The sequence below is a fragment of the Anomaloglossus baeobatrachus genome, chromosome 6 (assembly GCF_048569485.1).
Source record: "Anomaloglossus baeobatrachus isolate aAnoBae1 chromosome 6, aAnoBae1.hap1, whole genome shotgun sequence".
NCBI lineage: Eukaryota > Metazoa > Chordata > Amphibia > Anura > Aromobatidae > Anomaloglossus > Anomaloglossus baeobatrachus.
This window is the reverse complement of record NC_134358.1, coordinates 64,066,799-64,188,694: the sequence shown is the minus strand read 5'-3', so window position 1 is coordinate 64,188,694 and position 121,896 is coordinate 64,066,799. Positions and strand designations below refer to the sequence as shown.

The following is a 121,896-nucleotide window of genomic DNA, read 5'->3' as shown; positions in this document are numbered from 1 at the left end:
ACTTCTCCTGCTGTGCAGCTGCCTCCTCTGCAGAAGGGGCTGGGGGAGAAATATCCAACAGCCTATTAATTGCCGATATAAGGTCATTAACCATGGCGTCACCATCAGGGGCATCCAGATTGAGAGGGCCCTCAGGATTAGAATCCTGGTCACCGTCCTCAGTCTCATCACAGAGAGATTCTTCTCGCTGAGACCCTGAGCAGTGTGATGACGTCGAGGGTCTTTCCCAGCGAGCTCGCTTAGGCTGCCTGGGACTGTCATCTGAGTCAGAGACTTCAGCTTGTGATGCTTGAGACCCCCTCGAAGTACGGACTAGTTCCAACTGAGGGGGACCAGATAGCATAGCCACAGCCGTGTCCATGGTCTGGGGAACTGGCCTGGCCTGCAAGGTCTCCAGGATTTTTGTCATAGCCTCAGACATTTTATCAGCAAACACTGCAAAGTCTGTCCCCGTCACCGGGGCAGGGTTCACAGGCGTCTCTGCCTGGGCTACCACCACCATAGGCTCTGGCTGACGAAGTGCCACTGGGACTGAACATTGCACACAATGTGGATCATTGGAGCCTGCCGGTAGATCAGCCCCACATGCAGTACAAACAGTGTACACAGCCCGTGCCTTGGCAGCCTTGCGTTTTGCGGATGACATGTTGCTGCTTCCTCAGAGCAGTACAGGGTGTCCAGCCAAGAAGCGACCTTACAGTGCAACTATATATATATATATGGTACCAAGAAAAAAGTACACTAATATATCACTGAGGCACTAGTGGGGCCAGCACTACTGTGCAGCTTACCGCCCGCTTAGGAGCGGTGTGTGGTCGCCAGAAATCCCTCTAGTCTGGGTCTCCCAGAGCCTGCTGCCTCTCCCCAGCCAGATCGCATGTGTAATGGCTGCCGGCGTCCTTGTGGAGAGGGGGGGCGGGCCCTGGGCGTACACCGACGAAGAGCGGGAAGTCTGCTTCCCCTTGTGCCTAGTGAGAGGGCTGGAGCATGTAAATAAGGCTCCAGCCCTCGGCGCTGCCATTGAGCAGCGTCTCTCCCCTACCCTGATTGACAGGGTGGGGGCGGGAACGAAACGGCGCTAGGCCGCAGAAGCCGGGGGCTAAAGTTAAAAACGCTGCCGCCGTAAAAGCGCGGTCGGCGCAAAGCCCCCGGCGCACCACAAGTCGCAGCTGCGCCGCCGCTCCAGGAGCGGTCGGCGCAGTAGTTCCCAACACACAACGTCACTCAGCAAAGCTGCAGTGACCTAACCCCCAGCGTACAGCGCCACTGTCCCCGGCGCACTACAACGCTCAGCAAGCCCTGAGAGTGTCCGTGCCTGCCGGGGACACAGAGTACCTGAAAGTTGCAGGGCCTTGTCCCTGAACGGCACTCCCGCTCCCAATCCAGCAGGTTCTATGGGTCTGTGGATGGAGCCCGGCCCCAGGGCTTAGGGGCCGGCAAGATCCCACTTCCACAGAGCCCTCCAGGGGATGTGGAAGGAAAACAGCATGTGGGCTCCAGCCTCTGTACCAGCAATAGGTACCTCAACCTTACAAGCACCAACCGCGGGTGAGAAGGGAGCATGCTGGGGGCCCTATATGGGCCCTCTTTTCTTCCATCCGATAGAGCCAGCAGCTACTGCTGACTACAAACAGTGGAGCTATGCGTGGATGTCTGACCTCCTTCGCACAAAGCCGAAAACTGGTGAGCCAGTGATCCCACTGGGGGTGTATAGCCAGAAGGGGAGGGGCCTTACACTTTTTAGTGTAATAGCTTTGTGTGGCCTCCGGAGGCAGTGCTATACACCCAATCGTCTGGGTCTCCCAATAGAGCGCCGAAGAAAGAAGCCAACGTTGATAAAAACTTTTGTTATCCAGATGCGAATATAAAAATCAGGCAGTGTTGTCCAAACAAGGACAAAGTACAATCAGTATAACCAGGATTAAAGGCCCAGTCACACTAAACAACTTACCAGCGATCCCAACAACGATCAAGCCTGATAGGGATCGCTGGTAAGTTGCTAGGAGGTTGCTGGTGAGATGTCACACTGCGACGCTCCAGCGATCCCACCAGCAACCTGACCTGGCAGGGATCGCTGGAGCGTGGCTACACGAGTTGCTGGTGAGCTCAGCAGCAACGAGTGTCCCAGCCCCCAGCGCCGCGTGGAAGATGCTGCGCTTGGTAACTAAGGTAAATATCGGGTAACCAACCCGATATTTACCTTGGTTACCAGCGCACGCAGCTACACGTGCAGAGAGCAGGGAGCACCGCACACTGCTTAGCGCTGGCTCCTTGCTCTCCTAGTTACAGCACACATCGGGTTAATTACCCGATGTGTACTGCAGCTAAATGTGCACAGAGCAGGGAGCAGCGCACAATGCTTAGCGCTGGCTCCCTGCTCTCCTAGTTACAGCACACATCGGGTTAATTACACGATGTGTGCTGCAGCTACATGTGCAGAGAGCAGGAAGCAGCGCACAATGCTTAGCGCTGGCTCCTTGCTCTCCTAGTTACAGCACACATTGGGTTAATTACCCGATGTGTGCTGTAGCTACATGTGCAAGAAGCAGGAGCCGGCACTGACAGTGAGAGCGGCGGAGGCTGGTAACAAAGGTAAATATCGGGTAACCAAGGACAGGGCTTCTTGGTTACCCGATGTTTACCGTGGTTACCAGTGTCCGCAGAAGCCGGCTCCTGCTGCCTGCACATTCAGTTGTTGCTCTGTCGCTGTCACACACAGCGATCTGTGCTTCACAGCGGGACAGCAACAACTAAAAAATGGCCCAGGACATTCAGCAACAACCAGCGACCTCACAGCAGGGGACAGGTTGTTGCTGGATGTCACACTAAGCAACATCGCTAGCAACGTCACAAAAGTTGTTCGTTAGCAGCGATGTTGCTTAGTGTGACGGGGCCTTTAGGCAAGCTACTAGCACTGCCAAAACGCGTTGGGTTTTAGGGGTGCACATTATACTTTGTCCTTGGTTGGACAACACTGTGATTTTATATTCGCATTTGGATAATAGAGCTGGAAGTTTTTACATTTTCAACTTTGGCTTCTTTTCTTCGCTGGATAAATCTCCTTTGCTGCATTTGCTCATGGTTAATGTGGCAGGAGGCCTTTACTACAGCACTCCCACTTCATGCCTTTGTTGGGGGTGGTTGTGCCTTTTATTCCAGCGAGGACAGAACTTCTAGTGTTGGCCAATAATGAAGGAAATTAAAAAAAAAAATAAGTTTCATATCCATCAAAATTAGAGAGAAGTTGTGGACTAAAACATGCAATAAACAAACTCGTCGAGACACCGGTAAAAGGAAAAGTAGCCAATTTTATTCTAAATGTTCTGTAAGCTCACACCGAGGCGGGAAGGTGTAAGACACAAGATGATATGTATTCTAGGAATTGTGGTGGTCAGTAGAAGCCGGAGTCCTGGGCCGCCCAGTTTGGTGCCTGCAAGAGGAAAAAAATATGATGAAATCATTGATAAAACAAAGTACAAGGCTGTTGACTACCATTTTACATCTCTAGTAGGAGAAACTGCAGACCTTTATTGGTTGTATACCTTTATTTGGTTGCAGAAGGTTTTAAGACCCACCACGCCCTCCCATTAGATAAAACTTGAATCTTCCAGTTTTTGGGTGATTGTCCGATCATCTAATGCATTAGGATACCTCTCAAACATACCCCCAATAGATTGGGAGGTGGAATTTAACTGGCAAACACAGGCGCTCTCAGCTGACCCTAGAATTCTGGATTATAGAGGAGTCGGGAGAGAACTGCCGGCCGACTGATCACCTCCTGTGGAGCTGCCATACACATTGGATAGACGTCTGGAGAGTGATCTATCAGAGAATAACATGCTCCCGAGCGTCTCAGCCCCCAGCCATGACTGAACCGCCATTCTATACTTTGCTGGTAGAACATCTACAATCCATCTTTGAGGTGATTGCGCCAGTAATGACTGACAGCCCAATTGTTAGAGATGCAACTAGACTCTTTCTAATGGATTATCAGAAAGTCCCTGCTTAATCAGGTCTTCAGCTCAAAGCAGTTGTAGGGGAAGAGTGGCGAAGAGTGGCGACGAGTGGGGACGAGTGGGGACGAGTGGGGACGAGTGGGGACGAGTGGGGAAGAGTGGGGACGAGTGGGGACGAGTGGGGACGAGTGGGGACGAGTGGGGACGAGTGGGGACGAGTGGGGAAGAGTGGGGAAGAGTGGGGAAGAGTGGGGAAGAGTGGCGACGAGTGGCGACGAGTGGCGACGAGTAGGGAAGAGTGGGGAAGAGTCGGGACGAGTGGCGACGAGTGGCGACGAGTGGGGACGAGTGGCGACGAGTGGGGACGAGTGGCGACGAGTGGCGACGAGTGGCGACGAGTGGCGACGAGTGGCGACGAGTGGCGACGAGTGGCGACGAGTGGCGACGAGTGGCGACGAGTGGCGACGAGTGGCGACGAGTGGGGACGAGTGGGGACGAGTGGGGACGAGTGGGGACGAGTGGGGAAGAGTGGGGAAGAGTGGGGAAGAGTGGGGAAGAGTGGGGAAGAGTGGGGAAGAGTGGGGAAGAGTGGGGAAGAGTGGGGAAGAGTGGGGAAGAGTGGGGAAGAGTGGGGAAGAGTGGGGAAGAGGCTCATAATTAACCAAATTACGTGAAAAGATATTTAAATGTCCAGAAAAGGGGTCTTTTAAAGGGGTATGCAACTCATTGCAAAAGATGGGATTTAGGTAGGACAAGCAGACAGTTGATATATGGTGAAGTCTGACCACCGGATGCATTTCTAGAATCACGTGTGCCATCCACAGGCTGCAGCCACAGATTGTGGACCATCCAGATAGCTACATCCTAGCAAAACGCCATAATTTTTGTAGCTAGAATAGCCCTTAAGAGGACAGTTTTTTGATAATATAAAAATTCCTCCTCTTAATTGTGAGTCACATTTATGTCTGTCCTTCATTAGACTGCGGCCACAGAGCAGGGAATTAGAAAATGGAGACACAACCCACTGGACACAGCCCAAATGTCCGCATTCTGGACACTGCATTTAATGCAACTTTCTTCTTACCTCGGTTCTCGTGTTCTGGTTCATCTTCTTTTCTATATTCATCGCCAGCATCTGACTGCGGAAGGCCAGACTCTTCGTCTTCTCAATGACTTGCTGGTAGGGCGATACGGCATTGTTTCCCATTACAACATGACCCTAAAGTAAAAGCGAGAGGCACATTATGCAGCGACCGGCGGTATTTATGATCAGTCTAAGAGAACAGGCTGTTCAGGCCAATAGTTAATCAAATGATGGCGAACGGAAAGGGACGGCTTCACATTTCTGAATGATGCAAGGTGCGAAGATTCACAAAACGTGGTATATGGCTGCATAATTGTGCAAGACGTGACGTCAAAGGATTGGAATAGAAAATCTGAACAACCATAATGTCTACAATAATGAATTGTGTGACAGAGCAGAGGAAAAGCTCAAAGTTAAAAGGATTATATGCCTCCTCCCCACCTCCGTCTAGGCAGGATCCGGCAATGTAATGTTACATTACTGTGATGTAAAGGGGCAGTGGAAATCAGCAGACGTGCGCCCTAACATCAGCAGTGTTTGAAACACGGGAAAAATTAAAGAAGTGCTCCCAATCAATATGTCAGAAGGACACCGGTGATCCACCCTGCCCCTCGCACCAGGGCACACTCTCACGCGCCCCATTCGCATCGGGCACGCTCGCATGCGCCCCATTCGCACCGGGCACACTCGCACGCGCCCCAGTCGCACTGCTGATCCACCCACTACCAAATGAGCCCTAGCACAGAAAGGATCGCACTATGGACATCTGGTCATGATTCGGGTAAACAGAAAAGCAGACCCGATGGTGGAGATGTGACCACACAGTGCCTGAAGTAAGGCATATTGAAGAGATGTGTAATAGCCACAATAACATGGCTGAATGCTCTTACACCCACGTCTCCATCACTGGGGGTACCTTGAATTAGTCAGCGCACCCAGGTAAAATCTTACCAATTTGGAGTCTATCTTGGCATCTAGTCTGGCGTTTCGGATTAAATTGACAATCCACCGCTCCGCCTCTTCTGGGCTCATATTCAGCTTATCGGCCAACATGCTGCAAATGGGAAATGAAAGGGGTTATTACAGGAGGTAAACGTGCTGTAGTCACAGCACAACATTCATGTATCAGACTGTGCACAACCGGATAATAGGAAGCCATCACAACGGCAGGTACAAGCACCTCTGAGGTCCGAAAATCCGGCATTGCATCCGTTATAGCCAAATGTATGAAGTGCAACCATCTAACATCCAAGAGCAGCCGGAGCCGCCCAGGAGCGCAACGTTATAGGTGTGCGTGGCACCTGATGGAGGAGGATGGTTGGGGCTTGCTCGCAGCCACGGCACCGAGTTAAACATGAACTCCTCTGTATACGAAACTATTATAGAGTGAAACGTGAGACCATTCATCCAAAAGCCAAGGCTGGACCTTGGGTCACGTAACAGGGCAATGATGCTAAACCGACACACAAATCAGAAACAAAGTAGTGAAAGCCAATGGAAATGCTGCGACAGGACACCAACCACTCCATGCCACGGAAAATTTCCAGTTTTCCCCCCTTTTGTCCAAGACCTATAACTGTTTTATTTTTAAATCCAAATAATGGTATGAAGGCTCGTTTGTTGCGGGACATGTTGTTCCTTTGAATGACACCAACCATTTTATCATGTGATATAAATACTGGAAAGCGGAGAAAACATAAGTGTATTAAACTTGCAAAAAAACTGCAATTCCACTATTTTTAAATTATTATTATTTGCTATGTACACTAAATGGTAAAACTGACCTAGTAATATGATTCTCCAGATATGCAGATACCAAACAAGTATAGTTTTTTGTTTTTTTTGTTATTTTTGAATTTAAAGCACCACTCCAGTTTTTTTTTTATTTCAGTACTGGAGTGGTGCTTTAAATCTAAGTCCCCTGTCCCCCATCTTATACGCCACTTCTGCCTTCCGATCTGTTTCCAGCGTCCCTCCCATTGGTCTTCACCACTTTGTGACCTGCTGGCAACTTCAGTGTTTCATGGAGGCGTCAGAGATCACAACTCAATACAAATCTATGGGAGCCTCGTTCTGACTCTCATAGACTTGTACTGAGCGCTTGTGACATAATTTCTGACTTCCAGCCTGTCAGAAGTTAAGGACACAAGATGGCGCCGCAGCAGCAGTGTGACAAAGAAAATAGGTGAAAACATTATAAGGCAAGTATAAGACTGGGGGCAGGGGGTTTAAGTTTAAAGGGAACCTGTCACCACTGTTTTGCCCTACAAGCTGCGGCCACCACCAGTGGGCTCTTATATACAACATTCTAACATCCTGTATATAAGAGCCCAGGCCGCTGTGAGAACATAAACACTTTATAATACTCACCTAATGGTCGCTCGGTTGGCCTTATGGGCGTCTCCGTTCTCTGGTGCCGGCACCTCCTCTTTCGGCCATCTTCATCCTCCTTCTGAAGCCTGGGTGCATGGCATGGCTACGTCATACACACTCGCCGGTCCTGCGCAGGCGCACTACAATGCTTTGATCTGCCCTGCTCAGGACCTGAATGCCGGCGAGTGTGGATGACGTTGTACCAGTCATGTACCGCGGCTAGAGAAGTAGGAGAGCAAAGATGGCCGAAAGAGGCGGCGCCGGACAACGGAGAATCCCATTAGGCCCACCGCGTGACCGTTAGGTGAGTATTATAAAGTGTTTTTTAGGTTATACCCCCGGCCTGGGCTCTTATATACAGCATGTTAGAATGCTGTATATAAGAGCCCGGTGGTGGTGGCCGCAGCTTATAGGCCAAAAAAGTGGTGACAGGTTCCCTTTAAAGCACCACTCCAGTGCTGGGGAACAATAATAATTCTGGACTGCTGTTAAGTGGTGAAAAGAAAAATTGGAAATCTAAGTTATTAAAAAAAAAAAAAATACATTATTATTTGCTTGTGTCTCTATTTTCCAAAACCCATAAGATTTTCATTTTTTGGGATCGGGGGCTGTGAGGGCTTGTTTTTCCGCACCCTGAGCTGATGAGGTTACCGATACCTTTATGGGGTAGATGTGATGTTTTGATCACCTCTTATTGCATTTTATTGAAATGTTGCTGTGGCCAAACCCCCCCCCCCCGTACTTCCAGTGTTTCGATTTTTTTTTCTCACTTAGATTAACTTTTATAGATTGGACTTTTGCAAATGCAGAGAAACCAAAACGTGTTTTTTTTTTTTAAAATTGATTTTTAATGGAACAAAAAAAGGGAGTTATTTGAACTTTGTTTCACTATATTTGATAATTTCCTTAGGGGGACTTAAACCTGCGATCATTGGACTGCTTGTCTGTACATGGCAGGGCATCAGCACTGCTATGTATAGCAAAATCACGGTCTAATATGAACACCAGCTTAATGATGGCTTTCGCCGGACAATTGAAGAAGCATAGGGTCTTCAGGAGACCCAGGTATTTATGGGATGTCATCGGTGGCTCGTGATCACATCACAGGTGTGCCCATGGGTGTGTAGTATGACACTCCCTGCCAGCGAATGTAAGATGCTACGGTCACAAACTGATAGCAGTACGTAAGCCGCAGGAGCTCCACTCCACCAGCGACTGTTAAAAACAGATCGTTAAATAATTCAGCCCTCATCTGCCAGAAAAGATGTGCGGGTCCTGACATATGATGCAAGTGAGCGTCATTTGTCGGGAAGAGGATACTCTCTTGTTCATACGCGGCGTTTTTGCTGATTTTACACTACTTGCAAATTGAATGAGATTTCTGAAATCTGCACGTGGCTTATTTTTTTTCTTTCCAAATTTGAGCCATCAAAGAGTTTATTCAAGTCTGCAGCATGTCAGTTCTTTCAGCGTTGACATGACACTCGGCTCAAACTGGCAGCACAGCGGGAGCAGAGTGTCATGGTGACTGATGTCCGATCATGCGTTTGGACCACCGCTGAGGAGGGGCGGGCCGGCCCAGAGGAGGGGCGGGCCAGCCCAGAGGAGGGGCGGGCCGGCCCAGAGGAGGGGCGGGCCGGCCCAGAGGAGGGGCGGGCCGGCCCAGAGGAGGGGCGGGCCGGCCCAGAGGAGGGGCGGGCCGGCCCAGAGGAGGGGCGGGCCGGCCCAGAGGAGGGGCGGGCCGGCCCAGAGGAGGGGCGGGCCGGCCCAGAGGAGGGGCGGGCCGGCCCAGAGGAGGGGCGGGCCGGCCCAGAGGAGGGGCGGGCCGGCCCAGAGGAGGGGCGGGCCGGCCCAGAGGAGGGGCGGGCCGGCCCAGAGGAGGGGCGGGCCGGCCCAGAGGAGGGGCGGGCCGGCCCAGAGGAGGGGCGGGCCGGCCCAGAGGAGGGGCGGGCCGGCCCTATCTCCTGCTCTCCTCCATTGCCAGCTATTGCCATTCTTGCCCTGCACTCGCAGACAACCGGTGTACTGCGAGTGCAGAGCAATTTTTCTCTCGCCCCATAAACTTGAATGGGTGCGAGAGGCAAAGACTCACATTGCACCCGCAGCATACTGCGACTGTTTTCTCGGTACGATTAAAGCTGAGAAAATAATCGCTCATGGGTGCTGACAGAGTAATACTGGTCCGAGTGGAATACGATGTTTTATCGGATTCCACTAGCTCCGATTTTCACACTGTGTCTTAGGCCTTTGTTGTACTCTGATGAAAAAGTGTAGTCAAGAGGATATATCCTCGTCATCACTTTATATTGCTGGACATCAATTCGGAGAAAGAAGGAGTTTGATTCTCCATTCTGGTATCACGTTTACTGTGCGGCGCACAAAGTGATATCTTGTCAGTCTGGCTAATCCTAAGGCTACTTTCACACTTGCGTTCAGCGCATACCGTCACTATGGAGAATAGCGCAGTCCGTTAACACACTGCACTATTCTCCATAGACTTGTATGGATGACACTCTGTAACGCAAGTGTCTGCGTTGCATCCGGTGGACGACGCAGCATCGTTATTTTGACGCTGCGTCGGGAGGAAGGAACGCAGCATGTAACTTTTTTTGAGCAGCGCAATCCATAGGATTTCACTGCGCATGCTCTTTTTTTTTTTTTTTTAAATCACAAACTTTATTTTTGTTGTCTCTCGGTGGCTGAAGCTGAGCGCCCGCCCGCCGGCAAGTGACAGCGCTCAGCTGAGCGCCCGCCCGCCGGCATGCTTGGCCGCCAGCATGTCAGGGCGCTCAGCTGATCGCCCGGCCGCCGGCATGTGAGGGTGCTCAGCTGAGCGCTCGGCCACCGGCTATTGAGAGCGATCGGCTGATCGTTCACAATAGTCGGCTGCCGGTAAACTGTAAAGAAGAAGAAAAAAAAAAAGAAGGGAATTTTGTTACTTACCGTAAATTCCTTTTCTTCTAGCTCCTATTGGGAGACCCAGACGATTGGGTGTATAGCTACTGCCTCCGGAGGCCACACAAAGCATTACACTAAAAAGTGTAAGGCCCCTCCCCTTCTGGCTATACACCCCCAGTGGGATCACTGGCTCACCAGTTTTAGTGCAAAAGCAAGAAGGAGGAAAGCCAATAACTTGGTTAAACAAATTCACTCCGAGTAACATCGGAGAACTGAAAAACCGTTCAACATGAACAACATGTGTACCCGAAAAAACCCAAAAATCCCGAAGGACAACAGGGCGGGTGCTGGGTCTCCCAATAGGAGCTAGAAGAAAAGGAATTTACGGTAAGTAACAAAATTCCCTTCTTCTTCGGCGCTCCATTGGGAGACCCAGACGATTGGGACGTCCAAAAGCTGTCCCTGGGTGGGTAAAGAAATACCTTATGTTAGAGCTGCGAAGACAGCCCTCCCCTACGGGGAGGCAACTGCCGCCTGCAGGACTCTTCTACCTAGGCTGGCGTCCGCCGAAGCATAGGTATGCACCTGATAATGTTTGGTGAAAGTGTGCAGACTCGACCAGGTAGCTGCCTGGCACACCTGTTGAGCCGTAGCCTGGTGTCGCAATGCCCAGGACGCACCCACGGCTCTGGTAGAATGGGCCTTCAGCCCTGATGGAACCGGAAGCCCAGCAGAACGGTAGGCTTCAAGAATTGGTTCTTTGATCCATCGAGCCAGGGTGACTTTGGAAGCCTGCGACCCTTTGCGCTTACCAGCGACAAGGACAAAGAGTGCATCGGAGCGGCGCAGGGGCGCCGTGCGGGAAATGTAGATTCTGAGTGCTCTCACCAGATCTAACAAATGTAAATTCTTCTCATACCGATGAACTGCATGAGGACAAAAAGAAGGCAAAGAGATATCCTGATTAAGATGAAAAGAGGATACCACCTTCGGGAGAAACTCCTGAATGGGGCGCAGCACTACCTTATCCTGGTGGAAGACCAGGAAAGGAGCCATGGATGACAGCGCTGCTAGCTCAGACACTCTCCGAAGAGATGTGATCGCTACCAGAAAAGCCACTTTCTGTGATAGTCTAGAAAGTGAAACCTCCCTCAGAGGCTCGAAGGGCGGCTTCTGGAGGGCAACTAGTACCCTGTTCAGATCCCATGGATCTAACGGCCGCTTGTACGGGGGTACAATATGACAAACCCCCTGCAGGAACGTGCGCACCTTCGGAAGTCGTGCTAGACGCTTTTGAAAAAAGACGGATAGCGCCGAGACTTGCCCTTTAAGGGAGCCGAGCGACAAACCTTTTTCTAACCCAGATTGCAGGAAAGAAAGAAAGGTAGGCAATGCAAAAGGCCAGGGAGACACTCCCTGAGCAGAGCACCAGGATAAGAATATCCTCCACGTTCTGTGGTAGATCTTAGCGGACGTGGGCTTCCTAGCCTGTCTCATGGTGGCAACGACCCCTTGGGATAATCCTGAAGACCCTAGGATCCAGGACTCAATGGCCACACAGTCAGGTTCAGGGCCGCAGAATTCCGATGGAAAAACGGCCCTTGGGACAGTAAGTCTGGTCGGTCTGGTAGTGCCGACGGTTGGCCGACCGTGAGATGCCACAGATCCGGATACCACGCCCTCCTTGGCCAGTCTGGGGCGACGAGTATGACGCGGCTGCAGTCGGATCTGATCTTGCGTAGCACTCTGGGCAAGAGTGCCAGAGGTGGAAACACATAAGGGAGCCGGAACTGCGACCAATCTTGCACTAAGGCGTCTGCCGCCAGAGCTCTGTGATCGCGAGACCGTGCTATGAAGGTTGGGACCTTGTTGTTGTGCCTGGACGCCATTAGGTCGACGTCCGGCCTTCTCCAGCGGCTACAGATTTCCTGAAACACGTCCGGGTGAAGGGACCATTCCCCTGCGTCCATGCCCTGGCGGCTGAGGAAGTCTGCTTCCCAGTTTTCTACGCCGGGGATGTGAACTGCGGATACGGTGGAGGCCGTGGCTTCCACCCACATCAGAATCCGCCGGACTTCCTGGAAGGCTTGCCGACTGCGTGTCCCTCCTTGGTGATTGATGTATGCCACCGCTGTGGAGTTGTCCGACTGAATTCGGATCTGCTTTTCTTCCAGCCACTGCTGGAAGGCTAGTAGGGCAAGATACACTGCTCTGATTTCCAGAACATGGATCTGAAGGGTGGACTCCTGCTGAGTCCACGTACCCTGAGCCCTGTGGTGGAGAAAAACTGCTCCCCACCCTGACAGACTCGCGTCTGTCGTGACTACCGCCCAAGACGGTGGTAGGAAGGATCTTCCCTGTGATAATGAGGTGGGAAGAAGCCACCATTGCAGAGAGTCCTTCTGTGAAAAGGATACTTTCCTGTTCAGGGATGTTGACTTCCCGTCCCATTGGCGGAGAATGTCCCAATAAGAGGACGCAGATGAAACTGCGCAAACGGAACCGCCTCCATTGCCGCTACCATCTTCCCGAGGAAGTGCATGAGGCGTCTTAAGGAGTGCGACTGACCTTGACGGAGAGTCTGCACCCCAGTCTGTAGTGACCGCTGCTTGTCCAGCGGAAGCTTCACTAGCGCTGATAGAGTATGAAACTCCATGCCAAGATACGTTAGTGATTGGGTCGGTGACAGGTTTGACTTTGAGAAGTCGATGATCCACCCGAACGTCTGGAGAGTCTCCAGCGCAACATTCAGGCTGAGTTGGCATGCCTCTTGAGAGGGTGCCTTGACAAGTAGATCGTCCAAGTAAGGGATCACAGAGTGTCCCTGTGAGTGCAAGACTGCTACCACTGCCGCCATGACCTTGGTGAACACCCGTGGGGCTGTCGCCAGACCGAATGGCAGAGCTACGAACTGAAGATGGTCGTCTCCCATCACGAAACGTAGAAAACATTGGTGCTCTGTAGCAATCGGCACGTGGAGATAAGCATCTTTGATGTCTATTGATGCTAGGAAATATCCTTGAGACATTGAGGCAATGACGGAGCGGAGGGTTTCATCCGGAACCGCCTGGCCTCCACGTGCTTGTTGAGCAGTTTTAGGTCCAGAACGGAACGGAAAGAGCCATCCTTTTTTGGCACCACAACCAGATTGGAGGAAAACCGTGTCTTGTTCCTGAAGAGGAACAGGGATTACCACTCCTTCTGCCTGCAGAAGAGCATCGGCTCGGTGGGGAGGTGGGGACGTTCTGAAGAATCGAGTCGGAGGACGAGAACAGAACTCTGTCCTGTGCACGTGGGCACAATGTCCCTCACCCACCGGTCTGTGACCTGTGGCAGCTAAATGTCGCCAAAGGCGAGCGAGTCTGCCATCAACCGCGGATGCGGAGAGATGAGAGAGCTGAGAGTCATGAGGAGAGCGCCTTGGTAGCGGTTCCTCCGGCTGCCTTCCTTGGGCGTGATTGAGCCCCCGGAAACTGAGCCCCTCTGAGGCTTTTCAGCTCTTTTGGACGAGGACAATTGGGACCTGCCCGAGCTTGGGAAGGACCGAAACCTCGACTGTCCTTCCAGGACAGCATTAATAGGGTAAGTCGCAATGCAGACATTGCGAGGTTACGGACGCCCCTGCGGCACAAATGTACATATGCTCAAGACCAGCTGTGCAAGAACAGCTGAAAAGCTTAGGGTGCCCATACGGCTGTAAATGCCGGAGCAACCGACACGCCGATAGCCTCATAGACAGATTTCAACCAGAGTCCATCTGTCTGGCATCTTTAAGTGAAGTCCCATCTCCACTGCAACTATAGCTCTAGCCGCAAGCCTGGAGATTGGAGAATCCACCTTTGGACCCTGGGTCCCGCGCTTGACCACGTCAGGGGGAAAAGGATAACGTGTATCCTTAATACGTATGGAGAAAACGCTTATCTGGTAAGCGTGGTGTTCCTGGACTGCTTCTCTGAAGTCAGCGTGGCCAGAAAAATACTCAATATACGTTTGAGCTACTGAAATGGGACTTCTCCTGCTGTGAAGCTGACTCCTCCGCTGGGGGAGCTGAGGGAGAAAGATCCAACATTCCATTGATGGACGCTATAGGATCATTCCTTATGGCGTCACCATCCGGTGTATCCGGATTGAGAGCGTTGTCAGGATCAAAGTCCTGATGAGCTACGTCTGCCTCATCATACAGAGAGCCTCCTGGGACCCCCCCCGGAGCACCGATTTTATTCCCAATGAGGGTGGCCAGGGAGCAATGATCCAGATTGCCCATGGCCTGTCCGGACTGCAAGTCTCTATCCCATTGCAACTCCATCCCTGTCCTTGGACAGGGTTGACAGGTGGTTCCTTTGGCCACGTCTAGTAGAGACCCCGGCTGACCAAGTGCTCCAGGGGAGCATTGCACACAATGGGGTTCAGTGCCGTGGAACAGTATCACATGCAGTAAAAACAGCATCGAAAGCCTGTGTTGCTTATATGCTGCTGCCGACTAGCCATCTAGGACATAGAGCCAAGAATGGCGACCGTACAATGCAATGTATAGCGTACAAGCATAAAGTACAAATGAACACTGCAGCACATGCAATACAAGCAGCATAGAAAGCCTGTGCCTTGGCACCCCTGCTTTTCTGCTGCTGTAGACTAGCCATCTAGGGGAATATAGCCCAGAATATCGACCATACAGTGCAATGTATAGCATACAAGCATAAGTACAAATGAACACTGCAACCCCTGCAATACAAGCAGCATAGAAAAAACCTGTGCCTCAGCACCCCTGCTTTTCTGCTGCTGTAGTCTAGTCATTCTAGGCGAAAATAGCCCAGACTAGCGACCGTACAGTGCAGTGTATAGCATACAAGCATAAATACACATGAACACTTCAGGACATGCAATACAAGCAGCATAGAAAGCCTGTGCCTTAGCACCCCTGCTTTCCTGCTGCTGATGTGTCGCCATCTAAGAGGGCATATAGCCAAAAATAGCGACCTATGCAGTGTAAGCATAAAATACAAATGGACAACTGCGGTATTTAGTGGGGTCAGCACTTCAGGTGCCGCTTACCGCCCGCCTATAAGCGGGTGTGTGGTCGCCCTAGTCCTGTGCCTGGTTGCCCAGAGTCCGATCTCTCAGCTCGGACTGCAGGAATGGCTGCCGGCGTCCTTCTCCAGCTCGTGTGAGTAGGGGCGGGCCGTGGGCGTGCCCCCAAGTCAGAGCGGGAAACCGGCGTCCCACAGTGTCCAGTGAGAGGGCTGGAGCATGTAAATAAGGCTCCAGCCCTCGGCGCTGCTGATTGTACAGCGTCTCTCCCCTACCCTGATTGACAGGGTGGGGGCGGGAACGAAGCGGAGCTAGGCCGCAAAAGCCGGGGACTGGATTTATAAGCGCCGCCGCCGTAAAAGCGCGGTCGGCGCTAAGTCCCCGGCGCACTACAAGTCCCAGCCGCGCCGCCGCTCCCGGAGCGTCCGGCGCGGTAGTTCCCCATACATAAAGTCACTCAGCTAGGCTGCAGTGACTGTAACCCTTTACTGTCCCCGGCGCACTAGCACACCCAGCAAGTCTGGAGTGTGCTGTGCCTGTGTGTACGGGGACACAGAGTACCTGAATGGTGCAGGGCCATGTCCCTGAACGGTACCCAGCTCCGTATCCAGCAGGTTCAATGGGTCTGTGGATGGAGCCCGGCCTCAGGGCTTTGGGGCCGGTAAGATCCCACTTCCTCAGAGCCCCTCAGGGGGATGTGGAAGGAAAACAGCATGTGGGCTCCAGCCGCCGTACCAGCAATAGGTACCTCAACCTTACAAACCACAAGCGGGGTGAGAAGGGAGCATGCTGGGGGCCCTATATGGGCCCTCTTTTCTTCCATCCGATATAGTCAGCAGCTACTGCTGACTAAACAGTGGAGCTATGCGTGGATGTCTGACCTCCTTCGCACAAAGCAGAAAACTGGTGAGCCAGTGATCCCACTGGGGGTGTATAGCCAGAAGGGGAGGGGCCTTACACTTTTTAGTGTAATGCTTTGTGTGGCCTCCGGAGGCAGTAGCTATACACCCAATCGTCTGGGTCTCCCAATGGAGCGCCGAAGAAATAAAGTTTTCCGTTGTTTTGTACGATAAGTAGCATTGCGTTGTGCCACTATATGCAACGCATCCGTTGCATCCGTCACACAACGCAATGCTACGGAAGCCGTCCAACGCAAGAGTGAAACTAGCCTAAGCCAATCCTGGAAGGTAAGGAAAATTCACATAATTCTGTCCACGGCCAGATGTCACGGACGTGGACCAGGGTGTGAAGTGATCTGCTCATCTCTATTCCTGACCATTGACCTGAGTGAATATGTCCACCGAAAAAAGCGAGTGCTTGTCTGATCAAATCTTTTATGCAAACACTAGAAATCGTCTGTCAGCCCAGGCGCTTGATGCGTCCTCAGCGTGCTACGTCCTACATAGTTTCTGCATCCTACACTTATATCAATTATATCCTGTAAAGTCAGAGCTGTCAATCAAGTAAGAGGCATAGATGGATGAGCAAGTAGGTGGTAAGGGGCACTGAACGTCCCATAACGAACTGTAGTTTAATTCCCAGCATCATGGCAACATCCAGATCAGAAGGAGCTGAAGGTTGGACCCCCTCCAATCAAAGTAATCTGAGTTGGGCGGCACGGTGGCTCAGTGGTTAGCACTGTTCAGTGGCTCAGTGGTTAGCACTGCAGTCTTGCAGCGCTGGGGTCCTGGGTTCAAATCCCACCATCTGCAAGGAGTTTGTATGTTCTCCCCGTGTTTGCGTGGGTTTCCTCCCACAGTCCACAGACATACAGATAGGGACTCTAGATTGTGAGCCCCAATGGGGACAGTGTTGCCAATGTATGTAAAGCGCTGTGGAACCAATAGTGCTATATAAATGAATTAATATTCGCTATCAATTTAGAAAACAGGAGCACCTCTTTAAATACTTGTAGTATTAGGTATATAAAGGGACAGCTAACAATCATTAAAAGTTATTCTTAGCAGGGGAAAACTAGAAGGGAGAAGTTTTATCGCGTTGTTGTGTAACCCCTCAGGCATCCGAGGGTTAACCCCGTTGGTCCCTTTTTGGACTACTTATTGCTGTCAATGTTGCATTCAGTTTCCAATTCTGTCCAGACTTGTGAGATAATAGGTCTGGAGAAGTGTTTCTAATTAAGTCAATTAGTAAGATGGTAGCGGCAGCTGGATAAGTTTTCTTTGATGTTCTTTGTCACGACACTTGTTCCCAAAACATCACAAGCCGCCCCCCTCCCCTAAACCAGCAGCATCCCATCCCAGCGGGGGGTAACGTTTCATATTCTGCCGCGTCATCGCACCTAAAAATACACCCAGGTTACACACCAGCTCTTCCGGACAGCTAATACCAGCGGCAACCCCCGGCCTTGTGCAATTGTTTAATTAGCCGAGGCCAGGAATATGCAAACGAGCCGGAGCCGAGTCACCGCTGCTCCCAGATGCACCGCATCCTGCACACACAGTGAGTAAGGCCGGGGCAGACGATGCACGCTCACCCCAGACATGAGCACACAGCGGCCCTGACTCACATACAGTTTCCTAAATGAACTTTTTTCTTTTTTCTTTTTTTTTTTTTTTTTTTTTTACTTCTTGCTTCACTTGCATGAAAAAAATCCCATGACCGGCAGCCAGGAGAGCTTGGAGGTGTGAAGGGGTTAACAAAGGGGTTAATAGCGTTCCTCTAATGGAAAGTGGAGAAAATGTTACAAAATTACCTAATACTCTCAGACTGTGGGTTTTGGTCTCTGCAAAACTAATGTTACATATTTTATTATATGTAATTAAAAAATAGATTTTTTTTTCACATTTTTTTTAAAAAAAAAAAAAAAAAAATGAAAACATGTTTGTTTGTTTTTTTTGTTTCTTTTTCCAAACCAGCAGCTCCAGGCCAAGGTGTTCTGGAACTGGAAAATTCCTTTAAGGCCCTGTGCGCACTTACCGGATTTTGCCGCGGATTTTTCGCGGATTTGCTGCATGTTTCGCTGCAGAAAATGTTCATAACATCTCTGCAGTGAATCACCAGCAAATCCTATGGAGAAAAAAAATCCTGTGCGCACTGGGCGGAATTTGACAGCTGCATGTTTTGCTGCGGGAATCCCGCAGCAAAAACAAGTGCATGTCACTTCTTTTCCGCACATAGCTGCGGGATTTCACTCCATTGACTCAATGTTAATCATGAAATCCCGCAGGGAATAACGCAGGCAGCAAATTCTGTGCGGTTCACTGCGTTTTCCTGCGTTATTCCCTGCGGTATTTCGCGGTTTACCTCCGGTAATGTGCATCGCTTGTCTGCGGTTTTGCAGGGAAGTGATGTCATTACAGGAAGAGGAAGCCGTGCAGAGAGTAAACACACACAGATCACACACACACAGACATAGAACACAGACATAGAACACAGACACAGACACATAGAATACACATAGAAAGAAAACGGAAATATAGGAAAAAAAGAACGTGGGCTCCGCTGCATATTTACCTTCCAGCCGAGGTAAGCACACAGCGGCGGCCCGGTATTCTCAGGCTGGGGAGGGAGAGGAGCAGGGTTAATGTCCCCCGCCTCACTCCCCCTCCCGCAGCCGAGAATATCAGCCGCAGCTGCCCCGGCACTGTCGCATGCAATATGCGGCAGCACCGGCGTGTCCTCGGCTCTTCTTGCCACAGTGTAGCAGTGGTGGCAAGGTAATACAAGGGGTTAATGATGGTGGGGGACCACCGCCATTAACCCCAGGCTTGATCATGGCAGCGTCTATGTGACAGCTGACATGATCAACCCGTAAGTAAAGTGAAAAAGAAGGGAATTTTGTTTACTTACCGTAAATTCCTTTTCTTCTAGCTCCAATTGGGAGACCCAGACAATTGGGTGTATAGCTTATGCCTCCGGAGGCCACACAAAGTATTACACTAAAAGTGTAAAGCCCCTCCCCTTCAGCCTATACACCCCCCGTACTGCTACGGGCTCATCAGTTTTGGTGCAAAAGCCAGAAGGAGGAAAAAATTATAAACTGGTTTAAAGTAAATTCAATCCGAAGGAATATCGGAGAACTGAAACCATTTAACATGAACAACATGTGTATACAAAAAACAGGGGCGAAGGCTGGGTCTCCCAATTGGAGCTAGAAGAAAAGGAATTTACGGTAAGTAAACAAAATTCCCTTCTTCTTTGTCGCTCCTAATTGGGAGACCCAGACAATTGGGACGTCCAAAAGCGGTCCCTGGGTGGGTAAATAATACCTCATAATAGAGCCGTAACGGCTCCGTCCTACAGGTGGGCAACTGCCGCCTGAAGGACTCGCCTACCTAGGCTGGCATCTGCCGAAGCATAGGTATGCACCTGATAGTGTTTCGTGAAAGTGTGCAGGCTCGACCAGGTAGCTGCCTGACACACCTGCTGAGCCGTAGCCTGGTGTCGCAAGGCCCAGGACGCTCCCACGGCCCTGGTAGAATGGGCCTTCAGTCCTGAGGGAACCGGAAGCCCCGAGGAACGGTAAGCTTCGAGAATTGGTTCCTTGATCCACCGAGCCAGGGTTGATTTGGAAGCTTGTGTCCCTTTACGCTGGCCAGCGACAAGGACAAAGAGTGCATCGGAGCGGCGCAGGGGCGCCGTACGAGAAATGTAGAGTCTGAGTGCTCTCACCAGATCTAACAAGTGCAAATCCTTTTCACATTGGTGAACTGGATGAGGACAAAACGAGGGTAAGGAGATGTCCTGATTGAGATGAAAAGGGGATACCACCTTAGGGAGGAAATCTTGGCGGACGTTGGTTTCCTAGCCTGTCTCATAGTGGCAATGACCTCTTGAGATAATCCTGAAGACTCTAGGATCCAGGACTCAATGGCCACACAGTCAGGTTGAGGGCCGCAGAATTCAGATGGAAAAACGGCCCTTGAGATAGCAAATCTGGTCGGTCTGGCAGTGCCCACGGTTGGCCGACCGTGAGATGCCACAGATCCGGGTACCACAACCTCCTCGGCCAGTCTGGAGCGACGAGGATGGCGCGGCGGCAGTCGGCCCTTATCTTGCGTAACACTCTGGGCAACAGAGCCAGAGGAGGAAACACATAAGGAAGCTGAAACTGCGACCAATCCTGAACTAAGGCGTCTGCCGCCAGAGCTCTGTGATCTTGAGATCGAGCCATGAATGTTGGGACCTTGTTGTTGTGCCGTGACGCCATTAGGTCGACGTCCGGCATCCCCCAGTGGCAACAGATCTCCTGAAACACGTCCGGGTGAAGGGACCATTCCCCTGCGTCCATGCCCTGGCGACTGAGAAAGTCTGCTTCCCAGTTTTCTACGCCCGGGATGTGAACTGCGGATATGGTGGATGCTGTGGCTTCCACCCACATCAGAATCCTCCGGACTTCATGGAAGGCTTGCCGACTGCGTGTCCCACCTTGGTGGTTGATGTAAGCCACCGCTGTGGAGTTGTCCGACTGAATTCGGATCTGCTTGCCTTCCAGCCACTGCTGGAACGCTTTTAGGGCAAGATACACTGCCCTGATCTCCAGAACATTGATCTGAAGTGAGGACTCTTGCTGAGTCCACGTACCCTGAGCCCTGTGGTGGAGAAAAACTGCTCCCCACCCTGACAGGCTCGCGTCCGTCGTGACCACCGCCCAGGATGGGGGTAGGAAGGATTTTCCTTTCGATAATGAGGTGGGAAGAAGCCACCACCGAAGGGAAGCTTTGGTTGCTTGAGAGAGGGAGACGTTCCTGTCTAGGGACGTCGGCCTCCTGTCCCACTTGCGTAGGATGTCCCATTGAAGAGGACGCAGGTGAAACTGCGCTAAAGGGACTGCTTCCATTGCTGCCACCATCTTCCCCAGGAAGTGCATGAGGCGCCTCAAGGGGTGTGACCGACCTTGAAGGAGAGATTGTACCCCTGTCAGTAGTGAACGCTGTTTGTCCAGCGGAAGCTTCACTATCGCTGGAAGAGTATGAAACTCCATGCCAAGATATGTCAGTGATTGGACCGGTGTCAGATTTGACTTTGGAAAATTGATGATCCACCCGAAACTCTGGAGAATCTCCAGAGTAACGTTGAGGCTGTGTTGGCATGTCTCTTGAGAGGGTGCCTTGACCAGCAGATCGTCTAAGTAAGGTATCACTGAGTGACCCTGAGAGTGGAGGACCGCAACTACTGTAGCCATGACCTTGGTGAGAACCCTTGGGGCTGTCGCCAGGCCGAACGGCAGTGCCGCGAACTGAAGGTGTTCGTCTCCTATGGCGAAGCGCAAGAAGCGCTGATGCTCTGGAGCAATTGGTACGTGGAGATAAGCATCCTTGATATCGATCGATGCTAGGAAATCTCCTTGGGACATTGAGGCGATGACGGAGCGGAGGGATTCCATCCGGAACCGCCTGGTCCTTACGTGTTTGTTGAGCAGTTTTAGGTCCAAAACAGGACGGAAGGACCCGTCCTTCTTTGGAACCACAAACAGGTTGGAGTAGAAACCGTGACCCTGTTGCTGAAGAGGAACCGGGACCACCACTCCTTCTGCCTTCAGAATGCCCACCGCCTGCAGAAGAGCCTCGGCTCGCTCGGGAGGCGGAGATGTTCTGAAGAATCGAGTCGGAGGACGAGAGCTGAACTCTATCCTGTAACCGTGAGACAAAATGTCTCTCACCCAACGGTCTTTTACTTGTGGCAGCCAGGTGTCGCAAAAGCGGGAGAGCCTGCAACCGACCGAGGATGCGGTGTGAGGAGGCCGTAAGTCATGAGGAAGCCGCCTTGGTAGCGGCACCTCCGGCGGTCTTTTTAGGGCGTGATTTAGACCGCCATGCGTCGGAGTTCCTCTGATCCTTCTGAGGCCTTTTGGACGAGGAGAATTGGGACCTGCCCGTACCCCGAAAGGACCGAAACCTCGACTGTCCCCTCCTCTGTTGGGGTGTTTTTGGTTTGGCCTGGGGTAAGTATGTTTCCTTTCCCTTGGATTGTTTGATGATTTCATCCAATCTCTCACCAAACAAACGGTCGCCAGAAAATGGCAATCCAGTTAAGCACTTTTTGGAAGCCGAATCTGCCTTCCATTCCCGCAGCCACAAGGCCCTGCGTATTGCCACCGAATTGACGGCTGCAACCGCCGTACGGGTCGCAGAGTCCAGGACAGCATTAATAGCGTAGGACGCAAATGCCGACGTTTGAGAGGTTATGGACGCCACCTGCGGCGCAGACGTACGTGTGAGTGCGTCAATTTGCGCCTGACCAGCTGAGATAGCTTGGAGTGCCCATACGGCTGCGAATGCTGGAGCAAAAGACGCGCCGATAGCTTCATAGATGGATTTCAACCAGAGCTCCATCTGTCTGTCAGTGGCATCCTTGAGTGAAGCTCCATCTTCCACTGCAACTATGGATCTAGCCGCCAGTCTGGAGATTGGAGGATCCACCTTGGGACACTGAGTCCAGCCCTTGACCACGTCAGGGGGAAAAGGGTAACGTGTATCCTTAAGGCGCTTGGAAAAACGCTTATCTGGATAAGCTCGGTGTTTCTGGACTGCCTCTCTGAAGTCAGAGTGGTCCAGAAACATACTCTTTGTATGCTTGGGAAACCTGAAACGGAATTTCTCCTGCTGAGAAGCTGACTCCTCCACAGGAGGAGCTGAGGGAGAAATATTCAACATTTCATTGATGGACGCAATAAGATCATTCACTATGGCGTCCCCATCAGGAGTATCAAGGTTGAGAGCGGCTTCAGGATCAGAATCCTGATCAGCTACCTCCGCTTCATCATACAGAGAGTCCTCTCGCTGAGACCCTGAACATTGTGATGATGTCGAGGGGATTTCATAGCGAGCTCGCTTAGTCGGTCTGGGGCTGCGGTCCGTGTCAGAGACCTCACCCTGGGATCCATGAGACACCCCGGGAAGACATTGCTGTTCCCACTGAGGGGAACCAGGGGACAATGATTCCACAGTGCCCCTGGCTTGAGATGCCGGCCTGGACTGCAAGGCTTCTAATATCTTAGCCATAGTCTCAGAAAGTCTTTCAGTAAAAACTGCAAACTCCGTCCCTGTCACCTGGACAGTGTTAACAGGTGGTTCTCCCTGGGCCACCCCTAGCAGAGGCTCCGGCTGAGAAAGTGCCACAGGGCCCGAGCATTGCACACAATGAGGGTCAGTGGAACCTGCCGGCAGTATAGCCGTACATGCTGCACAGGCAGCATAGTAAGTCTGTGCCTTGGCACCCTTGCTATTTGTGGACGACATGCTGTTGTCTCCTCTGAGCAATACAGGAGGGTATATAGCCACAAATCAACAGTGCACCCTACAGTGTAAAGTGTAGACTATAATCATATAAACTATAAATACACTTCTGCACTAGTGGGGCCAGCACCACAGGTGCTGCTTACCGCCTGCGCAAAGCGGTTGTGTGGGCACCAGAATTCCTGCCTGGGTCTCTTTGAGCTTGTCTCTCCTCTCCAGCGTTAGCAGAGCTGAGAGGAATGGCTGCCAGCGTCCTGGGGAGAGGAGGGAGCCGTGGGCGTGACCCAGAAAAGTGCGGGAACTGGTGCCCCACTGTGCAGAGTGAGGGGGGTGGAGTATGCAAAGCATGCTCCAGCCCTCAGTGCTGCCGTCCTGTACAGCGTCCCGCCCTTCCCCTGACTGGTAGGGCTGGGGGCGGGAAGAAAGACACAAACACACTCAGCGACGCTGAAGTGTATAGTGGCACAAATGCAGCCAGCGCTGCTGTCCCCGGTGCACTAGCACACCCAGCAATGCTGGAGTGTTGCTGTGCGCGGTCCCCACGGGGACACAGAGTACCTCCAAGTAGCAGGGCCATGTCCCTGAACGATACTCGGCTCCTATCCAGCAGGGTCCTCAGGAGCTGTGGATGGAGCACGGTCTCCTGTGCCTGGAGACCGATGGGATCCCACTTCACCCAGAGCCCTAATTGAGGGATGGGGAAGGAAAGCAGCATGTGGGCTCCAGCCTCCGTACCCGCAATGGATACCTCAACCTTAACAACACCGCCGACAAGAGTGGGGTGAGAAGGGAGCATGCTGGGGGGCCCTGTTATGGGCCCTCTTTTCTTCCATCCGACATAGTCAGCAGCTGCTGCTGACTAAGCTGTGGAGCTATGCGTGGATGTCTGACCTCCTTCGCACAAAGCATAAAAACTGATGAGCCCGTAGCAGTACGGGGGGTGTATAGGCTGAAGGGGAGGGGCTTTACACTTTTAGTGTAATACTTTGTGTGGCCTCCGGAGGCATAGCTATACACCCAATTGTCTGGGTCTCCCAATTAGGAGCGACAAAGAAAACACAGACACCGAAAAATCCTTTATTTTAAATAAAACCAACAAGCCTCGTTCACCATTTTATTAACCCCCCCCAAACAAAGCTCTGGCGTAATCCACACAGTTCCGGCATAATCCACAGGGTCCTGCACTGCTTCCATCCAGCCGCGACTGTCACAGACACAGGCTGAATGCAGCAGACAGCAGAGGTAATTACCGGTCATTTCCCACGGCCGGTAATGTGAACTCACTGCCGACCGTGGGAAATGCAGCGATCTGTCCTCTATCTATCCCTCTATCTGTCTGTCTATCTATCTATCCCTCTATCTATTCTTCTGTCTATCTACTATCAGAATTAAATGTATTTTTTTTTTTTTTCTTCAATGTGCTTTATTGCATTGAATGCAATAAAGCACATCCCAACCCGCACGCGGCAAAACCGCGGCAATACCGCGAACAATACCGCGGTAAAACCGCAGCAAACCGCATGCGGTTTTCGGGTGCGGTTTCCCGCGGTTTTTTACCGCGGGTGCGGTAATCTTTGAGAGCATGCGGAATTTACACAAGGAAATTTCATTTCCCAGTGCGCACAGAGCCTAATAGGTTCACCAGTAGTGATCCCTTAGCTTTAAAGCACCACTCTCGTGGGGTTATTTTTTTTTCCAGTGCTGGAGTGATTCTTTAAATCTAAGCCCCCTGCCCTCGATCGCATACTCACCCTCCGGCGTTTTCATTCTTTTACTGATGCCATGTGTCATCTTGTGACCGCAACTTCTGACAGACCGGAAGTCAAACGTTTTATAACAATGGCTCAATGCAAGTCTATGAGAGCCAGAATGAGGCTCCCATAGACTTGTATTGAGTTGTGGTCTCTGGGCTTGCTCCATGAAACACTGGAGCTGCCGGCAGGTGACAAATAAGAGGAGACCGATGGGAGTGACGCTGGAAACTGATGAAGACACCAGAAGGTGAATATAAGTAAGGGGACAGGGGCCTGGCATTTAAAGCATCACTCCAGCAGTAAAAAAATATGCCAACGTAGTGCTTTAAAACAAAACATCAGGATTTTGGTGTATAAGGTGCAGCCAGTGCAGTACTGGCACTATCAGGCACATTTTGTACATACCATTAGTGGGCAGCTCGGGTGTTTAGGCTGTGAAATCCAACTTTATAAAGTTTGAAAATTCAAGCACTTTTTGATTGACGTGTGCACCTCGCTGCTAATGTCCGGGCGGGTTATGCACGTGTATCCCTGCCCCCCCCCCCCCCCCCCGCCTGTTCCTCCCTCTCTCTGATTGTATTCAAATTTCTCTCTCCAGAAACATGGCGCCGGAGTTGGCACCTGCGCACATAGCGCTCATCTCCGGCGCCATGTTTCTGGAGCCCGCAGTAGCTAGTATTACCTGCAGCTACGATATCGCTGCCCCAGGACACAGAGCCAGCACAGCAGCCGCCTAGGACACCGGGACGCCACAGGAAAAAGCCGACAGCATCCTGCCAGCGACATCGGGGGTCAGGTGAGGTAAGTTCACAATGGACTCACATGACCCAGTGACGGCAGTGCTGCGAGACCCGGTCACGGTGTCCTGGGGCAGCACGATATCGTAGCTGCAGGTAATACTAGCTACTGCGGGCTTCAGAAACATGGCGCCGGAGATAAGCGCTATGCGCAGGTGCCAACTCCGGCACCATGTTTCTGAAGAGAGACATTTGAATACAACCAGAGAGAGGGAGGAACAGGCGGCGGATGGGGGGGGGGGTACACGTGCATAACCCGCCCACACATTAGGAGAGAGGTGCACACGTCAATCAAAAAGTGCATGAATTTTCAAACTTTATAAACTTGGATTTCACAGCCTAAACACCCGAGCTGCCCACTAATGGTATGTACACACTGCGATACTGCCAGTGCTGCACCTTATGCACCAAAATCCTGATGTTTGGTTCCCTTTAAGCGGTGCTACTATTGCATTAACATGCCACTGCAAATGCCTCACTGCCCTATTCACTGGCATCCGGCTCTGATGCAATTGGTGTTTGTTGGATGGAGTTCACCGGTCCGTGCCCTGATCTCAACACCCAGTAGGTGGCTCCGGCCAGAGGACCCAATGCTGGGACTTCTGATCATACACACTAACCCTAAGCCCGGCATACTGAAGTGGTGAGAATGGACACAGGTACATACGCACCCACCTGCGGGAAAATACGCACCCACCTGCGGGAAAATACGCACCCACCTGCGGGAAAAGTGCAACTACCTACGGACAAAAAAACGCACCTACCTGCAGGAAAAACGCACCTACCTGCAGGAAAAACGCACCTACCTGCGGACAAAAAACGCACCGAAAACTTATGAGGGTTTACCGTGTTTTGGTGTGTTTTTGGTGTGGATTTACCACGTTTTTGTCTGCGGTTTTGCCCCTGCTGTTTTTATTTTTTTTTTAACATTGTCAATGGCAAAACACAGAGAAAAACGCAGAAAAGAAGTGACATGCTGCTTTTTGCTGCAGAAATTCTGCAGCAAAACCTGCAAGGGAAAAAAGAAGCAACGTGTGCGCAGCATTTTGGATTTCTCATAGACTTGGCTGGGAAAGGCCTGCATGAAGCTTATGAACAAAAACTGCACCAATTCTGCAGCAAAAAAACGCAGCAAATCTGCGGCAAAAAACGCAGTGTGTGCACAGGGAGTAATAGTGGAAAACAATTTTAAGTAATGGGAAGGGGGGAACCACATGATCGGCAGCCCCATTTCTCAACCTATACAGCTATGCGAGTACAGAAAGGACAATAAGGGGGGGGGGGGTCTCCCCTAATACAAGATATCCCCAAAACCGGTCTCGTGCTCTCAGACCCATCTCTTATGAAGGACTTTACCGCACTGACCCCATGGCACATTGCTGAAAACGGGACGTCCGAGCGCCAGTCACACTAAAAACCGTGGCAGGAAAACCACATGGACCATCTGTGGTCAGGAGACAAGAGATTGCAGTTAATACAAGGACCCTTGCTATGACCTACACATACCCCCTTAATGGCAGGAGAATGAAGGCTGCGCTGCCGGGAGGCCGTCCTGGGGAACACACGTACACGCGCGACTCCCAGAAAACCACGTACTTGGCCCTTTAGAAGCTCAGTAATTCCTGGAAAAATGAAATAAGCGACTGACAAGCAGCTCTGTAATTAAAATAACTGCGACCAGCCCAAGCGCCCCTCGTCACGGGATGAAAACAGCAAATTCAGATAAGGCGGCCATTATCACAAGATGTCAGGGGGAAAATATGAGAAACAGACAAGGGAGAAAGAATTTAATAACTCAGATCTGCTGCTTCTCTAATGCGGTCCATACATCACCGGGAAACCACAAAAAGGCACAAGCAAACCTGACGTATCGATGGTGTAATTAGAGGGCCGCGAGCGTGCAGGACACCGAGCCACCAGATGTGGCGGACACCTCGGCGGGGCACAGGACGCGCACATCTGGGCACACGGGCGCACTATATTTACTGCCAATGGACGACAATTAAACATCCAACCACCGACTGATTCTTCCGTGAGAACTTTGATCGCCGTGCGTCCTCTTATCCTTACTGCTTAGCCCAAAAGGACTTTGGGAATTTGAGGACATAATATCTGGTGGCAAAAATCTACAGAAAATCACCTAGGACGGAGCAGGACACAATGGTGACCCTACCAAAAAAAGCTTGGTGGGAAGATGGGGAATCGAGCTCAACACAACCGACTTTAGATCATGTGGTGGAGACACAGCCGGTTGCTACAATTGCAGGATTTGGACATAAATGGGAACGGTCACATCAGGTTTGTAAATCCAAGCCCTGCATTGTCAGCCATTCATATGATATTTACACTTTTTTTTTTGTTTACAGCTCGTTGCCGTGGAGACCGACCACCGCGGTCAGACAGCAGCACACACAAAGTGCTTCTCTGGAGCCCCTATGCATTGGTCATTGGTGGTTTGTAGTAATACATTCTAGAAATAGCCTACAATTTTTTTTTCTTCATAGGTTATGCAACTAAATGCAATTAATTGTTCCCTGTTATCAGCCATATTAGGACTGGGAGAGTTGAAAGGGCAGTTTGATTTTACCTGATGCTAATACATTGATGGATGCGGCAGAAGGTTTCGAATATAAAGAGTCGGGCGTTTTCTATGAAATCTTCTAGGCAAGCCACAAGGAAGAAGTCGTTAACTAGCACCTAGAAATAAAACAGCGGAGGGTTAGTGAGGAAGCAAATGGAGACAATTGCCTGTTTGGCTGGGACTACACAGCGACTCTGGACCAGGCACCCAATACATGGAGCGAGAGTGCAAGAAAATCATGTTACAATTTGTCAAGCCTGCGCCTTGGTCGAGAGAATCCCCCGCGGCCGGCGCACGAGAGAATCCCCCGCGGCCGGCGCACGAGAGAATCCCCCGCGGCCGGCGCACGAGAGAATCCCCCGCGGCCGGCGCACGAGAGAATCCCCCGCGGCCGGCGCACGAGAGAATCCCCCGCGGCCGGCGCACGAGAGAATCCCCCGCGGCCGGCGCACGAGAGAATCCCCCGCGGCCGGCGCACGAGAGAATCCCCCGCGGCCGGCGCACGAGAGAATCCCCCGCGGCCGGCGCACGAGAGAATCCCCCGCGGCCGGCGCACGAGAGAATCCCCCGCGGCCGGCGCACGAGAGAATCCCCCGCGGCCGGCGCACGAGAGAATCCCCCGCGGCCGGCGCACGAGAGAATCCCCCGCGGCCGGCGCACGAGAGAATCCCCCGCGGCCGGCGCACGAGAGAATCCCCCGCGGCCGGCGCACGAGAGAATCCCCCGCGGCCGGCGCACGAGAGAATCCCCCGCGGCCGGCGCACGAGAGACTCCCCCGCGGCCGGCGCACGAGAGACTCCCCCGCGGCCGGCGCACGAGAGACTCCCCCGCGGCCGGCGCACGAGAGACACCACCGCGGCCGGCGCACGAGAGACACCACCGCGGCCGGCGCACGAGAGACACCACCGCGGCCGGCGCACGAGAGACACCCCCTGCGGCCGGCGCGAGAGACACCCCCTGCGGCCGGCGCGAGAGACACCCCCTGCGGCCGGCGCGAGAGACACCCCCTGCGGCCGGCGCGAGAGACACCCCCTGCGGCCGGCGCGAGAGACACCCCCTGCGGCCGGCGCGAGAGACACCCCCTGCGGCCGGCGCGAGAGACACCCCCTGCGGCCGGCGCGAGAGACACCCCCTGCGGCCGGCGCGAGAGACACCCCCTGCGGCCGGCGCGAGAGACACCCCCTGCGGCCAGCGCGAGAGACACCCCCTGCGGCCAGCGCGAGAGACACCCCCTGCGGCCAGCGCGAGAGACACCCCCTGCGGCCAGCGCGAGAGACACCCCCTGCGGCCAGCGCGAGAGACACCCCCTGCGGCCAGCGCGAGAGACACCCCCTGCGGCCAGCGCGAGAGACACCCCCTGCGGCCAGCGCGAGAGACACCCCCTGCGGCCAGCGCGAGAGACACCCCCTGCGGCCAGCGCGAGAGACACCCCCTGCGGCCAGCGCGAGAGACATTCCCTGCGGCCAGCGCGAGAGACACCCCCTGCGGCCAGCGCGAGAGACACCCCCTGCGGCCAGCGCGAGAGACACCCCCTGCGGCCAGCGCGAGAGACACCCCCTGCGGCCAGCGCGAGAGACACCCCCTGCGGCCAGCGCGAGAGACACCCCCTGCGGCCAGCGCGAGAGACACCCCCTGCGGCCAGCGCGAGAGACACCCCCTGCGGCCAGCGCAAGCCTTACGTTTCCATGTTGTGGAATTCCAAAATTCCCATGAAGGCCTCATCCATCCGGCGCTCGGCACGTTGTCCCGTCCACCCTCCCCTCCTTGCACCGTACACATGTAATAGCTTCAGGATTAAATATTCTCAGTGGAGCTGCGCAGTCAGAAGAACCATCCATCATTATTGTCCATGTGAGAAGATGAAAATAACGTATACATGTTGGTGCGATAGAAGAAAATGAAACACTTTCCGCTGCGGCTCAGGAAACTGCAGCATTTCGGCTTCTCTTTAGCTCTCTAAGGGGACTAAAGGTCGGACATGAGTTACAAGAGCTGAACGTACAAATGAGTAGATCCCGGCTCTGACGTGATCCCCCCGGGACCGCTCTGCTCCCGTACATGGGTTTATATGAAGGGTTATACAAACAACCTCTGCGTTTGTGACTCAGTCCTCGCAGGGCTCGGCATATCTGCCGCGATGACTCAGTCGCTGCCATTAGTAAGTTGGTTACAAGTTCTCCACTTCAATAACTCCCGGCTAATTACTGGTAGCCGCGTCCTTTGTTGCCCCGGGTTTATATTGCCTCGTTACACGTACAGGAGCTGAACGCTTCGTAGGTGAACATCAAAGCCTCGGTGCACAGCTGACCAGGACACCTATATACAGGGCGGACCCTCCAGATGTTCTGCCTGTAAACTAATCGAGGGACGTATGGTACTAATTACAGAACTGGATTCATGAGTTCGGCCGCCTCCTACTCATATGGGAGAAGACAGCATCCACCCGTCATGGGAGCGAATGGCCTGAGAGCGAGAAGATCTGCTCTCTGCAGAACAGTGGACCGACCCCAACGGAAGGGTCATTCACTGGCACCACTTCTGAGCCCATCTACGGACGTGTGGTGTTCATGGTGGACACAAGTCATTCAAATTATTCCCCCTCCCCCATAGAAAACAGATCCTGGGGAATTTTACCCCATTCCTCATGGGCAACAGCCACCAGGTCACTAATATTTTGGGCTGTCAAAGAATGGTTCAAAAAGTTAAGAGAAGAGATCATTGCCTTGTACAAACAAGGAGAAGGAGAAGAAAAGATGCAAAGGCAGTGGGTGATCCTAGACAAAAAGAAGGAAGCGGAGCTCAATATTAAAGGGAACCTGTCACCAGTTTTTTGGCCTATAAGCTGCGGCCACCACCAGTGGGATCTTATATACAGCATGTTACAATGCTGTATATAAGAGCCTAGGCCGCTGTGTAGAACATAAAGAAGAGAATTTTGTTTACTTACCGTAAATTCCTTTTCTTCTAGCTCCTATTGGGAGACCCAGACAATTGGGTGTATAGCTTCTGCCTCCGGAGGCCACACAAAGTATTACACTCAAAAGTGTAACCCCTCCCCTCTGCCTATACACCCTCCCGTGCATCACGGGCTCATCAGTTTTGGTGCAAAAGCAGGAAGGAGGAAACTTATAAATTGGTTTAAGGTAAATTCAATCCGAAGGATGTTCGGAGAACTGAAAACCATGAAACAATTGAACATGAACAACATGTGTACACAAAAGAACAACTAGCCCGAAGGGAACAGGGGCGGGTGCTGGGTCTCCCAATAGGAGCTAGAAGAAAAGGAATTTACGGTAAGTAAACAAAATTCCCTTCTTCTTTGTCGCTCCATTGGGAGACCCAGACAATTGGGACGTCCAAAAGCAGTCCCTGGGTGGGTAAAAGAATACCTCGATAAATAGAGCCGACACGGCTCCCTCTTACAGGTGGGCAACCGCCGCCTGAAGGACTCGCCTACCTACACTGGCATCTGCCGAAGCATAGGTATGCACCTGATAGTGTTTCGTGAAAGTGTGCAGGCTAGACCAGGTAGCTGCCTGACACACCTGCTGAGCCGTCGCCCGGTGCCGCAATGCCCAGGACGCACCCACGGCTCTGGTAGAATGGGCTTTCAGCCCCGAAGGAAGCGGAAGCCCCGAAGAACGGTAAGCTTCAAGAATCGGTTCCTTGATCCACCGAGCCAAGGTTGACTTGGAAGCCTGCGAACCCTTACGCTGACCGGCGACAAGGACAAAGAGTGCATCTGAACGGCGCAGGGGCGCTGTGCGAGATACGTAGTACCGGAGTGCTCTCACTAGATCTAATGAGTGCAAATCCTTTTCAAAGTGGTGAATTGGATTAGGGAAAATGAAGGTAAGGTGATATCCTGATTGAGATGAAAAAGGCGATACCACCTTAGGGAGAAATTCCGGAACAGGACGGAGAACCACCTTATCCTGGTGAAAAACCAGGAAGGGGGCTTTGCATGACAGTGCTGCAAGCTCCGACACTCTACGGAGTGAAGTAACTGCTACTAGAAATGCCACTTTCTGCGAAAGACGTGATAAGGAGACATCCCGCAGCGGCTCAAAAGGCGGTTTCTGAAGAGCCGTTAGCACCCTGTTAAGGTCCCAGGGTTCAAGCGGGCGCTTGTAAGGTGGGACTATGTGGCAAACTCCCTGCAGGAACGTGCGGACCTGCGGAAGCCTGGCCAGACGCTTTTGAAAGAATATTGAGAGTGCCGATACTTGCCCTTTGAGAGAACTAAGTGACAACCCCTTATCCATTCCGGATTGAAGGAAGGAAAGAAAAGTGGGTAAGGCAAAAGGCCAGGGAGTAAAACCTTTATCAGAACACCAGGACAAGAAAATCCGCCAAGACCTGTAATAGATCTTGGCGGACGTCGGTTTCCTGGCCTGTCTCATAGTGGCAATGACATCCTGAGACAACCCTGAAGACGCTAGGAGCCAGGACTCAATGGCCACACAGTCAGGTTGAGGGCCGCAGAATTCAGATGGAAAAACGGCCCTTGCGACAGCAAGTCTGGGCGGTCTGGCAGCGCCCACAGCTGACCCACCGTGAGATGCCACAGATCCGGGTACCATGACCTCCTCGGCCAGTCTGGAGCGACGAGAATGGCGCGACGGCAGTCGGACCTGATCTTGCGTAGTACTCTGGGCAGCATTGCCAGAGGAGGAAATACATAAGGCAGTCGAAACTGCGACCAATCCTGGACTAACGCGTCCGCCGCCAGAGCTCTGTGATCCAGAGACCGTGCCATGAATGCCGGGACCTTGTTGTTGTGCCGTGACGCCATGAGATCGACGTCCGGCGTTCCCCAGCGGCGACAGATCTCTCGAAACACTTCTGGGTGCAGGGACCATTCCCCCGCATCCATTCCCTGACGACTGAGAAAATCTGCTTCCCAGTTTTCTACGCCCGGTATGTGAACTGCGGAGATGGTGGATGCTGTGGCTTCCACCCACTGCAGAATTCGCCGGACTTCTTGGAAGGCTTGACGACTTCGCGTGCCGCCTTGGTGGTTGATGTATGCGACGGCAGTGGCGTTGTCCGACTGGATACGGATCTGCCTGCCCTCCAGCAACTGCTGGAAAGCCAATAGGGCCAGATACACTGCCCTTATCTCCAGGACATTGATCTGAAGGGAAGACTATCGGAGTCCAGGTTCCCTGAGCCCTGTGATGGAGGAACACCGCTCCCCACCCTGACAGGCTCGCGTCCGTGGTGACCACAGCCCAGGTTGGGGGCAGGAAGGATTTTCCCTGTGATAGAGAAGTGGGAAGAAGCCACCACTGAAGAGACGTCTTTGTTGCAAGGGAAAGAGACGTTCCTGTCGAGAGAGTTCGACCTCCTGTCCCATTTGTGGAGAATGTCCCACTGGAGCTGGCGCAGATGGAATTGCGCGAAAGGCACTGCTTCCATCGCTGCCACCATCTTCCCCAGGAAGTGCATGAGGCGTCTCAAGGGGTGTGACTGAGTCTGAATCAGAGATTGCACCCCTGCCTGCAGTGACAGCTGTTTGTCTAGTGGTAGCTTGACTACCGCTGACTGTGTATGAAACTCCATCCCTAGATAAGTCAGAGATTGGGTCGGTGTCAACTTGGATTTTGGGAAGTTGATGAGCCACCCGAACTGCTGGAGGGTCTCCAGAGCGACGGTAAGGCTGTGTTGACACGCCGCCCGAGAAGGTGCCCTGACTAAGAGATCGTCTAAGTAGGGAATCACCGAGTGCCCCTGAGAATGCAGGACCGCCACAACGGATGCCATGACTTTGGTGAAAACCCGTGGGGCTGTTGCCAGGCCGAAGGGCAATGCCATGAACTGAAGGTGTTCGTCCCCGATGGCGAAACGCAAAAAGCGTTGATGTTCTGGTGCGATCGGCACATGGAGATAAGCATCCTTGATGTCGATCGATGCGAGGAAGTCTCCTTGTGACATCGAGGCGATGACCGAGCGGAGAGATTCCATCCGGAATCGTCTGGTGCTCACGTGTTTGTTGAGCAATTTGAGGTCCAGAATGGGACGGAATGATCCGTCTTTCTTTGGCACCACGAATAAGTTGGAGTAAAAACCGCGACCCTGTTCCTGAGTGGGAACGGGGGTCACAACTCCTTTTTTCAGAGCGTCCACTGCTTGAAAAAGTGCGTCTGCCCGCGCGGGGGGCGGGGAGGTTCTGAAAAAACGAGTCGGAGGATGAGAGCTGAACTCTATCCTGTAACCGTGAGACAGGATGTCTCTCACCCATCGGTCTTGAACATGTGGCCACCAGGCGTCGCAAAAGCGGGAGAGCCTGCCACCGACCGAGGATGCGGTTCGGGGATGCCGTGAGTCATGAGGAGGCCGCCTTGGGGGCAGTGCCTCCGGCGGTCTTTTGGGGGCGTGACTTAGACCGCCACGCATAGGAGTTCCTCTGGCCTTTGTCCTGTCTATTGGACGAAGAGGACTGTGGCTTGGCGGAGGGACGAAAGGACCGAAACCTCGATTGTATCTTTCGTTGCTGAGGTCTCTTAGGTTTGGACTGGGGTAAGGAGGAGTCCTTTCCCTTGGATTCCTTAATAATCTCATCCAATCGTTCGCCAAACAATCTCTCGCCAGAAAACGGCAAACCGGTTAAGAACCACTTGGAAGCCGAGTCTGCCTTCCATTCGCGCAGCCACATGGCCCTGCGGACTGCAACAGAATTAGCGGATGCCACCGCTGTACGGCTAGTAGAGTCTAGGACTGCGTTCATGGCGTAGGAAGAAAACGCCGACGCCTGCGAGGTTAAAGATGCAACCTGCGGGGCAGACGTACGTGTGACCGCATTAATCTCAGCCAGACAAGCCGAGATAGCTTGGAGTGCCCACACGGCTGCAAAAGCCGGGGCAAAAGACGCTCCCGTGGCCTCATAGATGGATTTCATCAGGAGTTCTATCTGCCTGTCAGTGGCATCTTTTAGTGATGAGCCATCTGCAACCGCAACCACAGATCTAGCCGCCAATCTGGAGACTGGGGGATCCACCTTGGGACATTGAGCCCAACCCTTAACTACGTCAGCGGGGAAGGGGTAACGTGTGTCAGTAAGGCGCTTAGTAAAGCGCTTGTCCGGAACCGTTCTGGCCTTCTGGATGGCATCCCTGAAGTTAGAGTGATCAAAAAATGCACTCCGTGTACGTTTGGGAAACCGAAACTGGTGTTTCTCCTGCTGAGAGGCCGACTCCTCTATAGGTGGAGGCGGGGGAGATAGATCCAACACCTGATTGATGGACGAGATAAGATCATTTACTAAGGCGTCCCCTTCAGGTGTATCAAGATTGAGAGCAACATCAGGGTCAGAGCCCTGAGCTGCGACGTCCGCCTCGTCCTCCAGAGAGTCCTCAAGCTGGGAACCCGAGCAGCGTGAGGAAGTCGGGGAAGATTCCAAGCGAGCCCGCTTAGCTGGTCTGGGACTGTGGTCCGTGGAGGAGTCCTCCACGTGAGACCTAGGGCCCACCCCGGCCGGGGTGGACCGAGAGGGACCTGGAGGCGCCGATCTAACAGGGTCCGGGGCTTGTGTAAGGACCGGTCTGGACTGCAGGGCTTCCAGCAACTTGGCAGACCATTTGTCCATAGACTGAGCCATGGATTGTGAGAGTGACTCAGAGCTTTTCAGCAAAAACTGCAAACTCTGTCGCTGCCACCTGGACAGTGGAAGCAGGGGGGTCTGCCTGAGCCGAGGGGCCCACTAGTGACCGAGGCTCCGGCTGAGCAAGCGTAACAGGGGCCGAGCATTGCTCACAGTGAGGGTAGGTGGAACCCGCAGGTAACATAGCCCTACAAGAGGTACATGTCGCAAAAAAACCCCTGTGCTTTAGTGCCCTTGCTCCTTGTGGACGACATGCTGTAGTGTCCTAGGAGCGTGATCACTGAGGGTATATAGAAAAAAGGGTAAACAGCCCGGCCGAACAGAAATAAGTATATATATACGTATCTATACCGGCACCCAGGGGGACCAACACCGAGTGACCGGTGCGGCTTACCGACCGCTAAAAAGCGGGGTGTGTGTGCTCCAGATTCCCTGCCTTGGTCTCCCAGAGCTGCAGAGCTGTTCTCTGTGATTCTCCACCGGCAGAATGTCCGAAAAATGGCTGCCGGAGCTCTCAGGGGAGGAGTGAAGCCGTGGGCGGCGTTAGGAAAAGTGCGGGAATCTGGGGTCCCCACAGTGATCAGTGAGGGGGGAGGGAGCATACAGGATGCTCCAGCCCTCACATCCGACGTCAGGCCGGCAGTCCCGCCCTTACCCCTGACAGGCAGGCCCGGGGGCAGGAGTTTTGCCACTAGGCCGCGATGAAGCCGGGGACTAAATTTAACACCGCGGCCGACAAGCAGGCGCGGTCGGCGCGGTAGTCCCTGGTCTTCACAATTCAGCAGCCAGTTGCGGCGTCCGGGAACCAGGCACTCCATACACATTCCCCATGGGGACACAGAGTACCTCGTGGATGCAGGGCCCTGTCCCTGAGGATAGATAAGCTCCTGTCCAGCAGATTCCCTCAGGGGCTGCGGAGGGAGCACGGTCCCAGAACCTGGATGACCGCTTCGGATCCCACTTCTACCAGAGCCCTAAGGGATGGAGAAGGAAACACGGCATGAGGCTCCGGCCGTCGTACCCGCAATGGGTACCTCAACCTTAACAGCACCGCCGACTTAGTGGGGTGAGAAGGGAGCATGCCGGGGGCCCCGTGGGGGCCCTCTTTTCTTCCAACCGATACAATCAGCAGCTGCTGCTGACTAAAATGGAGATGTGTGAGTGGATGTGTGCCTCCTTCCACACAAAGCATAAAACTGAGGAGCCCGTGATGCACGGGAGGGTGTATAGGCAGAGGGGAGGGGTTACACTTTTGAGTGTAATACTTTGTGTGGCCTCCGGAGGCAGAAGCTATACACCCAATTTTCTGGGTCTCCCAATGGAGCGACAAAGAAAAACATTTTATAATACTCACCTAGAAGGTTCGCTCCGGGGCACAACAGTCGGATGCGTGGCGCCGGTCCCGGAGAACGGTTCTCTTTCGGCCATCTTGGTCTCCCTTATTCTGAAGCCTGTGTGCATGACGCGGCTACGTCATACACACTCGCCGGTCCCACGCAGGCGCAGTACAATACTTTGATCTGCCCTGAGCAGGACCTCAATGTCGGTGAGTGTGGATGACGTCGGACCAGTCATACACCACGACTTCAGAATAACGAAGACCAAGATGGCCGAAAGGGGAGGCGCCGGTCCCGGAGAATGGAGACACCCATCTGAATGTTGTGCACCGGAGCGACCTTCTAGGTGAGTATTATAAAGTGTTTTTTATGTTATACAAAGCGGCCTGGGGTCTTATATACAGCATGTTAGAATGCTGTATATAAGAGCCTGGTGGTGGTGGCCGCAGCTTATTGGGCAAAGAAGGGAATTTTGTTTACTTACCGTAAATTCCTTTTCTTCTAGCTCCAATTGGGAGACCCAGACAATTGGGTGTATAGCTACTGCCTCCGGAGGCCACACAAAGTATTACACTTAAAAGTGTAAGGCCCCTCCCCTTCTGGCTATACACCCTCCCGTGAGATCACGGGCTCCTGAGTTTTAGTGCAAAAGCAAGAAGGAGGAAAGCCAATAACAGCTTTGAAGACAAATTCAATCCGAAGAAACATCGGAGAACTGAAACCATTCAACATGAACAACATGTGTACTCGAAAAAAACAAAAATCCCTAAGAAAACAGGGCGGGTGCTGGGTCTCCCAATTGGAGCTAGAAGAAAAGGAATTTACGGTAAGTAAACAAAATTCCCTTCTTCTTTATCGCTCCTAATTGGGAGACCCAGACAATTGGGACGTCCAAAAGCAGTCCCTGGGTGGGTAAAAGAATACCTCGTGATAGGGCCGTCAAACAGCCCTGTCCTACAGGTGGGCAACCGCCGCCTGAAGGACTTGTCTACCTAGGCTGGCGTCCGCCGAAGCGTAGGTATGCACCTGATAATGCTTGGTAAAGGTGTGCAGACTCGACCAGGTAGCCGCCTGGCACACCTGCTGAGCCGTAGCCTGGTGCCGTAAAGCCCAGGACGCACCCACGGCTCTGGTAGAATGGGCCTTCAGCCCTGAAGGAACCGGAAGCCCCGCAGAACGGTAGGTTTCAAGAATTGGTTCCTTGATCCACCGAGCTAGGGTGGATTTGGAAGCTTGCGACCCTTTACGCTGACCAGCGACAAGGACAAAGAGTGCATCCGAGCGGCGTATGGGCGCCGTGCGGGAAATGTAGATCCTGAGTGCTCTGACCAGATCCAACAAATGCAAACCTTTCTCAAATTGATGAACTGGATGAGGACACAAGGAAGGTAATGTGACATCCTGATTGAGATGAAAGGGAGATACCACCTTAGGGAGAAACTCAGGGACCGGACGTAGAACCACCTTGTCCTGGTGAAACACCAGGAAGGGAGATTTGCATGAGAGCGCCGCTAGCTCGGACACTCTCCGAAGAGACGTGACCGCTACTAGAAAAGCCACTTTCTGTGAAAGACGAGAAAGGGAAACATCCTTCATAGGCTCGAAAGGCGGCTTCTGGAGAGCAATTAGAACCTTGTTCAGATCCCAGGGCTCTAACGGCCGCTTGTAAGGAGGGACGATATGACAAACCCCTTGCAGGAACGTGCGTACCTGAGGAAGTCGTGCTAGTCGCTTCTGAAAAAATACAGATAGCGCTGAGACTTGTCCTTTAAGGGAGCTGAGCGACAAACCTTTTTCCAACCCGGATTGCAGGAAGGAAAGAAAAGTAGGCAATGCAAAAGGCCAGGGAGGAACTCCCTGAGCCGCGCACCAAGATAAGAATATCTTCCACGTCCTGTGGTAGATCTTGGCGGAGGATGGTTTTCTAGCCTGCCTCATGGTGGTAATAACATTTCGAGATAATCCTGAAAACGCTAGGATCCAGGACTCAATGGCCACACAGTCAGGTTCAGGGCCGCCGAATTCAGGTGGAAAAACGGCCCTTGAGATAGCAAGTCTGGTCGTTCTGGTAGTGCCCATGGTTGGCCTACCGTGAGGTGCCACAGATCTGGGTACCACGATCTCCTCGGCCAGTCTGGAGCGACGAGGATGGCGCGACGGCAGTCGGCCCTGATCTTGCGCAGCACTCTGGGTAACAATGCCAGAGGTGGGAACACATAAGGTAGCCGGAATTGCGACCAATCTTGAACTAAGGCGTCTGCCGCCAGAGCTCGGTGATCGTGAGACCGTGCCATGAAAGCCGGGACCTTGTTGTTGTACCGTGACGCCATCAGGTCGACGTCCGGCACCCCCCAGCGGCGACAAATCTCCTGAAACACGTCCGGGTCAAGGGACCATTCCCCTGCGTCCATACCCTGGCGACTGAGGAAGTCTGCTTCCCAGTTTTCCACGCTTGGGATGTGAACTGCGGAAATGGTGGAAGCCGTGTCTTCCACCCACGTTAGAATCCGTCGGACTTCCTGGAAGGCTTGCCGACTGCGCGTGCCACCTTGGTGGTTGATGTATGCTACCGCTGTGGAGTTGTCCGACTGAATTCGGATCTGCTTGCCTTCCAGCCATTGTTGGAAGGCTTGTAGGGCAAGATACACTGCTCTGATTTCTAGAACATTGATCTGAAGGGTGGACTCTTGCTGAGTCCACGTACCCTGAGCCCTGTGGTGGAGAAAGACTGCTCCCCACCCTGACAGGCTCGCGTCCGTCGTGACCACCGCCCAGGATGGGAGTAGGAAGGACTTTCCCTTTGACAATGAGGTGGGAAGAAGCCACCACTGAAGGGATTCCTTGGCCGCCTGAGAAAGGGAGATGTTCCTGTCGAGGGACGTCGACTTCCTGTCCCATTGACGGAGAATGTCCCATTGAAGTGGACGCAGATGAAACTGCGCGAAAGGGACTGCCTCCATTGCTGCTACCATCTTCCCTAGGAAGTGCATGAGGCGTCTCAAGGGGTGTGACTGGCCTTGAAGGAGACATTGCACCCCTGTCTGTAGTGAACGCTGTTTGTCCAGCGGAAGCTTCACTATCGCTGATAGAGTATGAAACTCCATGCCAAGGTATGTTATCGATTGGGTCGGGGTGAGATTTGACTTTGAAAAGTTGATGATCCACCCGAAACTCTGGAGAGTCTCCAGTGCAACGTTCAGGCTGTTTTGGCATGCCTCTTGAGAGGGTGCCTTGACAAGTAGATCGTCCAGGTAAGGGATCACAGAGTGACCCTGAGAGTGCAGGACTGCAACTACTGCTGCCATGACCTTGGTGAAGACCCTTGGAGCTGTCGCCAAACCGAAAGGCAGGGCTACGAACTGAAGGTGTTCGTCTCCTATAACGAAGCGTAGAAAACGCTGGTGCTCTGGAGCAATCGGCACGTGGAGATAAGCATCTTTGATGTCTATTGATGCTAGGAAATCTCCTTGAGACATTGAGGCGATGACGGAACGGAGGGATTCCATCCGGAACCGCCTGGTCTTCACATGCTTGTTGAGCAGTTTTAGGTCCAGAACAGGACGGAAAGACCCGTCCTTTTTTGGCACCACAAACAAATTGGAGTAAAAACCGTGACCTTGTTCCAGAAGAGGAACGGGGGTCACCACTCCTTCCGCTCTTAGAGTGGCCACCGCCAGCCGCAGAGCATCGGCTCGGTCGGGAGGTGGAGAAGTTCTGAAGAAGCGAGTTGGAGGACGAGAACTGAACTCTATCCTGTACCCGTGAGACAGAATGTCTCTCACCCAACGGTCTTGGACCTGTGGCAGCCAAATGTCGCCAAAGCGGGAGAGCCTGCCACCGACCGAGGATGCGGAGAGAGGAGGCCGAAAGTCATGAGGAAGCCGCCTTGGTAGCGGGTCTTCCGGCTGTCTTTTTTGGGCGTGACTGAGTTCGCCAAGAATCTGAGCTCCTCTGATCCTTTTGAGACCTTTTGGACGAGGAGAATTGGGACCTGCCTGAGCCTCGAAAGGACCGAAACCCCGACTGTCCTCTCCTCTGTTGGGGTTTATTTTGTCTGGGCTGAGGTAAAGATGAATCTTTACCCTTGGAGTGTTTAATGATCTCATCTAAGCGCTCCCCAAACAGTCGGTCACTAGAAAAAGGCAAACTGGTTAAACACTTTTTGGAAGCAGAATCTGCCTTCCATTCTCTTAACCACAAGGCTCTGCGTAAAACTACGGAGTTGGCGGACGCCACTGCCGTACGGCTCGTAGAGTCTAGGACAGCATTAATCGCGTAAGACGCAAATGCAGACATTTGAGAGGTTAAGGGTGCCACCTGCGGAGCAGATGTACGTGTGACCGTGTCAACCTGTGCAAGACCAGCTGAAATAGCTTGGAGTGCCCATACGGCTGCGAATGCTGGAGCAAACGACGCGCCGAAAGCTTCATAGATGGATTTCAACCAGAGCTCCATCTGCCTGTCAGTGGCATCTTTAAGTACCGCCCCATCTTCCACTGCAACTAAGGATCTAGCTGCAAGCCTGGAGATTGGAGGGTCCACCTTGGGACACTGGGTCCAGCCCTTGACCACGTCTGGGGGAAAAGGATAACGTGTATCCTTAAGCCGCTTGGAAAAACGCTTATCCGGATAAGCGTGGTGTTTCTGGATTGCCTCTCTAAAGTCAGAGTGGTCCAGAAATACACTTAATTTACGCTTGGGATACCTGAAATGGAATTTCTCCTGCTGTGAAGCTGTCTCCTCCACAGGAGGAGCAGGGGGAGAAATGTCCAACATTTTATTGATGGACGCTATAAGATCATTCACTATGGCGTCACCATCTGGTGTATCCAAATTGAGAGCGGTTTCAGGATCAGAATCCTGATCAGCTATCTCCGCCTCATCATACAGAGAGTCCTCCTGCTGAGACCCTGACCAGTGTGATGAAGTCGAGGGTCGCTCATAGCGAGCTCGTTTAGGCTGTCTGGGACTGTCGTCCGTGTCAGAGCCATCACCCTGGGATGCAAGAGACACCCCCGGAACCAGGAGCTGTTCCGACTGAGGGGGACCAGGGAGCAATGAGTTAACAGTGCCCATGGCCTGAGGTACTGGTCTAGACTGCAATGTTTCAAGAATTTTAGTCATAGTCACAGACAATCTGTCAGCAAAGACTGCAAACTCCGTCCCTGTCACCTGGACAGTATTTACAGGAGGTTATGCCTGGGTCACCTCCAGCAGAGGCCCCGGCCGAGCAAGTGCCACAGGGGCCGAGCACTGCACACAGTGGGGGTCAGTGGAACCTGCCGGTAGAGTAGCCTCACAAGCGGTACAAGCAGCATAGAAAGCCTGTGCCTTGGCACCTTTGCTTTTTGCGGTCGACATGCTGTTGTGTCCTCTGAGAATCTAGGAGAGTATATAGCAGAGGATCCCTAGTGACCGTACAGTGCAATGTAAAGCTGAAAGCATAAAATACAATATACACTTCGGCACCAGTGGGGGTCAGCCCTTGAGGGCAGCTTACCGCCCGCTGAAAAGCGGGTGTGTGGGCACCAGAATCCCATGTCTGGGTCTCCCAGCCTCCTCTCTCCAGCTCAGACTGCACACAGGAATGGCTGCCGGCGTCCTGTGAAGAGAGGGATCGTGGGCGTGCCTCAAACAAAGTGCGGGAAACTGGCGTCCCACTGTGCCCAGTGTGAGGGCTGGAGTATGCAAAGCAGACTCCAGCCCTCTGCGCTGACAATCTGTACAGCATCCCGCCCTTCCCCTGACTGGCAGGCCTGGGGGCGGGAACGAAGTGAAACTAGGCCGCAAAAGCCGGGGACTCTAGTAATAAGCGCGGCCGTGATATATGCACGGCCAGCGCGGAAGTCCCCGGCGCACCACAAGTCCCAGCCGCGCCGCAGCAAAAACTGACAACAGCGGCCGCGCGGCAGTTTCACATACATGTCCCCTCTCAGCAAGCTGTAGATAGGAATGGCACCAGCGCGCAGCGCTGTTGTCCCCGGCGCACTAACACACCCAGCAAGCTGCAGTGTGCGCGCGGACTGTACGGGGACACAGAGTACCTTGGCGTAGCAGGGCCCTGTCCCTGACGATACTCCGCTCCATATCCAGCATATTCCCCAGGGGCTGTGGACGGAGCACGGTCTCTGTGCCCGGAGACCGGTAAATCCCACTTCACCCAGAGCCCTAAGGGGGATGGGGAAGGATGCAGCATGTGGGCTCCAGCCTCTGTACCCGCAATGGGTACCTCAACCTTAACAAACACCGCCGACAAAAGTGGGGTGAGAAGGGAGCATGCTGGGGGCCCCATATGGGCCCTCTTTTCTTCCATCCGACATAGTCAGCAGCTGCTGCTGACTAAACAGTGGAGCTATGCGTGTATGTGTGCCTCCTTCGCACAAAGCATGAAAACTGAGGAGCCCGTGATCTCACGGGAGGGTGTATAGCCAGAAGGGGAGGGGCCTTACACTTTTAAGTGTAATACTTTGTGTGGCCTCCGGAGGCAGTAGCTATACACCCAATTGTCTGGGTCTCCCAATTAGGAGCGATAAAGAAAAACTGCTGACAGGTTCCCTTTAAAAGGGACACCGGCTGCAGCCCCAGACGTGAAAGACAGAGGACGCCATCACCAGCTGTCACCACATTCCTGAGCAGGTGGGCAGTGAAAACCCCTTGAGCAACTGCAAGATTTAGGTAATGGGTCTATTAAATGCTGAAGGTCTCCATGCCCCAACTCCAAGATTTACACCTCTACTGACCCAAAAGCAGAAGAGCACTTCGCTACAATATGCTCAAAACCACATAACTAAGCCACAGAAGTGTTAGTGTTATGTAGCGGCAATGTGTAATGCCTTCTTTTCCCTGTGGAGGGAAGAATCAAATACTAATCGATAAATGGGATGTCACTGATATCAAGTCCATGGGGGCAGCTCAGAGCACTCCTAGTCATAGTGGTTGTCCAATTTTATGGGATTTTTCTTAAAAGGTCCTTAAAACGGGGTGTCCAGTACTATATATAGATGGCTTACCTTAGGCTACATTGGAAAAGCACAGCTGTCATCTAACAGTGAGGGTCTTCAGAAACCCCCTTATTCACTGGGATGGATGTGCAGTATCGGCTGCAGGTATATACAGTGATTGGAGCCACACCTCAACTGATCACATCTAGAGACCGCCAGAAACCGGGCTGCACCCCCTCCAATCTGATATGGAGGACCTATCCTAAAGGCTAAGCCATCAATATAAAAGTCCCAAGCAACCTCTTTAATAATGGAATATATACAGTAAGAAAAATGATGTGGAAATAAAAACACTTGTTGACCAAGAAAAGATCCAGGTGCTCACCCGGCGTTTTCAGAAACAGATTATTACCTTACTCCAGTAAGTAACATATGACACTTGCAGTGGGTTTCTGGTTAGAGACAACCAAGCAGACTCATTTCTGCCGCCACTTACCGATTCACACTCTCGTAACTTCTTCTGTGCCCCATCAAAGTCAAAATTAACATATAAACACTCCACAAATTCAGTGATCGGGTCCTTGTAGGTGTAAGATTCCTGTATGGGTAAAGAAGGAAAAGGTAAATATGAGCAGAAATTTCGGACAAGGGTCATTGCAGTAAATATGGCACCAGCGGGTTACGACTATGTATTCCCACCACGTAGGTCATCCCCCAACCTCAGTTGCACGTTTCCCCATGGACTTTCGGCATAATATTCACACCGATAAGAAGGGGAAATTCAGATTAATTAGAGAAGACAGCGAATGCCTGGAAATCGGATTCACCACTAGTGCGAATGGGAGAGGAACCGTCAAGACAACAGAGGGCCGACATCTTCCACCCCCGCGGTCAGTTGCCATCACAGGGGGAAGCAGTGTCAAGGCTCCAGCATCCTCTATTGGGCTAAATGCTGGCCGATGGAATAAATGCCAGTCCAAAGGCTGGAGACCCTTCATTCTCTGTTGGGGGTCTCTAATAACAGTACATCATATCCAACAATATGAAAGCTATTTTTAAAAGGGAACCAATCACCAGGATTTTTGTATATAAGCTAAAGCCAGTACTATACTGGCACTATCAGGCTGATTCTATACATACCTGTAGTGGTCAGCTCGGATGTTTAGGTTTTGAAATCCAAGAAAGTAAAGTTTATAAAATGAGCTGCTTGTTGAGTGACAGTTGCACTGGAGCAGATAATATATTCATAGTTACCCCTCCCTCTGTTAGAATTAGCATAAGTATTATACAAACGATTTACTTTGTCTAGCAGGACCTGTGTGAGGTCATACCCATGTGACCAGGTATCCAGCTTTGGTGGCTGAGACGCCGCCTCTTCTGGTCACATGGGTATGACCTCACACAGGTCCTGCTTGACAAAGTGAGTAGTTTGTATAATACTTATGCTAATTCTAACGGGGGAGGGGATAACTATGAATATATTATCTGCTCCAGTGCAGCTGTCACTCAACAAGCAGCTCATTTTATAAACTTTACTTTCTTGGATTTCAAAACCTAAACATCCGAGCTGACCACTGCAGGTATGTATAGAGTCAGCCTGATAGTGCCAGTATAGCAAAGGTTTAGCTTATATACAAAAATCCTGGTGATTGGTTCCCTTTAAGTGGCTACTTACAGTAGAGCTCCGCTTTCAGCTCTTAAAAGGGAACCTGACCATGAGATTCAAGCTGCCAAACCTACATTATTGCAATCGTCTTTATTATACTCTGAAACGCTGTGACTTTTCCGAGTAAAGATACTTTAGAAAGATACTATGGAGTTTTTTGACAAGTCCAAGGCCGCTCTTTATCGACTTCCATCCACTCTGCTTTCCTAGACTGACAGGTTTCCCCCTATTCTAGAGAGACTGGTTGGTTTATCGGAGGCGCTGGCACCGGCCTCAGACCAGTCATCCAAGACACACAGTTCCCATTCACCTTTTCAGTGTAGATTTTGTCTGAAATGCTGGAGCGTCTCAGAATCAAACCTACATGGCTGCAATAACCCAACGAGTATCGGATCCATGTTCCGCGTGGTGTGGCCAAATTGAGTGACTCTTCTGCCACTTTCCCTTTAAACTGCTCTGGAAACACGAACGCCGCTCTGCGATTTAACGTTTGGTCACATAATGAGGTGCCGGCCCATACCTGCTGGATCACCTTCACCAAATCCTTCAGGACTTGCCGCCTCTTCCTTACGTCTTTGTTGGTGATGACCGCTGTGGTCAAGTATCGGAGGATGTGTGGGCACATGGTCTGGATGGCATTCAGGTATCTAAGGGAAAAAAAAAAACAATTAGATTTGGTGCGTTTTCCGTTCTCCTATTTGCCATCTACAGGTGGAAATTTAGAACAAACCCTTAAAATGACGACTTCTTGCACAGTAGACAGACGTGCCCCATTTAAGAACGTGGAGACGACAATTTCACGCACTAGAACACCAAGTGTAACATTTATTCTAAAAATAAAAGCCAAATGTGACCCGATGCGTTTCGGTAGCACGTGGACATCTGTAAGAGAGGGGTTTTCTTTTCTCGGTCTAAGGAGAAGGGAAAAAAAAACCCTGATGGCGAACAGATGTTTGGTGAAGCGGAGACTCGGAGCGTGGTGCACACTTTGATGTGCAGCTGGAATTTCTGGTCAGTGCAAACGGCATGCAAATATTACTCCTGGTCAGGTAGACCGTAATGTAAATCTCAGCAATAACGGGAAGTACAAAGGACGGCTCTGCGATGGCAGACGCAGCCACAGCACAAGCAAGAACGCCACAGTCCTATGCTTAATTTTTCGGATTATAAGACACTTTTGCATTCAAAAATGTGGGCGTAAAATAAGGGGTGCATCTTATAATCCGAATGTAGCTTACTAGGAGGTGGTGGAGCGGGGTTACAGGAGGTAGGGGAGATGCTGCGGGCTTTGCGCTGTGCTATGGACTTGCTGCGGGCTTTGCGCTGTGCTGTGGACTTGCTGCGGGCTTTGCGCTGTGCTGTGGGCTTCCTGCGGGCTTTGCGCTGTGCTGTGGGCTTGCTGCGGGCTTTGCGCTGTGCTGTGGGCTTGCTGCGGGCTTTGCGCTGTGCTGTGGGCTTGCTGCGGGCTTTGCGCTGTGCTGTGGGCTTGCTGCGGGCTTTGCGCTGTGCTGTGGGCTTGCTGCGGGCTTTGCGCTGTGCTGTGGGATTGCTGCGGGCTTTGCGCTGTGCTGTGGGATTGCTGCGGGCTTTGCGCTGTGCTGTGGGCTTGCTGCGGGCTTTGCGCTGTGCTGTGGGCTTGCTGCGGGCTTTGCGCTGTTCTGTTGGCTTGCTGCGGGTTTTGCGCTGTGTTGTGGGCTTGCTGCGGGCTTTGCGCTGTGCACTGCAGGCAGTGAGGCAAGGGCTATTCTGAAAATGTCGGCGATGCGCGCTTCAAACAAGGACGCCAGGAGCCGGCGCATGCGCAGGAGCCATCGGCTCAAGACCTCATCTGCACATACGCCACCTCCAGCCCATTGATCTCCCTGCAGTGGACATAAGGAAAATGGCACCCAGAGGTGGCGTGTGCACAGATTAGATCTTGGCTTGTCATTGAGCAGATAGCTCAATCTGCACACGCACCGACTCCAGGCGCCATTTCTTTGCAGTCCGCACCGTCGACAGATTCTGGATGTTCCTCCTGCCTCAGCGCCCGCAGCTAACATCTGGGATACGCGCTGCACCATTGCCCTACTCCACCACAGCCCCTGCCTCCTGTAACCACGCTCCACCACCGCTGCACCGCCCACCCCCTCCGTTAAGATACCACCAGATTACGAGACAGACCCCATGTCTTTTTCCCTTTTTTCTCTAAATTTGGAGTGCATCTTATAAAAAAAATATGGTAATTAAGATGCTTAATTAATGGGAATCTGTCTTCAAGTCTCTAATCTGAGAGCAGCATGATGTAGGGGCTGAGGGCTTAATTCTAGCAATGTGTCACTTACTAAGCTGTGTGTTGTTGTTTCAATAAAATCAGTGTTTTGTCATCAGATTATTACTACAGGACTTGGTGCCTCTTGTGCCTTACAGTCCTTCTGCTCTGTGTAACCCTGCACCTATCACTGATTAGCAATTTTCGGTGTATAATGTATATTGACAGGAAGCGGCCAATCAGTAAGAAGGGAATTTTGTTACTTACCGTAAATTCCTTTTCTTCTAGCTCTTATTGGGAGACCCAGACGATTGGGGTATAGCTACTGCCCTCCGGAGGCCACACAAAGCACTACACTAAAAAGTGCAAGGCCCCTCCCCTTCTGGCTATACCCCCCCCCCGTGGTATCACGGGTTCTCCAGTTTTAGTGCCAAAGCAAGAAGGAGGAAGCCAATAACTGGTTTAAACAAATTAACTCCGAATAACGTCGGAGAACTGAAAAACCGTTCAACATGAACAACATGTGTACCCGCAAACAACAAAAAAATCCCGAAGGACAACAGGGCGGGTGCTGGGTCTCCCAATAAGAGCTAGAAGAAAAGGAATTTACGGTAAGTAACAAAATTCCCTTCTTCTTCAGCGCTCTATTGGGAGACCCAGACGATTGGGATGTCCAAAAGCTGTCCCTGGGTGGGTAAAGAGATACCTCATGTTAGAGCTGCAAAACAGCCCTCCCCTACGGGGGTGTCACTGCCGCCTGCAGGACTCTTCTACCTAAGCTGGCATCCGCCGAAGCATAGGTATGCACCTGATAATGCTTGGTGAAAGTGTGCAGACTCGACCAGGTAGCTGCCTGACACACTTGTTGAGCCGAAGCCTGGTGTCGTAATGCCCAGGACGCACCCACGGCTCTGGTTGAGTGGGCTTTTAGCCCTGAAGGAACCGGAAGCCCCGCAGAACGGTAGGCCTCTAGAATTGGTTCTTTGATCCATCGAGCCAGGGTGGCTTTAGAAGCCTGCAACCCCTTGCGCGAACCAGCGACAAGGACAAAAAGTGCATCGGAACGGCGCATGGGCGCCGTGCGGGAAATGTAGATTCTGAGTGCTCTCACCAGATCTAGCAAACGTAAGTCCTTTTCATACCGGTGAACCGGATGAGGACAAAAGGAAGGCAAGGATATATCCTGATTAAGATGAAACGAGGATACGACCTTAGGGAGAAACTCCGGAATGGGGCGCAGCACTACCTTGTCCTGGTGGAACACCAGGAAGGGAGCCTTGGATGACAGAGCTGCCAGCTCCGACACTCGCCGAAGCGATGTGATCGCAACAAGAAACGCCACTTTCTGTGACAGGCGAGAAAAGGAAACTTCCTTCAGAGGCTCGAAAGGCGGCTTCTGGAGAGCAACTAGTACCCTGTTCAGATCCCATGGATCTAACGGCCGCCTGTACGGGGGCACAATATGACAGACCCCCTGCAGGAACGTGCGCACCTTAGGAAGACGTGCTAGACGCTTCTGAAAAAACACGGATAGTGCCGAGACTTGCCCTTTAAGGGAGCTGAGCGACAAGCCCTTTTCCAACCCCGATTGCAGGAAGGAAAGAAATTTGGGCAATGCAAATGGCCAAGGGGATACTCTCTGTGCAGAGCACCAGGATAAGAAAATCTTCCACGTTCTGTGGTAGATCTTAGCAGACGTTGACTTCCTAGCTTGTCTCATTGTGGCTACGACTCCTTGAGATAATCCTGCGGACGCTAGGATCCAGGACTCAATGGCCACACAGTCAGGTTCAGGGCCGCAGAATTCTGATGGAAAAACGGCCCTTGGGACAGTAAGTCTGGTCGGTCTGGCAGTGACCACGGTCGACCGACCGTGAGATGCCACAGATCCGGATACCACGACCTCCTCGGCCAGTCTGGGGCGACGAGTATGACGCGGCTGCAATCGGATCTGATCTTGCGTAACACTCTGGGCAAGAGTGCCAGAGGTGGGAAGACGTATGGGAGCCGGAACTGCGACCAATCTTGAACTAATGCGTCTGCCGCCAGAGCTCTTTGATCGCGCGACCTCGCCATGAATGCTGGGACCTTGTTGTTGTGCCGGGACGCCATTAGGTCGACGTCCGGCACTCCCCATCGGCGACAGATTTCCTGAAACACGTCCGGGTGAAGGGACCACTCCCCTGCGTCCATGCCCTGGCGACTGAGGAAGTCTGCTTCCCAATTTTCTACGCCTGGGATGTGAACCGCGGATATGGTGGAGGCTGTGTCCTCCACCCACATTAGAATGCGCCGGACTTCTTGGAATGCTTGCCGACTGCGCGTCCCTCCTTGGTGGTTGATGTATGCCACCGCTGTGGAGTTGTCCGACTGGATTCGGATCTGCTTTCCTTCCAGCCACTGTTGGAAGGCCAGTAGGGCAAGATACACTGCCCTGATTTCCAGAACATTGATCTGAAGGAGTCCACGTCCCCTGGGCCCTGTGGTGGAGAAACACTGCTCCCCACCCTGACAGACTCGCATCTGTCGTGACCACTGCCCAGGATGGGGGCAGGAAGGATCTTCCCTGAGACAATGAGGTGGGAAGGAGCCACCATTGTAGAGAGTCCTTGGCCGTCTGGGAAAGAGAGACTTTCCTGTCCAGGGACGTTGACTTCCCGTCCCATTGGCGGAGAATGTCCCATTGAAGTGGACGCAGATGAAACTGCGCAAAGGGAACTGCTTCCATGGCTGCCACCATCTTCCCGAGGAAGTGCATGAGGCGCCGTAAGGGGTGCGACTGGCCTTGAAGGAGGGATTGCACCCCTGTCTGTAGGGACCGCTGCTTGCTCAGCGGAAGCTTCACTCTCGCTGCTCGAGTATGAAACTCCATGCCAAGATACGTTAGCGACTGTGACGGTGACAGATTCGACTTTGGAAAGTTGATGATCCATCCGAACGTCTGTAGAGTCTCCAGCGTAGCATGTAGACTGAGTTGGCATGCCTCTTGAGAGGGTGCCTTGACAAGTAGATCGTCCAGGTAAGGGATCACCGAGTGTCCCTGAGAGTGCAAGACTGCTACCACCGCCGCCATGACCTTGGTGAAGACCCGGGGGGCTGTCGCCAGACCGAATGGCAGAGCTACGAACTGAAGATGGTCGTTTCCTATCACAAAACGTAGAAAACGTTGATGTTCTGTAGCAATTGGCACGTGGAGATAAGCATCTTTGATGTCTATTGAGGCAAGGAAGTCTCCTTGAGACATTGAGGCAACGACAGAGCGGAGGGTTTCCATCCGGAACCGTCTGGCGTGCACATGTTTGTTGAGCAGCTTTAGATCCAGAACAGGACGGAACGAGCCGTCCTTTTTTGGAACCACAAAGAGATTGGAGTAAAACCCTCGCCCTTGTTCCTGAGGCGGTACAGGAACCACTACTCCTTCCGCTCTTAGGGAGTCCACCGCCTGCAGCAGGGCATCTGCTCGGTCTGGATGTGGGGAGGTTCTGAAGAACCGAGCTGGAGGACGAGAACTGAACTCGATTCTGTACCCGCGAGACAAAATGTTTGTCACCCACCGGTCTTTGACCTGTGACATCCAAATGTCGGAAAAGCGGGAGAGCCTGCCCCCAACCGGAGATGCGGAGGGGGGGGGCTGGAAGTCATGAGGTAGCCGCTTTGGAAGCGGTTCCACCATTTGCTTTCTTGGGGCGTGCGTGAGCCCGCCAGGAATCTGAGACTCTTTGCGTCCTCTGAGTCCCTTTGGACGAGGAGAATTGTGTCTTGCCCGAACCTCGAAAGGACTGAAACCTCTGCTGCCATTTTTTCTGCTGAGGTTTGTTTGATCTGGGCTGGGGTAAGGAAGAGTCTTTACCCTTGGACTGTTTAATGATGTCAGCCAATGGCTCGCCAAACAGTCTATCTCTAGATAATGGCAAGCTGGTTAAACATTTTTTGGAACCAGCATCTGCTTTCCAGTCCTTTAACCACAAGGCTCTGCGCAAAACTACCGAATTGGCAGACGCCATTGAGGTGCGGCTGGTAGATTCTAGGACCGCATTGATAGCGTAAGACGCAAACGCAGACATCTGCGAGGTAAGGGACGCCACTTGCGGCGCCGCTGGATGTATGATAGCATCCACTTTTGCTAAACCAGCTGAAATAGCTTGGAGTGCCCATACGGCTGCGAATGCTGGAGCAAACGACGCGCCGATAGCTTCATAGACAGATTTTAACCAAAGGTCCATCTGTCTGTCATTGGCATCCTTAAGTGAAGCGCCATCCTCCACTGCAACTATGGATCTAGCTGCAAGTTTGGAAATCGGGGGGTCTACTTTTGGACACTGGGTCCAGCGCTTGACCACATCAGGGGGGAAAGGAAAACGTGTATCCTTAGAACGTTTAGAGAAACGCCTTTCTGGATGAGCGTCGTGTTTCTGGATTGATTCTCTGAAGTCAGAGTGATCCAAGAAAGCACTCAATTTACGCTTGGGATAGAGGAAACGAAACTTCTCCTGCTCTGCAGCTGCCTCCTCTGCAGAAGGGGCTGGGGGAGAAATATCCAACAGCCTATTGATGGCTGAGATAAGATCGTTTACCATGGCGTCCCCATCCGGGGTATCCAGATTGAGAGGGGTTCCAGGATAAGACTCCTGATCACTCTCTTCAGACGCATCACAGGGCGACTGATTGCGCTGAGACCCTGAGCAGTGTGATGACGTTGAGGGTCTTTCCCAGCGAGCTCGCTTAGGGTGGCTGGGGCTATCATCTGAGTCATAATACTCAGCTTGGGAAGCCGGGGACCCCCTTGCAGTCTGGACTAATTCCAACTGAGGGGGATTAGAGGACAGAGACCTCGCCGTGTCCATAGACTGAGCCCCAGTCATGGATTGCAAAGTTTCAAGGATTTTTGCCATAGTCACAGACATTCCATCAGCAAAAGCTGCAAAGTCTGTCCCTGACACCGGGGCAGGACTTACAAGCGTCTCAGCCTGGGTCACTACCCCTCCGGACTCCGGCTGGCGAAGCAGCACCGGATCTGAGCATTGCACACAATGGGGGTCTTTGGAACCTGCTGGTAGAGCAGCCCCACATGCAGCACACGCAGTGTACACAGCCCTAGCCTTGGCAGCCTTGCGTTTTGTGGATGACATGTTGCTGCCTCCTCAGAGCGATCTGGGGTATCCAGCCAGGAAGCGACCTCACAGTGCAAGAAATCACTAAATATATATATCTGGTGACACAGTACGCCAATACACAGTGAGGCACTAGAGGGGCCAGCTGAAAAGCCGCTTACCGCCCGCTTAAGAGCGGGTGTGTGGTATCCAAAAGCCCCCTAGTCCAGGTCTCCCAGAGCCTTGCGTCCTTCCTCCAGCCAGACTGCATGTAATGGCTGCCGGCGTTCTGAGAGAGGAGGGAGGGCGGGCCCTGGGCGTTCCTGGCTAAGAGCGGGAAGCCTGCTTCCCTCTGTGCCTAGTGAGAGGGCTGGAGCATGTAAATCAGGCTCCAGCCCTCGTCGCTGCGGTGAAACAGCGTCTCTCCCCTACCCTGATTGACAGGGTGGGGGCGGGAACGAAGCGGAGCTAGGCCGCAAAAGCCGGGGACTGGATTTATAAACGCCGCCGCCGTAAAAGCGCGGTCGGCGTGTCCCCGGCGCACCACAAGTCACAGCAGCGCCGCCCGGTCCAGTGGGGGTCGGCGCTGCGTTCCCACACTACAAAGTCCCCCAGTAAACTGTAGGGACACTAACTCCCACGTTACGGTCCCCGGCGCACTACAACACCCAGCCAGCCCGGAGTGTGTCTGTGCCTGCCGGGGACACAGAGTACCTGTATGATGCAGGGCCATGTCCCTGATTGTACTCATGCTCCGAATCCATCAGGTTCTATGGGTCTGTGGATGGAGCCCGGCGTCAGAGCTGAGAGGCCGGCAGGATCCCACTTCCACAGAGCCCTACAAGGGGATGTGGAAGGAAAACAGCATGTGGGGCTCCAGCCCCTGTACCAGCAATAGGTACCTCAACCTTACAACACCATCCACGGGTGAGAAGGGAGCATGCTGGGGGCCCTATATGGGCCCTCTTTTCTTCCATCCGAAATAGTCAGCAGCTACTGCTGACTAAAATCTGTGGAGCCATGCGTGGATGTCTGACCTCCTTCGCACAAAGCTTGAAAACTGGAGAACCCGTGATACCACGGGGGGGTATAGCCAGAAGGGGAGGGGCCTTGCACTTTTTAGTGTAGTGCTTTGTGTGGCCTCCGGAGGGCAGTAGCTATACCCCAATCGTCTGGGTCTCCCAATAGAGCGCTGAAGAAACAAAGTGATACATCAGAATCGATGGAATCAGGGTTTCTTCCCCTACACCATGTTGTGCATAGAAAAAGCCTGCTGACAGATTCCCTTTAACCCTTTCAAACTTGTTTGCTAGTTATATTAGGACAGTAAAACTTTTTGGGAGGCAAGATGGCTGCAAAAACACTAATCTGTTTTTTGGGGGTTTTTTTGTTTTTTTTTAAGCAATCTTTGCATGGGATAAATTATTTCATATGTGGAAACAATGGACTTGTATGAATGCTTAAATAAAACATTTACATTTATTTTTTTTTTGTCTACATGAATATACAATAGTAATTAGTACTTCAATACATAAGCATATTAATGATTTCCTATGAAGCTGTACCCATGCCAGCGATCCAAAAATACAACAGCAGCAGCCTTGGGGTCCTTCAGTAGATCCCCAACTGGCATAACAAACCCATTAGCATCCCCCCAATTATAAAGAATCATCATGGGTTTAAACTGTTAAACGTTGCAGTTGATCACAGTATCTAAAGGGGGGTTAAACAGCAGCAATCGGAGCTGGCTCAGATCACGGCCATGAGAGCCAGGTCCCGGCTGTATGACACAGCTGGCGCTTGCAGGGTTTTTATCTGCTCTGTACACCTACCCCAGGAATGTTCGGTACATGGGGGTCACCTGTCAGGGTGGGGGATAAAGTATATGGAGGTGGTTTATTTATTTTACTTAAAGTAGTGTATTTTGGGCTAAATATGTTTCAATTTGGTGTCATTATTAATCTTGCACATTGTTGACTGCAAAATGAGCTAACTGAGAATGTGTCAGTGAGCGAGTTTCCAATGGAGAGTTAAACAGGTCAATTTAATCACAACGTGATTGTCTCCTTTTATTTTTAATAAATCACCTGTAGAGACGGGTTTTACAAAATGTTGTGGTAACACGCGGCCACAGGGACGGACATTATGATCGGAGCGCCGCCTTCCTATAACAATGAAAACGAGCTCAGAAAAAAAAACAAAAAACTATGAGGAACCTGAGGAGAACTTGTACTGAGCAGATCCCGGACCTCACCGATCCAACTTTCCGCCATGTCTCCAAGACGGTATTGAGCAGTGTGCATTCACCTCTCGTCCTGCGGCTTTACACTATCCCCATCTGCAGCTGCAGTACCAGAACCAACCTGGGGCCAAAGGTGGCGCACCTGTGCTATGGGAAAAGCCCTTCACACAGCAAAAAACTCTGTAAAAACAGGAAAATGAGTAGTAATAGTTTCCAAGCGCAGCGCAGCAGCACATGGCAGGACAGTGGCTCAAATTAACCCCGACGGCCATGCATGTGGCCGATCAGACAGACAAGATGTGAGCGTGGGGATGAAAGCGCCGGCTTCCCACATATCAGCGTTTACCAGCCTTTATAATCAGTTGCTGGTAATTACCCGTGGCCGCAGGCAGGAGGATACGCAGCACATTTGTTAGTAGTTACAGGAGCAGGGCCGGGTTGTGAAACAGCAGATGCGCTTCATTGCGAGCCTCCAGACAGCGGATTCACAGCCGCTCCTCTACAGCTGAGTAATGGAGGCATGCACGGGATACTCTGCAAATATCCACTGCTTCACACAATTAAGGTCTGATACATGCTCGACTCTTATGTCCTAATCAGTCAGATTCATTCCCAATCATCCCCAGTCACCAGGAGGGGCGAGGCACAGAGTAAGGAGTGAGCTGGACAGGGACGAGCCTCAAGGGGGCAAACCGCAGGGGGACGAGCCTCAAGGGAGCAAACCGCAGGGGGCCGAGCCGCAGTGAACCGCAGGGGGCCGAGCCGCAGTGAACCGCAGGGGGCCGAGCCGCAGTGAACCGCAGGGGGCCGAGCCGCAGTGAACCGCAGGGGGCCGAGCCGCAGTGAACCGCAGGGGGCCGAGCCGCAGTGAACCGCAGGGAGCCGAGCCGCAGTGAACCGCAGGGGGCCGAGCCGCAGTGAACCGCAGGGGGCCGAGCCACAGTGAACCGCAGGGGGCCGAGCCACAGTGAACCGCAGGGGGCCGAGCCACAGTGAACCGCAGGGGGCCGAGCCACAGTGAACCGCAGGGGGCCGAGCCACAGTGAACCGCAGGGGGCCGAGCCACAGTGAACCGCAGGGGTCGAGCCACAGTGAACCGCAGGGGGCCGAGCCACAGTGAACCGCAGGGGGCCGAGCCACAGTGAACCGCAGGGGGCCGAGCCACAGTGAACCGCAGGGGGCCGAGCCACAGTGAACCGCAGGGGGCCGAGCCACAGTGAACCGCAGGGGGCCGAGCCACAGTGAACCGCAGGGGGTGAACTGCAGGGGGGCGAAGAGTTGAGAGTGTGAGAGCTGCAAGTCCTGATCCCAAAAAGGTTTTTTTGTTTTTTTTTTAATATAAAACTACAATCATACAAATAACACAAATAACAGTGGGGTACGGGGCACTTACTGAGGCTGGTAGAGGAACAGGTCAATTATATTGTCTCGTCCCTTTGGATGGTTGAAAAACACGAAAAGGGACCAGTGGATGAGCCAGGTCCTGTGCTGCAGAGACTGGAGTGGAGAACTGACGGACTGGAAGTGAAAAATATTAAACGGAAGAAAATATTAGTTAAAAATAAAAATTTCTGGAGAAATCTCAAGATCAATTATACAGATGGGCATGGTCTGTCCTCTGGGTTCCTCTGCACCGGAGACCAGACTGCTCTGCGCGGAGTACAGGCTGGATACTACAATGCAGGATTGGCCTTTGCACTGCTCTGTGCCGCTAATATCTGGACATAAAACCTATTTTGGTTGTTCTGCAGGTAACAGATTTCAAGGACATGACCACAGGAGAGATAAAGCCACTTACGTTGTTATCGATGGTTTCCTTCAGCCGGGTGAGGTCCTCCATAGCCGCGTCCCAGTTCTGCATTAGGATTTCTGACGCCAGCTTCCCCCAGAGGGAGCTGAGAGCATTCCTGTCTGTGGAGGGCACCTAGGGACAGAAAAGAAGGGAATTTTGTTTACTTACCGTAAATTCCTTTTCTTCTAGCTCCTATTGGGAGACCCAGACAATTGTGTGTATAGCTACTGCCTCCGGAGGCCACACAAAGTATTACACTTTAAAAAGTGTAAACCCCTCCCCTCTGCCTATACACCCTCCCGTGCATCACGGGCCCATCAGTTTTGGTGCCAAAGCAGGAAGGAGGAAACTTATAAATTGGTCTAAGGTAAATTCAATCCGAAGGATGTTCGGAGAACTGAAACCATGAACCAAAAGAACAATTCAACATGAACAACATGTGTACACAAAAGAACAACAGCCCGAAGGGCACAGGGGCGGGTGCTGGGTCTCCCAATAGGAGCTAGAAGAAAAGGAATTTACGGTAAGTAAACAAAATTCCCTTCTTTGTCGCTCCATTGGGAGACCCAGACAATTGGGACGTCCAAAAGCAGTCCCTGGGTGGGTAAAAGAATATCTCGATAAAAAGAGCCGAAAACAACGGCCCCCTCTCACAGGTGGGCGACCGCCGCCTGAAGGACTCGCCTATCTAGGCTGGCATCTGCCGAAGCATAGGCATGCACCTGATAGTGTTTCGTGAAAGTGTGCAGACTCGACCAGGTAGCCGCCTGACACACCTGCTGAGCCGTAGCCTGGTGCCGCAATGCCCAGGACGCACCCACGGCTCTGGTAGAATGGGCTTTCAGCCCTGAAGGAATCGGAAGCCCAGAAGAAGGGCAGGCTTCAAAAATCGGTTCCTTGATCCACCGAGCCAAGGTTGACTTGGAAGCCTGCGACCCCTTACGCTGGCCAGCGACAAGGACAAAGAACGCATCAGAGCGGCGCATTGGCGCCGTGCGAGACACGTAGATCCGGAGTGCTCTCACTAGATCTAACAAATGCAAATCCTTTTCATATTGGTGAATTGGATGAGGGCAAAATGAAGGTAAGGAAATATCCTGATTGAGATGAAAAGTGGACACCACCTTAGGGAGAAAGTCCGGGACCGGACGCAGAACCACCTTATCCTGGTGAAATACCAGGAAAGGGCCTTTGCATGACAGCTCTGCAAGCTCTGACACTCTACGGAGTGAAGTAACCGCCACTAGAAATGCCACCTTCTGCAAAAGACGTGATAGAGAGACATCCCGCAGCTGTTCAAAAGGTGTTTTTTTTTTGAAGAGCCCGTAGAACCATGTTGAGATCCCAGGGTTCCAGCGGACGCTTGTAAGGCGGGACTATGTGGCAAACTCCCTGCAGGAACGTGCGGACCTGCGGAAGCCTGGCTAGACGCTTTTGAAAAAACACGGAAAGCGCCGAGACTTGACCTATGAGGGAGCCGAGAGACAACCCTTGTCCAACCCGATCGAAGGAAGGAAAGAAACCTGGGTAAGGCAAACGGCCAGGGGGAAAACCCCCTCTCAGAGCACCAGGCTAAGAAGATCCTCCAAGATCTGTAATAGATCTTGGCGGACGTTGGTTTCCTGGCCTGTCTCATAGTGACAATGACATCTTGAGACAACCCTGAGGACGCTAAGAGCCAGGACTCCATGGCCACACAGTCAGGTTGAGGGCCGCAGAATTCAGATGGAAAAATGGCCCTTGAGATAGCAAGTCTGGTCGGTCTGGGAGCGCCCACGGTTGCCCCACCGTGAGATGCCACAGATCCGGGTACCACGACCGCCTCAGCCAATCTGGAGCGACGAGAATGGCGTGGCGGCAGTCGGACCTGATCTTGCGCAACACTCTGGCAGCATTGCCAGAGGAGGGAATACATAAGGCAGTTGAAACTGCGACCAATCCTGAACTATGGCGTCCGCCGCCAGAGCTCTGTGGTCCTGAGACCGTGCCAAGAATGCCGGGACCTTGTTGTTGTGCCGAGACGCCATGAGATCGGCGTCCGGCGATCCCCAGCGGCAACAGATCTCTTGAAACACGTCCGGGTGGAGAGACCATTCCCCCGCGTCCATGCCCTGGCGACTGAGGAAGTCTGCTTCCCAGTTTTCTACGCACGGAATGTGAACCGCGGAGATGGTGGAGGCTGTGGACTCCGCCCACAGCAGAATCCGCCGGACTTCTTGGAAGGCTTGACGACTGCGAGTGCCGCCCTGGTGGTTGATGTACGCAACCGCCGTGGCGTTGTCCGACTGTATGCGGATCAGCCTGCCGTCGAGCCACCGATGGAACGCCTTGAGGGCTAGATACACTGCCCTTATCTCCAGAACATTGATCTGAAGGGAGGACTCTGTCGGAGTCCAGGTTCCCTGAGCCTTGTGGTGGAGAAAAAACCGCTCCCCATCCTGACAGGCTCGCGTCCATCGTGACCACAGCCCAGGATGGGGGCAGGAAGGATTTTCCTTTCGACAGAGAAGTGGGGAGAAGCCACAACTGAAGTGAGGTCTTGGCTTCCAGAGACAGAGAGACGTTCCTGTCCAAGGACGTCGGCCTCTTGTCCCATTTGCGGAGAATGTCCCATTGGAGAGGACGCAAATGAAATTGCGCAAATGGAACTGCCTCCATTGCTGCCACCATCTTCCCCAGGAAGTGCATGAGGCGCCTCAAGGGGTGCGACTGGGCCCGTAGAAGGGATTGCACCCCTGTCTGCAGCGACCGCTGTTTGTCCAGCGGTAGCTTGACCCTCGCTGAGAGAGTATGAAACTCCATCCCGAGGTACGTCAGTGACTGGGTCGGAGACCAATTTGACTTTGGAAAATTGATGATCCACCCGAACCTCTGGAGAGTCTCCAGAGCAACGGTCAGACTGTGTTGACAAGCCACCCGTGAGGGTGCCTTGACTAGGATATTGTCACATGTTTGTTGAGCAATTTGAGGTCCAAAACGGAACGGAATGAGCCGTCCTTTTTTGGCACCACGAACAGGTTGGAGTAAAAACTGCGACCGCGTTCCTGAAGGGGAACGGAGATGTTCTGAAAAAAACGAGTCGGAGGACGAGAGCTGAACTCTATCCTGTAACCGTGAGACAGAATGTCTCTCACCCATCGGTCTTGGAAATGTGGCCACCAGGCGTCGCAAAAGCGGGAGAGCCTGCCACCGACCGAGGATGCGGTTTGGGGCCGCCGACGACCGCATTAATCTCAGCCAGAGAAGCGGAGATAGCTTGGAGTGTCGTCACGGCTGCGAAGGCCGGAGTAAAAGATGCGCCTATGGCTTCATAGATGGATTTCATCATAAGCTTTATTTGCCTGTCAGTGGCATCCATGAGAGATGAACCAACTGCCACTAATAATACGGATCTAGCCGCCAGTCTGGAGACTGGAGGATCCACCTTGTGACACTGAGCCCAACCCTTAACTACGTCAGGGGGTGAAAGGGTAACGTGTGTCATTAAGGTGCTTAGTAAAGCGCTTGTCCGGAAAGTTCTGTGCTTCTGGACAGCCTCTCTGGAGTTAGAGTGATCGAAAAAACGCACTCCGTGTACATTTGGGAAACCTAAACTGGTGTTTCTCCCAATGTGAAGCCGACTCCTCCATAGGAGAAGATGGGGAAGAGAGGTCTAGCACCTGGTTGATGGACGCTATAAGGTCATTTACTATGGCGTCCCCTTCAGGTGTATCCAGATTGAGCGCACCGTCAGGTTCAGAGCCCTGAGCTGCGACCTCCGCTTCATTCTCCCAAGAGTCGCCAAGCTGAGACCCCGAACAGCGTGATGAAGTCGTGGAAGGTTCCCAGCGAGCCCGGTTAGCCTGTCTGAGGCCGCGGTCCGTGTCGGAGTTCTCACCGTGGGATCTGGGTGTTACCCCAGGAGCCCCTTGTTGTACCGACCCAGAGGGGCCTGGGAGCGATGAACTTACAGCGCCCTGGCCCTGTGTTACCGGTCTGGACTGCAAAGCTTCCAGTATCTTAGCAGCCCCTCTGTTCATAGACTGGGCCATGGGATGTGAAAGCGACTCAGAGAGTTGCTCAGTCAAACGTGCAAACTCTGTCCCTGCCATCCGTGCAGTGGAAACCAGTGGTACCCCCTGAGCCAAAGGTCCCACCAGTGCCGGAGGCTCCGGCTGTGGAACCTGCCGGCAATATAGCCGCACAAGAGGTACAGGTTGCAAAGAAAGCCTGTGCCCTGGCACCCTTACTGTTTGCGGACGACCTGCTGTTGTCACCTCCTAGTAATCAGCGAGGGAATATAGCCAAAAGTAATAGTGCTGCCGAACAGTGAAATCATATACCATATAAAATATATTATATATATATATATATATATATATATATATATATATATATATATACACACTTCGGCACCCAAGGGTGGCCAGCACCCGATTGGGAAACTGGTGCCCCACAGTGCACAGTGAGGGGAGTAAGAGGATACCAAGTATGCTCCAGCCCTCACTGCCGACGTCCATTCGGCCGTCCCGTCGTTACCCCTGACTGGCAGGCCCGGGAACGGGAGTATATGGTACTAGGCTGCAAGAGCCGGGGACTAAAGTTAAAAACGCGGCCGGCAAGCAGGCGCGGTAGTCCCGGTCTCACAAACCACACAGCAACCGCTGCGGCGTTTGCAACCCAGGTGCTGCATGCAGCGTCCCCCAAAGGGGACACAGAGTACCTTATGGATGCAGGGCTCTGTCCCTGACGATGTCCAGTCTCCTGTCCGTCAGAATCCCCCAGGGGCTGCGGATGGAGCCCGGTCCCAGTGCCTGGCGACCGGTTAGGAACCCCCTCTCCCATTAGCTGCAGAGCATATTCTGAGATTCTCCACCGGCAGAATCATACTGAGAGCCATATAACAATGGCTGCCGGCGTTCCGAGGGGAGGAGGGAGCAGAGGGCGGAACCACAAAAGTGCGGGAATCTGCGCCCCATAGTGAACAGTGAGGGGGGAGGAGGACAGCGAAGTGTGCTCCAGCCCTCACCGTCGGCGTCATACCGACCGTCCCACCCTTCACCCTGACTGGCAGGCCCAGGGGCGGGAATGTAATATACTAGGCCGCAAAAGCCGGGGACTAAAGTAAAAACCGCGGCCGGCAAACAGGCACGGTCGGCGCGGTAGTCCCGGTCAAAAAATCCACACCGCAGTCGCTGCAGCGTCTGAGGCCAAGGTGCTTCATGCACCGTCCCAAAGGGGACACAGAGTACCTGTAGATGCAGGGCCATGTCCCTGACGATACTCAGTCTCCTGTCCGGCAGATTCCCCCTGGGGCTGCGGAGGGAGCCCGGTCCCAGTGCTGGATGACCGGTTAGGATCCCACTTCACCCAGAGCCCCTAAGGGATGGGGAAGGAAAACGGCATGTGGCTCCTGCCTGTGTACCCGCAATGTGTACCTCAACCTTAACAGCACCGCCGACTCAGTGGGGTGAGAAGGGAGCATGCCGGGGGCCCTGTTAGGGGCCCTCTTTTCTTCCATCCGATATAATCAGCAGCTGCTGCTGACTAAAATGTGGAGCATTGTGTGAATGTCAGCCTCCTTCAACACAAAGCATAAAACTGATGGGCCCGTGATGCACGGGAGGGTGTATAGGCAGAGGGGAGGGGTTACACTTTTTAAAGTGTAATACTTTGTGTGGCCTCCGGAGGCAGTAGCTATACACCCAATTGTCTGGGTCTCCCAATGGAGCGACAAAGAAAAAAACAAAATCATAAATACAGAGGCCCTAACATGTATAGGAGGCCCTCATGTAACTAGCCCTACAATTGCCGCAGTGGCTCCCAACGCGTTTCACTGTCTAGCAGGTCAGTATGTACCAGGCTGAGTTCTGATTTATCAGCCCTTAGGTGCAGTTTCTCCCCTGAAACGCATTGGGGCAATTTTAGGGCTAGTCACATGAGGGCCAGATGTGGACTGCCAGAATAATGAAACAGAATGTTTTTACACATTTTTATTACTTTCTACAAAGTCAAAAGTTTACATACATGTCATTAGTATTTGGTCCCATTGCCCTTACACTGTATGACTTGGGTGAAACATTTTGGATCTCCTTCCACAAGCTTCTCACAATAGTTGGTAATAATTTGGACCATTCCTCTTTACAGAACTGGTGTAACTGAGCCATGTTTGGAGGTCGCCGCTCGCACCGGCCTGTTCAGCTTTGCCCATAACTTTTCAATAGGATTGAGATCAGGGCTTTGTGATGGCCACTCCAAAACATTGACTTTGTTATGCTTAAGCTACTTTGTAATCAGTTTGGCAGTATGCTTCATGTCATTGTCAGTTTGTAAGACCAATTTCCACCCAAGCTTTAAGTTCCTGCTGATGTCTTGAGATGTTGCTTCAGTATTGCTACATAATCTTCTTTCCTCATGATGCCATCTATTTTGTGAAGTGCACCAGTCCCTCCTGCAGCAAAACAACCTCACAACATGATGCTGCCTAGTGTGTCACAGTTGGGATGGTGTTCTTAGGCTTCAAAGCTTCTCCCTTTTTCCTCTAACCATAACAATGGTCATTATGGCCAAACAGTTCAATTTTAGTTTTGTCAGACCTCAGGACATGTCTCCAAAAATTAAGTTCTTTGTTCCTGTGTGCATTTGCAAACATTAATCTGACTTTTTTTATATTTCTTTTGGAGTACTGTCTTCTTCCTAGCAGAGTGACCTTTCAGCCCATGTTGATACAGTACTCGTTTCACTGTGGATAATGACACAATCTTACCAGCTTCCGCCAGCATCTTCACAAGGTTTTTTGCTTGTGTTCTTGGGTTGATATGTACATGTCTGACCAAAGCACATTCATCTCTGGTACACAGAACCCGTCTCCTTCCTGAGCGGTATGATGGCCGGACATTCCATCTTGTTTGTACTTGCGTATAGTTATTTGTACAGATAAACAAGGCATCCCCAGGTATCTGGAAATTGCACCCAAGGATGAACCAGACTTGTGCAACTCCACAATTGTCTTCCTGAAATCTTGGCTGATTTCTTCTGACTTTCCCATGATGTTACACAAAAGAAGCCGTGCGTTTCAGGTGTGCTTTAAAATACATCCACAGCTGTGTCTCTAACTCAGATGTTGCTAATAAACCTATCGGAAGCCTCCAAAGACATGATATCATATGGGTGGTTCCATATTGTGTATAGGCATAGTAATCTTAGTTTATGTAAACTTTTGACTTTGCAGAAAGTAATAAAAGTGCCTTAAAACTATCACTCTCTCATTATTCTGGCATTTGGCAAATATAAATAATTCTGGTTCCTAATTGACTTAAAATGGGAAAGGTTTATTTTGATTTCATGGCAGATAGTGAGAAAAACCTGCAGATGTGTCTTTATAGACAGTGTATATAACCTTCTGGTTTCAAGTGTGTGTAAACACACACACACACATATATATATACACATACATATTTTATCTATATCACACACACGCATTATATACATACATGCAAAATATAAAAATATATTGCATGTGTATGTATATATTGTGTGTGTGTGACAGAGATATATATATATATATATATATATATATATATATATATATATCTCTGTCACACACACACAATATATACATACACATGCAATATATTTTTATATTTTGCATGTATGTATATAATGCGTGTGTGTGATATAGATAAAATATGTATATATATATATATAAAAAAACCCTTTATGTATGAAAAGTGGACACTTCTTCCTCGGCTCATCTTCTGACCCCCGCCTAGGAGTTGCACTAGGTCTACATACATTTGCAATAAACATTGAGCGTTACATGTTATTTTGCTTGCGCCCCATCCAACTGGTTGAAATAAAGTAATAAATAGCTAACATATAAAGACTATGACTCGCCCAATGAACTTGGGATTAGACCCTATTGTGACAGGTTCGTCTTCTGGAGAACCCCTGGGGAGTCTTGGCATTTCTGCCTTAGGAAAACTATTAAAGCCCAATCATATCACAGCTGTTCAGAATAATCTAGATTGTAAATCACCCATCACTAGAAAAACTTTAAAATACAAAAGTAGAAAAAAAAAAAACTAAATATGGGATTTCCGGTAGCTTACAATGTAGCAAAAATAAATAAAATTCTAGACGCCTCATTGCAAACTATGTGTTATGAAACAGAAACCTGTATCCCCCAAACCAGCAGGCGCTCCCCTCCCACCACCCACTTCGCTGGATCTTGAGAACAGGTCTGGTTATTTTACCTAGTGCAGTTCAAGTCTTCAGAAAGCGAGGGTAACGGCGGGGTCATAGAGCTGTAATTTATACACCACTGAACTACACTAGGTCATTGAGAGTGTCAAATTCTAATCTGAGCTCGGCCGCACAATGGGCCTTTCATGGCTTCTGTTTCTCCAGCCATCACTTTAAATGAATCTTCACCCGGCAAAACGGGTCCCAGCTCAGAGAGAGTCAGAGCAGATACTGAAGCCGGCCGTGCCTCCGATTCCCAAGGGAACCGGTGTGTAGACTTTCCAACGCAGCCGCGGATATTATACACGTCAGCCATCCATACGATTCCTACCAACAACAGATCATTCCTAAATATCATATCCAGGACAATGCCAGGTCTCAGTGTGTACAGTCTATGAACCGGCTTTTGGTCCAATTTTTGCAAAAGAAGGGAATTTTGTTTACTTACCGTAAATTCCTTTTCTTCTAGCTCTAATTGGGAGACCCAGACAATTGGGGTGTATAGCTACTGCCTCCGGAGGCCACACAAAGTATTACACTTAAAAGTGTAAGGCCCCTCCCCTACTGCCTATACACCCCCCGTGGGATCACGGGCTCCTCAGTTTTAGTGCAAAAGCAAGAAGGAGGAAAGCCAATAAACTGGTTTAAGCAAATTCAATCCGAAGGAATATCGGAGAACTGAAACCATTCAACATGAACAACATGTGTATACAAAAAAACAGGGGCGGGTGCTGGGTCTCCCAATTAGAGCTAGAAGAAAAGGAATTTACGGTAAGTAAACAAAATTCCCTTCTTCTTTGTCGCTCTATTGGGAGACCCAGACAATTGGGATGTCCAAAAGCAATCCCTGGGTGGGTAAAATAATACCTCGTGATAGGGCCATAAAAACGGCCCTTTTCTACAGGTGAGCAATCGCCGCCTGAAGGACTTGTCTACCTAGGCTGGCGTCCACCGAAGCATAGGTATGCACCTGATAATGCTTGGTAAAAGTGTGCAGACTCGACCAGGTAGCCGCCTGGCACACTTGCTGAGCCGTAGCCTGGTGCCGTAATGCCCAGGACGCACCCACGGCTCTGGTAGAATGGGCCTTCAGCCCTGATGGAACCGGAAGCCCCGCAGAACGGTAGCCTTCAAGAATTGGTTCCTTGACCCACCGAACCAGGGTGGATTTGGAAGCCTGCAACCCTTTACGCTGGCCGGCGACAAGGACAAAGAGTGCATCCGAGCGGCGCAGAGGTGCCGTGCGGGAAATGTAGATTCTGAGTGCTCTCACCAGATCCAACAAATGCAAATCCTTTTCACATTGATGAACTGGACGAGGACACAAAGAAGGTAAGGAGATATCCTGATTGAGATGAAAGGGGGATACCACCTTAGGGAGAAACTCCGGAATCGGGCGCAGAACCACCTTGTCCTGGTGAAACACCAGGAAGGGAGATTTGCATGACAGCGCTGCTAGCTCGGACACTCTCCGAAGAGACGTGACCGCTACTAGAAACGCCACTTTCTGTGAAAGGCGAGACAGGGAAACATCCCTCAAAGGCTCGAAAGGCGGCTTCTGGAGAGCAATTAGAACCCTGTTCAGATCCCAGGGCTCTAACGGCCGCTTGTAAGGGGGGACGATATGACAAACCCCTTGCAGGAACGTGCGTACCTGAGGAAGTCGTGCTAGGCGCTTCTGAAAAAATACAGATAGCGCAGAGACTTGTCCCTTAAGGGAGCCGAGCGACAGACCTTTTTCCAACCCGGATTGCAGGAAGGAAAGAAAGGTAGGCAAAGCAAATGGCCAGGGAGAAACTTCCTGAGCAGAGCACCAAGTTAAGAATATCTTCCACGTCCTGTGGTAGATCTTGGCAGAGGATAGTTTCCTAGCCTGTCTCATGGTGGCAATGACCTCTTGAGATAGTCCTGAAGACGCTAGGATCCAGGACTCAATGGCCACACAGTCAGGCTCAGGGCCGCAGAATTCTGATGGAAAAACGGCCCTTGAGACAGCAAGTCTGGCCGGTCTGGTATTGCCCACGGTTGTCCTACCGTGAGATGCCACAGATCCGGGTACCACGACCTCCTTGGCCAGTCTGGAGCGACGAGGAGGGCGCGGCGGCAGTCGGACCTGATCTTGCGTAGCACTCTGGGCAACAGCGCCAGAGGTGGGAACACATAAGGCAGCCGGAACTGCGACCAATCTTGAACTAAGGCGTCCGCCGCCAGAGCTCGGTGATCGTGAGACCGTGTCATAAAAGCTGGGACCTTGTTGTTGTGCCGAGACGCCATTAGGTCGACGTCCGGCCTCCCCCAGTGGCGACAGATCTCCTGAAACACGTCCGGGTGAAGAGACCATTCCCCTGCGTCCATACCCTGGCGACTGAGGAAGTCTGCTTCCCAGTTTTCTACGCCCGGGATGTGAACTGCGGATATGGTGGATGCCGTGTCTTCCACCCACGTCAGAATCCGCCGGACTTCCTGGAAGGCTTGCCGACTGCGTGTCCCACCTTGGTGGTTGATGTATGCCACCGCTGTGGAGTTGTCCGACTGAATTCGGATCTGCTTGCCTTCTAGCCACTGCTGGAAGGCTTGTAGGGCAAGATACACTGCTCTGATTTCCAGAACATTGATCTGAAGTGTGGACTCTTGTTGAGTCCACGTACCTTGAGCCCTGTGGTGGAGAAAAACTGCTCCCCACCCTGATAGACTCGCGTCCGTTGTGACCACCGCCCAGGATGGGGGTAGGAAAGACTTTCCTATTGACAATGATGTGGGAAGAAGCCACCACTGAAGAGAATCCTTGGCCGCCTGAGAAAGGGAGACGTTCCTGTCCAGGGACTTCGACTTCCCGTCCCATTGGCGGAGAATGTCCCATTGTAATGGACGCAGATGAAACTGCGCGAAAGGGACTGCCTCCATTGCTGCTACCATCTTCCCCAGGAAGTGCATGAGGCGTCTCAAGGGATGCGACTGGCCCTGAAGGAGAGATTGCACCCCTGTCTGTAGTGAACGCTGTTTGTCCAGCGGAAGCATCACTATCGCTGAGAGAGTATGAAACTCCATGCCAAGGTATGTTATCGATTGGGTTGGGGTCAGATTTGACTTTGAAAAGTTGATGATCCACCCGAAAGTCTGGAGAGTCTCCAGCGCAACGTTCAGGCTGTGTTGGCATGCCTCTTGAGAGGGTGCCTTGACAAGTAGATCGTCCAAGTAAGGGATCACAGAGTGACCCTGAGAGTGCAGGACTGCTACTACTGCTGCCATGACCTTGGTGAAGACCCTTGGGGCTGTCGCCAGACCGAAAGGCAGGGCTACGAACTGAAGGTGTTCGTCTCCTAAAACGAAGCGTAGAAAACGCTGGTGTTCTGGAGCAATCGGCACGTGGAGATAAGCATCTTTGATGTCTATTGATGCTAGGAAATCTCCTTGAGACATTGAGGCGATGACGGAGCGGAGGGATTCCATCCGGAACCGCCTGGTTTTCACATGCTTGTTGAGCAGTTTTAGGTCCAGAACAGGACGGAAAGACCCGTCCTTTTTTGGCACCACAAACAAATTGGAGTAAAAACCGTGACCTTGCTCCTGAAGAGGAACAGGGATCACCACTCCTTCTGCCTTTAAAGAGCACACCGCCTGCAGAAGAGCATTGGCTCGGCCGGGAGGCGGAGAAGTTCTTAAGAATCGAGTTGGAGGACGAGAACTGAACTCTATCCTGTACCCGTGAGACAGAATGTCTCTCACCCAACGGTCCTTGACATGTGGCAGCCAAATGTCGCCAAAGCGGGAGAGCCTGCCACCGACCGAGGATGCGGAGAGAGGAGGCCGAAAGTCATGAGGAAGCCGCTTTGGTAGCGGTTCCTCCGGCTGCTTTCTTTGGGCGTGACTGGGCCCGCCAAGAATCTGAGCTCCTCTGATCCTTTTGAGTCCTTTTGGACGAGGAGAATTGGGACCTGCCCGAGCCTCGAAAGGACCGAAACCTCGACTGTCCCTTCCTCTGTTGGGGTTTATTTGGTCTGGGCTGAGGTAAGGATGAATCCTTACCCTTGGACTGTTTAATGATTTCATCCAATCTCTCACCAAACAGTCTGTCACCAGAAAATGGCAAACTGGTTAAGCACTTCTTGGAAGCAGAATCTGCCTTCCATTCCCTTAACCACAAGGCTCTGCGTAAAACCACGGAGTTGGCGGACGCCACTGCCGTACGGCTTGTAGAGTCCAGGACAGCATTAATAGCGTAAGACGCAAATGCAGACATTTGAGAGGTTAAGGACGCTACTTGTGGAACAGATGTACGTGTGACAGTGTCAATCTGCGCCAAACCAGCTGAAATAGCTTGGAGTGCCCATACGGCTGCGAATGCTGGAGCAAACGACGCGCCGATAGCTTCATAGATGGATTTCAACCAGAGCCCCATCTTCCACTGCAACTATGGATCTAGCCGCAAGCCTGGAGATTGGGGGATCCACCTTTGGACACTGGGTCCAGCCTTTGACCACGTCAGGGGGAAAGGGATAACGTGTATCCTTAAGACGTTTGGAGAAACGCTTATCTGGATAAGCGTGGTGTTTCTGGACTGACTCTCTAAAGTCAGAGTGGTCCAGAAAAGTACTCAATTTACGCTTAGGATACCTGAAATGGAATTTCTCCTGCTGTGAAGCTGACTCCTCCACTGGAGGAGCTGTGGGAGAAATATCCAACATTTTATTGATGGACGATATGAGATCATTCACCATTGCGTCCCCATCAGGTGTATCCAGATTGAGAGCGGTCTCAGGATCAGAATCCTGATCAGCAACCTCTGTCTCATCAAACAGAGAGCCTTCCTGCTGGGACCCTGACCAGTGTGATGAAGTCGAGGGTCGCTCCTAGCGAGCTCGCTTAGGCTGTCTGGGACTGTCGTCCGTGTCAGAGCCATCACCCTGGGATGCATGGGACCCCCCCGGAGCACGGATGTGTTCCAAAAGAGGGGAACCAGGGAGCATTGAATCAACAGTGCCCATGGTCTGAGTTACCGGTCTGGACTGCAAAGTCTCAAGGATTTTAGACATAGTCACCGACAGTTTATCAGCAAAAACTGCAAACTCCGTCCCTGCCACCTGGACAGTGTTCACAGGTGGTTCTCCTTGGGCCACCTCTAGCAGAGGCCCCGGCTGAGCAAGTGCTACAGGGGCCGAACATTGCACACAATGGGGGTCAGTGGCACCTGCCGGTAGAACAGCCTTACATGCGGTACAAGTAGCATAGAAAGCCTGTGTCTTGGCCCCTTTGCTTTTTGCGGACGACATGCTGTTGTCTAGCAATCTAGGAGGGTATATAGCCAAGAATAGCGACCGTACAATGCAATGTATAGCATACAAGCATAAAGTACAAATGAACACTGCGGCACTAGTGGGGTGAGCCCTCGAGGGCTGCTTACCGCCCGCTGAAAAGCGGGTGTGTGACCGCCAGAATCCCGTGCCTGGGTCTCCCAGAGCTCGTGACCCCTCTCCACTCAGACTGCAAACAGGAATGGCTGCCGGCGTCCTGTGAAGAGGGGCGGGCCGTGGGCGTGCCCCAGACAAAGTGCGGGAAACTAGCGTCCCACTGTGCCTAGTGAGGGGGGTTGGAGTATGCTAAGCAGACTCCAGCCCTCGGCGCTGACGTTCTGACCAGCGTCCCGCCCTTCCCCTGACTGGCAGGCCTGGGGGCGGGAACGAAACGGAACTAGGCCGCAAAAGCCGGGGACTCTATTTATAAGCGCGGCCGTCGTATAAGCACGGCCAGTGCGGAAGTCCCCGGCACACCACAAGTCCCAGCCGCACCGCAGTGTAAAAAACCGCCAGCAGCGGCCGGCACGGCAGTTCCTAATACAGAAACTCACTCAGCAAAGCTGCAGTGAGTAAAGCACCAGCGCGCCGCACTGCTGTCCCCGGCGCACTAACACACCCAGCAATGCTGGTGTGTGTGCGCGATCTGTACGGGGACCCAGAGTACCTTAATGTAGCAGGGCCCTGTCCCTGACGATACTCATCTCCACGTCCAGCAGATTCCCAGGGGCTGTGGACGGAGCACGGTCTCCTGTGCTTGGAGACCGATAGGATCCCACTTCACCCAGAGCCCTAAGGGGATGGGGAAGGAAAGCAGCATGTGGGCTCCAGCCTCCGTACCCGCAATGGGTACCTCAACCTTAACAAACACCGCCAACAAAAGTGGGGTGAGAAGGGAGCATGCTGGGGGCCCTAGTATGGGCCCTCTTTTCTTCCATCCGACAAAGTCAGCAGCTGCTGCTGACTAAACAGTGGAGCTATGCGTGGATGTCTGACCTCCTTCGCACAAAGCTTGAAAACTGAGGAGCCCGTGATCCCACGGGGGGTGTATAGGCAGTAGGGGAGGGGCCTTACACTTTTAAGTGTAATACTTTGTGTGGCCTCCGGAGGCAGTAGCTATACACCCCAATTGTCTGGGTCTCCCAATAGAGCGACAAAGAAATGTGGTTAATATGGCTGTAATATATAGAAAAATAATGTGCAATTTCTATTAAGAGGCCCTAATGACAACACTTAAAAAAAAATCCATTGACGGGTCTTTATTTAGACTGAGTCCAACTATCGCTGCTGCTCTGATTCCAAAACAGTTTCTTTTTTTCCTGTGCCCCGCCGTTTTAAAGATATGACCTGCAAAATAATGGTGCAATTTTTCCCTTCTACCAGTTGCACAGAACTTCTCTGTGGGCGTTTACTTTCACTTCTCTGACACTAGCCAATCAAAACAAGGCCACACCCACAAAGGATCTGTGGAGTAAGCCCATATTTTTGCATTGTTACTACTAGGGGACATCACTTTGGAACGGAGGGCTACAGAAAAGAAAAAAAAAACTGTTCCAGAATCAGTGGAACAAACACAACTGAAAGATGTACTCTGTTTAAATTAAAAATTCCAGTGACAAATCCCTTTTAAATAATGTTAAAGCCTTGATATAGGGACATGCTGCCGGACATATTTACAAGTCTGTTGCTGTTAGGATGAGATTCTGTCGCAGGCAGCCTGTCAGACATGTCTAGATGGACAGAGCTTTCCCAGTGCCATAGGATACGGGAACTAAATAGGGTTCACAATATATACCGTATATTTTGTTTTATAAGACGTAAAGGATAATAAGACGCACCTCATGTTTAGAGGGGAAAAAAAATAAGAAATATGGGGTCAGTTTTATAATTCGGTGATGTCTTACCAGAGAGGGGGGTGTGGGAGGCAGCAGCGGTGGTGGAGCGGGGCCGGAGGAGGTAGGGGTGGTGCTGGAGTATGGCGAGGCTACCGTCGGTGCAGTGGGTGTCCCAGATGCTCGCTGCGGACACCGGCGCTTGGAGGCTCTGCTGCGCTGCGGTCGGTGAGGCAGGGGCCGCCATCCTGAATGTCGGCAGTGTGGGCTTCAAAAGAAATGGCACCCGGAGTCTGCGCATGAGCAGATTGAGCTATCAGCTCAATCACAAGCCTAGATCTCAGATGCGCACGCGCTACCTCCGGGTGCCATTTTGCTTACTTCTGCTGCTGGGAGCTCAATGGGCCAGAGGCGACACGTGCACAGATGAGATTTTGAGCAGACAGCTCAATCCGGGCATGCGACGACTCCGGGCGCCATTATTTGAAGCTCGCACTGCCAACATTCATAATGGCAGCCCCTGCCTCACCACTTGCAGCGCAGCAGAGCCCACAGTGCAGCGCCCGCAGAACAGCCCAGCGCAACTCCCGCAGCATCGCCCCTGCCTGCTGTGACCGCTCTCCAGCACCCCCTGGCAAGCTATATTCAGCTTATAAAATGCACACCTCATTTTCCTCCTAAATTTTCGGGAGGAAAAGTGTGTTTTATAATCCGAAAAATACGGTCATCCATCCCAACTAATGAAGGAGCCCCTTATCCTGCTGATATGACAGGGAATAGCCGCCCATGCAGACAAGTCGCTGTGAGTGATGGGGCTGTAGTGAACAGACTAGTGATTCTTCAATTAATACCCCTGTTGGTTCCAGTCCCGTATCATTGTACAGGCCCCTACATAATGCCCATCATATCTGCCAATGGTAGTATGAGACGGCAGGCAAAAGGTGGGCTGCGATATAGGGAACTGTTGGATGCTTGCGTAGGAGCTTAAATCAGCTGATCAGTCGGGGGACCATGTGTTGTGCCCCCAATGATCAGATATTGATCACTTAAGTTCAGTCTGGCAGATCCATGCAATGTCTGCTGCTGCAGCTATAATATTAACCATTTGCTGCATATGTGCACGTATGTCATATAAGGTCTATATGTAATGCACACATTTAGCAAATAAAGTCAAAGCTGCGCCATTTTTTACACTGGGGCGATGGATGAGTTAGTAGCACCGTGCACGATTGTGTGTGTGACATGTCTGGCAGCAATGTATTCCGCCCCGTACATCACCGAGACACATCCCATACAGGGATCACTAAAAACAGATTAAACCGGCACAGTGGCTTCAGGCCTCGGAAGTCCATTATTCTCCATCCCAGACTGATGGATCTGCTTTTCTGCGACAGAAGATTTGTATTCTACGCAGCACAAAAGCCGTCTCTACATGTGGCCGACAGCTCCCGGCTCGTGCCAGCTCCGGCTCAGCCAAAGGACAGACTTAAATGTCTGCAGCATTGTGTTTCTTCATGTACGGTAAAGAGACTGCACTCACCGCCTGCCATCGATAGCCCTCCCTGCCCAGGTGGGACAGAACAGATTCCGCAGCAGGAGTCGCACGGCGTCCATAGCACCGCCAGAGGATACATGAACGCTGACCCTCCTTGTCACAGTCTGCCCATTTTTAAGACATGAGACTTTGGTTCCTTAAAAGCAGTCCTGTCCAATATTACACCAACCCAATGGGCGCTGTAATGCTTCGTTACTCCTGTGTGGTGCTGCAGGGACAATGGACACCTATCACCAGATCTGCTCACCGATTACAGCTGTTGAATGTTAGGGGACACTGTGCCAACACATACAGCCAAAAAAACCCAAAATACAGTAAAAGTGCCCTGCAGCAGCTTCAGAAGCAAAATCACAGCAAATATAAACAGAGGATACAAATCATTATTGCATATCTGCCTTTTATGAGGTTTTTGTTATGCACCTTATGTGGAGATACGGGGGGTCAGTGGGTGCTCTCGTCCGCCTTTAGAAAGACAGCATGGCCCAGGGCTCATCCCAACTGAACGCCCGACCTCCTTAACCATGGGCAGAACACTACTCAGACAACACAGGGTGAGGGAATCACAATATTAAGACTTTATTGGCTCCCCAAACAATTAACGGCACATAGCACATAACCAGCAAAACCACAAAATGTAACCGGCAACAGCTTCTCACCCTTCCGCTGGCTCACCAGGGATTAGAATGTCCGTCCCTCAGAGCTTCCAGGACTACTTACTCCAATCCAGCAGCGCCCCGCTTTCGGCGGGCACTCACCGAGAATGGAATAACGGCAGATTTAGGAAGCTGGCTGAGGACCGCAAAGCCTGTAGTCAGGTGACGGGATTGTCACAAGCTGGATTCCTTCCTTAGGTAGTCTTTGATATCTTAGCCGAATCATTGCATTCGATGCTGAAGTTCATGTAGTATTATAACCCAGGTTTGGTTATGGCTTGCCAATCGTATCCGCAGGTCCTAGATTGGTAGCATGTAACAAGAGTCTACCCGGGCAATGGACAGTCCTCCTCCTTATACCCCTGAGCTCTCCATTCAGACCATTTGGGTCGTCACGATTGGTGGATAAGACTGGGCTCTTATTGGCTAGATTTCAAGCCGTATACGAAATATCCCAATAGTAATGGTCTCCGTCAGAGACGAGGGAGAGACAGCTAAGTTACATCACATCTAGCAATACACATAGTAATACAATGGTAGGTTCGCATAATTGATTTGTCTGGGTATCTGACCTTCACTGACCAAGGCAATTACATGAGTCAACAAGAACGTTAACACTAGACTCCTGAGAGTCTTGTAGAAACTATGAGGGGCTTATCCCCCATTTATAAACAAACCATCTATATGTCTGGCTGAATTTTAAGAAACTTAACCCATGCTAGGCACTGACAAAGAGTCCTTGTCATCACACCTTATTCTTTTAATATCTATTTTATCCGTGGGCACTTGTTTGGTTTATCTTCAGATTTATTTATTTTTTTAGCTTGTGGCTGGAATTTGGGGTTTCCAGATGTTTTCTGCAGACTTGTTCATCAATTGTGACTTTTAAAAAAAGATTCAACATTTTTGCACCCCCGTACTCTGCTCCTCCCCAGGAGCACCTTTATGTACGCCTGAATTTAGTACAAATTTTTAAAAAAACTCAAACATTTTTGCGACTTATTAGTAAAGACAAAAAAAAATATTTTTTTTAAAATCTGCCACAGAATCCATGAGCCACGTGCACCACTTTAAATAAGGTACAAAAAACCCATCAAATTCCCGAGAAGAAAAAAAACCCCTGCATGTGATGAATTAGAGACCTAAATGTCCGATTGATGCGGGATCTAAGCAACTATCCAAGCCGCACATTAATCCTTGGGGTCTGACATAAGGACAAAATTCATAAGCTTAGCTCTGAAATTAAGGGCCATTCTAAGCAATGAAAGATGACTTAAAGCCGTTTCACACATCTGGCTTTTCGCCGGATCCGGTGCACTCCAGTACAGTGTGATACAGTCCACTGGCAGCGCGACAAGCTCCGGTCACATGCTGTCATGTATATATAAGAATAAGGCTGCACATCAAACTTAGATAATGGTATAATGCCTCAAGCATATGGAAAAATATTGGAATATACAATGAAAAATGCTACTTGCTAATTTGAACATGTGAATAATGAATTGCATACCTGCTATGAATATTAGGAAAAAAGAGATATTTAGCAATCGCATTGATCAATGTAACTGAGCCCCAAAACCTCGTCAAGGTATATCTCTATATTGGGGTCCCTAGCTCTGTGACCCTAACTGTGTGTCATCTCATTGCAATTAAAAACTGCTATGGGTGGAGAGGGGTAACTAAGGACTTTCTTATATAGGAGATGGAAAAAACATGGCCGAAAGGGGCCTATATAAGAAAGTCCTTAGTTACCCCTCTCCACCCATAGCAGTTTTTAATTGCAATGAGATGACACACAGTTAGGGTCACAGAGCTAGGGACCCCAATATAGAGATATACCTTGACGAGGTTTTGGGGCTCAGTTACATTGATCAATGCGATTGCTAAATATCTCTTTTTTCCTAATATTCATAGCAGGTATGCAATTCATTATTCACATGTTCAAATTAGCAAGTAGCATTTTTCATTGTATATTCCAATATTTTTCCATATGCTTGAGGCATTATACCATTATCTAAGTTTGATGTGCAGCCTTATTCTTATATATAGTATGTATTTTTGGCTTGCACTCATATATATATTAGTGCTCACTTCAGTTATCCTATTCAGTTATATGTAATTTTTTTTCTGAATGTGAACACAGCTCCGCCCCTTTCGGCCATGTTTTTTCCATCTCCTATATAAGAAAGTCCTTAGTTACCCCTCTCCACCCATAGCAGTTTTTAATTGCAATGAGATGACACACAGTTAGGGTCACAGAGCTAGGGACCCCAATATAGAGATATACCTTGACGAGGTTTTGGGGCTCAGTTACATTGATCAATGCGATTGCTAAATATCTCTTTTTTCCTAATATTCATAGCAGGTATGCAATTCATTATTCACATGTTCAAATTAGCAAGTAGCATTTTTCATTGTATATTCCAATATTTTTCCATATGCTTGAGGCATTATACCATTATCTAAGTTTGATGTGCAGCCTTATTCTTATATATAGTATGTATTTTTGGCTTGCACTCATATATATATATTAGTGCTCACTTCAGTTATCCTATTCAGTTATATGTAATTTTTTTTCTGAATGTGAACACAGCTCCGCCCCTTTCGGCCATGTTTTTTCCATCTCCTATATAAGAAAGTCCTTAGTTACCCCTCTCCACCCATAGCAGTTTTTAATTGCAATGAGATGACACACAGTTAGGGTCACAGAGCTAGGGACCCCAATATAGAGATATACCTTGACGAGGTTTTGGGGCTCAGTTACATTGATCAATGCGATTGCTAAATATCTCTTTTTTCCTAATATTCATAGCAGGTATGCAATTCATTATTCACATGTTCAAATTAGCAAGTAGCATTTTTCATTGTATATTCCAATATTTTTCCATATGCTTGAGGCATTATACCATTATCTAAGTTTGATGTGCAGCCTTATTCTTATATATAGTATGTATTTTTGGCTTGCACTCATATATATATATTAGTGCTCACTTCAGTTATCCTATTCAGTTATATGTAATTTTTTTTCTGAATGTGAACACAGCTCCGCCCCTTTCGGCCATGTTTTTTCCATCTCCTATATAAGAAAGTCCTTAGTTACCCCTCTCCACCCATAGCAGTTTTTAATTGCAATGAGATGACACACAGTTAGGGTCACAGAGCTAGGGACCCCAATATAGAGATATACCTTGACGAGGTTTTGGGGCTCAGTTACATTGATCAATGCGATTGCTAAATATCTCTTTTTTCCTAATATTCATAGCAGGTATGCAATTCATTATTCACATGTTCAAATTAGCAAGTAGCATTTTTCATTGTATATTCCAATATTTTTCCATATGCTTGAGGCATTATACCATTATCTAAGTTTGATGTGCAGCCTTATTCTTATATATAGTATGTATTTTTGGCTTGCACTCATATATATATATTAGTGCTCACTTCAGTTATCCTATTCAGTTATATGTAATTTTTTTTCTGAATGTGAACACAGCTCCGCCCCTTTCGGCCATGTTTTTTCCATCTCCTATATAAGAAAGTCCTTAGTTACCCCTCTCCACCCATAGCAGTTTTTAATTGCAATGAGATGACACACAGTTAGGGTCACAGAGCTAGGGACCCCAATATAGAGATATACCTTGACGAGGTTTTGGGGCTCAGTTACATTGATCAATGCGATTGCTAAATATCTCTTTTTTCCTAATATTCATAGCAGGTATGCAATTCATTATTCACATGTTCAAATTAGCAAGTAGCATTTTTCATTGTATATTCCAATATTTTTCCATATGCTTGAGGCATTATACCATTATCTAAGTTTGATGTGCAGCCTTATTCTTATATATAGTATGTATTTTTGGCTTGCACTCATATATATATATTAGTGCTCACTTCAGTTATCCTATTCAGTTACATGCTGTCATGTGACCGGAGCATGTGACCCGGAAGTTGCCGCGCTGCCATTGTACTGTATCACACTGTACTGGAGTGCGCCACATCCGCCAATCTGGCGAAAAAGCCAGATGTGTGAAACGGCCCTTATCCACAGGATATTTGAAATCTTTGATTAGGGCGAGTCCGACTGCTAGAACCCCCAACAGTGCGAGACTAGGGATCACTAATACTCTATCATTGTAGGGTGGTAGACACACAAGCACACACGTGTAGGGTGGTAGACATGCATGCGCACTGCCACCACTCCATTAATTTCCTACAACGCACTTAGGACTAGAGCACACCTCCACTGCTCCATTTGTTTCCTATGGTGCACTCAGGACTAGAGCGCACCGCCACAGCTCCATTCATTTCCTATGGAGGACTCAGAACTGGAGCACACCAACACCGCTCTATCCATTTCCTATGCAGCACTTGGGACTAGAGCACACTGCCACCGCTCTATTCTATTCCTATGGAGCACAGAGGACTAGAGTGCGCACTACCACCGCTCCATTAATTTTCTAAGGAGCACTCAGAACTGGAAAGCACCAACTGTGCTCCATTCATTTCCTATGGAGCGCTTGGGACTAGAGCACACTGCCACCGCTCTATTCAGTTCCTCTGGAGCACACAAGACTAAAGCGCACCAACACTGCTCCATTGATTTCTTACAGAGCACTTAGGACTAGAGCACACCAACACTGCTCCATTCAATTCCTACAGAGCACTTGGGACTAGAGCGCACCAACACCGCACCATTTCCTACAGAGCACTCAAGACTAGAGCCTTTTCATGTTTTGATGGGACTTCGGAGGAGTAGTTCAGACCCCGGTTCTTGTGATCAGCGGGGGTCCTGGCACTTGAAAAACGCACTGATTAGAAAGTAAGGATAGGTCAAAATTTTTAATGTTGAGAACAACCTGTTAATGAACCACGAAGCTGAGGATGTACACAAGGAGATAGAGCAATCCATGATATCGAGGACCCCCCCAAATAAAAAAATATAAGGACAAGCAAGAGGCATCTATGAGTACATGTCAGATTAAGGAAGGTAACCCAATAGCCCCCGGTGCACCAGGTCGCGGGGGCTTTTCTCTATATTGTGGTGTGCTCGTTTAAGGCGAAGGTTCATGTGAGCTCTTTGGCCCGGCTCCATGTCATTACAGTTGGCTCTGCATACTAACCTTTCAGGATAGGATATGGTAGAATAGTTTCAATATCTGGATTTTTACAGGGGTTACCTAAAGTTTCCATTTGCTGGGGGAACGGCACATTCAGTCACTGGCCAGCAACAATAAATTTACTGTGCAGAGCCTCGAACACGACATTAAATCTTCATTCTCAAAATTCACTCCCAGCATTAACAAATGATATGAATAAGCAGCTCTTTTCAGGGGCTTGTAATGGAACCACGGCGCGGCTTTTATTAACCTCATTTAAGCTGTTTACGTTTCCCCAGTAAATGACTCTTACTCTCCTAAATCCGTAGTAATATTCCAGCAGAGGCAGATGGAAGTGGCCGATAAGGGGAGGCCGGGCCGCCGCGGGACATTACCGACGATTACCTTCAATTTGCCAGTCTGCTTTTCAGCATTTGAATTTTCTGCTGGAGATTTAGATTACAATCATTTCTGTCATCCACCAGGTCTACAGCGAGCGGCCCCCGTCCTCACCCCCGGGGGGCACCGAGAGCGGCCCAAAAACACAACGCAACGCCCTGCTGCAGCTTGTTGGTTTTTAAAATTACAGCAAAATAGTCGACTGTAGAAATACAAGAAAAAAATAAAATAAAAATATATATAGTGTGTGTGTGTGTGTGTGTGTGTGTGTGTGTGTGTGTGTGTGTGTGTGTGTGTATGCAGCGTAGCCCCGGCAGTGTTGGCGCTTCCGCCCCCCCGGCAGTGTTGGCGCTTCCGCCCCCCCCGGCAGTGTTGGCGCTTCCGCCACCCCCCCCCCCCCGACAGTGTTGGCGCTTCCGCCCCCCCCGACAGTGTTGGCGCTTCCGCACCCCCCCCCCCGACAATGTTGGCGCTTCCGCCCCCCCCCCCGACAGTGTTGGCGCTTCCGCGCCCCCGGCAGTGTTGGCGCTTCCGCGCCCCCCCCGGCAGTGTTGGCGCTTCCGCCCCCCCCCGGCAGTGTTGGCGCTTCCGCCCCCCCCCCGGCAGTGTTGGCGCTTCCGCCCCCCCCCCCCCGGCAGTGTTGGCGCTTCCGCCCCCCCCCCCCCGGCAGTGTTGGCGCTTCCGCCCCCCCCCCCCCGGCAGTGTTGGCGCTTCCGCCCCCCCCCCCCCGGCAGTGTTGGCGCTTCCGCCCCCCCCCCCCCCGGCAGTGTTGGCGCTTCCGCCCCCCCCCCCCGGCAGTGTTGGCGCTTCCGCCCCCCCCCCCGGCAGTGTTGGCGCTTCCGCCCCCCCCCCCGGCAGTGTTGGCGCTTCCGCCCCCCCGGCAGTGTTGGCGCTTCCGCCCCCCCCCCGGCAGTGTTGGCGCTTCCGCCCCCCCCGGCAGTGTTGGCGCTTCCGCCCCCCCGGCAGTGTTGGCGCTTCCACCCCCAGCAGTGTTGCCGCTTAGTCTCAGAGCATGCACGCGGCCGCCGAAACACAACATCGAAATCACAGGAACGGCGACTATTCGTTTTTGGTTTATATGTGGGGAATCTAACTAGTTTCAGAAGAACTAGTTTGTTAGTCAACAATCCCTGTCATTTCCCTAAACAATATTAATCAGCATATTTGGGGTTAAGCCGCAGGGACGCGGCGGTCCAATGCTGTGTCTGCCTTAGGCTATGTGCGCACTAGAAATGTGAAGTTTCTCAAGAAAATTTCTTGAGAAACTTCTGAGAGTGAAAGATTTCCAGACTTCTGGGAAAAATCCGCACCAAATCCGCATGCGGATTTGCCGCGGATTTGCCGCGGAATAGCCGCGATTTTCCCGCGGGTGGTTCCCTGCGGATTTTTGCAGGCTGTACTGCCGAAATCCGCAGGGTACCTGCGGAAATAATGGACATGTTCATTTTCTCAAGGAAATTTCTCGAGAAAAATCCGCACCAGTGTGCACAGCTATTTTTTTTACCATAGAATTTGCTGGGAAATGTCTGCACAAAGATTGCAGACATTTCTCAAGAAATTTCCGCGGCAAATCCGCGGGCAAAACGCACTAGTGCGCACATAGCCTTACTCCAAGCACGGCTGCTGGGAGAAATGAACACGATTCCTCCATGGAGCCACCAGCGTTCAGCCAGAAAGGGGAGCAAGGGTGGCTTCAGTCACTGCTCAGTACACAGTGCAAAGAGAGCTGTCAATCAAAGTGCCGGCGGAGGCGGTAACAGCTGCTGCACACAGTATACAGAGCGCTGACTGAGGACACGACGGCATGTCTCTATGACAAAGCCGGCTCTCGAGAGGAAAAACGTTAATTTTCCCTTTGGTAGCCGCAGATTAAAGAGAATTGGTCAGCAGGTTTTTGCTATGTAATCTGAGGACAGCATGCTGTAGGGGATGAAAAACAAAAATCATCTGTGCTTCTCTTATCAGGCTCTGTGTTGTTTATTTAAACTAAAGTCTTTTACTCTCAGTTAAGCTGGCAGGCACAGGGCAGTCCAGCACGCCTCCTCCTGTGATTACCACCTTACTGCCTATGTACAATCTCTATACAGAACCTGGTATGGGCGGGACATGCTCAGCTACCTGAATAAATCTAAAAATTCTGATTGAGTCAGAATGGCTGCAGCCAGTAATCTAAGTGATACATCATTGGATTCAGGATCTCATTGCCTACATCATGTTGCTCTCAGATGAGATAGCAAAAACCTGCTGACAGATTCCCTTTAACAGTGTTTAGGTACATGACAGATGCACTTTAAGGCATGTGTTCCCAATCACTGTCCTGTGTGCATATACCTATCAAACAGCCAAAAAAATTAGCAAAAAGTGCTGCCGATAATACATCTGCTATATGGAGACAGAAAGGTCTGTTCATACATGCCAAAATGAAGGGGCCGATAAATAAGCTTGTGTACAGCCAATCAGTGCTCATTATGGGCAGAAATCTATGACTATTGATGTAGACTTAAGTCCGAGCCAATCTAATCCCCTAAATATTTAACCTTCCTGAATTAATGGGTGCAATTAAAACTTTATCAAGTCCTCATTCACACCCGCTGTTTCCTTAAAGGGGTTGTACACTACTAGGACAACCCTTTTCCAATGCCACGTTTCCCCCAACCGCGAGCCGCAGCACCGCTGGAACGGTTGCGGTACAGGAGGAGAGTATAATCTTTATTATTTTCCCTGGGGGAAACATGTGGAATCGGAAGGGGTAATCCTAGTAGTGGACAACCCCTTTAATCAAACTCAATGGACGTATGAATTTACAACAGCAATACTTAGATAATAATGATCCTCCCACGCAGAGGGAAGCCCCCATACACACATAACTGTGGATGACTTGTGCATATAACCGGCATCAGACGGCATTCAGATAAATGGCCACAAGTCCGGGACCTTGCCCTTGGGTTATGCCAAACCAAACTAGTACAATCCCATACATCTCCCTATGGCAAAACCTTTCAATTGTTGCCCTATACACTGCAGAAACAAACAAATCAGATACAACAGTAGTGCCAGCATTAATGGAGTGTGTGTGAGGTCCTCTGGGTCAAAACTAGCCGGTTTTACTTTTATTTTATTCCTGGTGCTCTCAATTTTTTTTTTTTTATTTTTAAATCTGCCATATATTTCCTGAAATTCGGGTCTTTTTATTTCATGCTACGTTTCATGATCTTTATCAACAGGGTGATACACACAGGGTAATAATGCAGAGCAGCCTAAAGACACGCCCCTGAGGATCCAGTGAGCCACGCCCCCTTGGAAAAGGCCATAAAATGTAGCACTAAATAAAAAGGCCCATATCTCTGGTACTGTACAGGATAATCCAGGGAGTACTGGGAGTAAAATATTACCAATAGCTGGTGACTTTTTGCCTGCTGACAGGTCCTTATGCACAATGGCAGCACAGTACCCTGTGTTACCCTGTGCGCAGATGCCCATTAGGACTTTTTCTGGAGAATGCACCGGTCTGCTCCATTATACAGACCAGAATGGTATATGATATAGCAGCCAGATTTCAAGTGGGTTCATTAGATGTTGGAGGAGCGTCTCCCTGTGGTCTAATTGCCCTATTTGCGTCCCTGAGAAGGAGTGCTGCAGACCGTCTTCATACTGGACCGCACGCATTAACTAGTCACTATGCAGTTTGCAGACTGGTCTGGATGGGATTTGCCCACTTTCAACCATGGCCGGTTGACTGCTCTAAATAAACCAAAAGGCTTCAATACCAGGCACTAATGAAATGTGACATCTATAAGGCCCAATTTGGCCACAGTCAAAAGTGTATATTATATATCTATATATATAATTGCCTTATTCTGTCTGTCTCCAAAATTGTGTCCTTACGGTGACACAAAGCTGATTGGCCGCTGGGCTCGCCATGGCCCCGCCCCCCCGCACGGATTGGCCGCTCGCCTCGGCTCTGCCCCCCCACGGATTGGTCGCTCGCCTCGGCCTGGCCCCGCCCTCCGCATGGATTGCCCGCTCTCCTCGGCCCTCCGCACGCATTGCCAGACATAACCTTGCGCTGCTGGGATCGTGATGGAGCCGGTGTACGCTGGTAACCATTATACACATCGGGTAACTAAGGTCCCTTGGTTACCCGATGTGTATCATAGTTACCAGTGTACACCGGCTCCGTCACGATCCCAGCAGCGCCAGACATACCCTTGCGATGCTGGGATCGTGAAGGAGCCGGTGAACGCTGGTAACCATTATACACATCGGGTAACTAAGGTCCCTTAGTTACCCGATGTGTATCATAGTTACCAGCGTACACCGGCTCCCGGTACACATGTGCAGGGAGCCGGCATTATACTCCTCTCCCCCCAGGACTACTCCTCCTATTATAGTCCTCCTATTATACTCCTCTCTGAGTATAATAGGAGAACTATTATAGCATGGGGGATGGAGCACGATGGGGTGCATAGCATGGTGGATGGAGCACGATGGGGTACACAGCATGGGGGATGGAGCACGATGGGGAGTGCGCAGCATGGGGGATGGAGCACAATGGGGGGTGCGCAGCATGGGGGATGGAGCACGATGGTGGGTGCGCAGCATGGGGGATGGAGCACGATGGGGGGTGCGCAGCATGGGGGATTGAGCACGATGGGGGGTGCGCAGCATGGGGGGATGGAGCACGATGGGGGGTGCGCAGCATGGGGGGATGGAGCACGATGGGGGGTGCGCAGCATGGGGGGATGGAGCACGATGGGGAGTGCGCAGCATGGGGTATGGAGCACAATGGGGAGTGCGCAGCATGGGGTATGGAGCAGGATGGGGGGTGCGCAGCATCGGGGATGGAGCACGATGGGGAATGCGCAGCATAGGGGATGGAGCACGATGGGGGTTGGGCAGCATGGGGGATGAAGCACGATGGGGGGGTGCGCAGCATGGGGGATGGGGCACGATGGGGGGTGCGCAGCATGGGGGATGGGGCACGATGGGGGGTGCGCAGTATGGGGGATGGGGCACGATGGGAGGTGCACACCTCCCCCCAACACACACACACACACACACACACACACACACACACACACACACCGGGAACCACAAACACCGCCCTACACAGACACCCACACACACACAGACAACGCCGCACACACACAACACCCAACACACAAACACCACGGCATACATAAATATATGCACATACCGCACAACACACACATTGCACAAAACATACCTCCCCCCAAAACACACCACACCCACACAAACCGCGCAACACACACACACAACGCAACACACGCAACACACATACAACATCGCTCTCACCCCCCGCCACACCCAGACAACACCCAGAACATGTTAGGAAAAGAGGACAAGAGTTTTTATAGTGCAAAAATGACAACTTTTTATTAAATACAGGTGGGGAAATCCAAACAGTCATTAAAAACATTTAAAAAAACACATATATGGCGGTCATCCCCTACATTAGGGCATAGTACATAAATTGAGATGTCAGTGCGATCAGTATATACACAGCACGTGCTTAGTGATGCAGGAAAGACACCAGGGTATTAGTTCAACATGCTACAGAAAAAGATTGACTATGCATTGGCAAGCGAAATTAGTGAAGCATTCCACGATTAACAGAGTGTCACAGAATATATCTATATAGAGTGTGGCAGATTTAAATGTACAGAGCCACCACATAAATTTATTATTGGAAGCATTCACACATTTAGCTGCTGACATAATACTACCATGACATAATAGTGGCTATAATATGGTGTATAAACCCCAGTCAAAACCTGCATGCATAACGCAAAGTGCCATGAGGGCCCATTACCAATTGCACCAAGTACGGGGGAGGGGTCCGCCAGTCACTGCAGCCTCGGAAGACCTACGTACGTTTCGATGTTTGAGTAAATTGAATCTTCGTCAGGGAAGCCTGACGAAGATTCAATTTACTCAAACATCGAAACGTACGTAGGTCTTCCGAGGCTGCAGTGACTGGCGGACCCCTCCCCCGTACTTGGTGCAATTGGTAATGGGCCCTCATGGCACTTTGCGTTATGCATGCAGGTTTTGACTGGGGTTTATACACCATATTATAGCCACTATTATGTCATGGTAGTATTATGTCAGCAGCTAAATGTGTGAATGCTTCCAATAATAAATTTATGTGGTGGCTCTGTACATTTAAATCTGCCACACTCTATATAGATATATTCTGTGACACTCTGTTAATCGTGGAATGCTTCACTAATTTCGCTTGCCAATGCATAGTCAATCTTTTTCTGTAGCATGTTGAACTAATACCCTGGTGTCTTTCCTGCATCACTAAGCACGTGCTGTGTATATACTGATCGCACTGACATCTCAATTTATGTACTATGCCCTAATGTAGGGGATGACCGCCATATATGTGTTTTTTTAAATGTTTTTAATGACTGTTTGGATTTCCCCACCTGTATTTAATAAAAAGTTGTCATTTTTGCACTATAAAAACTCTTGTCCTCTTTTCCTAACAAGTTTATGAGTTTGTGCCATTCGGGCTGGATTCCAGAAAATTCTGGATCCACCCCTATATTTATGTGATGGTTTTTTGGAGTATCCCTCCCTTAACACCCAGAACATGTACAGCGCCCTACACAAACACTTGGTAACTACACACAACAACATCTATATATATCTATATATATCTATAAATATCTATAACTAAAATCATACATGAACTACACAATACGTAAATTCTAGAATACCCGATGCGTAGAATCGGGCCACCTTCTAGTATAATTATATATATATCCAATAATCAATTGAATGGGTGAATTAAGGTGGCGTAATATGACAATCATATATACATACAGATAGATGTGTTCGTATAATAGATTAATATATATCAAGTCATCAAATAAAACCGTAAAGACTAGTGATGAGCGAGCACTACAATTCCCGGGTGTGCAGCACTTGTAATGAGCAGTCAATGCTCGGATTTGCGTGACTCGTGTTCCTGAGTATAATGGAAGTCAATGGGGAACTGGAGCATTATTACAGGAATCTTCCAGATAAAGTTCCCCATTGTTTTCCATTATAACAGGTATTCGAGTTACGCAAATCCGAGCATTCACTGCTCATTACGAGCAAACGAGCATGGTAGTGCTCGCTCATCACTAGTGTTGAGCGGACCCTAACTGAAGAAATCCGGCTGCATGATCCGGATTGAGCTCCCTCCCTATTCCAGACTTCTTTCACAACCCGCGCCGGATCCGGATTATTTGAAGTCTGCTCAACTCTACTCATCACTAATCAGGACCCGTCCAATACGACAAAACACCGCAACCTATAGCCAAATACACATCCCTTTAGGTCTGAAAATCTGCAGCGGTTTATGACCGGATTGTGGGCTCTGTAAAGGACAGGTCACAAAGGCCTATGCAGTTGGCCATGGGTGCCCCCTACCTTACACCCTATGGGGACACGGACACAGCTCACGGTACGCTCAGCCACGACCACATCTCCTATATACGCTTATGTAACGAGCATGAGCAGCAAGGCTGAGGACTGTAAGAACAGGAAAACAGTCCAGTGAGGACCAGCCATTGGTCACCTGTGAAATATTTTTAAAGGGGTTGTCTCATCTTATTAACCCTTTAGTGACGGAGCTAATTTTCACCTTAATGACCAGACCAAATTTTGCAATTCTGACCAGTGTCACTTCATGAGGTTATAACTCTGGAACGCTTCAACGGATCCCGGTGATTCTGAGATTGTTTTTTCGTCACATATTGGACTTCATGTTAGTACCAAATTTAGGACAATAATTTTTGCGTTTATTTATGAAAAAAAATGAATATTGGCAAAAATTTTGAAAATTTAGCAATTTTCAACTTTTGAATTTTTATATCGTTAAACCAGAGATTTCTGTGACACAAAATAGTTAATAAATAACATTTCCCACATGTCTACTTTACATCAGCACAATTTTGGAAACAAATTTTTTTTTTGTTAGGAAGTTAGAGGGGTTCAAAGTTTATAAGCGATTTCTCATTTTTACATCAAAATTTACAAAGAAGGGAATTTTGTTACTTACCGTAAATTCCTTTTCTTCTAGCTCCAATTGGGAGACCCAGACGATTGGGTGTATAGCTACTGCCTCCGGAGGCCACACAAAGTATTACACTAAAAAGTGTAAGGCCCCTCCCCTTCTGCATATACACCCCCCGTGGGATCACGGGCTCCTCAGTTTTAGTGCAAAAGCAAGAAGGAGGAAAGCCAATAACTGGTTAAACAAATTCAATCCGAAGGAACATCGGAGAACTGAAACCATTCAACATGAATAACATGTGTACCCGAAAAAAACAAAAATCCCGAAGGAAACAGGGCGGGTGCTGGGTCTCCCAATTGGAGCTAGAAGAAAAGGAATTTACGGTAAGTAACAAAATTCCCTTCTTCTTCGGCGCTCCATTGGGAGACCCAGACGATTGGGACGTCCAAAAGCAGTCCCTGGGTGGGTAAATTAATACCTCAAGTTAGGGCCGTAAAACAGCCCTTCCCTACATGGAGGCAACCGCCGCCTGCAGGACTCTTCTACCTAGGCTGGCATCCGCCTAAGCGTAGGCATGCACCTGATAATGCTTGGGAAAGTGTGCAGACTCGACCAGGTAGCTGCCTGGCACACCTGCTGAGCCGTAGCCTGGTGCCGTAATGCCCAGGACGCACCCACGGCTCTGGTAGAATGGGCCTTCAGCCCTGATGGAACCGGAAGCCCAGCAGAACGGTAGGCTTCAAGAATTGGTTCCTTGATCCATCGAGCCAGGGTGGATTTGGAAGCCTGCGACCCTTTACGCTGACCAGAGTCAAGTACAAAGAGTGCATCCGAGCGGCGCAGGGGCGCCGTGCGGGAAGAAGGGAATTTTGTTACTTACCGTAAATTCCTTTTCTTCTAGCTCCTATTGGGAGACCCAGACGATTGGGTGTATAGCACTGCCTCCGGAGGCCACACAAAGCATTACACTAAAAAGTGTAAGGCCCCTCCCCTTCTGGCTATACACCCCCAGTGGGATCACTGGCTCACCAGTTTTAGTGCAAAAGCAAGAAGGAGGAAAGCCAAGAACTGGTTTAAACAAATTCACTCCGAAGTAACATCGGAGAACTGAAAACCATTCAACATGAACAACATGTGTACCCGAAAAACAACCAAAAATCCCGAAGGACAACAGGGCGGGTGCTGGGTCTCCCAATAGGAGCTAGAAGAAAAGGAATTTACGGTAAGTAACAAAATTCCCTTCTTCTTCGGCGCTCCATTGGGAGACCCAGACGATTGGGACGTCCAAAAGCTGTCCCTGGGTGGGTAAAGAAATACCTCATGTCAGAGCTGCAAAGACAGCCCTCCCCTACGGGGAGGCAACTGCCGCCTGCAGGACTCTTCTACCTAGGCTGGCGTCCGCCGAAGCATAGGTATGCACCTGATAATGTTTGGTGAAAGTGTGCAGACTCGACCAGGTAGCTGCCTGGCACACCTGTTGAGCCGTAGCCTGGTGTCGTAATGCCCAGGACGCACCCACGGCTCTGGTAGAATGGGCCTTCAGCCCTGATGGAACCGGAAGCCCAGCAGAACGGTAGGCTTCAAGAATTGGTTCTTTGATCCATCGAGCCAGGGTGGCTTTGGAAGCCTGCGACCCTTTGCGCTTACCAGCGACAAGGACAAAGAGTGCATCCGAGCGGCGCAGGGGCGCCGTGCGGGAAATGTAGATTCTGAGTGCTCTCACCAGATCCAACAAATGTAAATCCTTTTCATACCGATGAACTGCATGCGGATAAAAGGAAGGCAAGGAGATATCCTGATTAAGATGAAAAGAGGATACCACCTTAGGGAGAAACTCCTGAATGGGGCGCAGCACTACCTTGTCCTGGTGGAACACCAGGAAAGGAGCTTTGGATGACAGCGCTGCTAGTTCAGACACTCTCCGAAGAGACGTGACCGCTACCAGAAAGGCCACTTTCTGTGAGAGTCGAGAAAGTGACACATCCCTCAGAGGCTCGAAGGGCGGCTTCTGGAGAGTAACAAGGACCTTGTTTAGATCCCACGGATCTAACGGCCGCCTGTACGGAGGTACGATATGACAAACCCCCTGCAGGAACGTGCGCACCTGAGAAAGTCGTGCTAGACGCTTCTGAAAAAACACGGATAGTGCCGAGACTTGCCCTTTAAGGGAGCCGAGCGACAAGCCCTTTTCCAACCCAGATTGCAGGAAGGAAAGAAAGACAGGTAACACGAATGGCCAGGGAGATACTCCTTGTGCAGAGCACCAGGATAAGAAAATCTTCCACGTTCTGTGGTAGATCTTAGCAGAAGTGGACTTCCTAGCCTGTCTCATGGTGGCAACGACCCCTTGGGATAATCCTGAAGACGCTAGGATCCAGGACTCAATGGCCACACAGTCAGGTTCAGGGCCGCAGAATTCCGATGGAAAAACGGCCCTTGGGACAGTAAGTCTGGACGGTCTGGTAGTGCCCACGGTTGGCCGACCGTGAGATGCCACAGATCCGGGTACCACGACCTCCTCGGCCAGTCTGGGGCGACGAGTATGACGCGGCCGCAATCGGATCTGATCTTGCGTAACACTCTGGGCAAGAGTGCCAGAGGTGGAAACACATAAGGGAGCCGGAACTGCGACCAATCTTGCACTAAGGCGTCTGCCGCCAGAGCTCTTTGATCGCGAGACCGCGCTATGAAGGTCGGGACCTTGTTGTTGTGCCGAGACGCCATTAGGTCGACGTCCGGCACCCCCCAGCGGCGGCAGATTTCCTGAAACACGTCCGGGTGAAGGGACCATTCCCCTGCGTCCATGCCCTGGCGACTGAGGAAGTCTGCTTCCCAGTTTTCTACGCCCGGGATGTGAACTGCTGATATGGTGGAAGCTCTTTCCTCTACCCACATCAGAATCCGCCTGACTTCCTGGAAGGCTTGCCGACTGCGTGTCCCTCCTTGGTGGTTGATGTATGCCACCGCTGTGGAGTTGTCCGACTGAATTCGGATCTGCTTTCCTTCCAGCCACTGCTGGAAGGCTAATAGGGCAAGATACACTGCCCTGATTTCCAGAACATTGATCTGAAGGGTGGACTCCTGCTGAGTCCACGTCCCTTGAGCCCTGTGGTGGAGAAAAACTGCTCCCCACCCTGACAGACTCGCGTCTGTCGTGACCACTGCCCAGGATGGGGGCAGGAATGATCTTCCCTGCGTTAATGAGGTGGGAAGGAGCCACCATAGCAGAGAATCCTTGGCCGTCTGAGAAAGGGAGACTTTCCTGTCTAGGGAAGTTGTCTTCCCGTCCCACTGGCGGAGAATGTCCCATTGAAGTGGACGCAGATGAAACTGCGCGAACGGGACTGCCTCCATTGCTGCCACCATCTTCCCTAGGAAGTGCATGAGGCGCCTTAAGGGGTGCGACTGACCCTGAAGGAGAGACTGCACCCCTGTCTGTAGTGACCGCTGCTTGTCCAGCGGAAGCTTCACTATCGCTGAGAGAGTATGAAACTCCATGCCAAGATACGTTAGTGATTGAGTCGGTGCCAGGTTTGACTTTGAAAAGTTGATGATCCACCCGAAAGTCTGGAGAGTCTCCAGCGCAACATTCAGGCTGTGTTGGCATGCCTCTTGAGAGGGTGCCTTGACAAGTAGATCGTCTAAGTAAGGGATCACCGAATGTCCCTGAGAATGCAAGACTGCTACCACTGCCGCCATGACCTTGGTGAAAACCCGTGGGGCTGTCGCCAGACCAAATGGCAGAGCTACGAACTGGAGATGGTCGTCTCCTATCACGAAACGTAGAAAACGTTGGTGCTCTGTAGCAATCGGCACGTGGAGATAAGCATCTTTGATGTCTATTGATGCAAGGAAATCTCCTTGAGACATTGAGGCAATGACAGAGCGGAGGGATTCCATCCGGAACCGCCTGGCGTTCACATGCTTGTTGAGCAGCTTTAGGTCCAGAACAGGACGGAACGAGCCGTCCTTTTTTGGAACCACGAAGAGATTGGAGTAAAAACCTTGCCCTTGTTCCTGCAGAGGAACAGGGATCACCACTCCTTCTGCTTTTAGTGAGCACACCGCCTGCAGAAGGGCATCTGCTCGGTCGGGATGTGGGGAGGTTCTGAAGAACCGAGGCGGAGGACGAGAACTGAATTCTATCCTGTACCCGTGAGACAAAATGTCTGCTACCCACCGGTCTTTGACCTGTGGCAGCCAAATGTCGCAAAAGCGGGAGAGCCTGCCACCGACCGAGGATGCGGAGGGCTGAGGCCGAAAGTCATGAGGCAGCCGCCTTGGAAGCGGTTCCTCCGGTTGCTTTCTTGGGGCGTGACTGAGCCCGCCAGGAATCTGAGCTCCTTTGCTCCTTCTGAGTCCCTTTGGACGAGGAGAATTGGGTCTTGCTGGAGCCTCGAAAGGACCGAAACCTCGACTGCCACTTCCTCTGTTGAGGTTTGCTTGATCTGGGCTGGGGTAAGGAGGAGTCCTTACCCTTGGATTGCTTAATGATTTCAGCCAATTGTTCACCAAACAGTCTATCTACAGATAGCGGCAAGCTGGTTAAACATTTTTTGGAAGCAGAATCCGCTTTCCATTCCTTTAACCACAAGGCTCTGCGCAAGACAACAGAGTTGGCAGACGCAATTGAGGTACGGCTCGTAGAGTCCAGGACAGCGTTGATAGCGTAAGTCGCAAACGCAGACATTTGCGAGGTTAGGGACGCTACTCGCGGCACTGCTGGACATATGATAGAGTCCACCTGTGCCAGGCCAGCTGAAATAGCTTGGAGTGCCCACACGGCCGCGAATGCTGGAGCAAACGACGCGCCGATAGCTTCATAGACAGACTTTAACCAAAGGTCCATCTGTCTGTCATTGGCATCTTTAAGTGAAGCCCCATCTTCCACTGCAACTATGGATCTAGCTGCAAGCCTGGAGATTGGGGGATCCACCTTTGGACACTGGGTCCAGCGTTTGACCACGTCAGGGGGAAAGGGATAACGTGTATCCTTAAGACGTTTGGAGAAACGCTTATCTGGGTAGGCATGGTGTTTCTGGACTGATTCTCTGAAGTCAGCGTGGTCCAGAAAAGTACTCAGTTTAGGCTTGGGATACCTGAAATGGAACTTCTCCTGCTGTGCAGCTGCCTCCTCTGCAGAAGGGGCAGGGGGAGAAATTTCCAATAGACTATTGATGGCCCCTATAAGGTCATTTACCATGGCGTCACCATCAGGAGTATCCAGATTGAGAGCGGTTTCAGGATTAGACTCCTGATCCCCCTCCTCTGTCTCATCATGTAGAGACTCTTCTCGTTGAGACCCTGATCCGCGTGATGACGTGGAGGGTCTCTCCCAGCGAGCACGCTTAGGCTGCCTGGGACTGTCATCTGAATCAGAGCCGTCAGGCTGAGATGCCTGGGACCCCCTTGAAGCACGGATTAACTCCAACTGAGGGGGACCGGGGAACATTGCCGCAGCAGTGTCCATGGACTGAGTAACTGGCCTGGCCTGCAAGGTCTCTAGGATTTTTGTCATAGTGACAGACATCCTGTCAGCAAAAACAGCAAACTCTGTCCCCGTCACCGGGACAGGGTTCACCTGCGACTCTGCCTGGGCCACTACCACCATAGGCTCCGGCTGACGAAGTGGCACAGGGACCGAACATTGCACACAATGGGGGTCATTGTAACCTGCCGGTAGATCAGCCCCACAAGCGGCACAAGCAGCGTTCACAGCCTGTGTCTTGGCACCCTTGCGTTTTGCAGATGACATGTTGTCGTCTCCTCAGAGCAATAGGGGTATACAGCCAAGAAGCGACCTTACCGTGCAAAATATATATATATATATATGGTACAGAGAAAAAAGTACACAAATATCACACTGTGGCACTAGTGGGGCCAGCACTTAAGTGCTGCTTACCGCCCGCTAAACGCGGGTGTGTGGTCGCCAGAAATCCCTTGTCTGGGTCTCCCAGAGCCTGTGTCCGTTCTCCAGCCAGACTGCATGTAGGAATGGCTGCCGGCGTCCTGTGGAGAGGGGCGGGCCCTGGGCGTGTGCAGACAAAGAGCGGGAAACCTGCGTCCCACTGTGCTCAGTGAGAGGGCTGGAGCATGTAAATAAGGCTCCAGCCCTCGGCGCTGAATAAACGTACAGCGTCTCTCCCTTGCCCTGATTGACAGGGTGGGGGCGGGAACGAAGCGGAGCTAGGCCGCAAAAGCCGGGGACTAGATTTATAAGCGCCGCCGTCGTAAAAGCACGGTCGGCGCTAAGTCCCCGGCGCACTACAAGTCGCAGTCGCGCCGCCGCTCCAGGGGCGGCCGGCGCAGCAGTCCCCAACACATAAAGTCACTCAGACAAACTGTAGTGACTGTAACCCCAGCGCGCAGCGCTACTGTCCCCGGCGCACTAGCACACCCAGCAAGTCTGGAGTGTGCGCGGCCTGTACAAACGGGGACACAGAGTACCTTAATGTCGCAGGGCCTTGTCCCTGAACGGTACCCAGCTCCGTATCCAGCAGGTTCCATGGGTCTGTGGATGGAGCCCGGCCTCAGGGCTTGGGGGCCGGTAAGATCCCACTTCCTCAGAGCCCCTCAGGGGGATGGGGAAGGAAAACAGCATGTGGGCTCCAGCCTCCGTACCCGCAATGGGTACCTCAACCTTAACAAACACCGCCGACATAAAGTGGGGTGAGAAGGGAGCATGCTGGGGACCCTAGTATGGGCCCTCTTTTCTTCCATCCGACATAGTCAGCAGCTGCTGCTGACTAAACAGTGGAGCTATGCGTGGATGTCTGACCTCCTTCGCACAAAGCAGAAAACTGGTGAGCCAGTGATCCCACTGGGGGTGTATAGCCAGAAGGGGAGGGGCCTTACACTTTTTAGTGTAATGCTTTGTGTGGCCTCCGGAGGCAGTGCTATACACCCAATCGTCTGGGTCTCCCAATGGAGCGCCGAAGAAATGTAGATTCTGAGTTCTCTCACCAGATCCAACAAATGCAAATCCATTCCATATCGATGAACTGGATGAGGACAAAAGGAAGGTAAGGAGATATCCTGATTGAGAAGAAAGGGGGATACCACCTTAGGGAGAAACTCCGGAATCAGGCGCAGCACTACCATGTCTTGGTGAAACACCAGGAAGGGAGCTTTGGCTGACCGCGCTGCTAGTTCGGACACTCTCCGAAGAGATGTGACCGCTACCAGAAAGGCCACTTTCTGTGAAAGTCGAGAAAGTGAAACATCCCTCAGAGGCTCGAAGGACGGCTTCTGGAGAGCAATTAGTACCCTGTTCAGATCCCATGGGTCTAACGGCCTCTTGTACGGAGGGACAATGTGACAAACCCCCTGCAGGAACGTGCGTACCTGAGGAAGTCGTGCTAGGCGCTTCTGAAAGAATACAGACAGCGCTGGGACTTGTCCTTTAAGGGAGCCGAGCGACAAACCTTTTTCCAAACCAGAGCAGGAAGGAAAGAAAAGTAGGCAATGTAAATGGCCAGGGAGACACTCCCTAAGCAGAGCACTAAGATAAGAATATCTTCCACGTCCTGTGGTAGATCTTGGCAGACGTCGGCTTCCTAGCCCGTCTCATGGTGGCAATGACGTCTTGAGATAATCCTGAAGACGCTAGGATCCAGGACTCAATGGCCACACAGTCAGGTTCAGGGCCGTAAAATTCAGACAGAAAAAACGGCCCTTGGGACAGTAAGTCTGGCCGGTCTGGTAGTGCCCACGGTTGGCCGACCGTGAGATGCCACAGATCCGGGTACCACGACCTCCTCGGCCAGTCTGGGGCGACGAGGATGGCGCGGCGGCAATCGGAGCTGATCTTGCGTAGCACTCTGGGCAACAGTGCCAGAGGGGGAAACACATAGGGTAGCTGGAACTGCGACCCATCCTGAACTAAGGCGCCTGCCGCCAGAGCTCTTTGATCGTGAGACCGCGCCATGAAAATCGGGACCTTGTTGTTGTGCCGAGACGCCATTAGGTCGACGTCCGGCATCCCCCAGCGGCGGCAGATTTCCTGAAACACGTCCGGGTGCAGAGACCATTCCCCTGCGTCCATACCCTGGCGACTGAAGAAGTCTGCTTCCCAGTTTTCTACGCCCGGGATATGAACTGCGGATATGGTGGATGCTCTGTCTTCCACCCACATCAGAATCCGCCGGACTGCCTGGGAGGCTTGCCGACTGCGTGTTCCGCCTTGGTGGTTGATGTATGCCACCGCTGTGGAGTTGTCCGACTGAATTCGGATCTGTTTGCCTTCCAGCCACTGCTGGAAGGGTTGCAGGGCAAGATACACTGCCCAGATTTCCAGAACATTGATCTGAAGGGTGGACTCTTGCTGAGTCCACGTACCCTGAGCCCTGTGGTGGAGAAAGACTGCTCCCCACCCTGACAGACTCGCGTCTGTCGTGACCACCGCCCAGGATGGGGGTAGGAAGGACTTTCCTTTTGACAATGAGGTGGGAAGAAGCCACCACTGAAGAGAGTCCTTGACCGTCTGAGAAAGGGAGACGTTCCTGTCTAGGGACGTCGACTTCCCATCCCATTGGCGGAGAACAGATACCCGACATCACTAACCCAGTAAGTAATAGAAAAAAATAAAGACAAAAAAAAAATTTATTTGAAAAAACACTCCCCGAAACATTCCTCTTACCAATTTATTGAAAATAAAGAAATTCCGGTCGCTGTAATCCATTTTGGACGTCCCACGCCGACTCTGGATCTTCTAGAATATGGGGGGAACGTATCCCCCATTTTCTGGAAGAGCAAGCTCTCCATGAGCAGTGTGGGTGCAGTAATCTGAGAATTACTGCACTCACACTGCCCCGGTCCAACTTAGGGCAGAGTGACCTGCAGTAATCTCATTCCAGAATATGAGGGGCACGCTCACAGAACGTACCCCCCATTTTCTGGAACAGCAGTCTCTCCATGTGAGGACCACACTCCTCACATGGAGAGACTGCTGATTACTGCACTCACTCTCCCCCGGTCCACAGTGGAGAGCCTGTGCAGCAGCGACGTCAGCGTCCCAGGGATCCAGCTGACAGCCGCTGTCTGCGCATGCGCCGCCAGCATTGAAGAAGGAGGCGGCGTGATCGCGGGACGGATCACCAGACAGGTAACGTATGACCGGGGGCTGGGGCTGGGGGGGGGGGGGGGGGGTGACGGGGGGTGACCTAGCGGGACCTGGGGGCACCTTTCTGTCGCATGTGACGTGTCACATGCGGCAGAAAGAGCAGAATGAATGCGGCCGCGCGGCGCCGCCATCTTCCACGCTACGGAGGGGGGAGGCGGCTCTGGAGACCGGAGGGGGCTCCGGGGACCAGAGATCTCCGGTGTACCGGAGGAGGGGTCAGGGGGAGGACATTTCCCTCCGATCTGAAATGTTTGATCATTTCAGATCGGAGGGAAATGACTGCAGAGCCGGCGGCGGCTGCAGTTTTCTGTGCGCTTCGGCGCCATTTTGGATGTCCGGTGGGGGTAGGGGTGGGGGTAGGGGTGGGGGTGGGGGGACTCTCCGGTACCGGGGGCTTTGGGGGCACTAGGGGTTTAGATTTCTTTCTCATCTGACATGTTTGATCATGTCAGATGAAAAAGAAATCAGTTTTACCGGCCATTTCTTTTTTTTTCATGTGTTCGTCGGTATACGGTGTATACCGGCGATCACATGGTCGGGGTCCAAAAAAAACACCCCGATTCATAATCTGGGGGGTCTCAGCTACCCCCGGTAGCTGAAACCCCCGAGATTTTCGGTCGCTGGGGGGCGCTACAGGGCTTTTTCGGGCCGCCGCTTTAAAGCGGCGGAACAGAATAAGTACCCTGTTTTGCCGCCGCTTTAAGTTGTACGGCCGTCGTTATGAGGTTAAATGAGTAAAATTTGCTATGTTCCTATAAAAACAAATCAACTATGGAATTTCCCTCGTAATAAAAACCTCTCCGCTCTTAGGAGCTAAAGGGATTTTAATGCTATAGTTTACAGCTACGCTAGGTGCTGAGGTTACAGTCTATCGCTGGATCCGGCCAGCTTCAGTGGCCCCCGCACTCCTCCGATACTGCACAGGCAAAGCTAATGCTGTTCTCGGTATAGGATAGAGCCCATCTGGCCCAGCCACGTCTTTGGGCTGAATTATCAGTCTTCAGGAGCGCACTGCTCCCCAGCAAGAAAAAAGCCTAAGGCAGGGAAGCAGTACGCTCCTGAAGAAAGGACACAACCCCCTTGAGGAATCTGAATATACAATATGTCAAATACGTTTTACCCTTTACCCCCTTCACCCCTGGGCAAATTTCAATTTTTTTTTCTTCCCATTCCATAAGGCTATGTCCACACAGTATCTTTTCTAATCACAAAAATGCAACGTTTGTGGCCCCAAAAAAAAAGAACCCATGGCAAAAACGGATGGGTTTTTTACGCATTGTTACCGCATTTTGCCCAATGCATTTTTTTAAGTCAAATCTATTGACTGGAAGGGCTCAAAACCGCAAAAAGAATTGGCATGCTGCATCTTCAAAAACAAAGCCAAAATGCAGACGAAAAAAAAATGCCCAGTGTGGACAGCAAAATAGAAATCTCATAGACTTTGCTGGGGGAAGGAAATGATGCATTTGGGGGCATCTTTGCACCAAAAACACAAAAAATGCACTGTGTGAACATAGCCAAACACTTATTTTTTTTTTTCACTCAATATAACCATATGAGGGCTTTTTTTTTTTTTTTTGCAGGACAGTTATAATGTTGAATGACAACTTATTCTGCCACATGGTGTACTGGAAAACAGGAAAAAATCCCAGTGCTGTGAAATTGCAAAAAAATAAATAAAGTGCAATTCCACAATTGATTTTTGTTTACCATGTTCACTATATGATAAAAGTGACCTGCCATTATGATTTCTCAGGTCAGTATGCATTTGCAGATACCAAACATGTATAATTTTTTTTTTTTTATTTGAGTGGTGAAAAAAAAATTCAGAAATTTATAAAAAAAAGTAAATAAAATAAATAATAATAATAATAATAATAAATAAATTATATATACTATATATTTTTTTATATTTTTGTCGACATTTTCTGAGACCTGTAACATTTTTATTTGGACTTATGTTTCCCTCCATGAGCTGATTTTTTTTTTTTTTTACCAAATACCATTTTGGGGTTCATCCGATGCTTTGATCACCATTTATTGCCTGTTATTGCAGCGACCAAAAAAAAAAAAAAAAACCATAATTTTGGTGTTTTGATTTCTCGTTACGCCACTTACCAATCAGATTAAGCTAATTATTGTGATAGGTGATAGATTTCTGAATGCGGCGATACCAAACGTGTATTTATTTTTTTTTACTACTTGTTTTATTTTTAAATCGGGCAAAAGGGGGGTGATTTGAAGTTTGTTTTTTTTTTAACAGTATTTAATCGGCCTTTTATGGGACTTGAATCTCCGATCATCCGATCGCCTGTACTATACTGAGAAGTGCATCAGCATTACTACTGCTCTGTATAGCAAAAATCTACATCTCTAATAGATGCAGGCATTTACAGAAGGATCAATACAGTGGTCATCAGCTGACCCCTGCCTGTGATGACAACCCATTGGCCCCTTGAGTTCACATGACAGGGGCAGTGATGGGCGGGATCAATGACGTGCTTCCTGTATTAAATGCCGCTGACAGTGATTGACAGCGGGTAGATCTTGGAACTACCTGTGGCTGTTTTAGCCATCAAGGGCAGGGGAAGATGCGGGCTCAGCGTGTGAGCCTGCATCAAAGGCAGAGAAATTACATAGGGTGTACATGCACGTCATCAGTCGTGAAGGGGATAGATATGACTACATTTAGTCTGCACAAACAGAGAAACCATGAATTAAAGCACAGACGGGCTTACCAGCACCCTGAAGAAGTACAAGTACTCGGCGGCCCCAGAGTAGTTCCCGCACTCGTACTGGAACTTGGCGTATCGGTATAGTGTGTCCAGGTACTCCTGTCTGAACTGCAAAGAAGAAAGCAGAGAGTCATCTGCTGGACGTAAGATGCACGTAGGTCACGTGGCCGTACCACGAGGTCTGCACCACTTTCTGCAGCCACAAAATATATCAAGATATATTCCTTACCCCATGTTTATCAGCAAGGTGGTCAAAAAGCATCCGGCCATCCCTGAAAGGAAAGACATGGGAGATCAGTCAGGTACAGAAGCAACTAAAGGGGTATTTCAATCTGTAGTTGGGGTCTGACATTTGGGACCTGATCCTGAGGAAGAAGATGACATGGCCCTAATTTACAGGGGATGAAGCCCTGCTGCAGCTCTCTGCACAGACATGTGTGGCACTATGCAGGAACAGACGGTAAAGGGGTGATCGCACAAAATTAGAGCTGCAACCCCTCCATCGTGATGTCTATAGGGGTCCACCAATACACCAGCGGGATGTCTAATGATTATTGAGCAGAAAGAAACACAATAATTCCATGATCATTCCTGTAACCTGACAGCAAGAAGCGGGAAAATGTGTCCAGAGCTTCACAATCGGGTTGAACCACAGCCATATTCATCATAAGCAGCAATCTAGTGGGGCAACACCACACGGCTACAAATTACTATGTACCCCACAATTAAAACAGGACCGCTCTACGGTTACACGTTATTCTGCCCAAATCATGAAATAATCGCTGCAAACCTAAAAAAAAAAAAAAAAGTTTTTGTTTTTTTTTTTAATTTATCCTGTCCGTTACAGACATGTAGGCTTGCAAAGTTAGGGCAACGTCATGCATGGGGGAAGAAAATATATTTAAAAAAAAAAAAAAAAAGTAAGAACCCAGAAGAACAGGCTGTCCTGTGCGAGACATGTAATAGACAGCCCTGATCCCTGCAGCTAAATTGTGGCATGTGAATACAAACACTTCCAGCTTTCATCTCATGGCAGTCAGTGTGGGGAAAATGGGGGGCACAGCTGAACATTGCATACACCGCAAAAGCTGTAGCTCTCATCCATCTCACAGATCTGTCAGCTCTGTTATACTACCCCCCCCACACACTCACTGAATACTAACCCCCCCCCCAACTCACACCACTCACCGACTGCCATGACATGAAAGATGGAGGTGTTTGGAATGACACTCAGCTCTGCCCTACTCTGCACAGTAGAGGGATGAGATCAGGGCTATCTATTCTCAGAGCCAGTTTTTCTGACCTTCTGGGGACATATTTTTCACACCTGCATAATGCCTCCTGATTGTGGTCATCCTCATGCAAGGTAATATATCATCCAATTAGATCCAAACAGGGGTAGAACGCAGAGCTTGGCACCCCCATAGATAATGGTGCAGTGGTTGTCTATGCACACTTATGCTCCATTTTTCCCCAACTGGTGCGTGTCCCAGCACAGTAGGACCCCATCAAGTCCTAATAACACAACCTCATAGAACATATATGCCCCCAGGATAACCGGACGGCGCTCAACCGGTCATCACGTCTCCATTGCCTTCTCTCGGAGACCAGATCCAGCTTGTGAATTCCTTTCGGTCTGTTCATCTGGGATTTCCCGCCATCACTAATTAACTTTAGTGCACTCCAAAAGCCTGCAATCTCATTAGCCAACTTTACAAGGCGACGTCCAGCAGCTCCTGCGGTTTCTAAGCTTTAGATGCCTCAGAGCAGAAAGTGATGAACAGCATTTTATAAAACATCGCCTCTTACATTCCCGCTATAACGCCGCCATTATCTCCACTATCAAGACGGATGTTGGGTCATACCTAAATACGACCGCATAAAGCCATCCAGTGGTTTATTGTAAGCATAGAAATGGTAAAAGCGCTGGCAATAGCACAGATGTAGGGGCAGTACCTGAGCTTAACCTAAATTAGCGGGGGCACTAATGACCCAAAATCACAGATTGAGATCCCGGCGGTCTTCAGTAAAATGGTGCAGCATGTGCAGATTGAGATCCCGGCGGTCTTCAGTAAAATGGTGCAGCATGTGCAGATTGAGATCCCGGCGGTCTTCAGTAAAATGGTGCAGCATGTGCAGATTGAGATCCCGGCGGTCTTCAGTAAAATGGTGCAGCATGTGCAGATTGATATCCCGGCGGTCTTCAGTAAAATGGTGCAGCATGTGCAGATTGATATCCCGGCGGTCTTCAGTAAAATGGTGCAGCATGTGCAGATTGAGATTTCAGCTTGTCATTGAGCAGAGATGTAAATCTGTACATTTGCCGCTACCAGCGCCATTTCCTGAACACCGCCAGGAGATCAATCTGTGGACGCTCCACCCACAGATAGGATGGCGCAAATTTTAAAATAGAAAACAGGAGGGGCCGAGGCCACTGTGCACCCCCCCTCCCAATACTCTAAAAGCTTATGAAACCTAGGGTGTCTATTGAATCTGTATAAGGCCTAAGACACACAGCGAGAAAAACGGTGCGAGTGGAGTGCAATAAAAAGATCGCATTCCACTCGGACCAATATTAGCCTGTGTGTCAGTGCACATGAGTGATTATTTTCTCAGCCCTAATTGGACCGAGAAAATCGCAGCATGCTTCAGGTGCAATGTGATCCTTGTTTCTCTCGCACCCATTCAAGTCTATGGGGTGAGAAAAAAAAAAACCTCGCACTGCGCGCGCAGTACACCGGTGTAATGCGAGTGCAGGGGGAGAATGGCAATAGCCAGCAACAGAGGAGAGAGGGAGATAAATCCTTCCCGCCCCTCCTCAGCTCCAGCTCTCCCCTCCTCAGCGCCGTCCCACCCCCAGCAGCTGAGGTCTGCTCGCACAAACGGACCTCAGTCGCAGGGACACTCGCATGACAGTCGGCTCTGCTGTACTGCCAGCGTGAGCCGAGTGTCATGCGAGGGGATCGCAGTAATCCCCGTGTGGCCCCAGCCTAACAGTACCATGGCCGTGTGGCCATCATTTACTGTAACAGGCACAATCCTCAGGACAAGTTCTTATATTGCTAACATCTTCAAAGGACACTATAGCTGGCGGACCCTACTAGGGCCATTCATTGGTCTTTGATTGCCATGGTAGCCATTAGGACCACACAATCACGATCTCAGGGCGCTACTAGAGGGAACCCCATCCTCTTAACCATCTGAACACTGTTGTCATTATTGACTGCAGTATCAAAGGGGTTAAATGGCCGGGGTCGGTGCAAAAAATAAAATAAAAATCCATCCCTATCCCATTCTATATCAGCTGACTACTCCCTGAAGACTACAAAGCAACTGCTCCCCCCTCCCCAAACCACCATAGAGGCAGATGAGGAGGCGATGCTTCGAGCTGCTCCTCGTCTTACTCCACCATTATACATCAATATCAAACGCTGGGGGAAGAGAGACCCTTTCATTGCAGTCTGTAAGTGGTGCGCACATTGCACAATGTCTACGACACCCCGTGTTATTAACTGCTGAATGCTGCAGGCTCTCCGCCATGAAAGGCAGACAATCCCCCATAACCTTTAATAAAGCCAACTACAGAAATACCAACATTTGGAGATAATTACACAGAAGGAACAATTTCCTCATCCTCGTTAAACAAGGATGAACCAGCGGCTACTAAGTACGTGGGGGAGGATTACTACAATGCACTGGCAAGTGTGTGCCCTGCAGGTGGAGGAGACTGGACGGCAGCCCCGGTGGTAGCCCGGGAATCCTTTATGGAGGCGGCTGTATCCTACAGCCCCGAGCTTGTGCCATCCTGGATTACAGATCCACGCAGGATAGTCTGCACTGCAGAACGCAGAGGCGTGTGGAGGGGCTCACTCACATTTTGGCCTAGGTGGTCAACATTATTGGTGCGTTACAAATCTGAGATATTAAATGATTTATGGCTTCCCACAGACGTCTAATGTTACTGCAATTCCACCATATGTGTAACATGTCTGCGCTGGGGTCTCCACATCCAGCACGTGTCCGGGGAGTTATGGAACATTTTAGATATTCTATAGGGGGTGAGGTACCACCTACAGGGGTTGGACAAAATAATGGAAACACCTAACGCTTTGGCAGCATAATCTTCGAACATATACACATGCACACCGTGACATATGTTAATGTTTTGTAGTTGATTATTTGTGTTATGTGATATGTGTATGTAAATTGTTTGTTTTGCAGAATTGTAAGAACATTGATGAGAACCTGATACCAATGGCAGACCTCTCGGATTTTTGGTTGGTGCTCATATGGCAGGCGCTAGTGTAACAGAAAGTGCCCGAATGCTTGGCGTGTCAAGAGGTTCTGTCTCCAAAGTAATGACTGCGTTTGAAAGAGAAGGAAAATCGTCCGCAGCAAAGCACAGCTCCGGCCAAAAGTCGAAGTTGACTGTGAGAGACCGTCTGACGAAATGTGAGAGCATCGCAAGACCACGGCTCTGAAAATCACTGCTGAGCTCAATGAACACCTACAGAACCAAGTTTCAACGAAAACTGTTCGTCGGGAGCTACAAAAATCTGGATTCCACGGAGGAGCTGCAATTAGAAAACCGCTGTTCCCAATGACAAATGTGTCCAAGCGTTTAGAGTTGTGAGAAACCTCCAGAATTGGTCCCTCGAGCAGTGGAAACATGTGATATTCTCAGACCAATCATCGTTTACCCTATTTCCGACCTCCGGCCGAGTGCACATTTGGAGACAGCCGAAAGAAGCCTTCCATCCAGACTGCCTTCTCCCAACCGTCAGACATGGCAGAGGGTCTGTGATGATCTGGGGTGCTATTTCGTGGAGATCCGCCAGCCAATGATCTCTCTTCATGGAAGAATTAACAGCCGAGATTATTTAGGCATTTTGGGCGACCAAGTGCATGGTTCAAGCACTGTTCCCGGAGGGGAACGCCATCTTTCAGGATGATAATGCACCAATTCATACAGGCAGAATCGTTAAAGCATGGCACAAGGAACAGTCTAATGAAGTTGAGCATCTCATCTGGCCCCACAATCCCCAGACCTCAACATTATTGAGCATTTATGGTCCATTTTAGAGATTCAAGTTAGACGTTGATTTCCGCCACCTTCGTCGCTCAAAGAACTGGAGGGTGTTTTAACTGCAGAATGGGCTAAAATTCCTTTGGAAACAATTCACACCTTGTATGAATCCATACCTCGGAGAATGGAGGCTGTAATCGCCGCAAAAGGTGGACCTACACCATATTACACTAACGTTTGTTGATGTTTCCAGGTGTTTCCATTATTTTGTCCAACCCCTGTATATAATAATTTCCTATGTGGTTAGTACATTTAGATTGTTTTCCAATAATTGAGATGGATGTTCGCCATTGATCCGGTGTGAATGTACAGTTTAGGTCTTTTTCCCATTTTTGCAGGTATGTGGTTAGTGAGCGGTCCAATCTGTGATGTCGGGGTCAGCAGCATGGAGTATCGTTTAGATGGCGGTGCAGTCATCCGCTCCTTCCTTTCATTTAGGAGATGTCGGATTTGCAGATCTGTAGACGTCCCTTTAGGGCACGTTGTATTTATCTCACAATGATGAGAAAGTCATATAAGGTCCCAATTGATGTGATTTTGGATATTTTCCAAGTTTTAAGTTTGAGATCAGGGATACCATGCTCCAGTGTCTGTATGGGGGGGATCTTGAGAAGTGCGATTTGTATAAGGCCTAGTTTATTAGTCATCCCTCCATAGCTCCAGGGCCGCGTCTATTGTTGGGGATAATAATAATAATAATATATTATATATTATATATATTTTTATATGTATAATATATATTATAATATATATATAATATATATATATATATATACATACATACATACATACATACATACATATACACACACACACACACACACACACATATATACATACATACATACATACAGCGGACGCTGCTCGCCATTGACCTGGACTCATCCCCCTATGAGATCTGTACAAAGATTGTCCCTATTATTGTAGCAACAAGAATCAAAATTGCTGCAAGTTTTTGGAAAAATCCCCAATGCCCTACACTGTCCGAGATCATCTCACTGATTGATGAGCACTGTCTATCAGAAAAAATAATTGCTTCATCTAATTATAACATATCGCAATTTCATAAAAAATGGAACAATTGGTTGTCTTCCCGTTTAAATACAGTTATTAAATAACTTTGTAGATTTATATATAGAGAATGTGATTGGAAAATTAAAGTAATGTCACCATTTCCCCCTACCCCCTTCCCTCCCTAACCCTCTTAATGTGTTGATTGTTAAGAACTTATCAATGATGTAACATTTGACACATTTTGTTAATAAAAATTCTATGGTGTAAAAAAAAAAAAAAGAAGATGATTTTGGCCCAGGTAGGGGATAAATGTGGTGCTGTAGAGGCATTGTGCACGGGGCTAGAAAAGGGCACCGGAAAAGAGCGGAAACCACATGTTTTTTACAGGGGTAACCTGCCACCAATCACTCCTGCAAAGTGATTGAGGATGATGACGTCACATCCACAGATATCAGCCAGCTCGCATTAGGTATCGCGCACCCATCCTGTGCACTGACGGCAGGTATCGCGCACCCATCCTGTGCACTGACGGCAGGTATCGCGCACCCATCCTGTGCACTGACGGCAGGTATCGCGCACCCATCCTGTGCACTGACGGCAGGTATCGCGCACCCATCCTGTGCACTGACGGCAGGTATCGCGCACCCATCCTGTGCACTGACGGCAGGTATCGCGCACCCATCCTGTGCACTGACGGCAGGTATCGCGCACCCATCCTGTGCACTGACGGCAGGTATCGCGCACCCATCCTGTGCACTGACGGCAGGTATCGCGCACCCATCCTGTGCACTGACGGCAGGTATCGCGCACCCATCCTGTGCACTGACGGCAGGTATCGCGCACCCATCCTGTGCACTGACGGCAGGTATCGCGCACCCATCCTGTGCACTGACGGCAGGTATCGCGCACCCATCCTGTGCACTGACGGCAGGTATCGCGCACCCATCCTGTGCACTGACGGCAGGTATCGCGCACCCATCCTGTGCACTGACGGCAGGTATCGCGCACCCATCCTGTGCACTGACGGCAGGTATCGCGCACCCATCCTGTGCACTGACGGCAGGTATCGCGCACCCATCCTGTGCACTGACGGCAGGTATCGCGCACCCATCCTGTGCACTGACGGCAGGTATCGCGCACCCATCCTGTGCACTGACGGCAGGTATCGCGCACCCATCCTGTGCAATGACGGCAGGTATCGCGCACCCATCCTGTGCAATGACGGCAGGTATCGCGCACCCATCCTGTGCAATGACGGCAGGTATCGCGCACCCATCCTGTGCAATGACGGCAGGTATCGCGCACCCATCCTGTGCAATGACGGCAGGTATCGCGCACCCATCCTGTGCAATGACGGCAGGTATCGCGCACCCATCCTGTGGAATGACGGCAGGTATCGTGCACCTATCCTGTGCAATGACGGCAGGTATCGCGCACCCTCCTGTGCAATGACGGCAGGTATCGCGCACCCATCCTGTGCAATGACGGCAGGTATCGCGCACCCATCCTGTGGAATGACGGCAGGTATCGTGCACCTATCCTGTGCAATGACGGCAGGTATCATGCACCTATCCTGTGCAATGACGGCAGGTATCGCGCACCCATCCTGTGCAATGACGGCAGGTATTGTGCACCTATCCTGTGCAATGACGGCAGGTATCGTGCACCTATCCTGTGCAATGACGGCAGGTATCGCGCACCTATCCTGTGCAATGACGGCAGGTATCGTGCACCTATCCTGTGCACTAACGGCAGGTATTGCGCACCTATCCTGTGCACTAACGGCAGGTATTGCGCACCTATCCTGTGCACTAACGGCAGGTATTGCGCACCTATCCTGTGCACTAACGGCAGGTATAGCTCCTCCATACTATTCTGATGACTAGGAGAGGTGCACAGTACCCATCAATCTCACAGGCAGGCCGGCAGATATTTGGACACGATACTGGCCCCACTCACCTCCCAATGCAGAGTTCAGTGGAGAAGGATTATTCCTTTATCCATAATCTACATAAGATTGATCAGCATAGAAAGACCGGACAATACACATGTCCTGTGGGCCTTCTTAGTCCAGCAGCAGAGCTGTATCATTACAGGGTCATAATGTACCCAAGCTCTGCTAGAATAATCAGGACGGCATATTCCAAAAGGGTTTCTCTGGCCCCTCTGACTGCATATACGTCTGAGAACACGGCTTTGACAGGTGTCTGTCGGCATCAGGTATGGTGTGGATACTGCTGCCCACACAATGTCATCACCGTGATGTGAGTAAGCACTACTCCTCCTGCGCCTCCTCTCTGCTCTGCCAAGGTCAGAGGAAACCATTTGTTCCGGGTCATTGCCCTTTCCAGGCGCATGCGCACTACAGTCCTTTCCTCTCGCCTTAGCAGAATAGAGAGGAGTCCGCCTGCGCAGGACATTCTCAGCGGTGTGTGGTGCCGAGTCTTGACTTTATCTGCGCACTAACCAGGAAAATATGACTACACATGGAAAAGGTGTAGTCAACATAATCAGTGCCTTCCTATAATGCTTCTGCTGCTGACCATGCAATATGGATGACTGTTTCCAGAAACCAAGAACAGGGGCAGGTATCTACAGTAGGGCCATAGACAATGAATGGAGAAGAGGGTCAGAGGTGCGACTTCCAGTGATCGGGACAAATATAAGGTAAGGTTAGATCACCAGATTCTCACGATACAGACTGGTAGTATCCTCCACCCATCAGATTCAACGCTTAGGTAATGGTTGGAAGAACTGATCACTTTAATGGCTGGAGACTCCGATGGCTGCATATTCTTACAGCAGATTGCATCACATCATTACCTTGTCGACTGCATCTGCCGAGTCGTTTCAGGATCCTCGAACATCTTCACGATGGGCTCCGTCTCCGCTTGCAGCTGTTTCAGTTGTGCGACGACCGTGGTTCTTTTTTCCCTTAAAGCTACAAAGAAACAGCCATGTCAAATGTGTCATACAAGTAACAGATTGGCCACGACAAGAAGGACACGGAAACATAGAAGACAAAAAAGACAGCTGTGGCTTCATGAAGGAGGACATCATGGCCTGTTTATATGTCAACACAGCCCTATCGATTGTACTCTTGTGATGAGGGCCCTCATTCCTCTTGTAATGGTTCAACTAAAGGGGTGTTCCCATCTTCAAGATCCTATCCCAATATGTAGCAGGTGTAATAATATTAGCAAACACAGTACCACCTCCAATTAGAAATATAGTATAGTTCTCCTGATTAGCTATGTTGCTTACCTCATGTGCAGGGCATTGCAGCAGCTTAGTTATCCATGGTTATGACCACTAACAACTAATTGTCTCTATATGAGTGGGTCGCAACCATGGATACCTAAACTCAATTGTTAAAGGGGTTATCCAGCATCTTTTGACTTTTTTTTTTTATTACCCTATTGGGCTACATTGGGGCAGGTAAGTAGATAGTGAGCACTTACCTGCTCCGCTGTCAGCCCCTCTCCCCCGGCTCAGAGTGGTCATGTGACCGTTCCTGCCGCGATTTTGCTGCTTCCGGTCATTTCATGTCAACATGGGCAGGACCATGTTGACATGCAAATCTGGAACAGCATGTCGCCTCCCTGCTGGGCGGCTACAGTGTGATGAGCCCCGCCCCCTTCCCTGCACCCTCCCACACATTATCCCGCACCCCTTACTCTCCCCGCAATCTCCCCCTGCACTGCTGTGGGGTCCGTGACCTGGGGGAGGGGCCTGGCGGCGGCTGCCGTGGTGTCAGCGCCAGCACCGGGCCCCTGCTCAGGTTCACACATTCAAATGTACCGGCATCACAGATCACCGATTTCGGTACATTTGAAAGCGCTGATGAGAAGCAGCGCAGCGCTGCTTCTCATCACTGTCCCTCCCGCAGTCTGTGCTCTCTTCAGCACAGCGGTGACGTCACTACTGTGCTGATATGGCCAGAGCACAGACAGTGCGCGAACGTGCAGGAGCGGCGGGGACCGAGGACGGGTGAGTATGTACTCCTTACATGTGTTCCCTATGGGGTTGGGGGGGGGGGGGGACGGTGCAGAGACATATGTGTGCGGTGCAGAGCCATATGTGTGCGTGTGCGGTGCAGAGCCATATGTGTGCGTGTGCGGTGCAGAGCCATATGTGTGCGTGTGCGGTGCAGAGCCATATGTGTGCGTGTGCGGGTGCAGAGCCCGATGTGCGTGTGCAGAGCCCGATGTGCGTGTGCAGAGCCCGATGTGCGTGTGCAGAGCCCGATGTGCGTGTGCAGAGCCCGATGTGCGTGTGCAGAGCCCGATGTGCGTGTGCAGAGCCCGATGTGCGTGTGCAGAGCCCGATGTGCGTGTGCAGAGTCCGATGTGCAGTGCAGAGTCCGATGTGCGTGTGCAGTGCAGAGCCCGATGTGCGGCGCAGAGCCCGATGTGCGTGTGCGGCGCAGAGCCCGATGTGGTGTGGGGTGCAGAGCCTGATGTGGGGCTGTTATTTGCAATGCTGTAGTGATAACAGGTCAGGTGCTGGGGAAGAATACTGACAGAGAATGTGTGCAGGGGGCGGGCAGGGGGCAAGGCTGGACACTGAGGTCGGGCGGTGCCAGCTCTGACTGAGGTTTTGCACAGGAAGTGGTCAGTTTGCTGGAGCTGAATGTAAACAAGAGCTGCAGAGAATAAAGGGTGAATTCAAGAGGAACAAAAGTTAGAAAACAAAAAATAACAATGTAGGTGTGATTTATATGACAATACAGCACAGATTATCTTACCAAAAATTTTTGAGTTTATGTCGGACAACTCCTTTAAGTGCTGTGGAATATGTTGGCGCCATAGAAATTAACAATGCCTATCGGAAGCAGGAGTATGGAGCAGGCTCATGTGCTTAGGCCCCTTTCACACATCAGTTTTTTGCCATCAGTCACAATCCGTCGAATTTTGAAAAAAAAAAAAAACGGATCCGGCGACTGATGCCGCTGTATCCGTTTTTTTCTCATCGACTTGTACTAACGACGGATTGCTTCACGTCAAAAAATGTTTGTCCGTCGGACGAAGATGACGGCCAAAGTAAAGTTTTTTGTGAACGTCGAAAAATGTCGAATGTCGTTTGGTAGAATGGAAGCCTATGGACGCAGGATCCGTCGTCATCCATCAAATGACGGAATTCGGCAACAGATTCCGTTTTCTTTAACGGAGCATGCTCCAATTATTATTTAGCCCCAGCTAGTCGGACCCGTCGCATCAGTTTAGCCACAATATGAGAGAAAACGGATTGTGATTGATTGCAAAAAAAACTGATGTGTGAAAGGGGCCTAAGCCTCCACCATAACTAGCAGATGCCGTCTGTGTTATACAGCTGATATCCGCCTGCATCTGTCCTATTCATTACACCTGGAAGCCATCACTAAATGACCAGAATGGGGAACCCATATTTTCCTGAACACATGACTGCGGCTATGAAGAGCTGACTGGAGCAGCTGGGCCTCACATATGCCCTGTTCCTCCATATTAAGGTCTATGGACTGACAACAGCCAAGTACTGCATCAATGCCTCCTCCTCTCCCCTGGTTCTTACCTGGCCCTATGACCGTGACCAATGGAGAACAAGGAAAAAAGGAGACAAAAGTCCCCCGTCATGTGCTCAGTGACGGTCCCAACACATGAAACCAATCAGTTATGACCCACTCCATGGCTCTATGGGGACTGCATTGCCTCTTTAGGCTTGACGTTATTGGAGCACACAATCCACCACATGGATGTTGTAGATCATTAGGCTGTTCTGATAACACACCGATAAATCCACTGTGACCACCTCATACTGGACAGACGGTCGGTGAAAATGAAGACTCACCATGTGGGATCTCTTTGTCAGGATAGAGGTTTTTATAAACATCCATGGCAAAGTCCACCATGTTGGTGTCACTGAGGAGGTCCAGCTTCCCCTGCAGCAGCTCCTTCTCATTGTAGATCTGAGGAGATAAAAGTCACAGTAAGTAACGATACGTAGGATGTGTTACATGAAGATAATCCTGCGGTAACACCGTGACCACCGTAGTAGGGCTGCTAAAGATCTCCACAAAAGGGGGAATGTGAGCAAGAAATGACTGTTCAAACCAAGCACAGACTCTTGGTGCTCCCTTGGCGCGGCTGAGATCAGTCCACCTTCCCACCTACTCGTCTGCCATCAATCTCCGCTCTTCTCAGGCCCCTGTAATGTCAACCAGGGAGGAAAGTGGGAACTGAACTGCTCAGCCGTGACAAGGGTGCAGCGGGCGCCTGTGCTTAGTCTGAACAGTCATTTTGTGCTGACAGACTCCCATGAAAGGGAAAAGATCTTTATGTTCCAGTATCTAGAGCCCATAATGCATAAAAGGAGCCAGGAAGAATACAGATTAACCCGCTACAATATTAGCGTGGTCTTCAAAGATGACTAACTGTGGGTGGAAAAATGACCGGGATGGGCAGCGATCAGATATGTGGCCTCCTTGTAGGTGATGTTACAATGAACAGGGAGTGAAAGGGAAAGGCCTAAAAAGATGAATGTTACCAGTGTGGGCCGTTATCAGGGATGTACAGAACAGGAAAAGTGTGACAAGCTGCACCTGCCCGCTGACATCACACCCACCTGCGCCCGCTGAAATCACACCCGCCTGCGCCCGCTGACATCACACCCGCCTGCGCCCGCTGACATCACACCCGCCTGCGCCCGCTGACATCACACCCGCCTGCGCCCGCTGACATCACACCCGCCTGCGCCCGCTGACATCACACCCGCCTGCGCCCGCTGACATCACACCCGCCCGCTGACATCACTCCCACCCGCACCCGCTGATAGTGCAGCAGGTATAGGAATCCGAGAGGGTCAACAACGGGCCTCACATGGGCACTGCCAGGGAAGCTGGACATACAGAAAGCAGTTTTGGTTGTGATAAACTAAGATGAGGAAAAGTTCTCAAAACAAAAGGGAACTCATCATATCCCCAATTGCTATTAAGCTGCAGATAAAGGGTCAACTCCTCCTGAGATCTGCTGGCTTTCAGTCAGACACAGACAGTGCAGCGTCAGTCCTGAGCAGTGGCTGTAGCTCGCCTTGGTGCATTGATTGACAACTCAGTCTGCCCTACGAGCTGTAAATCAAAGTGGCACTGCTCACTGTGTACAAAGAGCTGACTGAAGCCGCAGCAGCACTCCTCTGTGACTGAAAGCTGGCGGCTCCAGGAGACATTAAGGTAAGTTTATTTTCTTCCGATAGCCGTGCTTTAGGTAGAGCAGCAGTGTAAATCTATTCACCTGCAAATGAACCTTACATATGCAATAGCGTTTGAGGACTTGAAACGTCCCAGGTTCCTTTAACAAGGGGTAAATTGAGCAGTTACCAATAGCAACCAGCCAGACGCCTGATTTCTAGATTCTCCCCTTTTTACATTACATATCATGATATTCTAAAATAAAAAATCCCAAAAAAATTCACCACAAATGTAAAATAATACACAAAAAAGGAGCCATAGATCAGTGTATGCCGGGCCCTCAGCAGTGAGGTGACTTATAGGATGGAAAATCATCATCATTTCGGTGTCACAGCAGCGGCCGACGATTTCAGTTGCTTTCAGTCTGTTGCTGTTTTGTTTGTAAAGGTCCCACACACTAAAGCATCCGAAACTGCTGACAGTCGACTGTGCAGGGGGCCCCGGAGTTCCCACCAACAGCTGGACAATCAGCTCTTCAATGAGAAGCGGGGCTCTTCTGTCTGAATGGAGCACGGCCGCTCAGTGGTTGGCACGGCGGCTCAGTGGTTGGCACGGCGGCTCAGTGGTTGGCACGGCGGCTCAGTGGTTGGCTTGTTCCATCAGTCCCATAGAGAATTAATGTCGCGGTGTGAGGGTCTGGCATCTGATCTCTCATGCCATTTTGTTACTGGGATAATTGTTCCCTGTTCTGCAGATTATAGGAGGCTCCAGCAGTCAGAGCCGCACCGACCAGCAGCTGATCACCAGAGGGGAGCTGATGACACATTATATCCAGGCTGCCCTTTAATGGACGCTCACACTCACTGCACTTTTTTTGCAATCTGCCGATGTGGACGTGACATAAGGACAAGGTATTAACAGATGTGGACAGGAGGTGGTGAGCTGGGCACGACCCGGCGCTAGGGGCATGAGGCGAGCTGGGCATGGGCCGCTGCCGGGAGACGAGCCGGGCATGGGCCGGCGCTGGGGGGGCGGGAGACGAGCCGGGCATGGGCCGGCGCTGGGGGGAGGGTGGGGGGGCGGGAGACGAGCCGGGCATGGGCCCGACGCTGGGGGGGGGGGCGGGAGAAGGGCTGGGCACGGGCCGGCGCTGGGCGGGAGAAGGGCTGGGCACGGGCCGGCACTGGGGGGGCGGGAGAAGGGCTGGGAACGGGCCGGCACTGGGGGGGGGGGGGGCTGGGCACGGGCCGGCACTGGGGGGGGCGGTAGAAGGGCTGGGCACGGGCCGGCACTGGGGGGGGGGGCGGTAGAAGGGCTGGGCACGGGCCGGCACTGGGGGGGGGGGCGACAGAAGGGCTGGGCACGGGCCAGCACTGGGGGGTGGGGGGGCGGGAGAAGGGCTGGGCACGGGCCGGCACTGAGGGGTGGGGCGGGAGAAGGGCTGGGCACGGGCCGGCACTGGGGGGGCGGGAGAAGGGCTGGGCACGGGCCGGCACTGGGGGGGCGGGAGAAGGGCTGGGCACGGGCCGGCACTGGGGGGGGGGGGTCTTGCGGGAGAAGGGCTGGGCACGGGCCGGCACTGGGAGGGGGTGGGGGGGGCTGGGGGGGGGCAGGAGAAGGGCTGGGCACGGGCCGGTGCTCGGGGGCGGGAGAAGGGCTGGGCTGGCTCTTATCATTGGCCGATGCTGAGGACCAGGCTGGCGGCACAGTGGGCAGCACCTGGGGATAGCAAGCCTATCCCAAAGTGACCAGGAGCCAATGATAAGACCTGGAGGGACGGACCCCGGAACATGAGTGGTCTGCAGAGGGAGGAGGTGGCCAGAGTCAGAGTCTGGGGGTCACTGCTGGGAGCAGGGGGTAGAGAAAACTTCAGGAGACCCCACATAGAATGGCTCAGTTATACAGGAAGCACGAGTGGAGCTGCCCTCTAATTACCATGACTACAGTACAGGAAAGTACGACAAAACGTGTCCGTTGCTCCGCGCCCGGCGCCACATATGGCGGCAGCAGCCCACATGGCCCAGGCCGCAGCCCCGTACACACAGCCGCGTCCCCTCCTGCCCTCACCACACACCACATTCACCTCTTTAACAGACAAGAACTCGAGAAGCGGAAACACCAGATGTCGGTCCAGAAAGTGCGCGATCCTGGTGGTCAGATCGTAGTCCGCCATGATGGTTGCCGGCGTAAAGGGAGAGACTTCAAAATCGATCAAACTTTACTAACACAGCGACAGACAAAACACACAAGGCGCGAGAAGTCGCCGGGAGGCGTGGCGTGCGCCGTGACGTAGCGATAGGGGGGAACATAGTATCAATATTATTATCATTCCAGTGTCTGTGATGACGCCGCCATTTTGTTGGAGTCCATCTGGTGGTTGCACTGCTGCCTGTAACCCTTCGATGCTTACGGTTTTTGTCTTGATGCATTGTTGTTTTTTTTCTCCATTATTGCCCCAGTTCAATATTTTTAGGGTTTTTTAAGTATTTTTTTTCCTTTTCTGTCTTAACTTTCTTTTGGGTATTGATGGATTTTACACAAATTCTAAGAGGACTTGTTTTTCTTTTGCTTGTTGTGCACATTTTTAGACTTAAAGGGGGTCTCTGGTTTCAGAAAACGCCTGTTCCCCCAGTTGTAATTTGTTAATAAAGAAAAAAAAACAGGTCCAACCCTAAGTCTCCGCCGCAGCTCCATGTGTCTGTGGAGCTGATGTCAACAGGACTGCAGCCAATCGGTGATCTCAGCAGCTTGAGCTGTCAACTCTGAACCACTGATCTCACTGATCCGCTGTTGCCGTGACATCAGCGCTGCAGACAATCAATGACATTGGGAGACTCAGGGCTGGACATGGGGAGGGGAGCAAAGAACAGAGGCAGAGACAGGTGTACTAAACGCGTCACGCCCCAGAAGCAGTCGGACCGCTCGGATACGGACATCACTACTCGTGGCTCGAGGGTCTCCGGACCCGGAGGCTCAGGGTCACGCCGAAACGTGATGGGGGGGGTTATTTACAGGGGATTTAGGTAGTTTGTGACGCCACCCGTGGTGTGTGGTAATAGGGAGTACCACCGCTGCCATTGGGAGTACCCGGGGTGATGGAATGGGGGCAGCTAGATGGCGTTATCCTCCACAGGTATGGGAAGGCCCCGGGACTCTGATGGTGGGATGGATTGCAGGGGGAGTGCAGGGCCGGTTGCAGGGCTTAATCAGGTACTCATTCAGAAGAAAACCAGACGCTGACAACGTAGTAAACCAAGTGTCTGGATGCTGCTGCCCTCTTGGGAAGCTCGTGCGGGTCCCGTCCCCTGCAGCACTGCCTGGTGGTCCGTGGCCTGCCTCCGGGCACAGTATTTTTAGAGTGTCAAGGTGGCCCGTCAGCTGGGAGCTTTCCGGGCCCCGCTGCCTACTAAGAGTAGCAGAGGAGCTTGCTCTCAGGAGCTCATACTTGGGATTTCAGTGGGTTGCTTTGCTTGGAAATCCCTATCCCCCTCGATGCGCTAGTGCCCCCGATCTCTGAGCTTCGTGGGAACAGTCTATATAGGCCCTGTCCTCCACAGGTTAATTGCCGGGTTGCTTGAAACTTCTCCCCGATCTAGGGTCCATGTACCGCGACGTGCCTTTGGTCCCAGCCCTGCTATTGAACTACGGCTGCAGGCTATCCTCCAAGACTAGCCAAGCACCCAATCCCAATCTCCCGCGACCGGGTCTCCGACTCCTCTGGGTCCAGACCACCGTCTGCGACCCAGTCTGCTTCTCCCCTGGGAGCTCCAACTCCCAGCTTCCTCTCACTTTACTCCCCTGGAGCCGACTCGTCACCTCCCACCTCCCTGCCTGACCCCTAGGTGGGCGGCCCTATTCCAGTTTAGCAGCCCACTGGTGTGCCTGACAGGGTGTGGTGCGAGGTGTCACTAGGATTTGTGAATGCTGGTGGAGGCAGTACTGCAAGATGGGGACCCAGAACCATGGGGGGTTTGAGTCCTGCACTGAAGATAAAGAGCGTGCAGTACCCTGTGACGACCTGACAAGTCCAGGGGCGTCACACAGGTAAGTGTACAAATTATTTTTATGTGACCTGTTTTCTGTGCGCACTTACCGGATTTTGCCACGGATTTTCCGCGGATTTGCTGCATGTTTCGCTGCAGAAAATGTTAATAACATCTCTGCAGTGAATCACCAGCAAATCCTATGGAGAAAAAAAATCCTGTGCGCACTGGGCGGAATTTGACAGCTGCATGTTTTGCTGCGGGAATCCCGCAGCAAAAACAAGTGCATGTCACTTCTTTTCCGCACATCGCTGCGGGATTTCACTCCATTGACTCCAATGTTAATCATGAAATCCCGCAGGGAATAACGCAGGCAGCAAATTCTGTGCGGTTCACTGCGTTTTCCTGCGTTATTCCCTGCGGTATTTCGCGGTTTACCTCCGGTAATGTACATCGCCTGTCTGCGGTTTGCAGGGAAGTGATGTCATTACAGGAAGAGGAAGCCGTGCAGAGAGTAAACACAAACACATCACAGACACAGGACACATCACAGACACAGAACACATCACAGACACAGATAGACATCACAGACACATAGAACACACATAGAAAGAAAACGGAAATATAGAAAACAAAGAACGTGGGCTCCGCTGCATATTTACTGTCCAGCCGAGGTAAGCACACAGCGGCGGCCCGGTATTCTCAGGCTGGGGAGGGAGAGGGGCAGGGGTAATGTCCCCCGCCTCACTCCCCCTCCGGCAGCCGAGAATATCAGCCGCAGCTGCCCCGGGACTGTCGCATACATTATGCGGCAATACCGGGAGTGTCCTCGGCTCTTCTTGCCGCCGTGTAGCAGTGGCAGCAAGGTAATACAAGGGGTTAATGATGGTGGGGGATCACCGCCATTAACTCCAGGCTTGATCATGGCAGCGTCTATGTGACAGCTGACATGATCAACCCGTAAGTAAAGTGAAAAAAACACAGACACCGAAAAATCCTTTATTTTAAATAAAACAAACAAGCCTCGTTCACCATTTTATTAACCCCTCCCGCACCAAAGCTCCGGCGTAATCCACCGCTCCGGCGTAATCCACCGCTCCGGCGTAATCCACAGCTCCGACGTCCTGCGCTGCTTACATCCAGCCGCGACTGTCACAGACACAGGCTGAATGAAAGCAGCAGACAGCAGAGGTAATTACCGGTCATTTCCCACGGCCGGTAATGTGAACTCACTGCCGACCGTGGGAAATGCAGCGATCTGTCCTCTATCTATCTATCCCTCTATCTATTCTTCTGTCTATCTACTATCTCAGAATTAAATGACTTTTTTTTTTCTTTTTTTTTTTTCAATGTGCTTTATTGCATTGAATGCAATAAAGCACATCCCAACCCGCACGCGGCAAAACCGCGGCAATACCGCGGCAATACCGCGAATAATTCCGCGGTAAAACCGCAGCAAACCGCGGCAAACCGCATGCGATTTTCGGGTGCGGTTTCCCGCGGTTTTTTACCGCGGGTGCGGTAATCTTTGAGAGCATGCGGAATTTTCTCAAGAAAATTACATTTCCCAGTGCGCACACTCGTGCTGCCAGCTGAAATTGTACATATTGCCGTGTGGAGCACACAGACACACGGTCATTGTCAAAACATGGACTTGTGCACAGACCCATTCATTTTAATGGGTGTACGTGTGTCCGTGTCACCTGTACATGTGAAAACGAACCTCACACATACCGGAAACACGTACGTGTGAAGGAGGCCTTAAATAGGTGCAAATTAAATTAACAATTTAAAAGACTATGCTTTTTTTCTTCATAAGAAAGGTGCACAGAACAGCAATAAATGGCAGATGGGCACTGTGACTATTTGTCATTTATTGCTCATACAGGAGCCACTCCTTTAGGCCTCCGACACACATCCGTGGCGCCGGTACGTATTTGGTACGTTTTTGCACTTACCGGCGGCACAGAAACACGTAGACCAATGCTACAACATGGTAGCAGGCACACACACGTAAAAACACACGGAACGTGTGTCCGTGTCATTTGTACATGTGTGCGTTTTCCTACACGCTCGACATGCCCATTTTTCACCGGCATCACGCAGGCAAGGACCCGCTAAAGTCAATGGGTCCGTCACGGACGGCACACGTAGCATGTCGGTGTGCTACACGTACCGTCCGTGTGCGTTTTTTAGATAGCGATGTCAATCAATCTATTTTTTTTTGGTTGTCAGTCAATTTACCTTTTTTTCTATGGTTGTCAGTCAATATCCCTTTGTCGGTCGGTCTGTATCTCCCCCTGTCTCATACTTACCAATCCCCGATCACCAGCGCGGCGAAGAACAGCTGTGCAAAAGATTCGCGGCTTTAATTATTTTGAAAATGCTGGCCGCTCATTATTCAATCTCGTATTCCCTGCTTCCCCCGCCCACCGGCGCCTATGATTGGTTGCATTCAGACACGCCCCCACGCTGAGTGACAGCTGTATCACTGCAACCAATCACAGCAGCTGGTGGGCGGGTCTATATTGTGCAGTAAAATATATAAATAAATAATTAAAAAAAAACGGCATGCGGTCCCCCCCATTTTTCAAACCAGCCATGGTAAAGTCACACGGCTGAAGGCTGGTATTCTCATGATGGGGAGCCCCACAATATCAATATCAACAATATCAGCCAGCAGCCGCCCGGAAAAGCCGCAAATATGACGCCCTGGACTAGCCAGGCAGTCACAGACAGGCCCTTGCACAAATACCAGTCCCCTAAAAAGGTAACAGCAGCCAACCTAAAAACCCTAAGTCACCCCTCTCATGCTTTGACGTTCACACCCGGGGGGGGAGCCAGGCGGTTGGCCACACCCACCGAGGAGTTCGGATAGCCTGAGGCAGGAGAAGCAAGCGGATGAAGTTAGGGAGGAGAGGAGAGTAGTCTAGAAGGAGAAAATGTCTGTCGGGGATCTGGGTAGTAGCCCGGATACCCTGTGGCCAGGATGCAGACGGTGGTTGCCGCCTGCAGGAGCCAGGAAGACGGCTGGTGGAACCATAAGGGACCGGGACAGGGTAGTGGCCCGCCGGTACCGAACCGGGGAACCAACCGGAAACCGAAGCACCAGGAGGGCTACTCAGACCCAGAACGAGGCCCAGAAACCACTGGACCAAGTCAAATTCACTGATTGCGGTCTGGACCTTAGGTTCTTTCCCACCCAAGTCCCGACTGAAGACAACAGCCCAACGAGGGGGATAGAAAGCCACCGCTCAGGCAGAGAGATCCCACGGGCCAGCGTCTGCGGGCAAACAGACTCTCCCGACACACACAAAGCCGGGGAGTGGACTCCCGTCGCTGAAGCGCAGGCAGTCAAAATCACAAACGAGGTGCAGGAGAAAGGCGGGGACCACCAAACCGGGTGGGGGACCAGAAGCAGCCGGCTGCGGGCATCGACCACCATCTTTTTGGTTTACCAGAAACTCCGGTGTATCTGTCATAGTGAGTACAACAGTGCCCTCGGGCCACGCACCGCCCCGCATCACACCAACACGCCCGCACCCCCACATTCTAACCCCAACAACCGGGCCCCCGGGACCATCAACCCCCTACCCACGGAGGGGTCAACACCTGGCTGCGTAACACCGTCCCCGGGAGCCTAGTAAACGGCAGCAGTGGTGTCCACACTCACCACAACCTGTGGGTGGCGTCACGAACTTAAACCCAAAAACCACGGCTCCGGCCGTGAACCTCCCAACCGAAACCCCCCTCATGTACCGCCAGCCTCCCTTCAGAGCAACGTGACCCCCGGGTCCGGAGGCGCTCGAGCCACCCACTGGCGAGCCCGGATCCGAGCGGTACACATCCATTAGATGCGACATTTCCGGGACTCTACCCGACTCTTCCCGAATTGCCCTGGTGCGGTGGCAATTGGGGTAATAAGGAGTTAATGGCAGCAGTCCATAGCTGCCACAAACTACTAGGTTAATCATGGCAGCCGTCTCCCCAAGATAACTTCCATGTTTAACCTGTTATTAAAATTAAATAAACACACATTCAAAAATTCCTTTATGTAGAATAATTAAAACAAACAAACACCCTCGTTCACGAATTTAATAAAACCATAAAACCCATCCAG

The 121,896-nt window shown here is 51.1% G+C and overlaps 1 protein-coding gene across 1 annotated transcript; it reads right to left on the bottom strand.

Moving 5' to 3' along the window:
* Positions 1–3,288: 3,288 nt before the first annotated feature.
* On the bottom strand, positions 3,289–115,999 carry EIF3E (eukaryotic translation initiation factor 3 subunit E). The gene is made up of 13 exons (XM_075316217.1): positions 115,877–115,999; positions 112,458–112,575; positions 109,455–109,572; positions 100,761–100,803; positions 100,535–100,639; positions 57,598–57,723; positions 57,193–57,317; positions 46,737–46,863; positions 45,047–45,148; positions 28,676–28,785; positions 5,992–6,094; positions 5,041–5,175; positions 3,289–3,430 (listed from the first exon to the last, which is right to left on the bottom strand). Exons 1-13 carry the CDS (start codon positions 115,964–115,966, stop codon positions 3,392–3,394), a joined length of 1,341 nt encoding a protein of 446 aa, XP_075172332.1. The 5' UTR covers positions 115,967–115,999; the 3' UTR covers positions 3,289–3,391.
* Positions 116,000–121,896: the final 5,897 nt, after the last annotated feature.

Coding starts and splice junctions, on each gene's coding strand:
- EIF3E (XM_075316217.1), bottom strand. CDS start 115,966: ATGGCGGACTACGATCTGACCACCAGGATCGCGCACTTTCTGGACCGA. Junction 57,724..100,534: donor TGTACTTCTTCAGGGTGCTG/GTAAGCCCGTCT, acceptor TTCTGTCCCTAG/GTGCCCTCCACAGACAGGAA. Junction 6,095..28,675: donor CATCAATGTATTAGCATCAG/GTAAAATCAAAC, acceptor TCCCATTTGCAG/CATGTTGGCCGATAAGCTGA.